Source organism: Anguilla rostrata, chromosome 15, assembly GCF_018555375.3.
Source record: "Anguilla rostrata isolate EN2019 chromosome 15, ASM1855537v3, whole genome shotgun sequence".
Taxonomy (NCBI): Eukaryota; Metazoa; Chordata; class Actinopteri; order Anguilliformes; family Anguillidae; genus Anguilla; species Anguilla rostrata.
This window is the reverse complement of record NC_057947.1, coordinates 35,670,109-35,785,757: the sequence shown is the minus strand read 5'-3', so window position 1 is coordinate 35,785,757 and position 115,649 is coordinate 35,670,109. Positions and strand designations below refer to the sequence as shown.

General features: G+C 43.5%; 5 protein-coding genes and 2 long non-coding RNA genes across 15 annotated transcripts; 3 read left to right on the top strand and 4 right to left on the bottom strand.

Moving 5' to 3' along the window:
• Positions 1-5,988: 5,988 nt before the first annotated feature.
• On the bottom strand, positions 5,989-7,943 carry LOC135241211 (uncharacterized). Its single transcript, XR_010325940.1, has 2 exons — positions 6,928-7,943; positions 5,989-6,613 (listed from the first exon to the last, which is right to left on the bottom strand). It is a non-coding gene; the product is annotated as an uncharacterized LOC135241211 (long non-coding RNA).
• Positions 7,944-20,384: 12,441 nt separating this feature from the next.
• LOC135240429 (Krueppel-like factor 5) lies at positions 20,385-30,341 on the bottom strand. 2 transcript variants are annotated; one of them, XM_064309854.1, is made up of 4 exons: positions 29,793-30,341; positions 27,234-28,071; positions 26,362-26,421; positions 20,385-22,785 (listed from the first exon to the last, which is right to left on the bottom strand). In XM_064309854.1, exons 1-4 carry the CDS (start codon positions 29,964-29,966, stop codon positions 22,607-22,609), a joined length of 1,251 nt encoding a protein of 416 aa, XP_064165924.1. In that variant the 5' UTR covers positions 29,967-30,341; the 3' UTR covers positions 20,385-22,606. The 2 variants fall into 2 exon arrangements, with proteins under 2 accessions (XP_064165924.1, XP_064165925.1); XM_064309855.1 differs by lacking the exon at positions 29,793-30,341 and adding an exon at positions 28,341-29,696.
• Positions 30,342-30,996: 655 nt separating this feature from the next.
• Positions 30,997-58,010, bottom strand: pibf1 (progesterone immunomodulatory binding factor 1). Of its 3 annotated transcripts, none has more exons than XM_064309848.1 (18): positions 57,391-58,010; positions 56,700-56,970; positions 56,031-56,131; positions 55,487-55,685; positions 54,975-55,094; positions 54,423-54,556; positions 53,878-53,986; positions 53,338-53,519; positions 52,256-52,381; positions 51,664-51,762; positions 43,927-44,092; positions 43,023-43,173; positions 42,534-42,624; positions 41,793-41,895; positions 39,304-39,434; positions 38,478-38,562; positions 31,927-32,100; positions 30,997-31,311 (listed from the first exon to the last, which is right to left on the bottom strand). In XM_064309848.1, exons 2-18 carry the CDS (start codon positions 56,949-56,951, stop codon positions 31,258-31,260), a joined length of 2,277 nt encoding a protein of 758 aa, XP_064165918.1. In that variant the 5' UTR covers positions 56,952-56,970; positions 57,391-58,010; the 3' UTR covers positions 30,997-31,257. The 3 variants fall into 3 exon arrangements, with proteins under 3 accessions (XP_064165918.1, XP_064165920.1, XP_064165919.1); XM_064309850.1 differs by having other exon boundaries at positions 42,534-42,621; XM_064309849.1 differs by having other exon boundaries at positions 57,639-58,010.
• A 170-nt stretch (positions 58,011-58,180) lies between these two features.
• dis3 (DIS3 exosome endoribonuclease and 3'-5' exoribonuclease) lies at positions 58,181-68,707 on the top strand. Of its 2 annotated transcripts, XM_064309847.1 has the most exons (22): positions 58,181-58,640; positions 59,113-59,270; positions 59,909-60,102; positions 60,210-60,283; positions 60,388-60,555; positions 60,753-60,911; positions 61,123-61,236; positions 61,442-61,579; positions 61,759-61,905; positions 63,196-63,312; positions 63,401-63,502; positions 63,647-63,711; positions 63,813-63,897; positions 63,980-64,107; positions 64,639-64,725; positions 65,032-65,188; positions 65,685-65,899; positions 66,222-66,390; positions 66,983-67,144; positions 67,348-67,470; positions 68,433-68,510; positions 68,552-68,707. In XM_064309847.1, the coding sequence occupies exons 1-21, from the start codon at positions 58,422-58,424 to the stop codon at positions 68,499-68,501; spliced, it is 2,850 nt and encodes a 949-aa protein (XP_064165917.1). In that variant the 5' UTR covers positions 58,181-58,421; the 3' UTR covers positions 68,502-68,510; positions 68,552-68,707. The 2 variants fall into 2 exon arrangements, with proteins under 2 accessions (XP_064165917.1, XP_064165916.1); XM_064309846.1 differs by having other exon boundaries at positions 58,183-58,640; positions 68,433-68,707.
• Positions 68,708-69,195: 488 nt separating this feature from the next.
• Positions 69,196-74,133, bottom strand: bora (bora aurora kinase A activator). Of its 2 annotated transcripts, none has more exons than XM_064309851.1 (12): positions 73,959-74,133; positions 73,583-73,784; positions 73,163-73,269; positions 72,642-72,687; positions 72,453-72,534; positions 72,236-72,289; positions 72,040-72,096; positions 71,387-71,583; positions 71,105-71,258; positions 70,245-70,885; positions 69,827-69,991; positions 69,196-69,629 (listed from the first exon to the last, which is right to left on the bottom strand). In XM_064309851.1, exons 2-12 carry the CDS (start codon positions 73,733-73,735, stop codon positions 69,609-69,611), a joined length of 1,677 nt encoding a protein of 558 aa, XP_064165921.1. In that variant the 5' UTR covers positions 73,736-73,784; positions 73,959-74,133; the 3' UTR covers positions 69,196-69,608. The 2 variants fall into 2 exon arrangements, with proteins under 2 accessions (XP_064165921.1, XP_064165922.1); XM_064309852.1 differs by having other exon boundaries at positions 69,827-69,973.
• A 123-nt stretch (positions 74,134-74,256) lies between these two features.
• Positions 74,257-81,242, top strand: mzt1 (mitotic spindle organizing protein 1). 2 transcript variants are annotated; one of them, XM_064309864.1, is made up of 3 exons: positions 74,257-74,458; positions 74,888-75,033; positions 81,034-81,242. In XM_064309864.1, the coding sequence occupies exons 1-3, from the start codon at positions 74,413-74,415 to the stop codon at positions 81,079-81,081; spliced, it is 240 nt and encodes a 79-aa protein (XP_064165934.1). In that variant the 5' UTR covers positions 74,257-74,412; the 3' UTR covers positions 81,082-81,242. The 2 variants fall into 2 exon arrangements, with proteins under 2 accessions (XP_064165934.1, XP_064165935.1); XM_064309865.1 differs by lacking the exon at positions 81,034-81,242 and adding an exon at positions 75,526-76,305.
• A 9,636-nt stretch (positions 81,243-90,878) lies between these two features.
• LOC135241067 (uncharacterized) lies at positions 90,879-113,530 on the top strand. Of its 3 annotated transcripts, none has more exons than XR_010325875.1 (3): positions 90,879-91,156; positions 91,447-91,545; positions 111,979-113,530. It is a non-coding gene; the product is annotated as an uncharacterized LOC135241067 (long non-coding RNA). The 3 variants fall into 3 exon arrangements; XR_010325876.1 differs by lacking the exon at positions 111,979-113,530 and adding an exon at positions 99,679-100,078; XR_010325874.1 differs by lacking the exon at positions 111,979-113,530 and adding an exon at positions 91,648-92,639 and having other exon boundaries at positions 90,880-91,156.
• Positions 113,531-115,649: the final 2,119 nt, after the last annotated feature.

The following is a 115,649-nucleotide window of genomic DNA, read 5'->3' as shown; positions in this document are numbered from 1 at the left end:
TTGGTCACATGTCAGCAGTGTGCTGCTGCGGTTTTCTCGTTTCAAATATAAGCTGTAATAGCAAAACAAACAATGAATCCTTTAGACTACATTTAGAGTTTTAATTAAAAATGTATTTGGGAATTTTTTCTTGCAGTCGTTTAAATGCAACGCAGTTCAAATTGATATCTGAGCGTAGACGCGACAAAACAGGTTCCCTTCCAGTTTTCCCCTGTAGAGGGCATTAGTTTCCCGTGTTTCCTAAATCCCACATTTCAAACGTACCAGCTGTTTCAAATCAAGCAAACTGCCTGTCACTTTGCTGTCTTGCTTTGACAGTTGAAGACTTTTATTTTATTCGGTTTCTTGACAAACTCATAAAAGTCCATCCAGCAAACAGGCACAACAAATAACTTCAAAACTGTCTGAACACTGCGATTCCAACCTTAAGAAAAATGTCACCTCGTAAAAAGCTTCACCTAAAATTATAACACGATAACGCATCAGCTGAAGCGATCTCCTATTCCTTTCTGAAAACTCCCACTGAAAGAAGAGTGCGGCGTTTAGGTTGGGACACTGCACTTGTTACTTCTATTTTTGTGGTAGACCCACATTGCTGCAGTACCAGAGCGGTTTTACATGTAAGAAAAATAAATAAATAAACAGACATGACAGGAGTTTGGCGGCAATCCATCAGAAACGCCTTAATGACAGCTGTAGTCATTACAACACTAACCTCACTTTAGTGTGCAGGAACTGAATTTGACTCGCTACCGACTGCACATTGGGAACTGGAATGCCGAACCGAAGCGCTCGGTGCTCAATGAACAAACATCCCCGAGGCAGAGCATAATTAAATAAATCTCTTTGTTTTACTTCCATGAATAAAAATATTGGCGACTGCAGCATTCACAGAGCCTTCTATGTTTGCACACCATTACCATAATTGCGCAACATGGTTGAATTTTTTTTTTTTGTCTGTCTTGAATATGTTAGATATACAATATATTTAATAATCCATTAAAGTCATTTTGCATACAAATCTGCCTCTAAATCTGACGGTAAGTTCCTGCTGTCTTCAACTGCTCTGGTCTTGAGTGTGTGGTTTATTTAGATAGCTTCAGACAGAATTCAGCTCAATGCGTTTGAGTTGTTCTCAGTAAAAAAAAAAAAAAAAAAAAACATTGAACAGACTGAAACTATTATTCGCTGTTACCAATAGATGCTTCAGGTCTTCGTTAGCCTCCGGTATCAGTGGGTGGAAAATGATGGGAAACAGCAAAAGATAATAAAAATAATTCCTGCGAGTGAAATAATAAGGATTGTTATTGAAATCGCCGCGATGGCTTTATCCAAACAAAATAATTACTCTCATGACAAGACCTCTGGGTGTATTACGAGGAAAAGTATGTTGACAAGACATTCCCAAGCGAGAGAGTACTTGTTAATATTTCATTTGGCGGCAGTCCCACTTCTCTCTTTCTCTCTCCTTTTCTCTTTCTCCCTCGCACTGACTTTCTCTCGAAGAGTTTGAACTTGAATCACGGTTCTTTGTTTCTCTGTGTAATTGAATCGTAATAAATTATTGATGGTGGGTAAGGTGAGATTCCCCCTTCAGTGTAAAGAGCCTTGATTCAGAAAAAGGCTACATAAATGTGAGCTATTATTATTATCATTATTGTTATAAAAATAGGTAAATATTAAGAAACTGAAACTGAAATACTCAGAAACACTTTATCAGTTACATATCAATTCATGTGACTGTAGTTATCAAAGGTTTCGCTTGGTTATAACCTGAGTGTTGTTGTGTACTTTCCAGGAAATCAGATAAAGTTTATTTCCAACAGAGGTGTTTCCAAGAAGGTATGATCTAAATTCCTATGAAGTACACATTTAACTCTAACTATAAACAACCTAAACATTTGATAACTACAAAGTAGTTGCTTAGTATTTACCTTTTTTTTAAAACCAGTGGTAATTACTCAATTATGTGCTATTTTACCACTTATTTACTTGGTAAATGCCTAGTACTTAGAAAGCGTTACCAAGTTTAGCTTTTTGAAGTCGATATTTTATTTTACAAGAAATATGTGCATATCACACATTGTTACTATCACACCCAGGTATCAAATGAAACCTCAAACTAGATTTCTTTACAGTAATTTAGAGATTCTGATCATTTTTGTGTGGCAAAAACACCATTGAATAAACAACAAGGGTATAAACTGAAATAAGCTGATGAAAAGCAATGTACTGATAATCTGGCATATGTTCAAGATAGGGAAAAAATGACAAATGGCAAATAAACATAAGAAATATAAATGCCATGTGGCATGAAATAAGAACTACAGAACAGAGAGTCATGAGAAACGTTGACATTACCAATACATTACTTCAGCAATTTAATGCAATGCCCTAATTGAATTGGAACAACACAGGGAAACAGGGCTTGTAAAAGCCTTTTTGCTTTTAAAACTGGAAATGGATTCAACAGTAGAAAGTGCATCTGTAGACTTTATACATATTTTAACAACTGACTCCAAAATGTCTCTGACTTGAATTAGTGAAAGTACATGTGCGCTTACGACACAACAATAAGCTGCTAATTATATTTGCCAGATCAAAACATTCATTGATTATTTTCTGAGAGTACTTTTTATAACCACATGTGAGTCATGTGTGCACTATAATAGCCCGTATGAATCAACGTCTCGATGTTATGGATGGCATATCAGTCATAATATTCCGTCTTTATTGACTCTGGATGTTGTTTGGGAGGAGAGAGGGAGCTAAGAGGATATGCTGAAAGGTTTCACGGCATTCTGATGAGGGGCTTTGGATGGAAAGATCAGACCCCTGTTCTGATTGGTTCCGCTCTTTTTGACGGTAACCGGAGTCAAACCACCGCAAAAAGGATTTTTTAATTTCACGTTTTTTTCTTTTTGTGGTGCTATTTTTTTTTTTCAAGGTCAATTCACGCATTTGAGGCCCAAGTCATGTGAAATGGCAGACTGGTTTAGAATCTCACAGCCCCTGGCATTGAAGCACAGCACCAGCTATCGGGAACAGGCTGCAAAGCAGTACAGCCACACACCATTACTGTCATTAGCCTACTTTTATTATTCGTCTAAGCGCAGTGCTTTTTGTACACCTGTGAAAGGTTTGACAGCCAACTGTCGATACGGTTAATCTAATCCCAAGAACAGCGAGCGCTCATCATAAGTGAGCGCTGGAACTGAGCTCCGGGGAGTTCCCCCTCCCGTCCCTGTTCTTCCGGTGGTGTCACTGGAGCAGCGCTGACACTGTTGTGCAGGCACAGGACACGTCTGTGCTTCCGAGGGTGTTTCCACCATGACAGCCGACGTCCCCTTTCAGGCCTAGGAATTGGAGGACTGAAGAGGGAGCGTGTCACCACCGCGTAACCGCCACTGCGTGAACCTGCGGCGCGCCGCGACTCAACGAGGAAGAGCTGCCAGTCTCGGGCCGAGCATACTGGGACAGCTCCACCGCTGGGTGAACGGGGGCCTTTGCACCCCACCGCCACCTCCCTCCCTGGACCCTGGACTCCTTCCATCTGCCATGACTCACCAGCGCTCACCGAGCCGTTAGTTTCTCCAGCGGACTCAGGGCAGTGTGGGAACCGGGCTCCTCCGCGGCTTGGGGGCCGGACCCCGGCGGCCACAAGCAACAGCCCCGCAACGGACCCGCAGCGCCCCCCCCCCCCCCCCCCCCCCCCCCCGGACCAGAGACAGTTTTAAACAATGAGAGAATAACAGCTTTCCACACCGTGTTCAGGATCCTAACCTCGCCCCCCCCCCCCCCCCCCCCCCCCACACATGCATTCCACCCCCCCAGGTCAGGTCAATGTGAATATAACATCTTCGCAGAACAATGAACAACATCTGCAATATTTCCCCTATAACCAGGGCGGGGTCCGCATCCCACACAGTCCACTGTGAGCGGGAGAGGGGAAGCGGCTAAATAATAACAGCTATGTTTTATGTTATTATGAATAATATCTCAGACGTATAATCAGGATGGTTTTCGGCAGAGCAGAACCTGCTGGATGGAGCATGCAGCTGGAGGGGGGGCGGAGGGGGGGGGGGTCGCGGTGCGCTCCGGTCCACAACAGGACCACCTCCGCGAACAAACCCCTCGGCAAAAACACCGAAAAAAAGAAAACCAATGCGGAGGAATCGCGTCGGGAAACAAACTGCAGAAACAAAAGAATTAGCAGCACGGGGAATAGCCGTTTATGGGTGTTGGGGTTGCTGTCCACCCCCACCGCATACCGTCCGGGGCTCCGGAGATGCGTATCTCACACACTTGCTCCTTCAATAAGGGGGGCGCTGGGCTCCGGGAAGGCAGAAACCCTATAGGTGTGTTTCTGTGAAAGAGGCCTGTCCTTTGACTCCTCTAAATGCTTTCCTCGCCATGCTCCAGCAGATCGGCTGAATGCGAGGCCTCCACCTTTAACCCAGCCAGTTTAAGCTTACGATTCTGCTCTCTTAGCCACCAAACTCCCCCCCCAACACACACACACACACACACACACACACCCACACACACCAACAACACACACACACACACACACACACACACACCCCCAACACACACACACACACCACACACACACCACACACACACACACACCACCAAAACATGCACACACGCACACACACACACACACACACACCCAAAACATGCACACAGACGCACACACACACACACACACACCAAACACACACACCACACACACACACACACACACACCCAAAAACAGCAACACACACACACACACACACACACACACACACACCCAAAAACATGCACACAGACGCACACACACACACACACACACACACACACACCCAAAAACATGCACACAGACAACACACACACACACACACACACACACCCAAAACATGCACAAGACGCACACACACCCACCCCCAAAATGCACACAGACGCACACACACCCACCACAACACAACAACACAACACACACACACACACCCAAAAACATGCACACAGACGCACACACACACACACACACACACACACACCCAAAAACATGCACACAGACACACAGACACACACACACACACACCCCCAAAAACAAGCACACAGACGCACACACACACACACACACAAACAGCACACAGACGCACACACACACACACACACACACACCCCACACACACACACACAGACACACACACACACACACACACACACACACACACACACGCAGATGAAGACGCTTTCCCTCCGTATTATGCAGGCTCATTGACTGAAACATCAAACACGTTCTCAGGAATCTGACTTTTACCTTTATTAGTAACTGTAAGGTGATTATGGTGCAAACCAAGCATTAAAAATTTTTTATTTTTTTATTTTTTTACAAAAAGGAAGAACACGTTTGACAGGATGTGTAAAAGGTCCCTGATTTGTTTTGGTTTGTTTTGGTCGAGAGGACCTTTGAGAATGCAAGCGGTCCTTTTGTCCTTTTGCATTCACTATGAAAGGAATGTTGACAATGGAAAAAGTCATTTCTATTCAGCGTGCACAATGTCTTAAGGTTGTGTTCCCACCACTGATAATAAGCCTGCTTCCCTGGTTTAGGCCTGAGCCAACTGTGGTTACAGCTCCTCACAAAGCTTCTCCACTAATAACTCAGGATTACTCCTGATGACTCCTTACATACCAGCCCATTATGCATTATGTCCGTATGACAAATAAGATCTGATTAATCGAGGAAACGCAGTGTTTACCTTTGCATGAATGTACACACTAATACCTGCCATTTTCAGTTTTGTTGAAATGCACAACTGTTGTTCACAAGTCAAATACCATGTGTCAGAACATGCAGAAACGCATTAGTGCACAGTATTACAGATGACAGGAATCTGAAATGCACAAACACTTATACAGACATTACTCACACTCACTCACACGCACACACACACACACGGCAAACACACACACAGAGCTGACACACAGAATCCATATATAGAATCCTTTTATTCTGATAACGCCATATCACTTGTTCATTGTGACGGATCTTTATCGAGCCGTCTACGCATGACTGAAGTTGAACTACAACAGACTGATTTGATTGGCCGATTGCCTATCTGATTTCTTTATGTTACAAGGATTTCCACACCAGGCACTGACTTCACACATCTGTCATTACAGCACAGGGGAAAAGGCTGGGGTACAGATAAAAAACAAAACAAAAGAGTGCTTGGCAGAAACCAGACCTCTGGCTGCGTGCTGGCATTGGGGGGGGGGGGGGGTTCACCCTACCTGGGGCAGGAACTGCAGTTTAGTCACAGACACCTGTCCCCTCTGATGCCTTTGGTCTGACACAGGGCACCATGGGATTCCTTCTCTGCTCACACCTCAGCAGGAGACCACACTGCTGCACTATAATCAGGATATAATGGGAGTGGTCAAGCCTGGTCTTGCTCAGCCTTTGCTCCCTGTTCCCAAGAACGGAGATTCCACATGATGGTTTTCCTGATGAGACACGTGTAGATATGAGGATGTGTTTCTGCCACAGCTTTGCACACTAGTTCCTTCTGTGCTTGCACTGTAGTAGTTGATGACATTCATTGTTCCAGTCTTCCCGCTAAGATGCCAAAAAAAGTTGAACAAGTAGTGTTTGTCATGTGAGGGAAAATACACTTCCTTCTGTAGGTCTGGACATAATAACCACAAGCTCATGAACAGACAGTAGTACACTATGACTCAGCTTATATAAAAAGATTTCTATGACACCCATGCACTACATAGAGCATACTGGTGGCCAATTTTGTGTGTAACCTGAAGACAACAAAAACCGTTTATCCACATTTATGTGGTATAACCAATATATGCTATACGACTGATTTAAATAGGGCAACACTGTCAAGATGGGCAATAAACAATACAGATATTACTTACCAAAAATGTAGGCCTATATGTAAACTAAAATCAAAATGGTGGATATGCATGGAGTTTTGCAGGTGATACACAGATAAAAAGAAAATTGTCAGAAACCTGTATTCCATATAAATTTCATTGCTTGTGAAGGACAGCTGAAGATTGATCTTGTCAAATGCATTAAATGTTCTACTGCCGTCGAATATAATAACCAACTATTAACAGCGATGGCTAACAGGCGCGTGTGCATGGGGCGACTTCACTGACGTCACAATATACACAAACAGGCTTCCGTTTTTAAATTACCAATAAAAACGGTACTTGGGTTGGTGTGATAACTAGCCGTTCGGAAAGACCTGCCGTTACCAAAGAAATTACAATTTTAAAAAATAAAACTCACAAAATATTATTTAAGCAAGAAGAGGAAGAAAAAGAGCGAAGAACGGAGGTGTTTGTGGACGCCGCCTCGCGCCAAGCGGTCCAGGCTTCCAGAGGAACACAGGACACAACTGTTGTTTGCGCCAAACGTTTTCTTCGAGGACAAGGTAGGTTTTTATGGAATAACACGTTTAATTTCAGTCCCATACTTTGCAAACTACCAAACGAGCATACCTGGCTAGCTAACAGTCAAACAGTTGAGGTTAAATAATCATGTGAGTTATACGCAGGCCTATAGCTAGGTAACATAGCTGTGATAGGTGTTTTAGCTAACTGTGCTCGTTTGCAAGACTGGCGACAAACCGAATTAAATTTAACCTTAGTTAGCTAAATGTCTAGTTTAGTAGTATATTAGCTAACGAAAATGCGTCAGTAGGTTAATTTAGCTGTATATACTGTTAGATGAATAATATTGTGAAAACAACGCCATTCTGATAATGGTAATTAGCTTGGCTAATTGCGCTATGGTAATGGGTGGCAATAAAAACCCTGCATACACAATTCTGGTGCCCCCTCCTTCGGAGGAATTGCCCAGTGTTCACACTGTAAACATGATATAGTCATTTAAACGAGTTTGGTTGCTTTTCAGAGTGAGTCTGTTGTCATTGTAATATGAGATTGTGGACTAATTAACATAGCCTAACTTTAAATTAAGTTGTCATATTCAGTACTTGCCTGCAAATCCTTTGCATTTGATGACTGCTTGAGGTCTGTGGCCCATAGACGTCGCCAGGTGCTGGGTATCTTCCCTGGTGATGCTCTGCCAGACCTTTACTGCAGCCATCTTCAGCTCCTGTCTATTTCAGGGGGTTTTTGCCTTCAGTCTTGTCTTCAGTGTGCAACACACCTGTTCAGTTGGATTCAGGTCGGGTGATTGACTCAGTCAGTCAAGAAAATTCCACTTTCTGACCCTAAAAAATCGTCCTGGTTGCTTTAGCAGTGGGGTTGGGGCCACTGTCCTGCTGCAAAATGAGGCGCTGTCCAACGGGTTTTGAGGCACTTGGTTGGATCTGAGCAGATAAGATGTTTCTGTGCAAATCAGCAGTCACATCTTCAGTGAGGACGAGTGAGCCAGTTCCAGTGGCAGCCATACATGCCCAAGCCATAACACCCCCTCCCCCACGTTTCCCTGATGAGAGAGGTGCTTTGAATCATGAGCAGTTCTTTTCTTTTGCAATGCTCTTCTGTTTCTGTCATCTTAGTACAGGTTAATGCATATCTCATCTGAGCGTAAGGGTTTGTTCCAGAACTCCACAATCTTTTAAAATGTACTTTTTAGCAGACTCTTACCTGGCCAGGCTGTTCTGTTCTTGAAGCTTACCAGTGGTTTGCATTTTGCTATGGTATGTTGTTGTTGCTGTCTCTTTATTTTAGTGTTTGACACATCTATGCCTACATCCCGGAGACTGTTTTTGATTTGTTCGACAGTTGAAGAGCGGTTGTTCTTCACAAGTGAAATTCGAACGTATTCTTCGGTCATCCACTGCAGTGGTCTACCATGTTGTTTGCTATTGCGGAGCTCACCATTGCATTCCTGCATTCTTAAAAATGCACCAAGCAGTTTATTTTGACACACCCAATGTTTTGGCGATTTTTCCACCCCATGATGGCCTGCTTTGGTGCTCATGTTGAGAGAACAGCAACGGATTCCAAATGCAACTTCTACACCCAGAATCAACTCTGGACTTTTTTTTTTTAGCTTTCTTGTGCATGAACTAATGATGCAAAGGCCTAGTTGGCTAAGAAGCGCCCGAGCAGCCAATTGCCCAATTACCTTCGGTCCACCAAAATGGAGGGACTATGTATAAAAATGGGCTGCAGTTCCTGCATGGCTCACCCGATGTGGATGTAAATACTCTCATCCGCAAATTAAAGCAGACAGTCCGCACTCTAACCACATGTTCATCGTCTGGTTTCAAATCCAATGTGCTGGAGCACGGCGCCAAAACCACAGAAATTGTGTCACTGTTTGAATACTTACGGCCGGCCCTGTAACCAACCGCTATGCTTCCTCGCCAGCTCATTAGCTGGCTTTAATCAAACTGGTCATTCCTGGCACTTCACTGCGAAAAGGCAGCTTTCAGCAGTTTAATGGGGCCTGAGAAGGTTATCTCTAGCCGGGCTCCCAAATCTAACATTAAATATAGATTTAATTGTCATCATCAAATTCAACAGTGTGGTGTTAGGATAGCACGTGGGAAAGCAGGTGCAAAACGCTGCCTCGTGACAAGAGCGCAAACTGGACATCCTGGGAGAGGGCGCTCACTGAGCAGCAGGGCGCTCCACCTGAGCTGGAGAACAGGTGCTGCCACTCCTGTGGAGGACAGTGCTGCTCCCAGCGGGGACGGGTGCTCACCTGGCGGAGACAGGTGCTGCCCACCCACTGGGAGAGAGGCGCTGTCCACCGCCTGTGGGAGGTGCTGCTCACTGCCGTGGAAGACAGGGTGCCACCGAGCTGTGGGGAGAGGGTCCACCTCGCTGGGAGAGAGGTGGCTCCACGCTGGAGCGGACGGCTCCGAGCTGTGCAGAGACGGTGCGCTCCACTGGCTGTGGCGAGACAGTGCTGCTCACCTGAGTGTGCAGAGACAGGGGCTGCTCCCCTGACGTGGCAGCCTCCACCCCAGCAAAGACTGGGGTGGACGAGAAGGTTCATTCCAAATTCTGTTTGCAGCAGGATTATGGCAGCCCTGTACTTGAAGGACAAATAAAAAGCCAGTGTCAGTTGACTGTAATTGCGTTTTTGGACATCACAAGCTTGATATGCCACTTTGATTTTCCGTTTAGCCTTTTAATTGGAATTTTAATTGAACAAGCACAGGCTTTTATAGTTGGAAGTGTGGCCTGTTGTAACATGTTGTCAAGAGCATGAACACTGTTAAGTCAAGAGAATCTAATATTAAGGACAGCATATTCTATGAAAAAATAGAGCACCAATAAAACAAGGAAATTTTAACTCAAGTCATTGGAGAAAAGTCGTCTTTAATAATAAATCATCTTTACTATTAATAATAGTCATAATCTGGTTAGAAGACCGGTTTTTCCTACATGTGGTTGTACACATAGTAGTAGGCGGTAAAGTTCTTCAAAACAACTTGGCCTACCTGTCGGCCTGCCTACCTGTTTTCCTGAGTAGTTAATCATACACAGTGTAATGGATAAATTGTGTATATTCCAGCAGGAAACGCTGTGGACGTGCGTACACAGAAATGAAGCCTTGTCATTGATTTTGGCTTCCCAACTGTCAAGCACTTCAAGCCTTGATTTAGTTTCACAGTCTGATGTGTGTGTGAATAGAGTGGATTGCCAAATTGGATAATAGTTCTTTGAATTGGATTACTCTTTACTCCAGGGGTGAACCTAACAAATCAGTATTTTTAGAAGGCTAATAAATATCCCTGGGTGAAAACAGTGGGGCCTTACGGCTGACAGCTCGGCTCATTGCTGAGTCCTGCCCGAGGCGACAGGGTCAACATCAGAAGGTTAACTTCAGAAATAGTTCTGATTTATTTTTGGTTTGTGAAATTCGTCTAATAAGACGGCTCGCAAATATTTATGGATTTCAGCATTCGTTTGTGGACATTGTCGAACAATAAAGCGCCCTTTCACCCTAAGCCAACTGACTTGGGCATGTGATATCTAAATGGCTGTCATAAATCTGCTCCTCGAATGGCCTGAGAAATGAAATCGGTGTTTACCAAAGGGGAGGGCTGATTACCGCGGGCATAACGCCGCAGTGATTGGGCAAACAGCTCCGGAGAATGTGTGTTTTGGCCTCGTTCAGAATGACAAACGATGATAAAAAAAATAAAAAAAACAACGACGGTTCGCGGTTCCCTCACAGGTAGAAAGGTAAGAAACGGAGGCGGCAATAAAAGAAATGTGTACATGCCGAAGGGTCCACTTGAACGACGGCCTGGTATTTAGAGAAACATTAACCGTTACCGCGGTAACTCATTAGCTCCCTGCTCCGTCTCCTTCTGGGTGGATTCAGAGCGTGCGCCATGTCCGGGGCTATGAGTGAAAGAGAAATGCATAACTTATGCACACTCTCCAAGATGGAGGCCACAAAAGACTGTATTAACTCTTACAGCACTCCCTCGAAGGGCATTCCTTTTAGGAGCGGGACTGGTTAGATACACTGTTGTGGACTTAATTAATGCATTAAAGTAAAGCAGTTTTGTTTGGCAAAATACAGAAGGCTATATATATATATATATATATATATATATATATATATATGTTCAAAAATATTTGAGCGGCATTTTTTGATACAGATATAGGAAATCTTGTTTGTATTACAACCAAAATGCGTTTGAAGAAATTTCTGATGATTGTTGTGTTTCACTGTTATAGCCCTGCCCATCAGATAAGGCGACATAAAACGGCCTCATACTTACCTTCAATTTTGAAGAGCCAGACGAGATGTTTCATTGAAATACATAATTAGCTCTGTTTTTGCGTGGTTCTGATCAGACCAGCGCTATGGAAACTGATGGAGATCATATTATGAAAAACCTTATTAGTATAGTTGGGAAAACTGTCAAAGCTGACCAAGCTAACTGTCATCCATTTTGTGCAAGTACATTTAACTGAAACGGCTCAAGTTAAACCAACTCAAATAGGTCCATCTAAACAGTTCCCTTATTTTTAAATCCAGCGTGTTTCTCTGACAGAAGAACAAACGCATGTCGGCACACTCACAAATAACTAAAATAGAGGAAAGGGGGGCACTTAAATATTTTATGAGGAGTTGCGCGTGGCTGTGGAGGCTATTTAATAAAATGCTGAGTGCATGGTGTGCATTAATACTGCAGGCCAGCGCCGGAGAGCGTGTACCACCCCAAAAGCACGGGAGCAGGAGGAAGCGTGGTGCAGTCTCTCCTTCAGAGGAAGCGCCCTGAGAGCTTTCCTCATCGTCCTCTCCTCACGCTCACTCCCAGCTCCATCGCGCCGAGCGCCCCTCGCGTTCGTGCCGCGGACGTATCGGTCCGGCTCTTCTGCTCTTGTGCTCGCGTTTGCATCCTCAGAAACGCGAGGTCGGGGGTCAGCTGCGGAGTGAGCGTTTGTTAGCTGGCGCTCGCAATCGGTGAAATAACCAGGTAAAATCAAAAGGGGCAAACTCTAATTCCCGGTTGTCATCAGTGTAAAGGTTTCACCGCAGTTTTCAGGCGTTCCACCCCTTTCCCCACCCAGCCATTATGACATCACAGTCACCCGGAGCAGCAGTTCCATGTGAATGAACTGTGCATTGCGCACGTGGTGACCTGCAACGTGTTTATTATCTTTTGAGTGATTTCATTTGAGGAGCAGCCGCGCGTATTTGTCGCGGTGCAGCGCGGTCACAGGAAGCGGCTGCGGTGTGCATCACCGGGCCAGCTGTCGCTGTGGTTTCGCACAGAGCAGTGAAATCGTGGAGGGCTGGACTCAGGTGTGATTGCAGCGCCGGGGAGCCGCGATCGCCGGGTCACACGGGCAGCCTCGCGGAAATTCCTTGGCACTTTGACGTGGAAACGTCGAGCGTCTCGGAGATAATTAATCACGGAGAACAGCGCGTCGGGGCCGAGCTGCTGATGGGGCTAGGGGGGGGGAGTGGGGGGGGGGGGGTGGGTGGAAAAACAGCCCTCGTTATTGTCTGTACACATTAGTTATGATTTTGAAAGAACACAGTCCGTGCCTTCACGAGTATTTGCTGCCAAAAGAAAAATCCCCACACTCATTATTGCGAGCGACTCCCACTCCCTCACCTGCTCTCCTGGAGTCTGGGTGGTCTGTGGAGCTAAGCTGGGAAATAGCACTGAAACAGCATGTCCGAGGCTCTCTGCCAGATACCAGATGTAACTATTACAAATTTAAAACATATGCAGTAGCTCTCTCTCTCTCTCTCGTTTTGGATCTCCTTCCAACGGCTACATCCCTGATTAGCGTAGCCGTTAGCTCCGATCTTACGCACACATGCCTTATCGGACATGCAGCCTTATCAGCCTTATAGCACAAGTCTGCTCTTAGCTGCTCATTTACATTCGTCAGGACACCGTACCTCAAAACGGGATGTTGCACAGAAGCCTTTGATAGTCCGTTGTTACCACTGGTGTCAGTAATTAATGAGGTTTATGTCGGTGGTGATCATTGAGGACAAAATATGAAAGTGGGTTTCTCCCGAGTCTGACACTGTTTCAGATATTTCAGGTGTTTCTAGATTATGACGCCCGGTTTAGCAGCATTTTGTCAGGTGGGATTTTACGAGCATTAAACTGCCGTGTATATCTCCGGCAGGGTGAGGATAGCGGGGCCGTTGTTTTTCACTCTGTTGCATCAGAAGCCGCCGCGTCCGACCGCATTAGGAGACTCTAAAGCGCTCTGTGGCCACAGCCCTGCGATGCTGTTATTCCCCCTCTGTTGGATGTCAGAATGTTGGAACTCAGACCTGGGCTTCCACGCCTATCGTTCCAAACGAGAGTCGTTATCGTATGTTCTTGCGTTATGTCAGATTAAATGAAATGGCTGCCACTGCAAACTTATTTACTTGCAGTTCGAGATGACGGATGGAGTTGGTCTGGAACATTTAAATCATTTAAATGTGAGTCACCCAGTTTCCTTAGTGTTTGTTTTTTTTAAAAATTATTATTCACATTTATTGAGGAAGCAGTTCCAAGGAACAAGAGCTGGATGTAGAGTCAGTATTCAGAAGGACTTTAGTTTGCAGGGCTTCGGTTTTATTGCTTGTTGAGGAGCTGAGCTCACACATGTTAGTCTTTTTTTATTTTTTTTGCGTGAGGTGGAACGGGGAGCCGTCCACCTCCGCTTTCACCCCGAAGGGGACGTCCCGAGGTGGCGGAGTAGCCCCCCCACCCCCCCGCTCACGCTGGGACGTCCCGGTGTCAGCAGAGCTCTGGGTCAGAGAAGAAAGGCCCGTAGGAGGAACCCCCGGGGGGGGGGGGGGGGGGGGAAACCGGAGAGTTCTGTTTGAGCGCCGTCCGCAGAGACGGCCGGCCCTGTTTGGTTTGCGTTTGACATCTGAAGTGCATTACGTCCAGGGCAGAGGCTCCGCCACCGAACCAACCAGGAACATGTGCGAAGATGAAAAATCCCCCCCTTCCAATCATAAGAGTGTTTATTTTCTTTCTGCATGTTTCCGGATCTGATATAAGAGCCGCATTGTCTCTTTTTTTTCCCCTTTTTTTAAGGATACAGTACCAGAGGAAGTCATAATGAAGTTACATTGAAGCCCCCTGTCGGAATGTAAATAATTAGTGTCAGATTTGAGAATGTGTGGGTATGAAGTAATACAACTGCAGGCTTGAGTCTTTTTTTGCCAAATGGCCTGTTCACACTGTTCTTCAATATTTAGAATTTGATACAGATCAGATATGATGCAACTATTCAGTGTCAGTGATTTCATTCTGCTGCAAATCTGTTAGTCTTCCAGTCAAAGGTTTACAAGTGCATAACTTTTAAAAGACACTTCACGTTTCAGTAATGTTTGTACAAAATTACTTAGTCGCTCAAGAGGAAATGCCTTGGATTCAATCGATGTTTGTTCTTAATGTTCTCTTGCAAGTGTTAAACTTTTTTTTTTTTTTTAAACAAAAGTTTGGTTAATTTTTTTAAATCAATTAGTTTGGTGAATTAGTGGTTGCTCAACTCTGAACTATTTGTGTGAAGACAAAAAACGACTAATATATCATTACTATATTAGCTGTTACGATAACTTTATCTCACTTGACATTGTAATCATTTTCTACTTGTTAGAATTGACTCCTGATTTTAGCTTGTTTAGAAACCAATGCCAAATGTCAAAACATTAATGGCTAATTTTTTGATGCAGTAGTTGTCAAAGTGCAGTAATTGTCTAAATAATGCACTTTCACGATTAATGTTTGTCTACCCAGGACTGCTTTTTCAGGTTCACCACTGGAAATGCCACTGTGCTCACAATGGGTCTCATTCACAAAACCTTTAAAAAATTGTTCTTACTTTTGTTCTGAAAAATGTTCCTACGAAAGGAACTGTGAGATTTATGACGCATGTGCAGACCTTTGTTTTTTTGCATGTCACAGGTGTACGAGATGATGAATGCTGGCTGTCTGTCAATTTTATGTGCAGTCCTGTTCATGTGATTAGCATAAGGAAACAGCCATGAACAAACACCGATAAGAAAAAAAAAATTATGAATGCCAATTCTTGGAAACGTCCTTACACGCAGTTTAAGAGTGTGATGTGATCGTACGCACGTTTGAGGAATGAGGCCCAGTTTGTGTCAGAAGGGAGGGTGAGTGGGGTTCCTCAGGGCTTTGTTTCCTTGTGAGTGCCTCAAGAATGCTGTGTGAATGACTGAGGGGAAAAACATAATCATCATTTCAAAAATATCTTTGCTATTAATTCTATACTTGCCCAGTCATTATTATCCCATATTAAATTATCATAATGGAATTATGTGGTAAAATGTGGTGAGATGACTCAACTTATACACATTTGAAGCTTTCAGCTTTAAATTTTCTCCACAATACCAAATGCTTCTCTTTGAGCCTTATGGGACTTTGAGAGTTATGGCAAATATACTAGAGCCCAGCTGCTAATGAGCATTTTAATCGTCTGAATTGTCCCACTAACAGTTAATTTTCCAGCATAATGTAGGTTTGGCTTGTTGTCATTTTTTTAAGTGACTGGCTGACCACACTTACGACACCAGTGATTTCACCTGTCAGTCTATAATTGAATCAATTAAAAATGTACCCGCTTTTCAAAAGGAATAATTTGTCATACCGCACATTTCAGAAAATTAAAGCATTAATTGATCTGACTGATTTGAAGTTCTGGGAAGTGAATGTCGAATAATTATTGTGGCATTTTTTTTCTGACATAAGCCGCGTTTCCACCGCAGGAACTTTACCCCGGAACTAGGAACCTTTTGAGGAACTAAGTGCGTTTCGACCGCAGGAACTAGGGTCTAAAAAAAGTTCCTGCTCGGGGGGTAGTACTTTCCAAAAGTACCGGAACCTTTGGGGTGGGGCGCAAGCGCTGAAAATTTCTGATTGGTCGACTACTTGCAGTGTTTTATTTCAACCGCCATGTTTAAAAATATGCAGCCGCAAACCGATTTATTTTCATAATAACTTCAAATCAAACATGTATGTTATGCGGCGCAGTAGCCTAGTTTTGGTTATAGCCTGCCAACGTCTTGGAATTATAACGTGTGCTCTTCTGTTCTTTTCTTGCTTTAGTATTCGTTTTATAAAATGCTAAGCATTCGTGCTGGGACAGCATATTATGTACCAAAACATTCAAACGGATTAATTTGGTTGCTGAATATTTTCTTCAGTAACTTCAAAAGAAAGGGTTAGGGTTCTATTCTTGCCATTTTGCGATTAGCCTATATGGAATTGACGATGAGAAAGTAATCAAACAGCAAATTGTTTACAACGTGTGCATGTTTTCTGCTGTTGTTGCCAGTTATATTGGAAATGTGAATGCATTCTGTCGCCTCGGATGTCAAGACATGAAAGTGAATGTTCGCATAAAAACATAATGAATGTGTTTGAGAGGATATATAAAATAGTTACAATCTGACTATTGGCCTGTTATATCCTATTTGTTGCATAACAACGGTCCAAGTTCAACTACCAACGACAGTTTTGCTTGACAACGGTAAAATATGCCCAAACGGCTGCAGAAGAATATTTCAATTCCAGGTGATTAAATCGATAAAAATCAATAAATGCAAAAGTAACCATATATAGTCATTGTTGGTAACCCGTTGTATATAAGTGGAATAAACCCCTCCGGGCTGTCCCGGTTATTAGAAAATAATGTAGGCTACTTCGGTGGTAGTATGGGGTTACAGAAGAAATCATAGGACAGATGGACCGACGACAACGTCGCTTTTTCATACGTCAGTGGGCTAATTTGCCTAATCTTCGCGGGAATTTAGACCGTGGTGGAAACGCAGACAACAATGGGCTGAAGGAACCTTTTAGTTCCTTGAAAAGTAGTTTCTGGGACTAAAAGTTCCGGGTACTTTTGGTGGGAACGCGGCTATAATGTGATCTTAGGAGGCTAAATCATTCTTCAGTAGACATTAAGAGTTTAATTGGAGAACAATTAGCGGCTCGTTACTATTCAGAGGTAGGGATTATGAACCAGTACACACAGTGGGTCCCCAGGATAGAGTTTCATAACCCCTGCTGCGGACAACATGAATGAATGTCATTCCTTTATTTTTAGATTTAGAAGTGCCACTCTGCTCAGATGATTAAAAAAGCACATTCCTCCAGAGAACTTCAATCAGAATCAGTGCTTCATTTGCAAACTCAAATATTCTGTTGTTCGCCTGGGTAATCCTGAGTGTAAAAATCTGTTTCCGTTGACGGCTTTATCTTCAGTATTTAACTTTTGCTGTTTGTCATGCGGCAGTTCACCCCCCCCCCCGCCCACCTTGCATGATAACAGCAGTTTGCTCTAGAATGGCCAGCTCCACACGCAAACATGAACTCATCTTTCTCAGGGCATTAGCATTTTGGTGCCAGTGGTCTTGTAAGCATGATTGGAAGCACTCAAGTTTGAAACATTTTGCCTGTTAACAGTTTGAGATAGGAAAATACACGACATGGCCAAAGGTATGTGGACAGCTGACATCCAACCTATCATCCAAAAGGATGTGCATTAACATGAAGTTGGTCCACCCTTTGCAGCTATAACAACCTCCACTCTTCTGTTCTGGCAAGGTTTTATATTAGACGTTGTAGCATTGCTGCAAGGATTTGCTTCCATTCAACCAGAAGAGCATTTGTGAGGTCGGGCACTGATTGGTTGATTAGGACCGGCTCGCATTTCGCTTTCCAATTGATCCAAAAAGTGTTGGATGGGGTTGAGGTCAGGGCTCTGTGCAGGCCAGTCAAGTTCTTCCATACTATTCTTGAGAGAACCATTTCTATATGGACCTCTCTGTGTGCCTGAGGGCATTGTCATGCTGGAACAGCAAAGGGCCTTCCCAAAACTGTTGCAGAATCAGAATCATCTAGAATGTCATTGTGTTTAGTTCCAGTGAAGATTTGTCTTCTCTGGAACTAAGGCGCCTAGCCCAAACTGTGGAAAACAGCCCCAGGCCATGGGGTGTCCTGATACTTTTGGTCATATGGTATAGAAAACAATGCACACACACACCTCTATACTGACAAAAATGAATCACTTATTTCTATAACTTAGAATAAAGCTTGTGAACACACTGGCTGAATTCAGATGTATTCTCACATGCACTTTCCACGCAGGAGTACACGGTGTGCGTTTGATTTCATTTTGCCCTTAATGTTTTTTTTTGTTTTTTTGGGGGGTGGGTTCCTTTATTTTTTAGAACAGTGTAGAGAGACAGGAAGAATTAGGAGGAGAGAGCGAGAGACGTGCGACAAAGGCGGTCAGATTCAAACCACTGACGTTGCGGCTCGCATTGAGCATGGGGTTAGCGCTCTACGGGCTGCGCCACTAGAGGCCCCTTCATTCTTCCCTCCTTTAGACTGACGCTGTGCAGCTGCTGTTCAGTGAGCCTGTGCGCAGGGATACTTACTCCCGCTCAGATAAGGCGGTCTGCGATTAAACGGGTTTTTAATCCTGACGGAACGAGCAGCCTGCGTTCGCTGCAGTTTGTCTGAGAGCGCTCGATGGAATTTGGAAAATGAAGTTGGATAAGGACTGTCGTAAGGGCCGGGGGATGTCTCAGGACAGGCCAACTTAATTTTAGCAGAATTCTGCCGCCGAGAGTCTTGATAAAGGGCAGCTTGGAGATTGTTATAAATAAAGCTTTAATATACAAGACGCTCGCTGCGATGTTAATATACGAGACGCTTGCTATGATGCGTGGCAGGCCAGAAGCACTATCAGGTCCATGTAAAGAGGTCACGTCACAACTTAGGACCGTGTGATGACACTGGCTTCTTAACTGTCCTAGACCAGATACACGTATTTGTTGAATATGGGCAGTATTCTTTTTTTTTTTTTTTAACCACGTGGTTTGCAGGCTTTTGATTGGCTCAGTGCTCAAGCTGCATGCGTTAGCCGGGGCCTATAGCTGGTGGGTTAAGCGTGGGCCAGCCATTGGTCCACTGGGCCCGGGACACTACTCACTCGTCTTCATCCCTGTCGGCGTTTCCTAGGTTACCACTACATATTCATTCATCCTAGTGGTGCACTGGTTGGCCACAGGCTACTAGTTGTCACCAATGAGATGCTATTCAGGCTTTAGCTTGTGGGCAGGCACTCCACAGGAAGTGCATCTGCTCCAGCTGCCGCGCGTTACTGTGGGTGTGGGATTTAACTTGCACTATATAGTACACTGCATGGCCAAAAGTATGTGGACACCTGACATCCAACGTCACGTCCAAAATGATGGGCATTAATATGGAGTTGGTCCACTCTTTATAACAACTGCTATAACAACCTCCACTCTTCTGGGAAAGTTTTATACTAGACGTTGGTGCATTGCTGCAGGGATTTGCTTCCATTCAACCAGAAGAGCATCAGTGAGGTCGGGCACTGATTGCCCACTGATTAGTCATTGTCAATCTGAAACAGGAAAGGGCCTTCCACAAACTGTTGGGGAAGCACAGAATCGTCTAGAATGTGATTGCATGCTCTAGCATTAATATTTGACTGGAACTAAAGGACCTAGCCCAAACCATGAAGAACAGCCCCAGACCAAGGGGTGATAGATACTTTTGGTCATATTGTGTACTTAATGATGTTACATCTTGACTCGCTGGTTGGGAAGATCTGGCACTGTTGCTCATATTAATCAGGTGAAAGCACTTTTTCTCTTGTACTGTAAGTTGCTCGGGATAGGAGATTTTGCTAAATGCATGTAATATGTGGTAAATGAAAAAACAGGGCTGCAAATGAACAATAGATCACATGCTATTCTGGAAAACATCCCAGTACTTCACAGTGAACTTTGGTGGTAGTGCTTAGCAACAAGGGAATGGACCAAGGCTTCATATGTAATTGTCATAAGTACAATAATAACTTTTACAAGTAATAACAACTTCTTTACTCAGGGTTTTTTTTTTTTTATTCAGTTCTTAACAGCGATGGATGTGTAGGACAACCATTTCAGCGGACCTCATCGTACGGTTTACACAAACATTTTCAAAAACAATTATATAAAAACAGAGTCGTTTAAAACGGTAAAAGTCACGCAATGTAGAAGCAGGGCAGCCTTGCCCTTTTGTTTAAATGATTGGAAGAGAGCAACCAACACTTCTGAAAAACAATATTTACATTTGGATGCCAAGTATTTACATTAAGGCATTTTAGTTACACAAAAATGATCTATCTTACGTATATGATTTAGTTTCACTAAGTGGCACAATAAATAAACAAAAAAAAACAAACAAAAAAAAAGACTTTTACGGTAAGGAACCGAACTGTTTGAAAGAGCTAAGAATAGGCAGCAGTTCGCTCCCGTTTAATAGCATACCAAGAGTAAACCCCACGAGAAACTCCTCCAGTCTCCGTCTTCCAAAGTACCTTTTAGCAGTTCAGTTGCATTTCAGAAAACCTCAAAGGCACTTAGGATGAAATGTGTTCACAATGCATATTACAGACAATGCAAATACCCTTTTCTACATTCAGTTGGCTTCATAAATCAGAAAATAAAAAGTAAGTCGCATGCATATGTGTAAAAAGAAGTCTGTACAAATAATACATCCGTTTAAAGTCGTGTGATCCCTCTTCTCGACAATCCCTTTTTTTGTATCCCTATATGGTTTTAAATAATTCATTACGTTATTAAAAGTTCAGTAGCAAGAGATGTTTTTCCCTCTTGAGGTTATAAATACTTCAACATTTTATGTCCAGTTTGAAATATCAGCTTTCAAATTTTCTGTTGAGGAAAACTCTGAAACCCAGTTCTGATAGTGATTATTCCAGTGCTATAAAATGATCAAATTACATTTTCCAGTTTACTAGATAAAGGAAAATGGTGTCAAACATACAGTAATAATGCAAAACCTTTTTCATCTGGTAAAATGTTTTGGAAAATGGCAACACCCTTTCTAAAAAGTGCTCGTTGCTGCACCAAGTTTAAATGATAAGATTACCCCAGTATTACTTTAAGTGTTACATATACAGATGTAAATGGCTTTCTAGCTATTCTGGAAGTAGTGTTGGAAATAGTACTTGGGTAGAAGAATGTACAGTATTAAAGCCAGAATCATAGTGTATATTAGAATGTACAGTATTTATTAAAGCCAGAATCATCTAGTGTTTCTGAGGCTACAAGACTTTGGTAAACATGATGGGCGTCAGTCCCAAAACATAATTATCAGTGTTTATGTTGTTGTATGTATGCAATTTAAAACTGTTGAAACGTGTCATTATTCTCAATGCCAAATATGTGAGACTGAAAATGGAAAAGAAAAATGTTCAAGTAAATTCCAAGCTTTGTTCTTTGGTTTGCAATACCTTACAGCCAACAGGAGTCACCTTATCTGTGTAACCATCTTTGAATGATTAGGAAACACTCTCATTGTAATGAACTGGTGCTTTGGTCAAAAATCAAAAAAATAATTTACAATTGAATACCTAAATATATTCTCCTATCAAGAAGACTTCAGACTTTTGCATCCAACTATTTGGCTATACACTTTAAAAAATAAGATTGAGATGGCAACCAATAAAAAAATAAAAAATGCCAAGGAGTGTGGATGGTTTAAATACAATTTCCAATTTCTGAAACAGCAAAAACTAAAATAATTGCACTGTGTATGCAGTAAATCATCATAAATATAAAAAGTTCCAGTTCCCCACAGATGATTATACATGGTTTATAAAAAGAGCAGGTTTAGTGGCCAGATCGCTGGGGTTGGGGGCAGGGTTGGGGGGCAGGTTTGGGGTTGGGGAGGGCGTGGGTTGGGGTTGGGGGTTGGGGTCGTTGGGGATGGGATGGGGTTTGGGTCATTGGGGATGGGGTGGAGTTTTGGGCAGGCGGTGGGGTTGGGGTGGGATTTGGGTTGGGGGGGTAGGGTTTGAGAGTGAGCTTTGGGGTGGAGTTGGGGCAGGGTTGGGTGTGGAGTTGGGGTAGGGGGTGGGGGTGGAGCTGAGGCAGGGGGTGGGGGCGGATTCGAGTTGAGGTGGGCGTGGGGTTGGGTTAAGGGGTTAGGGGCGGAGTTTGGGGCAGATTTGGGGGCGGGGGTTGGGGCGGAGTTGGGGGCAGATTTGGGGCGGGGTTAGGGGCGGAGTTGGGGGCGGGGGTAGGGGCGGAGTTGGGGGCAGTGGGCTAGTTCTGGTGCCTCTTCATGTGCAGCGCCAGGTGGTCGGAGCGGGAGAAGCTGCGGCTGCACACGGCGCACTGGAAGGGCTTGGCGCCCGTGTGCTTGCGGAAGTGGCGGGTCAGCTCGTCCGAGCGGGCGAAGCGCCAGTCGCACCCGTCCCACGTGCACTTGTACGGCTTCTCCCCTGAAACGCAGAGAAGAACCGCCCGTCCCGTCAGAACGCGGAGCAGACGCCAAAATCACCGCGCCCGTTTATTTTACATTACAGACGTTTAGCGGACGCGCTTATCCAGAGCGCTACCGTCTTACACAGCATTTACACACTGCATGCATTTATACAGCTGGATATGCACTGAAAGTTAAGTGCATTGCTCAAGGATACAACGGATGAACAGAAAAGAAAGATTTTTTGTATCTCAGAGGTTGCTGGTTCGATTCCCAGCTGGGACACAGCCCTTGAACCCTTGAGCGAGGTGCTCAACCTGAAGTGGGTAAATAAGAGAATAAAAAGCTTTATGAATGAATTCTGTGTAAAAGGACTGTAAGCTGTGCACGTTGCTCTGGATATGAGCGTCTGCTAAATGCTTCCGAGTGGTGAATGTTCGCAGCCAGGGGGCGCTGTGTCTGGACCCTGCAGAAAGGTATTTAGCCGGAATTGCTTGTGTATAAATTTCCAACTGTATAAATACATACAAGATATGCAAGCTACTGTGGATGAGACACACACACACATATCAAAATCATTCTAAACTTAACTCCAAAAAAAAAAAAACCGTCACCATCCTATTAATGCCACAAGCGCAGTTATGTAAGGAATTTGCAGCTGAAAGGATACATTTCCATTTTCATGATATGCGGATTTCAGTATACTTGAGGGTTTCATCAACAATTTAAGTGGAAGTTGTCAAAAATGTCAGTGGCTGTAAAACATATTAAATTTCCTTGTTTTAACTTACAAATTATTGAAAACCTGCGTTTTTACCAGGGGGGTCTGTGGACCCCTGGAGGTCCTGTGAGGTACTGTAGGGGGTCCCGCCCAGACTTGATATGCAATGACTATATATATAGATTTGGGGAAATATTTTAAAATATAAAACTTTTTTTTTTTTAATACAGCCTTTCTAAATTATGGTGGGGTTCCCTAGATGTCTTTCACCCTGGGTGTTGGTTCCTGGGTCAGAAATGGACGTAATGCCTGGAACTTTCTAGAGAAATGACTTGCATGTTGGAAGCCTTGGTTAGCCAGGAAGTTTGTCCCACTCTCAGTGGTCATATCTGTGATTTGACAGCGAGCAGTGGAGCGTGTCATTTTGAGCCTTCGCCAGCGTTAATAAAGACTGCCGCCATTTTGATGCGGTATTCACAGACAAGGTGACGTGCCGATGCTGGTTATTGTAACGTGAGAAGTGGCCGGGGCGTGGCCTGACAAAGCGAAGCAGTCTGGCTTTCTCAAGGTGCAGCAGATAAGGATTTAAAGGCAGCTCTTCCTGGGGAACAGAACTATGAACGCTGGCTTGGACGCCAGCCCACGTGTGTCATGCCCGCACTAAATCTGTGCTTATTCTGTTCCACCTGCTGGGCTGGGAATGAGCAATCACAGGCCTGGCTTTAAAAATAGAACCCAAACCCAGAGCCGACAGACGAGCGTGCCACCGTAAGCAGGCCTCATCCTCATCAATGCTTCAGTGGAAACACCACAAGAGTAAATGATACAATTATAATGTCAGATAATCTTCTGAAAACTTATCCCTGCACGTTTCGCAAAGACGGTTTTTTAACTCGATGAGGAATTGTTTAGCCTGCTAATGAACACCGAAACCACAATTCTTTGTGGTTTTTTTTTTTAACATCTTGGATGCTCCCCACAACTGATTAAGAGCGTTCTTAGCACAGACAGACCACCTTCCCCACAGTGCTGCTGTTTTTAGCCTTGAAGCGGAAACACGCACATTTAAAAACTGCCGATTAATTTCTGAATCGGGGACCCTGGAACATAACGTTGCCTTGCAAAACAAGAGCAATCCTGGAACGGTCTCAGGCTACAACATGCAGAATTAGCTAAAGGAAGCCCAACAGAAACCGGCTCTCTCTGACGAGCCAGTTATTCCCCGGGAGCAGACCTCTGGCATGCCGAGGACAAAAGAGGAGGGGCCTAACCTGAGGGACAGGGCACAGGTAACACAGGTAAATGCATTAACCTGTTTGAGCTGCCAGGAGCCCTTTTCAGTGCAGGAGACAGACGGGATCGTCTTTATCACGGGTGATTATCAGCCTATTGTAAAGGCCTTTTCAGCTTAGAGAAGCCAGCCCCCCCGTCCCCGCCCCCCCCCCTCTTTAAATATTTCAGATAATAGCCATTGATAGAAAGGTAGCAGGACCTCCCAGCGTGCTCATAATGAATTAGGCAAAATCAAGCACAAGACACGGACTAAAGCTGACAATGGAGAGACAGCGAGAGAGAGAGGAAAGGGGGGAGACAGAAGTGGGGTAGAAGGGGAGTGAAGGAGAGGTATAGAAGAGGAAGGGAATGTTAAAATCACTATGGATGCTAAAAATACTTCCTTGGTGCAACCAGTGAAGAGCCGCAGTGTAAGAAGACGAAAGTGAGTCTGTGGATGTTTTCATTTTTATGAAGTTACTTTAGAACACACCTGGCCTAGCACCGCCCTCTCTTACACACACACACACACACACACACACACACACTGCTGCAATGTTTGCAGAGCTCTGGAATTTCCTCAACGTGCACGCACATAAAACACGGAAAAAAGTTCTACATTCATTCTGCAATTTTTGTTGCACAGACACGGTTCGTGCTCCATTTTGGGTGAAAGGGTTATGCGTGCACATCCAAACAGGTGCTGGGTAACAACATTAATCAAGTGTCATGTGAGGTAACATTTGTATACGGAAGAGGAAGTGCACTGTATTGACATAACGAAGATCCTGTTTTGATCGGAACGTTGTCGGTCTACTAGTAAGTGGCGAAATGCATTTTTGTGTGCAGGATTCTTTTTCTACGCTGCATCTATTGTGCTACGTTTTGGCCACGTTCTACCTTTTCTTTTTCTGCGATGGTTGATTGTAAGAACTGCTACCCTGCGTACATCTGCTATTCGCAAGGCTAACCGACTCAGTTCTGCCACAGTGATCTGTACACCACGGTGCAGCTGTTCAGGACCTGTTCTGACGGTGAAGTTGCTTTAAATCTGTGACATGTTTGCAAAGATTCACGCAGAACTGTTTTTCAGTTTTACGCTACGTTTGTGTGGAAACGCGGCAACAACAAAGCAAAAAAAAAAAGAAAAAAAAAAAGCACCTTACTGGTGCAAATATGCAAATGTGTAAACCAAAAAATGCAAAAAGGAAAAGATACAAAGAGGTGTCATTATTAATTCTAATTCTGTTCATTTAATGTAGAAAAATGTCTTAAGGAGTCTAAGAAAACAAGCACCCCATTGCATTTTCTCCTTCAGAAATGCACAATAATAAATGAATAATAAAATAAGGAATGCATGCAACAAAAAAAAAGAACTTTTTTGAAAGCCGTTAGCTGCATGTGACTTTCCACCTGTTTTTCCCATGGAATCTGCTGCTGGGAAGCTGTGTGCCGGATACCTTTCAGGGACCCGCAGAGAACGAGCGCTCGCGCATGCCAACCGCACACGTCTGCCTAGCAACACGGCACGGAGGAGCCAAAATAAGGCTGGCCCTCTTCGACGGTCCCGTAAAAAAAAACTTTGATAATTAAAACGCTTACCCGTGTGTGTCCTCAAGTGGGCTTTCAGATGCGACGACTTGGTGTACACTTTCTTGCATCCTGGTTTTGAGGAGAGAAAAAATAAAATAATTATTAAAATCATTTTTTTTTTTTTTATTTGGCGGCAGTTGGCACATTTCCACTCAAGATTGCTCGTTCATAATCATCAGAACCCAGAAGGAAAAGCATCTTTCTTATGAAACTGAAAGCACTTTGATGTTATTAATGCAGTCATATCCCACAGAGCACTATTTTCATGCTTTAAAATGCAGAGCACGCTATTGCAGCTTTTAAACTACTCTGTGTAAATGGACTATTAATGTCCATGCCATATCTTTTTTTTATTTGCTTAATCTTTTTGACGCAATGGGATTCGATAGTAATTTCAAAGCCATTTCCTTTCATTTATTTAGAGCTGGTAAAAGGCTCTGGCAATCCCTAAATAATTTAGCATCAAACTTGTCTGGGCAGACCCAGGAAAATGGCACACTTACTCAACACTGTGAAGTGACAAACAAAAAAAAAACAAAAAAACTTTAATCGTTCCCGTTACCGATACGGAAAGCTCTGCCTGTGTGCACCTCTTACTTGGACACTCAGAAGTGCAGGTGTCAACTCCCACCCACCCCCCCTAAAAAAATTTTTGTCTACCTGCTTTGCAGCTACAAGGCTGATCTACGTGGATTCGTGACGCGACCACTTTTCTACCCATACTAGATCAGTGTTTCGTACTCATCGAATTACCGATGTCAAGAAAAGCGTTAATTTTCTGCCCTGCTGACCGGCTTCATGTGACCTCCGTGCCCGCTGCCGGCCAGGTGCTGATCAGGTGTGTAACCGCGGGCGGAGTGCCCGGCGGGGCGTGGCCCTACCTGGGAAGTCGCAGTGGTGTATCCGCCTCTTCTCCAGGTCGGGGTTGGTCCGCCGGTTGTAGCGGACGGGCATGGACTGCGGGGGCGCGGGCAGGGCAGCGGGGAGACTGGCGCTGTGCCCCCCCAGCTTGGAGGCGATGCTGGCTGCGTACGAGGGGGGGGGCGACATGTTCTGCAGGAGCTCCTTCTGCCTGTCCGGGCTGCCCGGCTCCGAGCTGGGGGGCGAGGGGGGCAGGTAGGCCGCCTTCTGCTGGGCCTGCGGGGCGAACTGGGCGGAGTGGGCGGAGTGGGAATAGGCCCCGCCCCCGGCGCCGTCGCGCATCCCGCCGTAGGGCTTGCCGGCGCTCTGCGGCGGCGGTAAGTGCAGCTCGCCGTAGGGGGACACGGACGCGGGCATGGGCCCCCCCGACAGCGGGCCCTCCAGCTCGGAGCTGAGCAGCTGGTACAGGGGCCCCTCCTGGGCCAGGTCCAGGGACGGCATCTCCTGCTTGATGAAGATGCTGTTGCCGTCGGCGGCGGCGGGGTTGGCGGGGGACGGGCTGAAGATGCTGGTGAACTCCGGCAGCGTGCTGCTCATGCCGCCGTGGCAGCTGGGGTGCATGAACGGCTGGGTGGGCTCGGCCTTCACCTGGGCCACCGGCGGCCTCTGCGGCCGGCACAGACCAGTCCGCAGGTACGTGAGGTCCGGCAGGAAGACGTTCATGTTTATGCTGTAGGGGGAGCCCTGCTCTTCGCCAAAGAACTGGTCAACCACAGAGGAACTGTCCCGCCGCACCTTCTTAGCCTCGGGGATTACAAAGGGCTGGGGCGTAAGGTATTTGTCCATTTCCGATTTGGCCTGAGTGAGAAGCAGGTAGTGATGTCAGCAAAGGCAAGCAGTGCACACCCGAGTATTTAATCTCACCATTCTTTCTTTTTCAGCCTTAAATTCATTTTGCGAGTTTCACAATAATACTGCATGTTTACAAATACAATGGAACAGTGGTGGTTAATTATAACACTAAACATCAGCAATAACAGGCTTACACAGTCACGTTTGTTCAATTAAAAACGAATACACTAAAAAAATAAATGGGTCTATGTACACCTACGTTAAGGACAGTATACCTGGCAGCGTGGTTAGACGTAATTTATGCTCAAATTTAAACAAATGTGAAATCATGTCCAGGTCATGCCGTTTTGATTCTGCAGCATGATTTCGTGAGTATTAAGCTATTCAAGACGGGACAACAGTCAGTCAAACTGGAGCCAATATATTCAAATCTTGATATTACCCAGAGGCATACAAACAAAACGGTGCATGATTTAGACCCCAAAAATAATCCATCGTAATTCTCACATATTCAAAATAGGAATGCGAACCAGACCTTACCAAAATTATGAAGTCAGTTCATTTTTTAAGACAATATTTTATCAATATTTAGCAACAAAAAAAAACGTGCTGTTAACGGCCATGTTGGCATCCATACTACAATGCTGGAGTATTCATGACATCCCAAAAACGCAATTCATTCCTCTCTCAAAAACTACATTGGATCGCACGTTAACTAGCAAACACTTGATTGGGAAAACTGTCTGTCTGAAGCCGTTCCAGATATATTTAATTCGAAACGTTCTCGGTATACGCGTGCCCGGAGTGTAATGTCAAACGATAAAACTGTAACCCTAGACTCGACATTTTGATGCCTAAACTGTAATCATTCTGTAACCGCGCCGAAGCGTGTGTGGGCGGAGGACGGCCGAAATGTTACTAGCTGGAACAGTCATCAGCAAAACATTTATCAAGTACTCTACACTGAGCAAACGCTACATTCCCCCTTCTCCTGTAAAAAACCGCTCTCGTTCCGGATCCTAAAACAGAACATGCTGACAAATGGAAAAATGTCCACATTCGCTCGCCTTTTCCCGCCCCAAATTATTGCTATCCATCGTTTTTATAAGGCCGCCGCGTGCAGCGCAATTATATAAATTGTGACTCTATAAGAACAAAGGGATTATTTCAAGCGACAGGTAATCGATGGGCAGAACGCGAGGCAGAAAAAGACCCATTCGACAGAGCTAGCAGCCGCCAGCTCGAAGTGCTATGCGTAAGCTATGAGAATCCATTTCTGAATTTAGATCTTCCAGCTGTTCACTGGACATGTATCTCTTTCACAAGTTTTCTGATTAAGGTCGGCGTTGCTGGGAAGTTTCAACTCGGTCCAGAAGTAATGTGCGTGGGCGAGGGGGAGTCAGTTGTTGACGGAATGGTAGTCAAGTGACCAACTGCGTGCTGCTGGTGCCAGCCAGACAGCCGAGTTTCAACCAACCAGCCAGCCATCCACCCACCCAACCAGCCCGTCTCCCACCTTCAGTAGCATAATACCTTACGGGATACTACGCCCTTGCATATCCTTTCTTCTGATTTTAAATATGCACACATAAACGGCAAAAGCACGCGTGCACCGAGTCTAATCGTGCCGCTCCAGACCGCAATAGGCGCACATACACCTATGTAAAATGCAGATTAAAGCCAGGCTTCCTTCAAAACAACTCCGGGTAATGTACCGTATGATTTACCTGGGTGTAGTCGGTCGACACGGTACGTCCACAGATTGTGTTCTTCGTATCCACGGTGAACAGCACCGAGCCCTCTCCTTGGAAACCTCCAGTCAGCGCAGGTTTGAGATGCGAGTAAAACGGCTCCTCTTCTCCCGGAGCTAGTCCAGCGCTCATCGTTAACATGGTGGCCATAAACGCCGATTTTAAAAGTGTAATAAGTCCCAAGCTTTATTTCCCTTAATAAAGCTGTGTATCAGTACGAGAGTACGAAGGAAAAACGTGAGAAAACAAATGTAGACGTGAGCTGTTGATAAGCGTGTCCTCTCGTCTACTGTACGGTTTAACTTTCTTGATTTTGTAGCGCTGGGCGAATATATTACGCATCGGTCAGTTTTCTATGCTTCACGGAGGGGCGGGGCCGAGGCTTCTGGATTGACAAAATGACACGCCTATATCTACAGACATCTGAACACTTTACATTCCCGAGCGAGTTCACAACAACGATTAAAGGCGTCACAATAATCCTATCTTCAAGGGTGATTTGGTGATTCTCGACCGGAGGAGCTGTTCATCTGTAGTTTTGATAAATATAGTAGCACGATCGCTAACAGAAATGAACATTATATAATGGATTTATGCTTACTCATTCATTTCTTCCGCACATTCGTTTTCAGGCCTATAAAAAGCCAGTTCCAAAATACAACTTGTCCCACACGATTTTAGTCCTCGAATTTGCCACACAAATCACAGACCCACAGCGCAGTATAGAAAAGAAAATTGTATGTGTAGGAAAATGTGCCGCATTGATGTGGTACTAACCGAGACCGCTTAATTGGGGGCGTAATAAAAGCAGATTGAATATGTATTATTCATTTTGAAGCCAAATAAGCGAAGAGTCTTGTGGGTAGGCAAATGCAAGCGCCCCATGCGAGAAACGGGATGCCTCAAAGATAAAGGAATGTCTTACTATTTTAAAAGTGAATGTGGGACGCGCACGATATGCGCCTGAAGGAAAGTTAATACACGCACAACCGTTTTGAACCTTGTACGTTATTGTAGACATCCCGACAGCGTTCAAAGATTTGGCAGAGAACACTGCCTTGTCCATAGGAGTGCTCTAAATAATAACGCAACCCAGTTGCAATGCTGAAAGCGATCAGATCTGAGGCTAAGGAGCAGGTGTTGAGAACTGAACAGTTAAAACGTTTAAAAATAAAGGAAGTGGATTTCCTGTTAGTTTTATTTTTTACACATACAAAATGCATTTCTTGAAAACATTTTACACACCTCAATCTGACCACAAAATTTGGGTAAAAATATACAAAATGTATTTAAAATGATACATGCTATACATCAGCTGTATAAAATAAATACAAAAAATGTTTTGGTACAATCCTCAGAAGAATGGCAACTACTCTACATTTCACACAAATCATATTACAAAATCACAGCACACATTACTAACACTGCTGCTCACTAAATGTCATTTGGTCCTTTGTTTTAGTTTCTTATACCACTCCGGGACTTCTTTATTAGTCTGGAAAAAGAAAGAGACAACGATTTTCATGAAACAACAATGAAAATAAGGGAAGACCAGCAAAGTATGTACAGTTTATTTTCCCAGATACCCTAACAATGTGCAAGGCCCACTGTGCCACACTAAGAGTGCAGCTTAAAACATAATTGGACAACTGCTGTGGCTTCTCTCGCTACTGTTGACGTCAGTCTGGAAAGCCTACGTTAGAGCTCCTGAATGCTGTCCAGTTTCAGCTGTCGAACCTGGAACACAGCTACTGCCCGCATTCATATCTGATTCAACCCAACAGTCTTTCAGCTTTCTCAGGCTTTTTTTATTCCCCCCCCCCTCCCCCTTCCACTTGACTTTTGTGTTTATTTTGTGTGCTTTGTTCAGACAAGTAGAAAGCAGAGGGAGTAACAGATTGAGAACGGACCAGAGAGAAAGTGTCATGGCGGGCACTGAATTTGGGATTGGTATAGACTGGAGGACTGGGATTGGTATAGACTGGAGGAATCGCCTCGTATACGGACTGCGCCACGTGCCTGGTCACACTCAGTGTTCATCAAACGGAACATCTTTACTTAATGTGTAAAAGTAGATTTTTTAAGCGCATAAGACGGATAATTCACTCACAAACACGGTGGGTTTGGGTTTGGGCCCGTGCTCCTCGTCCTCGGTCCCGAGGCCGGTCCCTCTGGGCGCGTAAACCGCAGTTCCGCTCGCGGCCTCCGGGCGGGGGGGAGGGGCGGCCCCTCCGTTCTGCCCCGAGTGCATGCTTATGAGGACTTGTTTCATAACAGACAGTTCCTGAAAAGCACAGACAATGGGTGGCCACTGGAGGTAATGCAGTGCAGTACAGACAGACAGAATGGGCTTGATAAGCTGCCCGTCCCTGCTGCAGCTCAGACTACCTTTACTTATCTACATTCCTACCTGCCGGTCTTTCTCTTTATTGGCATCTTATCTCAAACGACTATTGTTTCTGTTCCTTCACAATTCAAGCTTGATGTACACCATTGATGGGTCATGGCCACATTCTGGCTTCTAGCTGTACACACAACTCAACCCCTATCATTTAATCTTGCCATTCTGGCTTCTAGCTGTACAAACAACTCAACCCCGATCATCTAATCTTGCCATTCTGGCTTCTAGCTGTACAAACAACTCAACCCCGATCATCTAATCTTTCCATTCTGGCTTCTAGCTGTACAAACAACTCAACCCCGATCATCTAATCTTGCCATTCTGGCTTCTAGCTGTATAAATAACTCAACCCCAATCATCTAATATCGCCATTCTGGCTTCTAGCTGTATAAATAACTCAACCCCAATCATCTAATCTCGCCATATTGGCTTTTAGCTGTACACATAACTCAACCTCGATCATTTAATCTTGCCACACTGGCTAGCTGTACACAGTAAAATGTCCGCTGTTAATTCCACTCTAACAGAGTACACATGAGTCCAATGGGGACCATATATACTCTGTAAGAGTTTCTTTTTATACAGTATTTTACTGTGCACCAGGTTTAACCTGAAAAGCGTTTCAGGTTAGCTCACTTGCCCTCCGTAGAGAGCCCTCCCTGGCTCTCTACGCATTAGCGCATTGCCCAAAAGTAGCCGCCTACACGGGCCTGTACACTTCATGGCTCCACGTAAACTTCAACACGTCGATGTCTTTCAGTTCAGCTCACGTCTAAAATCAACAGCTCACTTTGAACATTCATCCTTTCAGTAAATCACAAGCATTGAAAGACGGAGTAGCCTTTTTAAAAAAGTGTGGGAGTCACGGTCAACTGGTGGACATACCCTCTCCCAGAGTTCAGCACCTGTTATTAGTCATAAGTGTTTCAGTTTGTAATCACAGTCCTGTGTGCTGGCCTACATAACTGCAAATAACAATCTGTCTTCATCTTAATATACACCAAAGAAGGACTCAAGTTTTTAAAAGGCAACTATATTCACTTCTTACAGAACAACCTTGGCTTCCACACGTGCCATGAGTTTTGAGAAAGTACTATTAAACATTGCGTATTTAACAAGGAAAACTAGGTAAAGGCCCCTAGCAAGACAGCAGGGAGAAAAAAAAACCAGATTTTGCCGTTTTTTTGTAACGCATTCCTCAGAAACCGCGCTTTCCGAAGCGCGTGGGCATCTTCCGTGTACATGCAGTCTCCGCTTCAGCGGTCAGAGTCTGGGCTCCGGGTCATTTAATATTTCTATTTATCACCCACGGCCATATGCGCTGGCATGTAAAAAAGCTCAACTGCAGAGCAGCTGTCTGCGCGGACCGCATACTTTATCCCAGCATGCCGCTGGAAGTTGTGAAGTCGGCAAAGACGATGCCAGAGGGAAGCGTCGAGAGAATGCCGAGATGAAAATAGCTCGCTATATTATAACCGGGTTATCTACGCTTCCATTCATATAAAGAGTTCTGCGGTTTTTTAACGTTAACAACTTGTGTGTGGCAACCCAGCGTAGTTTTAAAGAACTTGGGCAGTTAAAAAAAAGTTTTATATTCATTATATTACTGTACAAGCCGACACAATATGATTTAGTTGGAATGCTTCTTCACAAATGTATGGCACAGGTAGGAATTGTAAGGATAAATGGTGAGTTTAAAATAATGCGACTGAGAGACGTCCTACTGCCGAATTCATATTAATCTTTTTCGCGAAGATCAGCAGTTGGTCGGTGCCTTCAAATAGCGGATCTAGTAGTTGCCGTTTAACAAGGGTAACACATTTCAAGGGTAGAATCGGATCGGCTCGACTCAGTAGAGTAACATTAGAAACTTAAGCTGTTCTCCCCTAGGACATGTCAATTTCCAAATTATAAATATAATGAATTTATCATTTGGAACCATTATTAATTAACAATTACAAATTTTCGGTTTTTATATATTTCTGGTTCACAGGTTAGATCTATAGATGTGGCAAATGGCTGTATTTTTCTGTTTATAGAGCACACAAAAGCCCCACAGAACAAAAAAGTCAGAGTTGGCTTTCTGAGCTGTGCCACGATCTAGACCATCTTGCACCCACTGAATCGTGATCCTGATCCAGTGTTTATGCTTTTCTCCACTCATCCCTCACTTCCTTACACCTTTTCATTCGATTCCAGGTTGGCTGCTGATAAAGACAAATTCTTGCTCCCATTATTATTATTATTACTATTATACATACATTCATACGTAGCACATGGAAAACAGTTTAAACTGCACATCTTTCATCTGCTCCCTAATGAACCCTGAACCGGTATATAATCATATATATGAGACAATAATCATTTCTATGAGTATACAAGAGCAAACTTGCACAATCTGTATGATGTGCTCTAAAGCTTGAACATTACACCAGGAGATCCCAACCCTGGAGCACACCTGTGTGTGCTGGGTTTCATTCTAACCTTAATAGCAATTCCTGAATTAGGAAGAGCTATTAATTGTTTTTCATTAGAAGTGTTAATGCCTAATGAGAGATGGTTTACTCTCTTAATGCCATATTATATCAGAAACAGGTATAGAATAAACATAACATACTAACTTCATTCAGTTAGATCAGTTCTCAGACAACTTGTGCTTTAATTTTCTATAACGTGCTGTGGCAAATGGCTCCTCCTAAAATGGGGGTTACATTTTGTATTTCTTAACCTGATGCACTGCCACTGCCTTACACCCCAGCCATGGCACAAAGAAATCATCCATGGGGAAAAAGAGAAAATAAAAAACCCTTTAATCTCATTAGCCAGAAACCTCATCTTGACGTGCAGGATGGAATCTTGTGTACTGTTATCGCTGGAGCCAGACAACGCAACCATGGAAACACCCCGACCTGAAGAACCTGTTTCTCCTGTGGAGAACACATTTCCTTTGGAGTTTATATGGAAAATGCTACGGTCTTATATATATATATATATAATGGTCTTAAATGCAGGGCCTTATAACGTGGCCCATTCTTTCGCTCGGTGTCGTGGGCGCCAGCTCAGACGTATCGCGGCATCGTTTGAGCAAACACTCTTATTTAATTCCGGCCTTTGTGTGTTTACAAAGCGACTTCAGATCAGCCGCTTTTCTGTAGTGGCACTCTCTCTCTCTCTCTCTCTCTCTCCCTCCCTCTCTATTTTACTCTCCCTTTCACATACATGTAAGCCCATGACAGACCTTTAGAAATCGCCGTACTGTACGTCAGAAAGAGGGATTAATGCGCGTTGCATAATTCCCCATGCCTGTCGAAACGGGGGAAAGGCGAGTGTGCACACGTGTGTTTGAAGAGCGGGCGAAACGTGACGTCCGGACAAAGCGGACGGCTCACCACCCACGGCTACGCGCGGGCTGCTGTTGGGAAATCGCTCTTTGTGCAGCTCAAAAAATGTTGAGAAAGTTTTAGGACGTTCATGCACAAATTAATTGTACCTCCCACGGCCAGTGACACTTCTGAGCGCTCCGCGGGTCACGCCTAGGAGAGCCCTTTGTTTCGGTAAAGCTTCTCCATTTGACAAAGCAAATACCTGTCAGCCCACACTGCTGAGTCAAAGAAAATAAATAAATAAACCAGTCACCGATGCTCTTACACTACACTGACAGACTCCAAACCCTTTCCCATTAATTCAAGAATTTGGTAAAAGTACAGAAAAATCATGGCCAAATTACCCTTACATAAAAAATCATTTCCAATTCTTTGGGCTATACGTTTTGGAAGGGTGCTCACTAGCTGTGCACAGCAACGAGCAGTATGAACTGGAGATGTGACCGAGGCTTCACTTTCACAGGAGCACGTTACAGGGGCATTCGGTCGTTTGTGGTCTAAAGCTAGAAAATACATTTCAAGCAACTCATAAGCAGCATTTATGTAGGCCTATTTAGAGGCTCTTAACATAACATAAGGAGAACAGGCCATTCCAATGTCTGGCCCAACTGAAAACGTGCACTAAAACGGAAATAATGTTTTAAAAAAAAATTTTTTTTTTTAAAAACCCAGAAAGTAAACTATCTCTAATAGCATAATGGGAGCCTTTTGATAAAACTAGGAATATAATACTCTGCCAACTGGAATGACTTCTCAGAAAGATGGATCACACCATCTTTACTTTGGGTTTTTTTCTGCAGGGGTTTTTTCCTGCACTCTTCCCCATTCAACTGTTTCCTTGCACTCTTCCCCATTCAACTATAACCCATATAACAATTAGACATTATAAAGTGATCCAAGACCCGCCCTTGCTGAACCTAAAACAGTTGTCAGTAGTACATTTAATACAAATCAAAGATGTTTAATCTCGTCAGGGAAGAATCCGAAATCATGACTACCAAGACAAACTGTAATTAATTCACGTGTGCATTTTAAGTACTAGCACAGTCACTGTGCATTTGTTAAAGCAATTATCTTTAATACGATACCGCACCGTGAACACGCCTGTTCATGTCCAGGCGAGTACAGTACAGGTTGTCTTAAAAAAAAAAACTTTTATTTGCCAATAAAATGTGTCTGAAGGTTGTTTCAAATACATTAAATTTAGCTTAACGGTTGCGCATAACTTGAAAAACTTGAGTGGCAAGTTAGATCTGAGGGCAGTGTCAGAAAGGGACAGTTCACACAGTCAAATCTCACCAATTTCCGGTCTTTCCACCCCTTCAGGCTATTCATGCAGTGACCAACTTCTTTTTAAAATTTTAATGCTGAATTGGATGGGTCACGCAAACACATGCTAGGCTGTATTATGTATGTCAGCTCCAGATGAACTGTACAGATTAATGTCTTTGCTGCTTATACACAGTGGGGGAAATGGCAGATGTTAGCAGTCTTTGGTGGGAATTCATACAGTGGAGAAGAAAAAAAAACTCACACTGATACCATATTGTATTAATTAAACTAAAAAATCCTGAAATACAAAAAAGAAAATTAAATTATCATACTCCTTAAACACTGTATGTAGCTTTCATTTTCTTCTTCTCTGACTGAATAAAGTACAAAATCTTACAATCAAATCGGAAAGAGCAACTCCCAAAAAACTATGCAGCTACTGTAATGTGCATGTGTGTGCGTGTAATTAAAGTTGAAGTTGTCTTACAATTTAAAAATAAATAATATTTAACTATTTACTTTTGCATAAATTTGTGTTGGCTAGCTGGAAAACTGTATGGCGGTGGGGGGGGGGTGTTATGTGGTAATGAAACCACAATGTACTAATTATGCGAAAGCAAGAGGCTATTATGCCATTTCCGATAGCTACACACAAAACTGAAAATAAAGCTACTTGACGCAACCGTTAATTTAAAGGGAATTTGGAAAGAGTTCTGATTGGCCAGTGCACGGTCACACCTTTACCACGTCTCCAAATCCTCACCAGCTGAAGTGACACCTTACTCTGTTACTGGGCCGGAGAAAGTGCTGCTATTGACGGCAAAAATCAAGAGCAGGATTAATAATGAGATGTCAAACGGAGGCTTTAAAAGACATTGTCACTCGCTGACAAGTGAAGTGGCTAGCCGACACATGAAACATTTCAGCAAGGTTAATTGCCAATTACGTCACCCTACTACTAGTTTTCCTTGTTTCCAATAAAGAAACGGTGCATTAAAAATTCCCCAGGGACATGATAAGCCTGCACTACCTCCACCTGCCTAAATCCAGGTGGACTAATTGGTTGTGTTTTTTATTGTCAGGCTTTGCTTTTTGTAATCGCCTTGAAGATGTGCAAACGACAAAGCAAGGTGTCCTCGATAATGACACCAAAAAGCTGCTCACTTTGAAAAGTACATTTTATGATTTGAAGAATGCAGTTGTGTGACATCATCTGTTGTTTCTGTTGTGGGGAAAAACGGCCACTAACCTTTATGGATAACAAGCAAAAGTGAAATAAATACTGAATGTACCCAGAATAACATCATGGATCATGGGGGTGGGGTGGAGGGGTTGAACGGGGATTAAAAAACTCAAGTGCCTGCCCTGCTATATGAGGAAAGTGTGCATGGTTGGACATTGCCAAAAAAAAAAAAAGTATGTGCCTGTTTTCGAACGGCCAGTGTCATGGAATGTGGTCGTCACGTCCAAAAAGATGCCTTCTTCAGAGCTCAGCTTCTTTTTCAAATATTAAGCGATGGGCCATGAAGACAATCACATGCATAATCTGTGGTGACGGCTGAGATGTTCGCAGGGCTGGGTAGTGGAGCGATGTGTGAGAATTACCTCCCTGTGATTGAGCAGTCGCTCCAGATCGGCGGCCATGTTGTTCTTCACCTGCTGCAGGGCCGTGTTCTCTCGCTTCAGACTCCTGCCAAAAACAAAACCAAGGGCTGCGAGCTTCACTTCCGCTCTATCTGCCCCACCTGCGGGGGGCGACTGGGTATTTGACCGCGAGTGAGGCAAACGGAAATTTTCTGGCTCTAAAGGACGCGACACCGTCGCTCTTCGCGGTGTTATTGCCGCATGTAAATGAAGTTCGTTTAACAGAAACAGACTCTCTGGCTGACTGAGCACGGCACACAGCTGCTTTGCCAGTCGCCAGCACAGCCTTCCCAGATGCACCCATCGGCAGTTCTGAATAAATCCTAGTTCTTGTCCTGTCATGAACTGTCCCAGTGGCCCGATCCCAAGACTTTTTAAAGAGGTGATTTAAGTTTATTTTTCTGAGAAACTGGTTTGTACCCCGAGGATGACTTCACAAGCAGGCTGCAAGAGGAAACTTGTGCATACATTTTGCATACTTGGGTCCAAGTATGGGAACACAGTTGCTGAGCGATTATTTATGGAATCTTAGCACAAGTGTAAGTGTATGTGTGTGTGTGTGTGTGTGTGTGTGTGTGTGTGTGTATGTGTGTGTGTATGCCACTGTATTCCCGCTGGCTGGTGTGAAGTGCACCAGGAACACCAAATTAAAGTTTTCTAGGGTCTACGTTTTCTCAGGTTTTTCTCCTGTGCATCAGCGATGTGGGGGTCCGGCCTTCTCTAGACTGGCACACAGTTCTCTCGGGTAGTTAGATTAACACACAGCGGTGTGAGCGCAGCGCGGTACCTGACGTCCTCCTCCAGCTGGCCGACCTGCTTTCTCAGGGCCGCGATCTGGCCGTCCCTCTGCTGCACCGTGTCTATGAGGTAGCTGTACGGCTGCTGAGCTTGCTGCAGGAGCTGATTGGCCGCTTCCAGCTGAAAAATAAAACCCAACAACGTGCCATTGGCTGAAAATGTACTGTTCAGAATCCTGCTGCAAGCATAAATGACTGGGCCAAACACAGCAGCACGTCAGGTGACAGAGCCATCACTGGGCGGCAGTGTAGTATAAAGGGCAAGGAGCTGGTCTCATAACCCAAAGGTCACAGGTTTGATTCCTGGGTAGGACACTGCTACTGCTATTGCTTCAATATATCTCCAGGTGTATAAATGGACACTGTGCAAAAGGTTGTGTAAGTCGCTCTGGATAAGAGCGTCTGCTAAATGCCTGTAATGTAATGCAATGCAACGCAATGCAATTTACCACCACAGCACCACGGGGCTTCACACGCAGCATGCGCGTGTTCAGCTGCACTGGAAGAGCGTGCGCATTTTTCGGGTTCTTTTCCCACATGCCATGAGCCATTTCCACCACTGCAAGCGCACGAGATCCAGCAGCGATCGAGACCCAGAGGCTGCCTCTCACAGATGCATTCTGGGAAGGAGCTCAGTGGTGGTAACCCACACAAACCCTCCCTACCTCTAGGAGGACCAAGCCGTCCATGTCCATCCAGTAGCCTGGCAGGTCTTAATGAGTTTATGCTACAGCTCAGTGAGGGCTCACACCAGTCATTTCTCAGACTGTCCTGGCGATTTGTGAACTATGCCACCAAGCGTCCAATTTCATACGGGCACCTGTTGGTATCCAGAGGAGGCATACGAGAGATGACCCAATTAGGCGTCTCAGAGAATTGTGGGCAGGTCAAGCTGAAGAGCTACAGGTCAGGCTACTATTACTATTACTTTTCTGGCTGGCCTTCCTGCTTGTGCTGTCATACCATGGAGGCCAGCCAGGAAAGAGCTGCTGTAGTCTTTGCAAGAGAGCATCGGGGCCTGGATACAGATTTGAGTTCAACAAGTAGTCAGTAATAATGAGCAATTGGTGAACTAGCTGAATATTTTAATTAAGGACCACTCCAGGTCCCTGCAAACATCAAGCTGCACCACGTGTGTCTGTAAACCAAGCAGCACACCTATACAACCGACCATTTAATCTGCCCCACCATCACACACAGCCACAGAACCAGTTTTTGCATTCTTAAGAAATCTACAGAGAATCAGTCATTATGTACAGTTATCCCACGCATGACCTGCACCTTTCCCTCCGCTTTGCAGCTACCGTTTCTCATGCAAATCAGTGAAGACACGAACCAAAGGAAGAGAATGTTTTCATTTACTTCATCTTTTTTTTTTTTTTTTAAACAACCGAAACCCCCCCCCCACGCCACGCCCGGTTTGTTGAGTGTTATTAAGCAGAGATCACTCCTGGCCTGGGTGGGTGTGTGCACAGCGGACCACACAAATGCTACGAGAACACAGCAGTGTTGCAGTGCATCTGAAGCAGGGCTTGTTCATTTGTCATTTCCAGACACTTTTCAGGAAAACAAATCTAGCCCCTGCACAAAGCATCGCGATCGCTGGCTCGGGCGATGTTCAGACCCAAACACGCTCAGAGCATCGCGATCACTGGCTCGGGTGATGTTCAGATCCAAACTCACTCAAAGCATCGCGATCGCTGGCTCGGGCGACGCTCAGACCCAAACACCACCTGGGTGGGGCTCTCCGATCCAGCGGGTTGTGCGGGAGACTGGCGTAGCTGGTTGACGTGACAGCCGTCACACAGAGAGGTCTGCCGGAAAGGAAAACATGAGCTCCTCCCGCTTTCACCGCGAGCCGAGCCGTCAATCAAACCCAAGGGCCGAGGGGCCCGCCCGCTCTGGGAGGGACCCGCCCTTCGGGTCACCAGCAGTGTTTATACGGACTTCCGATTGGTCAAGAGGACTTCCCTTTCGCGTTCTGCCGCCCTCACGCGGCGGCGTACACATACATCGACATGTGAGCCGTGTGAAGCGTTCCACAGCTGTGCCGGCGGGCTCCTCGAACACGCCTGTGCGTCGTGAGCAATCGCAACTGAAAGACAGACGGTTTCATTTGAGGCTTCTATGGGTGTTTTAAGCCCTTTAAACTCGTAATTACGGCTTCCATCCCTCCCCAGCACGCCACTTTAGCCTCGTGGTGTGCAAAGTAACGATTAATCATACGAAAAGAAAAAGAGGCTTGCCATGCGGTGCCCCCCCCCCTATGTAATCACCAAATGACATCATCAGTACCTGTGATGGTAATAACAGGGGTGATCATAGAGTATTATTGAAAAACAGGTCCTAACTCTCCGCTCATTTGGCTACGGGCTTATCTGAGGGATATGAGAGTACTGTACCTGCACAGGGTGCGTGTGCAGACCTGCTCAGCTTTATCCTCTTATGACACATAACATCCTCTAGTGGGGAGAGATACCTCTTCAGAGATCTGTCCCACGTGAGCCGTCTGTCTCTCCAGGTCTCTCCTCAGCAGGGTGTTCTGCTTCTCCAGCTGCAGTAGCCTCCGAGCAAGGTGAACGCTGCGCACACAAACACAACATAAACACAACGCTGCGCACAGAAACACAACACAAACACAACAATACTGCGCACACAAACACAACACTGTGCACACAAACACAACATAAACACAATGCTGCGCACACAAACACAAAATAACACAATGCTGCGCACACAAGCACAACATAAACACAATGCTGCACACACAAACACAACACAAACACAATGCTGTGCACACAAACACAACATAAACACAATGCTGCGCACAGAAACACAACACAAACACAATGCTGTGCACACAAGCACAACATAAACACAACAACCTCACAACACACATACCAATGATGCCACACAAACACAACATAAACATGCACAAACACAACATAACACCAAACTGCGCACACAACACAACATAACACACAACACTGCGCACAACACAACAAAACTGCACAAACACAACATAACAACACTGTGCACACAAACACAACATAAACACAACAACGCTGCACGCATAAACACAACATAAACATGACACTGCGCACATTAACACAACAATGCTAGGCACACAAACACAACAACACTGCACGTAAACACTACAACACCGTGCACATAAGTTGTGTTTCTGCGGGCCCAGGGATGCGAAGCGATCACATCCTACCTTTGCTTTAAACGTCTTTTGGCCGTGGTGGGAACGTTGGCCCCGTAGCCGTATGAGAAAAGAACTCTCTCTGCCTCATCTTCATTCTCTACTGTAAACAAAAGCGTTCAAACACACAAAAGTTCAATTTTAGAGAGGACAACAAAAAAGAGTGAGCAGCCGTGACTGCTGACAAGACTTAACTGAATAAATGGATTTTATTGAATAAACAGCACAGTAGTGCGTGACACTGAGGAAACATGGTCCCTGTACAACTGCACGTTACTGTATGTGGGGAGTACAGTTACATTAACGTTACAGGAAGTGGCCCATGGGGGGCCAACCGACCTCCTCCCCCTTCCAAAAAAAAGAGCTCTTAACCCACACACACACACACACAAACCCCTGTCAAGACTGCGCTGGCTTCCATGGGAACCGTTGGGGTTGTGAATGAAAACACGATAGCATCACGCGAGTGACTAACAGGTTTCCATTACACCGGCGACCTACGCTCCGCCGCCTGCATGGTGACATCATCGAGCTCCTGCTCCAGCCGCTCGTAGGTCTCCAGGCGGGCCCGCAGCTCCGCGTTCTGCGCTTGCAGCTCAGTGACGCGCTTCTCCGATGACGTCTGAAGGCCGTAAAACTCCTTCGTCAGGACCTGTCAGTGAAAACGACAGAGACTTCAAAAAAAACGCACTTACCATTTCCATTGTGTTTTTTTTTTTCCACCAATATCCACGACACTCCTGAGCAATTACTGCCTGCAGTGTAATGCATATTGACGCAGTCGTCCTAATCATCCCATCCTTACTACGAATACACCAGACATGAAGGACTGCAACACTTTTATGTCAATTCTGTCTTTTGTTGACATTCTTCAGGTTTCATAAGCAGAATGACCCTAAGGCTTTCCTTTCACACAAGTATATTTCGTTTAAAATTCAAAGAAAAGACTGCAGTTTGTTTTGTTGCACAGTCAGGTATGTTTTGCTACACACTGTTGAAGGGAGAGGTTCCCTCTGTGGGGATCTTTTACTGGGTTCATCAAAACACCTCAGTTTATATGTGGCAGGGATTTACAGCGGAGATGAATGGGAAAATATGAACACTAAGATCTCCCACATCTCCGCTTAAAGAAACATAAGCCTGGATCTGCCCAAAGACACCTGCTATTACACAATTACTGAAGAAGGAGATTTAGATTAAGGGTTGAAAACGCACACACACACACACAAGCACGCATGCATGCTCGCATGCATGCTCGCGCACACACACACACACACACCACTCTTTCAAAGTGAAAATAAAACACCAGGGACAGAATGACAGCAGTCTGATCGTTGCCTTTTATGTTTGTCATTTTTGGTTTTGACTTCACAGGAAATCTGTTTCCAAAATAAGCCACTCTTGCCTCCAGTTTTCTCTGCTGCTTCTCACACTCTGTCTGGCACTGGCTGAGGTTCTTGGACGTTTCCTCCAGCACCATCTGAGCGCGCTCCACTTCAAAGGACTTCAGTTTCACTTGATTGAGCAACTCTGCCACCCGGCTGTCTGTCCCGAGCTGAAGCTGTCTGAACCTGGAAAGACGAGACACCCCACAGGCTGCTACAGCGTATCGGAGCCTGCTAATCGCACCTAAAATTAGCCCAGCTTCTTTCTTACAACATTTATTTATCAAAAAACTGTGAAATGAGATCATCTTACGTATCGCTACCAGAACAAATACAATTTCTTAAAACATAAAATATAAATAAATCAATAAATATATCAATAATAAAATTTAAAAAATGGAAACATGAGCTAAATCAGGGTAGGGCTAATCAAAGGCAATTTAAACCTGTTCCCACGCACATTTCTTCTATAAGATATGAAATATACTGCATATATACAGAAATCGTTAAAAACTGGAAAATGCTTCTGTAACAGAGGCTTGGAAAAACTTGGCAATTAAACAGGACAAGCTTCATTAATTTGTTTTCATCAATCTCTTGATTCTTCCAAAAAATATTCCAAAAAAGATTATTAGGACCAGACCAGTTCTCTAATTAGGGGTTGACAAACGATGTTTTCATAACACTTTAGGTTTTCAGGGGTGTGGGGAAAAATTGCATGAAAATGTGACAAAATAGTTTTTTTTTTTTTTTTTTTGGCAAATCCAAGGACTGCCATCGGTGTGTACCAAGACTGAGCGCATCTGCGTGTTTCTGCACACTGACTTCATGCTATAGCAGATTTACTTAGTCAGCCCAAGTAATCCTAAAATCGCTATAATCCAAAAATCACCATTGTTCACAATTAAAAGCCTTAAATTAAATCTAATATTTTTAACTCCAGGATAACCAAACCACTTGGATATTCTCTTGACTAGTTGGAGACATTAGAATTAAAATTTAAAGCTGTGTTTTCTGTGCTATAAATCACTGACTCCCGATCAAACTTTGAACCCAAACTAGCTGAACCTCAGCTTGTGCGGTTTACCCCCTGTGATGGCTATGAACGGGATACTCCATTAATTCTCCGAATACTTCTCGGGCAATTTTAACCAGCGATGATCAAATCCTAAATTCTAACCTCGACTTTAGACGTGACAACATCAAACGTGTATTTTTTTTTCCCCCCGTTGTTTTCCCAAAATAGAGCCGAGAGAGAGCAATTCCTCAAATCTCTGAATATCTCGGCTGCAGGCGAGCATCTGTCACTTTTGGCTCGTGGTCGCTGCCTCGTGCGAATGCGAGCGATCTCTGTCCCCGGCAGAAAAACTCCGAGCACGCTCAACAACTGGAGCGCGGGTCTTGGAGAATGCGTGGCATGCGGCTCCAGCAACACGGCACCACTCCGCTCTGACATGGGCAAATAAGGCATTCAGAACGGAGATGGAGCAATTTAATACCGCCGCCATGTACTGGGATCCTCTTTATTACTGCCCAGTCTCTTCTGTCATTTCATATTATAAGAAGGAAATGTCACTTTCTTCCAGCCAATTTTAAATGAAATTATTCAAATGAAGCATTTTTCCACCACTTGAAAACAAGACTAAGCTCAAAGTGATGACACTGAAGAGGTCAATATGGAAATATATATATATATATATATATATATATATATATATATATATATATATATATAGATAGATAGATAGAGTTTAACTTTCTTTAAACCATAGTTCTACCTTTATTTAAAGCAACTCCTGTTTGTTTCAGCCATTTTATATTCACCTTTCTCGGTCTTAAAACATTTGAACCTTTAGGGACTTGGCGCAATCAAAAACAAACATACAGACAAACAGGTTGTTAGCACACACCACTACACAGAGAGCATAGAGGTAAAGAGCTGAATTAATTACAGATTACTGTACATGACGATTCATGTTGAGAAACCGCACACACATCCACCAACCAACCAGTGATCTGAGTGCACGGGCTCACCAGCTAACCAGGCCGGCAACATTCCATTTATAATGAGTACCTCTTAATTGAAGCTGCCGCCTTAATTAAACACGCACAAACAATTCACACAGGAGACAAACACGAGGACAGTGGCCTGCAAACTACTGCAACATGGACAATGAAGATTTAATAACTGTGCACAAGCTACATTCTCTATTTCTTGCTCATTATTTTTTTTTTTTGGTTCTTATTGCAGCTGTACACACATTACATACGTAACTGTTGGCAGCAATTTGCATTCAAATGCACAATAGTTTGAAATGACTTTGATCTAGTTTAATGTCATAGTGATTCACAGGATAGAAGGTTAGCTCCATCACATCAGTATACTAAAGATATGCATACACACACACACACACAAATACACACACATCCCCACAGACACACACACACACCAGCAGTAAATGAATCTGCTTTGTAGTCTTTCATGCAGAAGCAGAATAGGACATTGCAGAGCTGTAACTTTGCCGAATTGTTTATTTATGGGGGTGTCAACAGAAAGGGTTCGTCACTCCAGAAGAAAGGCAACATCAGGCCCTGATTGAGCTGACCATATGAGGGACCTCCTCATGGAAAACACACCAGCAGAGGCCCTGCTTTCAGCCCAGATTCACACTTTAATTCTCCTTCCCACGTTTGTACCATTCACACGGAAATATGGTGACCGCACACTGAAGACCTTTCACTGCGTAGCAGGTTGGGCTGTACTGGTGACCGCACACTGAAGACCTTTCACTGCGTAGCAGGTTGGGCTGTACTGGTGACCGCACACTGAAGACCTTTCACTGCGTAGCAGGTTGGGCTGTACTGGTGACCGCACACTGAAGACCTTTCACTGCGTAGCAGGTTGGGCTGTACTGGTGACCGCACACTGAAGACCTTTCACTGCGTAGCAGGTTGGGCTGTACTGGTGACCGCACACTGAAGACCTTTCACTGCGTAGCAGGTTGGGCTGTACTGGTGACCGCACACTGAAGACCTTTCACTGCGTAGCAGGTTGGGCTGTACTGGTGACCGCACACTGAAGACCTTTCACTGCGTAGCAGGTTGGGCTGTACTGGTGACCGCACACTGAAGACCTTTCACTGCGTAGCAGGTTGGGCTGTACTGGTGACCGCACACTGAAGACCTTTCACTGCGTAGCAGGTTGGGCTGTACTGGTGACCGCACACTGAAGACCTTTCACTGCGTAGCAGGTTGGGCTGTACTGGTGACCGCACACTGAAGACCTTTCACTGCGTAGCAGGTTGGGCTGTACTGGTGACCGCACACTGAAGACCTTTCACTGCGTAGCAGGTTGGGCTGTACTGGTGACCGCACACTGAAGACCTTTCACTGCGTAGCAGGTTTCGGCTGTACTGGTGACCGCACACTGAAGACCTTTCACTGCGTAGCAGGTTGGGCTGTACTGGTGACCGCACACTGAAGACCTTTCACTGCGTAGCAGGTTGGGCTGTACTGGTGACCATAAGGAGGAGCACCAGGGGTAATGAACCACACAATAACATAATGATGCCAACAGCTGTATTCTTTTATCTTGCAGAACCACAGGCAAAAGCAGGCAGCCACATGCAGAATAACACGGACACTATTAAAACAATATGAGGCAAAAAAAACAAACAAACAAAAAAATTCTGTTATGTCTAAGCTAAGCAAAATGTGAGAAATTTGTTTAGCTGTGGCAAAAGTGTGATGGTTTACACATTCCATCTACAAGTAACCTCCACAGCAGACACAGAAGGAGCGATACACTGGAGGCAACAGCGGGGAGGCCTGGAGGAAGCAGCTGCTGGCGGTGTGTGCTCGAATTCTGGCCACTAGCTCATTAGCTTAAGAGGGCAGCAAACAGCGCACAGATCTGTATGACTCTGACTGTATGACTGACTGTATGACTCTACGACGGACTGTGTGACTCCAATGGTACAACTGACTGTATAACTGACTGTATGACTTTATGCCTAACTGTATGACTGACTGTATAACTGACTGTATGACTTTATGCCTAACTGTATGACTGACTGTATAACTGACTGTATGACTCCAACGGTACGACTGACCATATGACTGACTGTACAGAATTTCACTGCACAGAACCAATTCAATTATGCTGCGTAATAAAAAATGACATTTGCAAAAGTAAAAAATTGATGTCATAAGCAGTATGTTGGAGCTGCATATGCAGGAAGCTGCAAGTCTCCACACGTGAATCAAAGCCCTTTCATTGTTCCACCCTAAAGTAAATAAGCAGGCAAGTCAAAGGGCATGCCCATCTATGGATGTACGTATGCACAAATGATTGTATTCATAAATCAGATCATAAAGGCGACCAGTGGATTATGATGATTAGACACAGGGGAATTTCAGCTATTTTGTTTCTTAAAGCAAGTAAACTGTGATACAGCTCATATTTGTTTTATTCCTCTTTAAAAACAGCGTATGTCAAAGCTGTAACAGACATGAGCCGCTGCTAAGCTTCAGATCTGTAAACGGTTTCTAAGTAACGTGTTAGAGCTTCTTAAGGCTGTTTAACCGAACTCCACAGAAAAGTGGCTCTACCGTTTCAAAATACAAAAGCTCTGGTGAGAATTCGCATGTGACTTGGGAAGAGATGGAACTGAATGTCACTGGCATTAACTCAAGGCTCAATTACACAGCCCTTAAAACTCATATTTCAAGTTTGATAGCAGCAAGCATTTGAACTCGCCCTGGGAAATCTAGCGAACAAAGTTGCGTGTCAAGCTTCCCTTAAAAGAAGACAGACGCTCAAAATAATTATGTGCATTCCTATTAATGATATGATTCACCTACTCACGTTTTAATACGGAAATGGAAAGCTATCGTCCTGAAGATGATCGGCAGTACAGCCGTATGTCCTAGTTTTAATAAAGCTCATTTTAAAACACTAACATTTCTAGATTTCGTACAGAACATCTCAGCAGTATAGATGTCAGTAGTGATAGGTTTTTGTTGTAGCACTGGGCCAGGGGCACTAGGCCTATAACCAGGGTGGGAAATCAACACCAGCCACCCGCCAAATGCTGATAGATTTGATCTGAGGCTGGGCAGTTCGGCTGCTCTACCTGCCACTTTGGTAGGTAGCCACCCTTCATTTGGAGGTCCTGTTCTATGCTAAATATGTAGCCGTGCAGTTGGTGAAATGGTGAAATTAGCTGGTGAATCTTGGGACAAAAAGTTAGTTTCCTGTCCTGCCTACAACTGTCAGCGCTGTGCATTGATTGTAATGACCAAAATAGTACACCTTCAAAAGACATTACTATGTATACCTTCTTACATATCGTGATCTATGACCGCCTACAGAACAATTCATTTCTTCAAAATGACACATAATTTCATCAATATGAAACCACCCAAAATGCTTTCACACCCATAAAGTGATATTGCATCCAGTGTAGTTTTCCTCAATATGCTGCAAGTTACTCAACAAAATCCGGTTTTACTTGTACTCTCACGTTCTGATGACAGAAAAATGAGTAAAATAATTTTCACCAACTGACGCCAGGAAATTCTTTGTACTTGACGAACTCCCTTGGTATAATCACACGTAGAATACCACTTAGAAATATGATACCCTCTGACGAGTGATAAATTTGAAACGAAACATAGTATTAAAAAATTCTTTCTATGCGAGAGACTTTTCATGGAGGTCACACAGCATTGTAGCACTAAACGTATAATGGTTTTGTCAGTAAACTACACCCAGATAATCCTAAAAAGCAGGACAGCAGCTACAATGACCCAGTGGGCCCTACAATAATCCAGTGGGCCCTATAATAATCCAGTGGGCCCTATAATAATCCTGTGAGCCCTACAATAATCCAGTGGGCCCTACAATAATCCTGTGGGCCCTACAATAATCCTGTGGGCCCTACAATAATCCAGTGGGCCCTACAATAATCCTGTGGGCCCTACAATGATCCTGTGAGCCCTACAATAATCCTGTGGGCCCTATAATAATCCTGTGGGCCCTACAATAATCCAGTGGGCCCTATAATAATCCTGTGGGCCCTACAATGATCCTGTGAGCCCTACAATAATCAAGTGGGCCCTACAATAATCCAGTGGGCCCTACAATGATCCAGTGGGCACGGTAGAATGGAACAGCACAGGATGTGTTTAGCATCAGTGGGACCAACTTTCAGCAGTGGGTGACAAATGCAGTTATAGCCCAAATTCTTTAGGACTTTTCTCCCAATTTGGAATAATGCGGAATAAAAAAAACCTTCATGTCTGAATGCAAGGACAACAAATATGTTTAAATGCTGTCTACTGACTTTTATGTTGCATTAGCCTACAATGTATTTGGTAACAGTGCATAAGATTTTTTCCAACTGACCTAAATGTTTATCAAATGCCTGAATAAACGTTGCATGAGAAATGTGCCTTGTAAACATCTCACGGATGACCGTCTTTCAGGTGTTAGTGAGAACTTGCAAACCATGACGGCACTCGTATTGTTATAGCCACAAAAGAAGACACATTTTCTTGAAGGCATCATGAACAGCAGCAGAAGCTGCCGGCCTGTAGGTCTGTCATGCATCAGGTCGCACAAGCTTGCGCTTCAGCTGCCAGCCAAAACCTTCTGTTAACCGCACAAACCCTTTTCTTTAAAAAAGAAAAATCAACGGCAGACTGTACAAGTTTGTGCCTTTCATGGTATCTGCATCTGCCAAAAACGTGATGCACTGAGATTTAAAACAAATATTTCACAATACACTTTCATATCACATTATATTAAGATACACAAATATATATCCATACGTAAATGCTTACAGTATGAAGTCCGCGCAACTGTTAAAGCCTAGCAACATGCCCATTTAAAATAAAAGGACCACTCTTACCATGTTCAAATGAGACTTCATGTTTATAAACGGATCATATAAATTACATAAATTAAATTTGATTTATTTAATAATCTCAAAACTTGCAAATATGTTCATAAATTATTACCCATGTTCACAAAGAAGTCTGATCATATGATCCTATGCATTAGCAAGTGCATACATATTAAATCGATATGTTTATACACATAGCTGTTTGAACATGTGACAGGTGCTAGCAGTGTGAAACCATCTCACACGCAGGAAAAGCAGCACGTATCAGATCAAGGATACTCAATTCTACCATTAAAGAGCACCATCATGAGGCCGCTATATGCATGCACAGTCTATCTGTCCTGCTACAGTGTATACCTGCAGGGCTGCCTCTGACATTGAGCAAGATTTTATTCGCCGCCCCCCCCCCCCCCTTCCATGGCTATTAGCCCCGGACCCCTTAGCATTACAGAATGGGGGGGATGGTGGTTGTAGTTGTCTTTGCGGACTGGGGGGGGGGTTGTTTAAATTAAGAAAAATAAAAACGTGCACACACAGCCTACCCAATGACACGGCCCCTGGAAGCGCTTTCCCCATCACCCCCCTCCCCCCCTCCCTTATTGGTGAGCCTGCATATATGGATAATGAAAGAATTCAATTTCAACTCAACTTCCTCAGCAATACTTAGTGAAGACAGTGGGGTTATCAGCTATTATTTTTATTACTTTTTTAATCTTTCCTACGTGTCTTAGGATGCATGTAAAACTTCACCTCACCTGCAGCTTGCTACCTGTGTCAGGCACTACAGGCGCTCCTTCAGTGGACGTGAAAGTGCAGTGAATGCACAGTGAGAAACGCGAGCAGACTCACTGATCCAGGAGCTGGCTGTATTTTTCAGTGGCTTCCCTCTCGGCTGTGACGGCTCTGTCTTTCTCCACCAAAGCGTTGTCTTTCGCTTCTCGCAGGTTCCTAGTCGCATTCACACAGGAAAGACAAATCAAATCAGCACAGTAATTAAAGTTATAAGCTATAAGTTTCAGCTGTTTAATGTCATACTTTAACTTTCCTATTCATTTCTCTGTTGAGTGAATATACTTAGTTGATGCCACACACTGCTCTGAGAAATGTGCACGCTTTCGATGAAGTGTGCCCCTAGTGGACATGTACCACAACTGCTCATTGAATTTGAATAGATTCAGCTCATTAAATTACATACAATGTTGACCCAGTTTTGCACTAACCTTGTTCAGTAAGCTATACATTAATTTGTAAAAGAATAAATCCTTTTCTGTAACTTTTTTAAATGCTAAAGAGTCTTAATTTTTTTTAATGAGATAGTAGGTCAAACTATTTGTAACTTTAGGCCCATAGATTAATTTAACCTTCAGGACTTGGATATGTGGGTAAGGAGTCTTATTATACACTGTAATGTAATGTGCATCGATCTAACAAGTATTCATACCTGTTTTCACGCTCGTACATCTCTTTCGACGTTCTCTGAAGACTCTCAATCTCGTGTCCCGTTTTCAGCCGAATTTGTTCCAGCTCATCGCGGAGCTTGTTTTCATATTCCGTTTTGTAATGGTCTCTGTTAAAAAAAGAAAGCGTACTGTCTGTACAATTCATGCCTTTATACAGGCCAATATGTAATTATGTTACTGTGAATGATAGTTATCGATCTGTTTACAGTAATTACAAAATATGAAATGTATTCATTGTGTGGGCAGCCCATCGAGCGGCGGCCGAGATAAACGGCCAGTCCCAGCTGGGGCTGGGCTCTAAATGCGGTGCTTTGCAGACCCATTGAGAGTGCTCTTTTTACATTACAGTTACAGCCATCACGCTTTCAGCAATTAGGACACCACTGATTTAGCCCGTCATCCTATACAACTAAAACAATTAAATAAGTAACATCTTCCAAAAATAAGCAATCACCATACATCACATTACAGAAAATGAAAGCAATTGTATCTGACAGATTAAAAGTCCTGACGTGCATGCATAGCTAGAGAAAGTATCTTACCAAGAACCATTAACAGCTGGTTACAACTCAGAGGTTGCTAATACGGTTGGAATGAAAACCAATAAATAGGGAGGGTTCCTAGAACAGAGTCTTAAAATTCATAAGAGATGAGATAAGATGCACTGTAATGAACCCTGTGGGGTAACCTGTCATCTGCATTTAACCCACCCTGGCTGCTTAGGAGCAGTGGGCAGCCACAGTGCAGCGCCCGGGGACCAACTCCAGTTCTGAGGCCAGAGTGGCAGCAGCGTACCTAACCTGACATGCGTGTCTTTTGGAGTGGGAGCAAACTGGCATTCCTGAAGGAAACCCACACGAACACGGGGAGAACACGCAAACTCCCCACAGAGAGGATCTGGCCAGTCAGAACCTGTTCTTGTGAGGCCACAGGGCTAACCGCCACACCACCGCTCATTCTCTGAATCACAGCAGCAGTGTCCCCAGGGACTGAGGCCTTAGGCCTCTCCCTGCTCATGAGGCATTGTGTCCCCCCCTCCACACCGCCGCCACCACCGCCATACCGTGACGCAACGTATTTCTCGTAGGCCTCCTCCCTGGCCCTCTTGGTGTCCTCCAGTTGAACCTGCAACCTCTCCAGTCGGTCCTCCTCGTGGGCACAGCGCACACTGAGCTCCATGTTCTGCCGGTTCAGATACTCCTTATCCTTCTGCAGCAGAGTGACAGACTGCTGCAGGGTGGCCACCTGAGGGGGGGGCAGGGGGGTGGAGAGAGAGAGAAAGAGGGGGGGAGAGACAGTGTGAGAGAGAAAGAGGGAGAGAGTGAGAGAGAGAGAGGGGAAAAGAGAGAGGGACAGAGACAGAGAGAGAGAGTGAGACAGAGTGAGAGAGAGAAAAACTGTTGTTTATGCTGTAACCTCTGTGAGGACACACATGGCACAGGTGTCCTGGCCCAACAGTGGTTGGTTACTGGCTCATTATATGCTCTAACACTGTGTACAAATGTACAAAAGAAGGTAAGTATGTGCCGTTAGGTTTGCCGTAAGTACACTGTAATGCGGGCGTAGAGCATTAGCGTAGACAGTCCATCACTTCTAAGTTCACCTCTTTGCTCAGGTCATTTCTCTCCTTGGTTTGAGCGCTGTGCGCTACATCCAGGACTTCCAGCCTCCTCCTCAGGTCACTCAGCTCTGCCTCAAAGGCATCGCGTTCCCTTCAGCAAGGAGGAGAACACATAATTAAAACCACCTCAATCCCACCTGACTCACAGACCACTGTGACATTGGCAAACGGGTGCATAACATGCACAAAGCAATAAATAAATAAATCAAATTACAGAGCAAACAATTAAAAAATGACAAAAACAAAAAATTTTCTTGGTTTATTTTTGAATACTTCTTTTATTTATTAATATTTTATCAACCCCAAACTCGGCAGCACATTCTCGGCTTGTCCGTCCGCAGTAGCCTGGTCTGACCAGGAGTGGGTGCTAGAGAGTGATGTTACTCCAGTCCCATGTCCACTCTCAGGCCTCCCTCACACAACCAGGTCCACAGAAAAGCCCGTTTTCTGCTGTCTGTGACAGAAGGCTGCCCAAGGCTTCGGCCTACAGGGCCGTCCTGTCGTGCCACGGGGAACACCGGTCTCACCGTTTCACTTTGCCGTAGTTCTCCCTCTTGTAGTCCCCCTCCTGGATGAGCTGCTTCGTGTCTGCCAGCTCAAGAGTGAGGCGCTGACTCCTGATCTCCAGCTCAGAGCGCATTCTTCTTTCCTCCTCATAGCTCTAGAAAGAAGCAGAACCAAAATGAGCAAAAACAGACACAGAAGCTGTGAAAGCTCTCCAACTGCACTCAAACGGTCGCTGAATAATATAACAAAACAAATGATAGCAGCTATTCAGTCACAAACTCTTGATTGAAAATTATTATTTTACTTACTAGTACCATGGCGCACTTTCCAATTAAACTCATTCAGTGTTTGTTAGTTTCATTAAAAGTGTGGTCTTAAGTTGTATAATGTTACACATTTAAAAATACTGTTTTGTGGGTATACTCTGTGTTTCCGTGTGTGTGTGTATGTGTGTGTGAGTATATGTGCGTACGTGTGTGTGTGTGTGTGAGTGCATGTGCTTGTTTGTGTGTGTTTGTATATTTGAGTGACAGTGGGAAATGGGAATATGTCAGACACTGTTTCATCCATACCTCCATCAGTGACTTTATCTGGCTCCTGTGGCTGTCCAGGTCTTCTGACAGAGAGTTCTTTTTCTCCTGAAGCTCCTTCACCTGCGTTCTCAGGGGAGTCACCACCTCATAGAACCGCACCTGAATCCCACAGGGAAACCAATGAAAAACCCAGGGTAACTTACACAAACTCTCCCCGGTGCTGAGTTTTAGTGCCGGATCCTTACCTGGATTTAGCTCAGTCCATTCTTGCAATTTACTGCTTGTCTATTCTTATTGCAAATTGCTGCTTCTACATATTTTTTGTAACTTAACCAGCTTTTTACCTGCCAAGGGACTACAGATTAAATTTAGCTGTCAAGCTAATTCTGGGGCAGTTGCTAACTGTCCATTGTCCCTTTTCAAATAAACAAATAAATTTTTAAATACAAATAAATAAATAGTGTCCCCCTTTCCATGAGCCCGGTGCCGTGGCCCGTCCCCCTATCCGTGCTGATAGAGCAGTATAAGCGAAGCTGTGATGGAACACTCACAGACACGTATTCTGGGATTGAGAGCCTTTCCTCTGGAAGGTCCTTGAGCTCGCAGTACTTCCCCTCGCTCAGCTCTAGGTCCCTGAGGCTGCGTCTTACGTCTCCCGCTTTCTCACTCAGCTGCCTGTTGGTCTCTTCCAGCTGCTTCTGACGCAGCAAAATGCCATCCATTTCCTGTTTCCTGAAAGCCTGCTGCTTCCTGTTCGACAAAGACAAATCTGTTAAAAGATTTCAATTAAACTGAACTCATCAATTAAGCTGAATTAAACTGAATTCATCAACTGATCAAAATATTTTCCAGGACATTTAGGCCATTTTCACATTACCCATGAGTAGAACACTCACAAAAAATCAGAAGTATTGTCGGGTTTGTAAAAAAGGAATGTCCGGTTTTGGATGATTTATTAAAAACCTACCAGTGTCCAAGTTGAGCCATTTGGTACATAGCTGCCACATTAAGGGAAAGGATAGGTTTCGTGTTGCTTTTTGCACCAGACCATGAGAACATGGCTGAAGTGAAAACAAGCCGTGAGCTCACACTCACCTGCTCTCTTCCTGCTGCAGCTTGAGTTGGCTGTCGAGCCGTAACGCCAGGAGCTGTTTCTGATGAAGGGCATCATTGAGCCTCTCCTCCAGTTCTTCAATCTGTGTTAGACAAGGACATGTCATGATCACCACCCTTCTGCTCGTAGCGTTGTCAGTGGCGTTCAGAGACATGTGCTGGTGCAAGGTGGTGAACCGTAGTTCTGAAAAATTATTACATATCGCATGCAATGCACAGAATGATGCATGAAGTTGCTCAATATACAGTATATACAGATACTGGACAAAAATGGGAATGTCAAGTCAAATTAATATGATGCTGGACCATCAAATGGTCGATATAGCCTGTTTACACCATGGAGCCTAGCACCATCTGGAACTACACAGTAGGATTAATCTGTCACAGCGAATGGTCCAAAATATCCTTAATAATGCTTTATCTTGAGAAACCATAGAATATGGACAGTTCATTGTCATACACTTCAATCAACTGGGTATCTACTCCTTAGACAAAGACACCACCTGCATTTTTTTTATTTTTTACAAAAACGTATTATCTGTATACTTAGTTTGGTCATTCTGAAACGTAGCTAGTTTATTTTTAATGTAAGAGCAGCAACATTAAGACATCTGTATCTTTCTGTGAGAATGTAGCTACAAAACTCCTTACCTTGGTCAGATTGTCCACCTTGAGGTTGTCAATGATGAGATTTTTCTGCGACAGCTCAATTTTCAACAACTGGAGATTGTGGAGCAACTCCTTTCTCTCAATTAACTGTCTTGTGATTTTCTGCGCCCCATCTCTCTCGTCTGAAGAGGAAATGTCCTCGGTGGGAACTGTGGTTTCTAAACTGAAGTCTTCGGACTCCAGAGAGCTGGAAACGTTCGCTTTGGCATCTTTGTCATGCTTTTTAGGAGGCATGTTTGCGGAGCCTTGATGTCTGTTTAAAGAGACGGGAAGGGTGAAAAACCGATCACTGTTAACATAAATAGTGTGCTAGCTAAGCTCGTTAAGTTCTAAACAAGTAAATGTAATGTTGCAATAATCAGACAATTTGCAAGCCATATCCACAACTTGGAATCAGGTCGCTAGCTAACATTAGCCAGCTTGCTATAATAACACCCTCTACATGACTGGCTATAACTAGCCACTTCATTGAAAATCTTTCCAAATTAACAATGGAACTGCTTTACTGGTCAGTCGTGTTTAAATACAACGATTATCATTAATGTTTCAACACAGAATTCAATTAATACAAATGACAATGTTGACAGATCTTGACACTTACAACTTAGCCAACTAACATTAGCTACGTAGACTAACTGTTAAACAAGGCTAAGAGAAAGTTCGTTATGCTTACCAGTTTGATGAAGGGAAAAGTTAGCCTACATCAACACATTTGCCTAGCTGAGTCGTTCAAATTTAAAAATGACTTGTTTCGGAAATGATAATCGCAGAAACATGACTGGCTAGCGAATGAGCCATAGCTAGACTAGCACGGTTTGTTGTCATCTTTTTTCAATGGTCCCGCTCCTGTCTTCAGGAAACCGCCAGCAGTGACCTAAACAAACGGGCAAACTCAACGGGCGGTTTGAGACGGTAACTTACTGCAATAGACTCCCGTTCGTTTTGGGACTAATCCGCACAAAACCTGCGCAGATCCACCGAGCTGTATATTAAATGAATATACCGAAATTGCTTATTCTGTTGTAGACTAAGCCGGTTTTTAATATTTAGGTATTCTTAGTGGATTTGCGCAGATACGACGCATGCGACCAATGCAGTGGTCGTTTCTGTGCACATTTGGGCATAAGTCTAGGAATAACCAACTAACCGGCCTTTGGACACTGCCGTATAATTTTGTCTAACATATCAATGTGAGGGATGAAATAATGTTTAAAAATTAAAATATTCGTCAGCAAATATCTACAATCGCAAAGCAGCGTGCACCGATTTAGCACAGACTCCGGGGGCGCTAATAAAAAACACACCAACCTTTCTTTTTTTTGCATTTCTCTAGTGCCTTATGTTAAAGTTCATTGGTTAGATGGCCTACTGTACTTTTGCGCAGAGTTGGTCATACGCCCAGTGTTTACAAGTTCAACACCCGCACAAATAAATATCATGCAAATGTGTGTTGAGGATAATGTGCTAAATGTAACAATACAAATAAAAATGGTTCGTGGACAAATTAAAACAATTGTAAGAATGCTGACTGAACAGTTGAAATGAGCGAACATACTAACACAATAAAACCCCGGAACAATATTGGTTGGATATCCGCCGGCACACGTTTCTCAGTGGGGTGCTTTAGTTGTGGCGAAGTGGTTTATTAGTCGGGAGACGATTTTCTGAATGAAATTTCAAGTTTGAGGAAAGTTGACCAGGAAAATGTTAAAGACGAAAACGTTCGTCAAAAAGACCCGGTCGGGAGGGGTAATGAAGATAGTCCGGGAGCACTACCTGAGAGACGACATTTGGTGTGGAAGTGAATTTTGCGTGGAGTGCAAACAGGATTCCCCCGTGCTGCAGAAAGAAGCGTGCATTGAAAGCAACCTGTGTCCCTTCACTCACTACCTTATTCCTGACACAAACGTCGTGTTACATCAGGTACCAGTTGTAATTCGTACATTGCAGAGTGTGCAGAGATTAACTAGCCGAAGTCATCTTGCTAGTCAATGTAGTTTTTTTAATAGTTAAAGTACCTTGCAAATGGAAAATATTTATTTAAAGTTTACGCAAAACATAAAGTGCACGTTTTCTAAGCAGGGTGTTTGTGTCACTGAGTAGAAATTTTCAGATAAGTAATAGAGCTGTAGTAGTCGCTTGTGCTCTGTTTTGATTTGCAAGCATTTGATCAGAATTTGTATGAGGAGGCTTAATGCTAACTAACCATTTATTTAGTTGGTAAGTTTAGCTACTGCTGTTTTCATAGCTGCTGATATTTTCATCGGGCTTACTTTCCTCGACCTAATGTTACGCTTACTGCGTTTTGTACAAATATTACAAATTATTGGATTTTACTTATAATTAACCATTTTAGTAGGCGGTGATGTCTAATAATATATTTTGTAAACACCAGATCGATATCCTGGAAGATCCCCTGATCAAGAACGTCATCATTCTTCAGACGGTTCTGCAGGAAGTCAGACACCGGAGTGGCCCAATCTATAAGCGAATTAAAGATATCATCCATGACGCGGAGAAGCATTTTTATACTTTCACCAATGAACACCACAGGTAATGGTGACAGCGGCTGATTCCGTTCTCTAGAAACCGAGTTGCTTACAACACAATCATTGACTCAAGTTTGTCTGGACACTTCTGTTATGTTTGCATACGTTGCTTAAAAGTATAACTATGTTCGTCGTATGCAATGTTTTTATTAGACCAATTCCTCTAGTCTGTAGAGAAGAGCCTGAGCCTGTTTTAGTGTGCACTTCTTTGCCCGTGTGTCTTAGTAAAATAGGCAAACAGAATGCAGATACATGTCCTTAAACCTGTAAATTCAGGAGACCTTACAACTACAGGAGATATGAGACTCTGTTCTTAATCTCAAGAACCTTATCTGAAAACCAACACTACAAGGGAAATTATATAAAAATAAAATAAATTATATTTTTGAAAATATTTTCACTGCAATACGTTTTTGTCATCCAAAGAAATTGTATTATGTCAATAAAATTAAAATACTTAAAACCTTTTTTCTGCCAGGATATAAAAAAAGCAAATCAAACTGTGGTTACATTAATGTTAAACACTGCGTTTGTGATGAAATTGTATTATTGAAATACTTAAATGTGCTTTCACAATAAATGAATTTTTACCCACAGATACGTGGTTAAAGTCTAATGTTCCGATTGCGTTTATTTTGACAGGGAGACATTTATAGAGCGTTTGCAAGCGGAAAGCGCCAATGATCGAAATGACAGAGCGATTCGCGTGGCGGCCAAGTGGTACGGCGAGCACCTGAAAAACGCCCCAGCGGCAGAAGAACTGAAGATAGTTCTGCTGACGAATGACCGAGGGAACAAGGAGAAGGCCGAAGAGACTGGCCTAATAGCGCACAAATGTGAGAGAGATTTGGAAACCGTTGGAAATCTATAATTGAGAGCTGTGTCCGTTTTGAAAAGCGTGTGAACGTGCTGATCTTTAATTACTCTCGTTTCATGGATACAGGTGACGAATACGTCAAGAGCTTGATAGCCAATCCTGAACTGGTGGACCGTCTGGCTTTGACGTCGGATGACAGTGTATGTGCCTCAAGTTGCTTCAGCATGTTATAATTGTTTTCATTCAAAATTTGAGTAGAAGATATTGCTGGATATTTATATCTGCTGTGTTCCTGTCCCTGCAGAACGAGATCACGAGCAGCAAGCTTCTGTTTCCGGAGCACCTGCCTTTGTCCAAGATCCAGACCGGCATTAAGAACAACACCTTCCTCCAGGGGACGTTCCGCGCCAGCCGGGACAACTACCTGGAAGCCACGGTCTTCGTCCAAGGAGAAGGAGAGGACAGCAAGGAGGCAAGTCCACTGCTCAGCCGTGTGTGTCTCTCGCCTCAGATGAGAGCAGGATGCTAATGGAGAAGCGCACTGTTATTCTGTTCTTTGATAAGAAGCGCTACACAGATAGAACTGATTTGATTAGAGTATGGAGTGGGGCTCAGTATGGTGGGGGTCTCTCGGTCTGATGCTCATCCCTGCACTGCTGTGCTCCTCAGGTTCTGATCCAAGGCCTGCAGAACCTGAACCGGGCCGTGCACCAGGACGTGGTGGCGGTGGAGCTGCTGCCTCGCGACCAGTGGGTGGCGCCCTCCTCCGTGGTTCTGCAAGACGAGGGTCCGAAGGACGAAGATGAGGCAGACGAGACTGAAACTATGGTCAGTCATGCGGTATATCAGTGGTCAGACTGCAGTGTGGTATATGAGTGGTCAGCACACTGTAGTTCAGTATATCAGTGGTCAGCAGACTGCAGTGTGGTATTTCAGTGGTACATATTTGTAAATAAATATAAACATGTACTGTAGCTGTAAGTGGAGCTCGGCAGATTTTGTATTTCAAGCGTTAACGCCATCTTTGTTTTCCTTCCAGTTGAAGAGTGAAGCCAGTGAAGCCATGTTGAAGCCCACAGGGAAGGTGGTGGGGATCATTAAGAGGAACTGGAGGCCATTTTGTGGGATGCTGTCTAAATCACAGATTAAAGAGGTACCATAGAGTTCTGCATGAAAACTAGATAACATTTCTTGTCTTACTATAGTTGATACCACATTCTGGATATTTTCGAATTACCTTGTGTAGACTTATTTAAACTCATAAGTTCGGATTTGATGATTCAGATGTTTTTTTGTTTCCACATGCCTTTGCCACTAAAGCCTCTTTTGAGACGGTTTTATTTATATTTTCCTCACAGGCCACGAGGCACTTGTTTACCCCGGCGGACCGCAGAATTCCCAGGATCCGCGTGGAGACCCGGCAGGCCATCGCTCTGGAGGGCCAGAGGATCATGGTCGCTATCGACGGCTGGCCCAAGCACTCCAGATACCCCAATGTACGTCATGTGCCTGAATCCCACAGCCAGCTGATGGCTTATATATATGTGTGTGTGTGTGTGTGTGTGTGTGTGTGTGTGTCCTCATCCGCTCTGCACTGTGGCATGTGACGGCTGTCACTGGGCGGGTTGTGTAGTATTGTCCTGTAGTAACATGAAACATGGAAATGTTTTTTCAGGGCCATTTTGTGAGGAACCTGGGGAGCGCCGGAGACAAGGAGACGGAGACGGAGGTGCTGCTGCTGGAGCACGACGTTCCGCACCAGGCCTTCTCCCAGGCCGTCCTCAGCTTCCTACCCAAGATGCCCTGGGGCATCACTGAAGAGGTGACGAGAACGCTGGTGTTGCGGCTGAAATTCCGTGGAGGCTCACGCTGTGACCTTCACTTTCAGATCCCCTCGTAAAGAGCAGAGAGACGTGATGAAACAGTCTACATGATAATAAGCAGTGATGAGACCTATTAATAGTTCAAATAACTGGGCAGTCTCTTAATAATTTTCATGTACAGGTGATTATTTCATAAAGGTGTTTATAGCTTCCATTAAGTGGTAATTACTCACACTGCTGTGTATTTGGATTCAGGAATATCATGCCCCGGTTTCTCCTTAGGAAAGAGCCTATCACTGTGTCACACGCTGGTGTGACACCCCTGGGAGGGAGATGTGGCATTTCCGGGAGTGGACCATTAGTTGCCGCAGGGAGAAAGAGAGAGCACACCCACACAAACATGAAAATAACTAAACACCTTCACCCTTCTCCCTTACGGGTTCCAGAAAAAACAATGAACTAAAACAACAAACTAAAATAACAAAGACACAGGAAAGTAAAACAGAGCGGCCGCTTTTCAGCACGTCGCTCGGCGCTGGCCAACTTTTCAGCTACACTGCTTTTCAGCAGCCAGCTACACTGCTTTTCAGCTGCCAGCTACACTGCTTTTCAGCAGCCAGCTACACTGCTTTTCAGCTGCCAGCTACACTGCTTTTCAGCTGCCAGCTACACTGCTTTTCAGCTGCCAGCTACACTGCTTTTCAGCAGCCAGCTACACTGCTTTTCAGCTGCCAGCTACACTGCTTTTCAGCAGCCAGCTACACTGCTTTTCAGCTGCCAGCTACACTGCTTTTCAGCTGCCAGCTACACTGCTTTTCAGCTGCCAGCTACACTGCTTTTCAGCAGCCAGCTACACTGCTTTTCAGCTGCCAGCTACACTGCTTTTCAGCAGCCAGCTACACTGATTTTCAGCAGCCAGCTACACTGCTTTTCATCTGCCAGCTACACTGCTTTTCAGCTGCCAGCTGCACTGCTTTTCAGCTGCCAGCTACACTGCTTTTCAGCTGCCAGCTACACTGCTTTTCAGCAGCAGTTTTCTCTCCTGTCTTTAGTGTGCAGAGAAACGAAAAGCAAAAAACTCGCTCTCTCGGTGTGTGCTCCCGGTTCTCGGCCCCGAACTGTGGAGGGGAACAAGCCTTTAAGCACCTGGGCTGGTTGGTTAACACAACCCAAGTGCGTGTGCTCTCTCCACCAGCCATCGCAGCCGAGACCAGTCCGCTTCTCCAACAAACCGAATGCCACACACACATTTTTTAGTTGAGTTTTTAAGCTGTTTTTGTGTCCTGCAGGACATGAAGAAACGGATGGACCTGAGGCAGCTCTGCGTGTGCAGTGTGGACCCGCCTGGATGCACAGACATCGACGACGCGCTCCACTGCCGGGACCTGGAAAACGGGAACCTGGAGGTAGGGTTGCGTGTGCGCACAGCGGATAGCTCCACATGCTCTATACTGTCAAACCCTGTGAGAACCCTGACATCACCCTGCTGTCCAGGTGGGCGTCCACATCGCCGACGTCAGCCATTTCATCCGCCCAGGAAATGCTCTGGACCAGGAGGCAGCCAGCAGGGGCACAACCGTGTACCTGTGTGACAAGGTAACGATGTCCGTCAGGCACCGGGCAGGCAAGCCGCTTACAGGTGCCTCTGAGTGGGTCCCTGCAGTGGATAAATCTGCTGAACATCACTGGCCCTCACTTTCTTACCCTCCGTGCTGATTCTGACTGTTTGTGTTTGAGCAGAGGATTGACATGGTGCCTGAACTGCTCAGCTCTAACCTGTGCTCTTTGAGGTCCAATGTTGACAGGTAAGAGACAAGTTTGGATCTCCTGTCATTCACTCTCTTTCCTCTCTTTTCTCATTGGTGCTTTTTTAAGGGTCATTTCTGAAAATCTCTTAAATCTACAGGTTTGCCTTTTCCTGCATCTGGGAGGTGAACCACGAGGCTGAAATTCTCAGCACCCGTTTCACCAAGAGCGTAATAAACTCCAAGGTAAGCGCGCGGTTTGCGTTTCTCCGTCGGCGTTTGGCGCTCGTTAATCGGATGGGGACTGACTGATCCGTTGTGCCGCCAGGCCTCCCTAACGTACGCAGAGGCCCAGATGAGGATCGACGATGCCCACATGAACGATGACATCACCAGGAGCCTGCGTGGGCTGAACAAGCTGGCCAAGATCCTGAAGAGGAAAAGGATTGAAAAGGGGTACGTGCTGCAGGAAGGTGACATCGTGTGTTACATACTCCAGAACAGACCTTCAGTGCCACTGCAAACCCCGCCCTCTGTGGAGTTAGCTCTGGGACTTTGTGTGCATCGCATGTAATAAAACTTAAATTTTTAAGTGCATTTCTGAATGTAAACTTCTGTGATATGTTCCTAATTCCTAATTAAAACACTAATTTAATTACCTAATGGTGCTTCTGAATATGATAACTCGGCAAATGGATACTGTATAAAAAATCAGAAGTTGTGCAAGTTGCTCTGGATAAAAGCGTCTGCTAATTGCCTGTAATTTAATGTAGTGTAATTTAGGGTAATAACAGTTGGCATTAGCATCCGGTAAATGCCTGTAGTGTAGTGTAGTGTAGTGTAGTGTAGTGTAGTGTAATGTAATGTAATGTAATAACAGTTGGCATTAGCATCTGGTAAATGCCTGTAGTGTAGTGTAATGTAGTGTAGTGTAGTGTAATGTAATGTAATCTGGTTTAATAATGGTTGACGTTCTTCTTCTTCCAGGGCTTTGACCCTGTCCTCTCCAGAGGTGCGTTTCCACATCGACAGCGAGACTCACGACCCCATCGACCTGCAGACCAAGGAGCTGAAGTGAGAGAGCTTTCTGAATCCATCACTCATGACCGTCACACAGCTGCTCCCATGACCAACATAAAGAATCCATCACACAGCTGCTTCCATGACCAACATAAAGAATCCATCACACACTTGCTTCCATGACCCTCATCAATGCGGATATCTGCTACTAAAGAAGTGGTGTTATCAGTTACATTTCAGAGACCACAAATGTAGTATACTATTACACCAAACGGCTATCGTGATATTGAAAGTATGGTGTCTATGCATTTATTTGGACTTGATGACCTTTGTCAATGTCTTTGTCTTTTTCTTTCACAGGGAAACCAACTCCATGGTTGAAGAGTTCATGTTGCTCGCAAATATTTCCGTAGCGCAGAAGATCTACGATGAATTTTCAGAGTGTGCGCTTCTCAGAAAACACCCGGCTCCACCACCATCCAACTATGACATCCTGATAAAGGCCGCCAAATCCAAAGTACGATTTTTCCGACCTATTTCATTTCACAGCCAGAAGGTCTTGGGTTTGGATCCCGGCCGGGGCCTTTCTGTGTGGAGCATGTTCTCCCCGTGCCCGGGTGGGTTTCCTCTCACAGTCCAAAGGCATGCAGGTTTGGTTAATTGATGAGTCTGAATTGCCCCTAGCTATGAGTGTGTGCATGATGTGTGTGTGCCCTGCGATGGATTGGCGGTCTGTCCCGGTTCAGGACCGAAATGCATGCTGGGATAGGCTGCAGCATCCCCTGCGACCTTGACCAGGAATAAGCGGGTTAGATAATGGATGGATGAAATTGGTAATGACCTCACTGTGTGCTTTTCTAAGTGGTACATAATGCCAGTGATTATTCAGAATTATTCAATGACTGTTGTCTCTATCTTTGCGTGATATATTCCGTTTGCCGTGTATTTTAAATGTGGGAGTTTTAAATGGGCTCCAGAGCCGACGACTCAGCGGAAATGCTTCTCCCGCTCAGAACCTGGAGATCCACACGGACTCGGCCAAGGCCCTGGCGGATTCGCTGGACGAGGCCAAGCTGGACGGCTTCTCCTACCTCAACACGCTGCTGCGGATCCTGGCCACCCGCTGCATGATGCAGGCCGTCTACTTCTGCTCCGGCATGGACAGCGACTTCCACCACTACGGCCTGGCATCCGCCATCTACACCCACTTCACCTCGCCCATCAGGAGGTGGCGCTGACGTTCCCGTGGGCGGCGGGGGGGGCGGTCTGCCTCTGCTTAAATCATAACATAACACAACGACAAGGACAGGCCATTCAGCCCAACAATGCTCGCCATTTTCCTGGCTGAATTAGTTCTCTGATTACCTACAGAGTAGATAGTATCTAACACTGTATCAAGCCTGGTCTTGACAATCCCAAGAGTTTCTGCCTCTACTGCATGACCTGGCAGACTATTCCACACATTAACTCCTCTCTGTGTGACAACAGTCTTCCTGATGAATTAATAATCGTGATTAATACGGGTCTCTCCTCTTATTCGCCCCCTTCAGGTACGCTGACATCATCGTCCATCGCCTCCTGGCTGTGGCCATAGGGGCAGATTGCACATACCCGGACCTGATGGACAAACACAAGCAGTCGGCCCTGTGTAACAACCTCAACTACAGGCACAAAATGTCGCAGTACGCACAAAGGGCTTCTGTTGCCTTCCATACACAGGTACTCAATGTAGATTTTCGGTTTTTGTTTGGTAGAAATATCTAGTGAACAGTTTTGAGAGTTATTATTGCAACGCTATTGACCAACTCAACCTTTAATTCCAATCGGATAATTGTTACAAGTGCGTAACCGCGGAGACCCGGGTTCAATCCCCGGCAGCGGTACTTCCGGCTTGGTCAGACGTCCCTACGAACACAATTGGCAGTGTTCGCGGGTGGGAAGCAAGGGTATGAGTCCTGATCGTTGCATTAGTGACTCCTCCTGGTTGGTCGGGGCGCCTGTTCAGCAGGGAGGGGATCTGGGGGAGATAGCGTGAACCTCCGTGCACGTTACGCTCTCCCAGTGAAACTCCTCGCTGTCAGGTGAAAAGAAGTGGCTGGCGACTCCACACGTATCGGAGGGGGCATGTGGTAGTCCACACCCTCCCCAGACCGACAGAGAATAGCGCATCGACCAGGTGATACACACGGGGAATTGGTATAACAACTAAATTGGGGAGTAAATGGGAGAAAAATGGCAAAGAAAAACAAATGCGTAATCGTGTGTATTAATGTTCTGTAATGTAACTGTCTTTAAATGTTTTATTTTTAAGCTGTTTTTCAAGAGCAGAGGCAATCTCAATGAAGATGGCTTCATCCTCTTTGTGAGAAAGAATGCCATCATCATCCTCATCCCGAAGTTTGGACTAGAGGGCACCGTGTTCTTCGAACACAAAGACCAAAAGCACAGTCCAAGTCTCACCTTCAACGAAGAGGTAGCTAAATATATCGGGTTATATGCTTACACATTTTAACCATTCACTAACTTCCAGATACTAACCAATTTTATTTATTGTCTTAAAATTAGTTATGGGCTTTTTGTCTTGAATCCTTTTGCAGAGGTTGTTTGGGTTAATTTTCACACAGGTATCCATTTGGAAATGTTTCATTTGAAAGGTTTGAAATGTCTGTCCTCTAGGGGCCCACACTGACAGTGGAAAAGCACACTTTCAGCATGTTTGACAAAGTGAAAGTGACCATCAGCTTGGACGCGTCCAACATCCAGCATCAGAAAATAAGAATGGCTCTCATTGAGCCTGTGGTGAGTTTCCTACTATTGTATTATAACACGACTGTTATAACATGAAACCCTATGGTTAGTTGAATGTACATAATAGGTACTTTTACAAGACTGATTTATATCCAAATGAATTCAGAATGCTTATCTTTTTTAATGCACCCTTCAATTTAATGTATACACACACACACACACAAAAAATTTTGTCTCGACACCAAATTAGCAGTTAGCCGTGTTGTTAGCGTGTTCGGCAGCAGTTAGCCGTGTCATTAGCATGTTCGGCAGCAGTTAGCCGTGTCGTTAGCGTGTTCTGCAGCAGTTAGCCGTGTCATTAGCATGTTCGGCAGCAGTTAGCCGTGTCGTTAGCGTGTTCGGCAGCAGTTAGCCGTGTCATTAGCATGTTCGGCAGCAGTTAGCCGTGTCGTTAGCGTGTTCGGCAGCAGTTAGCCGTGTCGTTAGCGTGTTCGGCAGCAGTTAGTCGTGTCATTAGCATGTTCGGCAGCAGTTAGCGTGTCGTTAGCGTGTTCGGCAGCAGTTATAGCCGTTGTCGTTAGCGCGTTCGCAGCAGTTAGCGTGTAGTGTCTGAGTTAGCGCGTAGTCGCAGCAGTTAGCCGTGTCGTTAGCGTGTTCGGCAGCAGTTAGCCGTGTCGTTAGCGGTTCGGCAGCAGTTAGCCGTGTGTTAGCGTGTTCGGCAGCAGTTAGCCGTGTCGTTAGCGTGTTCGGCAGCAGTTAGCCGTGTGGTTAGCGTGTTCGGCAGCAGTTAGCCGTGTCGTTAGCGTGTTCGGCAGCAGTTAGCCGTGTGGTTAGCGTGTTCGGCAGCAGTTAACCGTGCCGTTAGCGTGTCCGGCAGCAGTTAGCCATGTCGTTAGCGTGTCCGGCAGCAGTTAGCCGTGTGGTTAAAGCGTTCGGCAGCAGTTAGCCGTGATGTTAGCGTGTCCGGCAGCAGTTAGCCGTGTGGTTAAAGCTCAGAATGATTGCTGTTTCAGATCCCTGGGGTCAGCGTGGCTGCTCCTGAGGACGGGCCGGTGGTGAAGAGGCCCAAGCTGGACCGCTGAACTGTGCAGCTCACACAGCCGCCAATCTGAAGTAAACGTTCCTCAGCGACATTCTGTGTGATTTTTATACGCGTTTTATTATTGTTTTCTGTCTGCTGTTTCCAAGTCCATATTTAGGTCATAAAACCTTTTTATGATACTGATGTTTGATATATGAACTGAGTAACACATCTCTAGCTATTAAAAATGTAAGTTGTAAAAAAACACATTTAAAGTGTAGTATGATTGTATACAGTAGATATAGCAGACAGTGACAGGAATAGTTTCATATATACTGAGAATAAAGAGAATTGTTTAACAGAAACATTAAGGAATGGTTTGGCCAGTTTGGTGTGGAAGGACTCAACTGGCCTGCACAGAGCCTTGACTGCAACCACATCAAACACCTTTGGGATGAATTGTAACGCTGATTGTGAGCCAGGCCTCATCGCCCAACATCAGTGCCCCACCTCACTAATGCTCTTGCGGCTGAAAGGAAGCGAATCCCTGCTGCCATGTTCCAAACTCTAGTGGAAAGCCTTCCCAGAACAGTGGAGGCTGCTATAGCCGCAGAGACCAACTCCATATTAATGCCCATGGTCTTGGAATGAGATGTTCTACAAGCGCATGGATGTGATGTACGGGTGTCCATATACTGTATGTGTACACATCACTAAAAGCAGTTTGTTTACATAAAAATAAAACGTCACAAGAATCGAAAAAAATACATTTATTTTGAAGCAGCATAACTTTAGTGGTTCTCAATGAGTTTCCCCATTTGAGCAATAAAAAAATGCCTAAAACTTCGAACATACAGATTTCCCATATTTTTCTGAGCTTTTATTAATGCTATGTCATGCACCGTTCAAGTCCACAATCAATTCACAAAAATACTATTATAAATAAAACTGCAAATGTTTTGGTGAGGATTTCATAGTCCATAATTAATTCTAGCCTATACGATTATTAAATAATAAAACTTTATAAACAAGAATCGGCATTTGTGCAAGCAAAGGCGTATTCGTTTTTAATATTTCCCTGTTACAGTTTGCCCAAGTTTATTCATTTTTGGAAACTTGGCAGTTTTATGTTGAGCTTCCGGGGAGCTGGGTGTGCGTGTCCCCGTCATCAGTGGTGCAGAGTAAACATCTGTGAAAACAAAACACGGCATGATGCACAATTTCAAATCAAGCGCAAGTGTGTGTGCATGTGTGCGTTCTTCGTGCAGTAATAGCAATACTATGCCAACCTTGGTCAGAATCCTTGTAGAACCATAACCAGCGCTGTACAGATAACCTGATTATGGAATTTAGGAACTCAGTAAATCCCTTCTCTGTATAGGTTACCTTTGATTTAATATGTTGAGTCTTGGTATATAAAAAAGCTGCTTCAGCTACTTGTGGATCCAGCGACTCCTTTGTCTGGCTGTCTGAGCTGGTCCCATCAATGGTGCCGTTTGTCCCGACTGAATAAGTGTTATAACCACTGTCCACCTGAACAAAGAGAGCAGTCTGTCAAAACAAAGGGGTACTCAAAAAACACCCCACCACATTTCGCATGAATTTAAATAATGTCATAAAAAATCAAACAATATTCCCCCCCACTGGGAAAACTTTTGTTTTTACATTTTGTACAACATGACAGTACATGGAAAAGCCAAATGCATGATAGAACGGATAGCTTCTACAGAATTACAAATGCACCGATGTGCCAGTCGACTGGCTGATTCCCTAAGAGCACTTGGTGCATTAAAAGCGAACCAACCTGCATGCTGTTATCGTACGGCATGGTGCTGTTCTCGCTGTGACCGTACGGCATGGTGCTGTTATCATACGGTATGGTTCCAGTATCATACGGCACAGTTCCGGTATCGTATGGCGCAGTCCCACCTTCCGCCAGCAGGGACACAAACATGGCGGAGCTCTCCGCGTGGAACATGCTGGCCGTCCGCGAGCTGGTGAGGCGGGCGGGGCTGGCGTCGGCCGCGTCCGCGTTCCAGGCGCAGCAGTCCTCGCGTTCCTCGCCCGGCTCCGCCATGGTAACCACACTGCTCTCCCGGGTCTCCTCCATGGGCACCAGGTCCGGCAGCGCCGCCCCCTTACCGCCCGGGGCGGGGCCACAGTCCAACGCCGGCAAACACGTCTCCATGGCGACGGGAGGCGCGGAAGCGCCGCTCCCGCGGACGCCTCGGTCTGCAGGGGCAGGGCGGCCGAGTGGCGGGGACAGCTCCGAAAGGGACGCTTTGTAAGGAGGAGGCGCCCGGCCTCGAACCGGGGGCCGGATGGGGGAGGAGCTTTTGATGGGAGAGCACCCCTCCACGTACAGGCTCTCTGGGCGGCTAGCGCCACTGGCATTGCCCACGGTCATGCCCTCAGGGGTCACGAAGGTCAGCTGCTTCTTCTCCCCTGGGCAAGAGGGTAGGGGGGAACAAACCTCAGCCCACAGTCACCACACATTTCGCCTATCCTCAAAATCCCAGTGCATTCACTAGAAATGTGCGCAAAGAGCATCCAACAGGCAAATACATTTGAATGCATTTCCACACTTTAACCAGAACTCTAGACCCCAACACAGTATTCAGCCGTTCTAAAGCCAAATGCAACATTTCACTTTAGAGGCCGTACCTGACACCGGCGTTTGCATGTACTGAAGAACGATGGGCGACAGTGCCGGGGACCTGAAGCCTGGAGACGGCCCCTCTGGGAACAGCGGGCTCGCCACGCTGCCCAAACTGTAGGCCCTGCTTCTGCTCTGAATCGGACTCGACGAGAACTGACCCTGAAATTAAAAGAAAAATATTTTAAATAAGCTCATTCACGCAGAAACGTAGCTCCACTGAGCTGGGGGGCTTTTTAAAATCACGGGCCTCGTCGTTAACCTCGCGGCCCGGTGAGCGCTGTACTCACAGAGGTGGGCGTGACGGCCGCGTGTGGCGCCCCGCCGCTCCCGGGCCCCGCCCCTCGCGGGCTCCCGTCTGGGCTGGACGGGGTGGACGACTCAGACCCGCTGCCGATCCCGTCCAGAAACAGCTTCCGGCGCAGGGACGAGGAGCTCAGGCTCTCCTGGACCTGGTCTGAGACTTCCTCCAGCTTGTAGTGCTCTCCTGTGGGCACACAGCAGCACAGCCTGGGTGAGTACACAGCAGCACAGCCTGGCTGAGTACACAGCAGCACAGCCTGGGTGAGTACACAGGCATCCCCCCAGCAGCACAGCCTGGGTGAGTACACAGCAGCACAGCCTGGGTGAGTACACAGGCATCCCCACAGCAGCACAGCCTGGGTGAGTACACAGCAGCACAGCCTGGCTGAGTACACAGCAGCACAGCCTGGCTGAGTACACAGCAGCACAGCCTGGCTGAGTACACAGCAACACAGCCTGGGTGAGTACACAGCAGCACAGCCTGGGCGAGTACACAGGCATCCCCACAGCAGCACAGCATGGGTGAGTACACAGGCATCCCCACAGCAGCACAGCATGGGTGATTACACAGCAGCACAGCCTGGGTGAGTGCACAGGCATCCCCGAGTACACTGAAAATGCAGCTCATTTGCTCACTCACCCAATATTTTTTCCAGATCAAAATCCACAGGTAAAGACAGCACCGTCTGACAGGCAGCTGAAACACAAAGAGGAACTAAATCAATTATTTTTAATTAAGAAATAATGTCATACTATTCACAAACTCAAAGCTCAGGAAATGCTAATGTAGTGTACCTATAGACAGTGTTTGGATGCAATGATATTAAAGTACAAACCACTGCATTTTCCACCAGGAACATCCTCCTCTGGAATTTCTGGAGACAGGGAACCTTAAAAAAAACATAATTTCCGTTTATTTACAAAAACTGACACTGGATTCAGATACCACTCAGGAACAATGAACAAATGTAGTAAGGACTAAACAAAATAAAACGGGTGTGTTTGGGAGGGAATCTAAAAAGCAGCATGTCCTCTAAATTTGGCTGGACTTACTCTTCACAAAATGCATTTGTTTTGATGGTTTGCTTGCAGAAGAAGCCCAAGGTGAAGGAACAATTGGACCCTTTGTGAAAAACTGGATCCAAAAAAGAAAAGTCAATTAGTCTTCTGAAATTAAAGCATACAAAAATTGTAGTCACAAAGACATTTTCTGATTCATTTTCAAAATGAAAAACACCATACCTGCTCAATTGCATTCTGTCGCTTTTCCTCAATTTCTGCATCGGCCCTGGAAATTTTTTTTTTTTCCCCGAAAGATACGGATTACAATTAGTGGTGCGGTACAAGCCAAAAAATATTACTTCTGAATATGCAATAATTTGATTGCCAATCTGAGATCCTTGTTCCTGTGTTCTAGTGCACTCCACGTGCATTGGCTGAATGGAGATTCCAAGCGTGATCAGTGGTTTGAAACATATCAAAACTTACTAGCATGCAGTGAAGTAGTTAAATATGTTCATACAGCCCATGGGTTATTCTACAGCTTAGTAAGTAAAAATAAAGATAATAAATAGCCTTTATGACATGCAATGGCGGCACAGATTAATACAATTCTGATGGCCAGATTCCTATTGGCAACACTGAGCTCAAAGTTTATTAATGTCAAAACATTTTAGACCACACATGAAGCAATCATCCTTTTGTAAAACACGTGCGGGAGTCATTCCCAGCGATGTTAATGCAAAATAAAGCAGGACGTTCACCTGGTTTGACTCAAGTACAAGCATTGGCGGTGAATGTCTTCAGGGTCAATTTCAACGGGGAGCAAATTTGCCATTTCATCTATTGACCACTTGAACTTTCCTGGCGTCTGAAATAAAAGAATTACGAGCAGGAATGTGAATCATACTGTTTTCAAGTTCCGCCTACATACCTTCACAGCAATAAGGTCTACTGCGCCAAACGGTCATTGGCAAGCAATTCTGTACTACAACTGCCAATGTGTCATGAAAACATTGTCCTACATTTTTGTGATTAATAACAACGGTGCTTCGATCTTCCTAAATCTTGTTCTACTGGCTTCCTCGGGTCGGACCACTGAACTGGACGACCGAATTTGTCTGTCGTTTTCAAATAGCATCGCTTGTTTCGACCGCCTCTTCTCTCTCCGCATGTGAACTTACGGCTGATGAAGCTCTTGAAGACCTGAATACAGACGGACTGGGGACCGTGGATTCGTGCAGACGATGGTAATCATTTGGGCTTTCGAAAGGGTTGTGAATTGCTGCCCGCCCAGGTGTTTCTGGCGTGATCTGAACTTCGGCCACATCTCCCATGGCACCACTTCACCACTCCAGTAATCCCTAACGTACAGCAGCCCTGAACCTGGAATACAATGAAACAGCAAATCTAGCCAAACACGTATCAGCATGTTCTATAGCAACAAGCAGAGAAGTTCGCTTGCCAGCCAGCCAAACTAACCAATGGGTTTATTTGAAAACAGGCGAGGTAGCCAGCTAGCTTTATTTTCTGGCTGTCTAGCAATCAGGCGTAACTTACCAACTCAAAATAAACAGCAAATGAACTTCAATAACAATTCATTTCATATATATCACACTAGCTAAGCGCGTTACTCATGTCTAACTGTTAAAGCTGCCAATTTAGCCAGTGAGCAATACTGCTCCTAACACAAAACATAAATCCTATCCTGTGTAGTTCAAACGTCCGTTTTAATTTTCCCTCGATGCCTGCTAACCAATCGGAACAGTGAGGAAGTGCGGAATGACCAATCAATTTCCTCTCCGATTTCAAACGTTCTGCATGATGTTACTTCCGTTCAACAACTGAAGCTTTATTGACTGCGCTCAAACCTCAAAACCTCTTGTGTACAAAAATGCTAGATGCGTTCCTTGGGTGAATGTAGAAGTAAGAATTTCAGGTGGACTGCAAAATTATATAAATCATACGAATCCTGAAGTTAAACGCCTAGTTTACTTTTTTTCGCAAACTCAACATGGCTAGCGCAGCAAATATGAACGCTGTCCGGGAAACCATGGATGGTAAGATGAATGAATGTAGCTAGTTTGCTAACTTAGCTATCGATTTTACCAGCTGCTTCTGTTGGGTGGTAACGTTATCTAACGTCAGATAGCTATCTGGAGATGTAGCAACGGTATAATTATAATGCGCTAGGTAGCCGTCATGCCGAGAACCGTTCACGATGGCTATTGTTTCCCTGCTTGGTGAGCGCCTGTTTTCCCGCTGTTCATTCTCTACCAGCCAACCAAAACGCACATCGGGCTTCTATCTTAACTATAAAGGCCACTTCTTTAGAGAGGTGTCTGTTCAAAATGTATATTATTACTAACACTACTGGTGACAGTTGAGGTAGCCTAGATAATGTGGGTATACACAACGTGGGGCCATAATAGAGCAATAAATCACACTGTCTGATTCCTGCTCTGTGGTTTTTTTCTTCTTCTTTCTAGTTCTGCTGGAGATATCTAGGCTTTTGAACACAGGACTTGACGTGGAGTCCCTTTCACTTTGCGTGCGTCTTTGTGAACAAGGAATCAACCCCGAGGCTCTGTCTTCGGTTATAAAAGAGCTCCGCAAGGCCTCTGACGCAATGAAGGTGATTATGACTGGCTGGGCAATATGGACTAGCATGATATCGCAGTATTTCCAGACCCTGGCAAACCGTGACCATGAAAATTGCATATCATTTTAATTTAGTGGCTCCTTTAGTGGATATGTAACATATTTGGCCGTGCTGTTCTTATATATTTTCTGGGGGAAACCCCGATAAGAATGGCTGTAACTGTTGCACTTTACCAGTACTTAACCTAACAGTGTTTTAACAGAGATGAAATGCATTCCTGATCTCATATTTAATGTTCACTGTATTAAGTTTTTGAAATACAAGTTAAGAACTCAGTCAGAATTTGCATTCCCACATAAATAGATTGATGGCTCGAGTCAGTTCTTCAAACCATTACATGCATGCATATGCACGTGTGCATACGTACATACAGTGAGTACTAATTTAGGTGGATTTAGTCGATTGGCTTTTGTAGCAGCTTTGCGATCGGCGACAAGCACACTAATGCTTTATTTCACTTTCCAGGTGTCAGAAAGCAGCAAAGGTTAAGAGCCGAAGAAATGCATAATGAAGGAAAGGATCAGACTGACATTAAACGCGTTAAACAAACGATAATTTCCCATACTTTATGGGATGCCACTTTGGTCGCTTTTGAGTTATGCAGTATGGCAAAGTAATTTGCATGATGTCTTTGTGACAGTTTGAAGCAATTGAATCTGATCATTTTGAGCTGTGGACATATACATATATGTGATGAAAATTTGAATTTCATCAGGAATGAAATGTATGCTGTACTTAGCTGTGCCCGTTTTTTCAGTTAACTTCCCCCAAAGTGGTGTCCTCAGCAGCTTGGTATTTTGCCTGAAGTGGCTGTCTTGGAAAAGCAGTTGGTTGCTTGTCAACCTGAAACACAATAGAAAGTCTTCAAGACTTGAAAAATGGGTGTTTGTCTGCTTGGTGCTTAGCATCTAAAGAGAGAGGAGACAGTGGCCTGTGTTTGACAAGGGGATTTGTGTTTGACCTCAGGCCGTTTACTTGTTTGTTTAAAGTGTCTTCCCTCAACAAACACCAACTCTGAAGCTCACTCTCTGAACTTTTTGCTATATATATATATATATATATGTGTATATATACACACACAGTATTTTTTCATCCGGTTAATCCTGAATTATTTAAATAACAAGTATGTTTCAGCGTGGGGGAGCTGTTTTTGTGTTATTAATTTTTGTTACAGCTTTGATGTGAGATTTTTTAAAATTGAGTATTAATTTCTTACACATTTGAATAAAATAAAATATTGCTGAAGATGTATGGAGTGGTTTAAGTCTCAGTCCAGCAGAATCTACATTTAGTCAAGCTGCTCGTCATAAATTAGACCCACTGTTTCATTCTCAGCTTTCTTTTTGCCATCTTATGTTTTAATGTTTATTATCAGTCAGAATGCCTCGTGTAAATTTACTTCAAGTGCAACTGATGAATTATGTCTGGTTTTGTGCGGAAATGTACATGCAGTACTATCCCACACCTAGATACTGTATCCACCTTGCAGTCCGTGTGGTTACTCCTAGAAAATTAGTCTTTCTGTAAAGGATCAGTGATTATACATCCTGTCGCTAAATTAGATTTTCAGATTTGTATTTTAATATTTTTTAACATAAAATCATGCATGCAAAAATAAAGACAGCATTTCCAATTAATACACAATATACAGTATCTCACTTGTCACAATGCAATTTCTCCAGGCAGTTGCATTATATGCCCACAGGGTGGCGTGAGTTAGCTGTTGGAGGAGTTGCCTTTCTAAACATGTAAAACCATGGAAAATACTTGCAGTTAGTCCTCATCAGGGTAGCGAGGATGCAAACTTTGTCAGTGGTCAATTAATCACAGGTATTTGTCTTCACGACTTCAGGTAAATTGACTGAAAATGGCAGTAAGGATGTTGAGAGGGAACGTCTATGTATGAATGACATCATATTTCTATATAACCTGCATACTTTTCATATTTGAATATTTCACTGAACCAGGGGCGACATAGCTCAGGAGGTAAGACCGATTGTCTGGCAATCGGAGGGTTGCCGGTTCAAACCCCGCCCTGGGCATGTCGAAGTGTCCTTGAGCAAGACACCTAACTCCTATCCCCTAACTGCTCTGGCGAATGAGAGGCATCAATTGTAAAGCGCTTTGGATAAAAGTGCTATATAAATGCAGTCCATTTACCATTTACCAGATGTAAGTACAGTAGTGTAAATGTAATTATTCACATTGTTTAATGTTTGTTGTTGGCTTTAAATGGAAAATAGTACTTTCAAATATCGGTTTCAATTCACAGAAACAAACTGCAGATGCATTGATTACATTAATGCACAGGTTTAAAATGTTTGAAGCAGTTAATTCCATATACTCATGGAAATAAGAACTCAAAGCAGGACTATTTCTGTTAATTTAGTGGCCTCAGTGGCCTTGCTTTCTGTAATACTCAAACTTCCTGCTACTTATAATAAGATAAATAAGCTTTTCTTCATGATCCGACAGTGCAGACTCTACATTATGAAATGCAGAAGTTCCTTTTTCAACTACAGCAACCCCATTTCCTCAATGATTACCTCTTTATTGTGAATTTGAAAAGATCCAACTCGATTAGATTGACACCAAAATGCATGTAATATAAGATCTACTACAGTACAACCTGGGACATTACAGATTAAAAGATAAAAAATAAATAAATAAAAAATACTTTTTGCACGGCAGACAGCCTTATCCAAGCCTTACCTTGCGAATTATTTGCCTTAGCTTCAAAACAAGCTGAAGTGACTTAGGTTACAGTAGGCTACCTTGCTCAGGGCTGTAACAGCAATAGGCAGTGTGGGTAGCCTAACTGGTCATTTAAACCACAAACACTCTGGCTGCAGGCCCAGGTCTCTCCCCACCACTCCGCACTCAATTATTTGGATTCCTTTGTTCTGACCGTTGCAGAACCAAGGCCGCGTTTCTTGCGTCTTGCCTATGTAGATGCATTCAAATGTCTTACGCGATTATTCAGGGCCTGCGAACGTGAAGATAACGGGCGGCGGTAGCCGGTGAGCGAGGCCCACCCCCGGGGAATCATAACCTTGTCCGGCTGTGCCGGTATGAGCGCGCCCGGTCCTGAAGCCGGTTCCCCGAGCGTGGCTCCGTGTGGAGGACTAGAAATGTTTAGCGATAGTCTGTCGCTCTGCTGGGCTGTGTCTTTACTGTAAGTCAGGACCCCGAAACTGGAAACTGCGGAGTCTGGCATGATGCATCCCTACTCCCAAACCACCCATTAGGAGGCGCTGTTTCCCAAGGGCTTGTGGGTATCGTCAATCACCGCAAAACGTCAGCAGTGGGGGGGAAAAGACGAATCTTTAATTAACGTTAAGCTCATTTAATTTTTTTAATAAATTAACAGAAAAAAACAAGTGCAGAAATTCATTTTTGTCATTCGAATTTTCACGTTTCACGTTTAGTAATCAAAACATATCTGGCCTTTAATTGTGTTAGAATTCTCTTTTCGAGCATTGTTAGAAATGCAGGTCGATTAAGCCGGTCACATGTTTCTGATGTCGAGTCCCCGGTAATAACAGAACAAACAACTTAAAATCTAATTGCTTCAAGTCCGCTCGTTAATTTGTTGTTGTGCGCAATCATTGCCGGCAAAGGATGCTCAAAGTAAAAGGTTAGCACATCTTTGTTTTTGCAGATGAGATCTGACACCATGTGATGAAGGCAACACATTTTGCTGAAGTGCTTGTAATCATTTCTACCTCATGGAAAATGAGTCCCTGTTTGTTAAACACCAGACAACACTGGAACAATCCTCCAGAGAGATGTTCAATATAATGCACTAATTAAATGGAATAATTTAATTACTGTAACTCAGAAAGCATTCATCAATATAAATTGTTCCTTGCAATGCTATTATAATTGATGTTTGAATTGAAATGACTCAGTTTCTATAGAGACAGGTTTCGTCCCCTTGTTCCCTCCTGCTCCCTTTTCTTCTCTCTTTTTTTCTCTCTCTTTCTTTTTGTCCGATCTTTCATGTGCCGCTCCTGCCACTGTTTGTTTGATAGGCAGTAATATCACATTAATACACATGTTCCCACAATTTAGTTTAATCTCGCGACATGTATTTGCACAGTGACGAGATGGATATACCTGCTGACAGATAGCCAGTGTCCAACTTTTTTTCTTTTTTTATCAGCCGCGCTTTCATAAAGGGCCTCAGTGTTTGCCGGGATCGCTGAGCATGCCTGACATCGACTCTGTCTTGAATTCCACCGGCAGGGAGACGGCACAGAGCTCAATTCGTCCGAGCAAGCCAAAATAATAAAACATAATTTGGGCTAATCTGCCCGAAGAATGTTGGCTGTTTGAAGCAGACGGTCGTCTATCTTCCGTGGAAATAATCGGCTATTGACTAAAGCGAGAGAGTCCAGTGCCGGGGTCTGTTCTGCGCCCCTTCGCTCGCAGGTGTCCTCCCGGACAGACAATCCCGGCCTTGTTCGAAAGAGGGGGAAAAAGGTCCCCACCGAGAGAAAAAAACAGACAGTGGAAACTCTACCTCTCATTTTCTGAGCTTCCCTGGAATGTGCTGAATAATAAGGACCTCTCAGATCCCCGTGTAGCAAAATGGTAAAAAAAAAAATAATAAAAAAAAATAAATATATATATATATATATATATACATATATAAAACAGAGAGTGAATCAAGGAATCTAGGCTCTCGCATTACAACAAATTACATCCACAGGGTGGAGCTTGTATTATCTATAGCTGGTTTTGTTTAGATTGTACATTTATGGGTGAATATGAAAAATTATTTTAAAATGAGAAATAGAAATATTTGAGAAGTGTAGCTCAGGATTGGTAAATTTGTACTTATCCATAATTGTGTAATAAGTGTTGTGGGGAATGGGTTGTTACAGCATTGTACATTTAGCAATGCTATTTGACCGTGCAAATTAATTCTGTTAAATTAACTTGTCATTTAAAGTCCCTCTTAAAAGCCCATGCATTCCTGGTCAGTAATTCCAAAATATTGATTCATGTTACAGCTCAAAATTTGTTTTTTTAAGTAGACCATTAATGAGATTTCTGGGTTGTTCTATTCAGTCTTGCGTTCTTCAAGGGTCAGAGAACATATTAATCAGCTCTAGGAAATCCAATTCCGCACGAGAGATAATATTGCTGTGGAGTTATGCATTTTTTTTTTTGTAATCCCCGTCAAAAGCTTAAAATGGCGATAATATTGCACGGAGAATGACGAGGACACGTAAATTAACCGCGCTACCACCACGCGAAGGCCTTCGTTTCCTATTTCCGGTTTCAGTGCACAGGACAGCAGCTCAGAGTGTGTTTTTCTCTCCTATTACTTCTACCACTTTGTGAAGTTCAGTAAACAGGCAGGCTGTGGCACTTCTCTAATGGTAGGGGCTGAATATGCCTCTAAACACTGTGCAGCCAATGACCTGTCCAATCACCTTTTCAGAAAGTCAGGAAAGTGCACTGAAACAAACTCCCGAGGCAGATTTATTTTCCAAAATTTGAAAGTAATTTAATGTTTCAGTTTATTCATTTTTTTCATTATTTATCAGTGAAATTTCTTCTCCCAATGATTAGTGATGTTCTTGCTAGAACATACTTGCTTTTATCAAAGAGCATTAGATGCACTCTGGGAGAGATTCTTTGCAGTTAGGGTTTCTGATGCACAACTGCCCCACCTCGATGTGAAATGCACAAAAGCCTCAGATTTCATCCATATCCATTTCTTTAGTCTTTTTATTGAATCTGAAGAATGATTCAAGAAAATTCCCATTCATCTCGCCATAAAATTCTTTGTCTTTCACCAGTGGGTAAGATTAGCTTCTGTATGGGGGATCATTCCTATCAAATGTGGCTTCCCTCTTCCTTGTTGTGTTTTTGAGATTTTAAGGACCAGTTCGTGCTTCAGAATGAAGCATCGTGGACAGATCTTGGTTTCTGAATGTGTGCTGTCCTTTTTTCCGTCAGGTGGAAGAGCCCGTTTTAAAGCTGTTTCGGATTCAGCTATCAGCATAATGGGTCCAGGGAAGGATCCAACCCTTTGGCCTGGCAGCGCTCTGTGTGCGCTGATTAGATTATGTCCGACTGCATTAGTCCTTCGGAAGACATATTCCATTTGGCGTGCATGCATTAATTTACATATCCTATTAAAAGGGATTTCTCACTGTTCACCTTGACATATTTCTGCTGGTGGGAATTTTTGTTTGTTTGGCATCCTTGTGTCTCTGCCCATGGATGTTATTTTTATGTAGACGGTACTGAGAACATGTGTGCTGAAGTTCCATAGGTTGAACCGTAAGTCCTCATTGGACATCCCTGAGCCAATCAGAGCCTGAAGGGACGAGTGTATAACCAATGGCATGGATGTCAGGGACAGTGGATTTTTCTCCAGCACAGAGAAGTAAATGGAAGCGGAACATACAACCGCACTGTAGAAAGGCACAGATGACGCCATTATTTTATAACACAATAAAAAAGCTACTTAGCCAAATTGTATTCCGCCCAACGTCTTGGAATTTGCTGTAATTTCATGAACCTTTGTCAGCTGTATAAAAGTGAAAAAAGCAATGATCAACTTAATTAAATTGCCAATGATACATTGCCAGTGTGTTTGTTTAGTCGCTTTCGCACACTTAGTGTGAGGCCCCAATGGGCTAGTGTGTGTAGATGAGACTATCTCCATTCTGAATTCCACTGAAATGCTCATGTGTCTAGAAGAACTGCCAGTCTATTGAGTTTCCACAAGTCGGCCCGATTGAACAGAGCTCTTCTAATTTCAACTGAAGCCCCATCTGAACAGCTGGAGCAGAAATACTTCAGGACAGTATATGGATCAAAATCGGTTTCGGTAGAAATCCAGCCTCAATGCACAGAACCCAGGTGTACATGTAAACTCCTTAAATGAGTCGGGCCTCCTGGGTTATACTCAAACCCCATCGTCCCCAGCTCTGAATCAAACAACCCTCCATTCTAAAAATAATCAGGAAAATGACACTTTTGGTGGTGATATCTGTATCTACGCTACGGTTTCACAGTTAGACTCAGAGTTGGAGATTGTGCATACTGGGTCTCTCATGACATTTTAAACTCATGCGAATGGAAGAACTGAAGAACTGGCTGAGATTATTATGAGTTTACCTTTTCCAATATGGCTCCCAAAGCACGTGAAACACATGGTGCAAAAAGAAGTTTGTGCACCTTCGTAGACAATGACCAAAATTGTGCCAAATTTCAGTAAATTTAGAAAATGAGTCAAGACTTGTGCATGCTGGAAAAACAGGATGCCCAAACAATGGCGTTCAGTGCGCTGGCAGACTTTATGTAGAGTGGCCTCTAAAACTAATGATACATTGTTTTTTCATATGTCATTTTTGCCCTCAGCTGGGACCACCAATGACTGAGTTGGTATGTGTGGCTAATTGCAATGTCCAGGTTTCCTGTGATCTGCATCCCGTGTTTAGTGTTCACGTTTCTAACCAGTTGGTGGATATAATGGGCACAGTCTCATTCGCTGAATTTTCAGGGTTTTGATGCATTTTACAAATGTGGTTTCTAAGTTTGTAATTCCTGTTTGTGGGGGGAAAAATCTATTTCCAAAAAAGAGACACAAGCACTATCCTCTCACAAAAGGACAAAGAGATGTCTGGTGTGAGATTATCACAGACAATGGTTAGGAGTCCTGTGGTTCACGTTGACTAGAATTTGGCTGCACAATTCAAGAACACGTTTATTTATGAATTGCTTTTTTCCGTCACGAACATACCTTCAAATCACTGTATTAGACACAATTTCTTTGGTAGTAGTTATTTAAAATGTAGATAATGTAAAATGAACTGAATAAGTCCTATGCGAACACTGCTATACAGCAATTACATGTGTTTGATAAGATACCAAACCTCTCTGCGATTATGAGGTTTTGGGTTTTGCTCGTAGTTCTGAAGTCAGTGAAGAAAAGGGGCACCTTCACGATTAAAGAGATCAGCATCCCTTGAAAAGCAGACCTGTCAATCATGGCTGTGCTCTGAGGAAATCTCATTGCCACATGTTCTACATTCTTTGAGAAAACCTGGGGAAATTAATTTGGTTTCATAGGCTCGGCTACAACAACGAAATCTTTAAAAGAGTGTATGTTTCTGGGGATACATTACTTCAGTAGTTAGGTTTCCCTCGTGAGGACTGTAAGGTCCTTACTGTATTGTATTTTATTCCAGGGCTGCGTTCCTCCTCAGTGGTTCTCAGTCAAGCAGATTGCTTGGTTTAATCTCCGTCAGACTTTGTATCTCATGTTGTTTTTTTTTCAGTCATGGATGTGCAGTTGGAAATGTTTTCTTTGCTTTAAGAGGATGGCTATGGCTGCTACCCTCAAATTTTCCTCTTGCATTCCACAAATCTAAGACGCCTGATTTTTAAGTCACAGATCTTTACAAGCTTGGTGGTCACTAAAGTTTGCAATAAATATTGCGTTAACCTGCGTCTATAACACTAATCCTTGCTTCTGAATGGTAAGAAAGTAAAGGTGGAATGGTACTGATTTCTGAATAATACAGTACAGTTGCCCTGTAAGTAGCAAACTAATCAAAATTGAACTTTTTAAAAACAATATTTTTTGTGCCATTTCATATAAAAAATATTTGTCAATCATACATTAAAATAATCCCTTAATCATCAATACACATTGTTCCATCCAGTGTCATATAGGCACAGGCAGCTTTAATATAGCATTCAAACTGCATTTCAAAGCACATTGCAAAATGTTCAGTGTTAAATCAACTCTTATGGCATCCATATGGTTCCCTATGGGCTCATGTGTGCTCTGTTAGAGTTGAGTTAGCACTGGATGTTTTACATTCACAGCAGCTGGACATTCAGCAAAGGCAGGAAAGGGGGTTGCTGAGTGTCAGGTCCTGCTAAGGCACTGATCTGGCATGTGATTGGGCCCCAGGTATGTTCTTGAGGACTAATATACTGCACTTTATAATCTTTCTGCTTGTTTATCTTTCACAAACATTAATTATCAATTTAATTGGAAATTCAAAATTTGGAGGAAAAGGGGGTGGAAAAAAAGTTAAGTAGAGAAATATAAGATCACTTTTTAAAAAAATGAGAATTTGTTAAAAATATATTATTTATATTTATGGACATCTGTAGAATATTGAAGCTCCTGTGGCTTAGAAATAATACTTGTTAAAAAAGGAGCATGAATGTCAAGAAAAAATCAGAGTTTTAATTAAGAAAGGGCTATTTGGAAAACAAAACCATGATAAAGTTTTCAGATTGTGAACAATTTGTAATTTTTAACTGGTTTTTAATAATTAAGAGCACTTTGGCATCAAAGAGACTGGGGGTTTGTTCAAAGGTATTAATTAGAACTTCATTTATGCAGATGCCTCAGAAATTTGCATAAAAAGCAATTCCACAGATGGGTTTATTGAGTAATGAATGTTTCATCGTGTAACGTAACATCTGCTTTACTGCAATGTTGAGAGACCCGCTGCTTAAGAACATCTTGACAGAAATGAAGGAAAGAGGTCTTCGGAAAAGTAAGAAGAAAATGGTCGAGTAGCTTGGAAAGTGTAAATCTGTTTGTAAATCAGAAAATCTGTCTGTTGTAAATTTTTCTTATTAAAATGTAACATTGTAAAATGTTTCTTATTAAAGCTCCTTTTGGAACACATGCCAGGGGTAAGATATTTGCTGTACAAAAAATGTGTTTTTCCTTCTCATTGTGCAGTAACAGAAGTGCTCTTGTTTTCACGTTTTGACATTGTTGCTGAGATAACTGGGCACCCGGGTTCTTGAAGCCTCATGCAAAGTTTCAGAGCACAGGGCTACTAGTCAAATCGCAATTTGTACATTTAAAAAAAAAAAAAAAAACTAAACCTGTCTGCTACAACTGGAATTCACCCTATGTTCACAAATTCAAAAAGCAGTCCAGGATACAGATGCATTGTTTTATCCGCATTAAATAACCCAGTGCTGACTATGGAAACTGCACAGCCTCGTCTCTCCTGCTCTCTCTCAAAAAACTATAGGCAGAGCATAATATACAGTGCTATTCTTAAAGTGGTATTCTATTCATTTTGCTTACTATTTTGAACAGAGCTGAGACTGATACTTTTTTGTATTTTGATATTTATGATGTGGTGTGTCTGAACAATAAAAATCTGATGAAATCATATTTGCATGTGCAGTATTAGATAGCCATCCCGGTGTTACAGGACAGTGGTGGCCTTCTATTCACTCTCTGTGTGACCTTTGGATTTACTGAAGATGTCTATCAGGTTAACTGTCTTTTACTTCAATCAATAATGTGTAACACAATTAAATGTCCACAAATCTATACAACCGTTCCATTTGTCCCTGTCAAAACGTACGTCTTTTCAAATCTTTTCCATTTGTTCACTGTATTTTATTATTATTATTATTATTATTCGTATTTGTAGTAGTAGTAATATTATTATTTTATTTACTTTGCAAACACCAGCCCTGTAAAATACATATACATACACGCCACAAGCACATGCACGCGCACACACACACACACACACACAGCAGAAATACCTCATCCTTAAACTCAGCCTGCACCCTTCTGATTACACTTAACCAGGTCACCGCACAACTTCCTTACTGCACGTACGTGAGATCACATCTGCAGAAAAAAAATCTCACCCCTCTGCCTTTCAGAAAGAAAAAAAAAAGAGCGGGAGTAAAGACTCGTCCTCAGCGCCCGAATAAAGCTTTTCCAGGCGTTTAGTTTAAAGTTTTAATCTCGGGGCGCTAACACAGCTCCGGTGGAGCCGCAAGGTCACTCCGAGTATTGATAAATCACACAGCCGCGATTCCCACCTGACAGCTCAAACTAACATCAAGCTGGATGGGAGAGAACAAAAGACCATCAAGCGGCCCTTTTCCTGACACTTTTATTCAATCACGGCCAGATTGCTTACGACAGCAGCAGCAGCTGTTTTGTCTTCAGCCTTCCCCTCGTTTGATAAAGCGTGTCAACTCGTATTTTTCTAAGTACTCCGCTTCACCCCTACTGTGCAAAACTGCTGCAATTCGGCATATGCATTCCACATGAGGGGACCATCAAATGGGTCAGAGATTAATGATATCTCTCTGAAGGTCATCTGGCATCGAAGAGGAAACCGCGACAAAGCTACAAGCTGAAGGTCAAAGATAAGACCGCGAACAGAGATATTGCAGATAGGAACAAGAAGATTAAACAATGAGGAAAGCAGCGCGATTTGATTGTGTTGTTTTGGAAACGGTTTATGACCGTTATTTTTGGAATGCTGTTCGGTCCATAACCTTGTCCGTACAGCTTTGGAGGTCACTTATTGGACTTAGACTATGAATGTCCATTGTTTGATCGTCCATTGTGCATTGATACCCCAGAAACGAGCTTGCCATATCGTCGCTAATACCATATCGCTTTCAAGTTGAAATACAGATTGCATTTACAGGTGCTACTTTGTGGGAACAGTAATGTGCAATAGTAATTAACAGCTCCGTTTTAGTTCTTCTTCTTAACTGAACGAACACCACATTGGGATTCGGTCACTAGAGAAATAAAAGAGAATACACCCTGATCTGAGAGCGTATCTATAGAAAACCAATATATGCACTCCGCGTTTGTGCACGATCTTATGAAGGCTGTGCGAGACGCATTTTTTGCGTTGGCACCTTTTTTTCACCAGTGGGTGGCGCTGAAAGACAGATCTCAGGCTACCCGGAAATGAAGCTGAATGCCCAAGATATTGACCAGGGTTTTGGCAGCCGCGGCGCTGGACTGCCGCAGATGATTCCGGCAGTTTGTTCCCTCAATTGCGTGACAGGATTAATCATTCTGCTAAATGAACACAGGTGTCCATGGGTTCAAAGAGTGTACTGTTCTGCTATTCTGGGAGACTAAAAAGAACAGCAGATTGGGTCACCCAAGAGGGGAACTGCATGTTCCATTAGGAGATATTGTATGCTCAGAGATACACATGATCTTTTTAAAAGCTGTTCTCACACCCACCTTATTTTAAATATATTATTTTTTTCAAGCTTATTTAGGTTTTGAATAATGAAAAATTAGCCCGACTATGAAATGAAAGCTTGACTATCCTCTTAAGCTTGTCTTGGAAAAGAATATTTCCTATCTTGGAAAAAGAGCCTGATTAATTGAAAGTCGTATACAGTGTCAATGAAAATGATGGTCTGAACAACACAATTAGAATATAAGGAGATTTTGGCCAATAACCTAAAACCGTTCTGGGTTGAATGATTCAATCATTCCATTGGTCATGGACAGAGAATCATTTGATAGCCAATCACGGACAGCGGTTTGTGTTCTAACCAATCAATCAGGCCTGTGGGTGTTGACAGGCCCAGAAGGATAATGAATGGTAGATGATTTGGAGTCTTAGAGAGCTTTGTTCTCAGGAAGTTTTGACCACATTAACTGTATATGGACAGTGTGGGGAGTGGGTCCCCTGTTAGAGGGAACTCTATATGGACAGTGTGGGGAGTGGGTCTCCTGGTAGAGGGAACTGTATATGGACAGTGTGGGGAGTGGGTCCCCTGGTAGAGGGAACTGTATAGGGACAGTGTGGGGAGTGGGTCCCCTGGTAGAGGGAACTGTATATGGACAGTGTGGGGAGTAAGTCCCCTGTTAGAGGGAACCATATATGGACAGTGTGGGGAGTGGGTCCTCCTGTTAGAGGGAACTGTATATGGACAGTGTGGGGAGTGGGTCCCCTGGTAGAGGGAACTGTATATGGACAGTGTGGGGAGTGGGTCCCCTGTTAGAGGGAACTGTATATGGACAGTGTGGGGAGTGGGTCCCCTGTTAGAGGGAACTGTATATGGACAGTGTGGGGAGTGGGTCCCCTGTTAGAGGGAACTGTATATGGACAATGTGGGGAGTGGGTCCCCTGGTAGAGGGAACTGTATATGGACAATGTGGGGAGTGGGTCCCCTGGTAGAGGGAACTGTATATGGATAGTGTGGGGAGTAGGTCCTCCTGTTAGAGGGAACTGTATATGGACAGTGTGGGGAGTGGGTCCCCTGTTAGAGGGAACTGTATATGGACAGTGTGGGAGTGGGTCCTCCTGTTAGAGGGAACTGTATATGGACAATGTGGGGAGTGGGTCCCCTGGTAGAGGGAACTGTATATGGATAGTGTGGGGAGTAGGTCCTCCTGTTAGAGGGAACTGTATATGGACAGTGTGGGGAGTGGGTCCCCTGTTAGAGGGAACTGTATATGGACAGTGTGGGGAGTGGGTCCCCTGTTAGAGGGAACTGTATATGGACAGTGTGGGGAGTGGGTTTCAGATCTTAAAGTTTAAAATATTGCCTGGCTGAAAATTCCAGCTTAGGGTCTTACAGGCATAGAGATCCTGGGGGAAGGGGGGGTGGGCAGTGGATATGTTCCCCAACTTTGGATGATGTCTGTTAGGGCCCCCCCCCCCCAAAAAAAATAAAATAAAACCCTAAAGAACATGTCCTGTTTGTTGTGCTCCCAAAAGTGGAAATGAGATCTACTTCCTTGCTCTCGAGTATTAACACAGTCATTTAGGAGGTGCATCTTATTGGAGCTTAAACCTAATCTAGTAAAAGTCATATCATCTGAAAATGAGCCCCAAAGGAAAACCAGCTGCACTATTAAGATCCACCTGCATGTCTCTGCATCCTCTATACAGGCATATAGGTGTGTGTTGGGACACTCTCCAACACCGGAATCAGGACATGTGCGTTTCAGTGATTTTAAGCTTCTGCTTTCGCACTGAGCTGAACTTTTGTGTTGCTGAAAGTAAGCATGTAGAGTACTGATTTTCACTGATGGAAGAACTTCCAGGAGTTTTGAATTAGGCCACAGGAAATAAAACATTAACCAATTACTGCCTACTCACTGGAACCCGATGCTCTGGCGATGTGTTATTTAGCTAAGCATGGAATTCAGTCTTGGGCTTTACGGTAATTAGCACAAGGAGAGTAATCAGTCCTTTATAATTAAGGCTATATGACAATTCAGTCATTTTTTTATTTAAAGTTTTTTTTTTAAATATTGAAATTTGTTGCCCAATGTGGCTATCAGCATGTCCGATTCCCACCCCAGATTTGGAAAGGCCAATCAATTCAAGGAACTGGATAAAGAACTGAAAACGCATGCTTCCTAAAAAAAAAAAAAAAAACCAAACAAAACATGTAGAATGGTCAGGAGCAATAACATGACTGCAATAATTTCTTATTAATTAGTCGCAACAAATGGTTGAAATTATACAACAGAACGGCGTGTATGAGTCATATAGTCAGAGCTGGCTGATGGAATAAACCAGGCTCAGATCCACAGTATCTCTGCCATGTGCAGATTGCGCTTGGAAACCTGAATATTTCTTTCTGAGAAGTCGGGTATCTTTCCCCATGTGCTTCATACCTTAATCAGCATTTTATAATATCTACCCTGTATCAAAATGCAATAAGCTTGCTGCTATCTCCACAGAAATCTCAATTCAGGGCCGATTAGCCAGAGTCAATGTTTTCGCTTGCTACTAAGTGTTTGAAGTCATTATCAGTCTATGAAGTCTGGAAGCCATTATCTCTCTATGCTGTGTGTAGACTAAAGCACTCCATCTATCTCTCTTTCCTAATCGCTGTAATTCCAGTGTTATGGTGTAAACAATTATAGCTCACTTAGCTACTGTATTACCAGTTATTGGCCATGTTTGACTAAAATTAGGGTTTTCAAACTTGGTCATGGGGACCCATTGCGTATGCTTGTTTTTGAAACAGCCAATCCCCTTAATCAATTTGCTGGGGAATCAGTGGAGAACACGCATGGGGTAGTTAGTGAGTGTGGGGTGTGTAGTAACAGAGTGTTGGGTAGTTACAGTGCAGTAGTTAGAGTGTGCAGCAGTTAAAGTGCAGTAGTTAGAGTGTGGGGCAGTTACAGGGCAGTAGTTAGAGTGTGTGGTAGTTTTTTGCATGTCAGGGTTAGGTAAATTCCTGCCATTGCCCTTGACCAAGGCCCGGGTCTCAGAACTGGAGTTGGTCCCCAGGTGCTGCACTGTGGCTGCCTACTGCTCCCAAGCAGCCAGGATGGGTTAAATGTGGAAGACAAATGGGGTTCAATAAAGTACATCTCTATCTGTCTAGAGAGAGAGAGAGTGAAGGAGAGAGGATGAGAGAGAACACTGGAACACTGTCTTCCCTGCTGTCATCTGTACGTAAGGACACACACAATGGCTCACCATGGCTCAGGTGTCTGTGCGTCTGTCCAAGCGACTAGCCGCAACTCTTTGTCCACTCACCTCAGACCTGCAGACAAATTAGCATCCGCAACCAGCTCTCTCCTTTGACTCTCTCTCTGTTCTGCTCCCTGTACCTCTGCAACGATGGTCTAGATGGGCTCCCCAGCCTGAACTGTGGATTTCCACATTGAGAATAAATTATTTTTTAAACAGAGATCTCTTCTTGTTCTGCCTCAGTTTGCCTCTCAAAGGGGGGAATAAACAGAAACATCCTGCTGTAGCCAGACAGGAAGGTTTGCAGAAACGAGAGAAGCAGGGGAGGTGATAATCTTTTGCTTTGCATGTTGCATCTGTTCTGCGGTTCAGAGCCCAGGTTTTGTGTTTTTTATGGCTGCCTTTTCCTCTTCAGGACTGCAAGATGTTGTCTTGGTATGTTGCACCTGCAAGTTTTTTTCCAATTGATCCATTGTTTTTGTGTGCGTGTTTTTTCACTTCAAAGTGGGAGCCGTGGGTATATACAAATTAACGCGATGACGTCACGGAAATATGCAAATAAACCTAGACGTCATCTAACGACAGTGTTGGCTACTCTACTTCCTCTGAGTAATTTTGCGGCTATCTGGGCCTGAAAATCAACCTATAGCTGGTACTCTCTACACTACCCTTACTGTCTGTTCGTTTCAAATGGCCTTTCATTTTGGGAGGGCAGCTTCAGTTTCCCGGCAGTTATATTTTCAACCGATCTTCTTCTTTGTTGTTATAAAGTGTTACGGAGGCGCGAGGCCAATCCGTCACTTCTAAACACTGTGTGCGGTAGATGGACTGAGGCAGTAAACTACAAGCTGATCGACACGGTTAGTCAAAGATATTCTTTATTATTTTGAATATACATTGTCTAGGAATAATTCATAAGCCAGAAGGCAATATTGGAACTCGTTTATTGTTTATTCAGTTATTCGTACGCTAGTTTGTAGAAAGCTAGCTTGTCCAACAGGTGCAACTGAAGCGCCTAATCAGTTGGGAAATACTTAGATCCTGCTAGGTCCTGCTAGGTGGCGGAGTAAATTTTAAAGCGACTCATTAGTCGCTTTAAAATGTAAATGAGGCAAAAGACGTTCATATTGTTTTTACGATGCTCATCTAGATGCATTTGCAGAGAAGATCATGATATAAGGACGCATTCCTACGACCGGCCTGGCCAGTACAGAAAACACCCCTTGAAGAGAGATCGTCAACTCATGGGGTAGGTATTTAATTGAAAAACAAACAAAAATAATAATTACATTGCATTGTTATGAACTTAATTTCGTTTTTGGAAATGAGTGTAAAGGCAGTATTTTTACAGAGCATAATGGCCAATTTAGCGAGATTTTGTCATTCCTAAAGACCAACATGCCAAGGAAGATTAGGTCCCATCAAGACACACTTAACAGCTTACTCATTAAGCTCGCGCACAGAAATGCACGTACATGCTCCAATAGTGACTGGTTTAATAATACAAGGGGCTGGCATATAACTGGCAGACCAATGTCTGCTATGGAATCTATATTTATGTTGTATGATTATGTATTGACGATGAGTGTTTTTTTTAATGTATTGGCACTGTTCATTGCCTAAACCTATGTTTGCCACTTGTCTAAATTATTGTGGATAACAGCATCTGCCAAGTGTAAATGTGGATTCTACTTCTTATTTTCCAATTAGTTCTTTTTTTAACAGCACATGATAATTTTATGTTTACACTTATTGTATTTTTTCCACATTCTGTATTTGACTGGGCTGTTGTATAAAACCTATGATCAAGGAATAGTTGTCACATGTTATGAGTGTAATCAAAGTTCAGGTTGCATACTGCCCTCTCAGAAATGCTTGACTCCCTCCAAAACTGAAAATTGAAGCATTTTATGTGGGTAACAAGTTACAACTAGTCTTAGGCCTCTATTTTAACATACAGCATTTTAACCATTCTTGATCAGATCAACTTACACAAATTCAGATCAGCAGTTCATACATAATGGCTAGAGCTGGATTTTTATATATAGCTGGTTGGCTTTCAGTGAAGATGGAACATTATGGAATTAATTGGGAACCTGATTAAACATTTCCTCTTTAGTTATACAACTGCAAATCCACTGTCAGCATGTCTCATTTAGAAGATTTCGAATGTTGCAGCATGCTGTCCAAAATGGTCCTGGTATTTTTAAAAACATATTTAATGATATGTAGAAGTACATGCTATGTGCACGTATGTGAACATTTACCATGTTATCACAGTTCTGCACAGATGTCAAAATTTTGTTCCCCCCTCCTTCATTAAAAAAAATAATAAATATAAAACGGTGACAGGGTGGAAATTTTGTTTTGAAAAGTTTTCAGTCCTGGAATTTGAGGGAAAAGTGCTGAAATTGAATAAATTAAAAATACCCCAAGGATCCTTAAGGTTCTGTATATCATCAAACAGCTGCCCATTTCGGATTCATGACGGTAGGTATGTGAAGTCAGCAAAATATGTTTATAACCCGGGGTTATGTTTGACTTGGACAGTGCAGTTTCTCGTTCTTTGATCTGGAATATGAATGGCTTCTCTCTGAAAGACATGTCTGAATAAATCATTTCACATTTTGTTGTCAATGTCTGGAGATGAGATGAGATCTTACAACAAGCCTAACCTTCAGTTACTTGCTCTTTTTTATTATTATTTTTTTTTAGAAGCTTCAGTACACACACGCTGGAACTCTCTACTGTTCTCCCAGTAACATTTGTAGTTCCTTCATCAAGATGATAATTATATTTGCAAAGCTGATTCCTTAATCTTGGTGTAATTACACGGCTTATATTTTACATATTGCCTATTCTTACTGCTTGTTATTTGCTGACATAATGCAGTACCTTTCAGGTTTTAAACCTATTGTATATATTTTTGACTATATGTTCTGTAACCCAACCTCCTTATCGACCTGCCCCCCAAGAACTAAGGTTCCCCACAAAGCAATAGTGAGAAATCAAATCTCGGCCTTCTCTTGGATACAGAGTTGTTTTGCAGTGTGCTGCTGGTGTTCAGCATGCTTATCTTATATTGGTTACTATGGCCACACGGCATTCCAGAATTCAACCCAAAGCACCGGGGAATCGTTTGGTTTACAAGGTCCCTGGGAGTAATATTACTGCTGTATTAGGCTGAAAATCAAAATCTACTGGTTCTGTCACTAGTCATTACAGTTTATATAGCTGGGTACACTGGTTAAGACACATGCAGTAGTATAATACTGGTGGATCATATCTCCATGTTATAGCTGCTATACAGCTGCTGTTTTTATGGCAATGCTATTTCAGTCACAGACACAGATCGAACGGCATTGAACTCAGCATGTATGAAAAATATTTAAACATTTAAAACCAAAACATGGCCATAATCGGGTTTTATTTTAAATTTTTTAATTCATGCAAATTCTGTCAGCAGAAATTATTGAACCATTCAAAAAAACAAAACAAAAGCAACAACTGCAGTGATACTGCAGAAGTGATGATGCATCTTTCAGCAGGAACTCCTCTGAAATAATTTAAACAAGCAAACCGCGGTGCGCTCATTTACCCATAATGCCCTTGCTCAGAGAGGCTTCTAGGCCTTGGTAAATGGACTGCATTTATATAGCGCTTTTATCCAAAGCGCTTTACAATTGATGCCTCACATTCGCCAGAGCAGTTAGGGGTTAGGGGTTAGGTGTCTTGCTCAAGGACAGTTCGACATGCCCAGGGCAGGGTTTGAACCGGCAACCCTCCGACTGCCAGACAATCGGTCTTACCTCGCCCAATATGTCGGCCTTGCTGCTGCAATCCTCTAAACTACTGCATCCTGAACTGGACTAGCTGCTTTAAAAGCTTCCCTGAGATTTATAAGGATTTTCTGTGTAGGCGCCTATTTTCCACCTTTTTATCCCTCCTCCATCTGAACCGGCCGGTTGACTTTGAATGGCGGACATTTTGAAACCGGTGTGGACTCTTGTAATAAAGACTTTCTTATTGTACCATGTTTCCGTTTTTCATTTCTCACAGCACAAGATGTTCCTCTGCATTCAAAATCTTTTTTTTGCTTTCAAATAAACAAAAAATACATAGCTAGTGTATATTATGTTGACTGCCATCTTATTCATTACATTACATTACATTACAGGCATTTAGCAGACGCTCTTATCCAGAGCGACGTACAACAAGTGCATAGGTTTCAAGATGTAGAGGCGCAAAAGAAACACTAGAGTGAAGTAAGGATCGTAGTGCCAGAAGTGACCACATCGATCAGGACTCCAACCCTGTAGAGTAAGCTTGTTCAGCAGCAAGAATCCTACCAAGTACAAAGTACAAACTAGCACTGGAATCACACCTAATCATACAAAAACAATCCTACCAGATACACTAACATAATCAAATTATCCTAGCTAGGTACAATGAGCTGAACTATAGGCTAGGGAGGGGTGGGGAGAGGTGCAGCCTGAAGAGATGAGTCTTCAGTCTGCGTTTGAAAGTGGTGAGATTCTCTGCTGTTCTGACCATCACGGGGAGGTCATTCCACCAGCGAGGGGCCAGGACAGACAGCAGACGGGAGCGGGAAGTGCAGACGCGAAGAGGGGGAGGTGCCAAGCGTCCAGAGGTGTTATTCAGTTATAATGCTCCAATAATACATTGATAACACAATGATACATTTGATAACATCTAAATATCTTACTTATGGGGGTTTAAAATGGGTAGTGGAAATTGTCATCAGTACTGGGTAATAAGAGTCTCAAAGAAAAACTGAAAAATGTTTAATCTCAGTTTGACTGATAGTAAAGAAGATTACTGCCTCTGGTTTAACAGCTCTAGTATGAACAGCGCCCCCTACCTGTGAGGAGGACCTGGTACAGCCAGCCCTCCTTTAGGCCCACAGCACTGTGGGGTACAGTGGCCAATACTAAATACAGATATCTTGTGTAATATGGCATATTCTGAGGAATAAATAATCGTGTAACATAATTAATATTGATATGGTTTTCTCTTTGCCCTTAGTTTTGAAAAACACACACACAAGCAAGTGTTCATTTTTATCAGTATAAACACAATTCACAAGGACCTGATTCAATCACACTGGAATCTTTACTTAATTATTATAATAATATTTTTTCATTAATTAAATTCAACCACCTGTATCCAACACACAATGTTGTGTAAGATGTTATATCCTGTTTAAATCTGGTATGGTATTCAACCCTAAGGAGGTAGTACCATGCATAAGGATTGGTACAGGCCGTGATTATTATTATATTTTGTCTGTGACTGTCTACCTCTGTCATTAAGCAGGCCTGGTCATGAAAGCCCATAAGTTTTGCTTGTTCAGACTCATTAGATCTCAGTGTAGAGCTCGATGCCGCTCTCATTAAAGTATCTGTTCTCCTGTAATTAAGATGTCCATATTATAGACTGCCTTGTATCGCTCCCTCCAGTTGCATGCCTGTGTTCTGCAGCTCCGGGCGAGTCCCTTGCGTGTGACTGCACTCGTCCTTATTTCATACACAAAACGAGCGGCGTTATGCGCTTCGACATCACCGCGGGGAGAAATATCATCGCTTCAAATCGGCTGTGTGTTACATTTGGCGTTCGGAAATTTCCATTTGCGAAAAAAATGTAATTAGGTTTGAATTTTATCTTTTGTAATGGTTAATTTTAGTCCGGTTGTCGAACCGTGGGTCTGTTTTTCTCCCTTCGTAGGTCGTTAATCTTGTGTTATCAGATGTACATTACCATTCCAAAGGCTGGTCATCATCTATCAAAATCATTAGTTAAAACAAGTGTCTTACACACTGTGTTATGGTTACCATTTATATGAGCAGTGGACCAAATTCATAAGTTTATGTCCTTCACATCCCGAGAATGTGGAAGTGAAGTTTGTGTAGTATCGTCTTGGTAATAATGTTGTACTGCAGTGTAGACCCCTGAATGTTCCAGGCTTGCAGTGCACATAAATCAGTCTGAATTTGTGTTGAAACAGAAACTTGTGTGGGACAAAATAATATACTTTACCTCCCATTCATACCTTTTTGTATATTATTATGTAAAATAGAAGTAGTCCGACAGGCCTTTATATTTGAAATACAGTAAAAAATCACATGGGTATTCATTTAATAAAAACTATTCTGTTGAATAGTCTGTTCAGTATTGCTTTAAGGACATTAGCTAATGGAATTTTTTTTCTTTGTAAAATATGGAATGATGGGTCCTATTTGTTAGCCTCGTCCCGCCACTTTATTACGCTGAGTGTAATCAGCATGTGATATATGAAAAAATCAACAATTTGCCCGACATAATTATGGTTCAATTAATATTGTTTCACAACAATGACAAGCTGCACTATTCACATAATTTTATACTGTCAAGGACAATGCTGGGGAATTGCCAATGTATTCATTAAGGGCTGCATTAATACCAGCTCAGTGACATCTTGTGTTTCACAGATGACTGTGAGCCTCTTCAGAGAAATTACACTTTTTCATTAACAAGTCTGTAGCTGGTATTATTAATACTTAATGGATTTCCATACAACATGCAAAAAAAATGTTTTTATCATATCTCTCCGTGCCAGGCTTTGGAAGCTGTGCAAGCACTTTTTTTCTTGAAAAAGAATTCTTGACAGCTTGTTTAGAAATCTTAGTTTTTTTCCCTTTTTCAGATATCACAAATGCCAGTGCTTGTATCATTTTACAGGGATCATGTGGCGGCAGAATGTTATGTGTGTTTAAACCTGGACTGATTTAATTTTTGAATGTACACAGAAATGTAACCATGTTTTGTTTTTGTCCTTTTTGTCCATTGGCCAGTTTCATTGTTTTGCCGTGCCTGTGAGAGCTTTTAATGAAGAAATGAAGACCCAGGTTATGCTGTCTGAGGTATTTACACTCTAACCCGGAAGTACTAGGTTTTGGGATCCGGCGGCCACAGATTTAACTCCCCTGCTGAGGAAGATTAATATTGAAAAATTATTATGCTTATGAGGACAAAAGAGGAGAGAACTTGACAAAACGTGTGAGATCGAACCTGCTTTCCTTCTGAGTGGGCATTGGTTGAGCACAAATTAATCACATCACAGATGACTTAGATCAACTTTGAAGAAGACCGAAACAAAAAACCCATAAAATGATTGCAAACGCTGCCGAGAATGACAAGTATTATCAACAAAAATTAATCAGGCGCATCTTCTTGTGAACTCAATTAATAATCTGCAACAACAGGGTCTTTTTTTTTTTTTCTTGGGATGAAAATTAATTAGTGGAGGGAAGGTCATCTGAAGATGCTGACATCAGTCATCAGCCTGCCATCGCAGTTCTAATTATTTGTCTTCTAGGCTTGGGTGATCAAAAATTATTGCAATACCTGAGCAACATTTAGAAAAAAAGTCTTTGTTTAAAGCTCTTTTAATTAGACCTGGTGTTTGATTAATGCCCTGTGTGCAGTTCAGGAACATCCTTATCAGGGCTCAGACGGGGAAGTTTTTTGGGGTATTGTAGTGTGAAAGACATCTCATTGACGCCGACCAACTGTTTAGCATCCAGCTCCGTCACTTCTGCTGCAATTAAGGAGCTGTTTACCGAGAGAACACCTACTGAGGTAAATAAAGATGTTGTCAACGGCGACAAACCGCCCATTATCAATACGAGACAGCGTGCCAGCAATGTTCAACACTAAAACACGTGTGTGTGTCCTCAGGTTCTTCAGAAAATAAATGCCTTTTTTAAAATTAAAAATATAAAATTAGAACATTCTGAAATTAAGCCTCTTCTATGGCCAGGCTGCAGAGAATTTACTAAGGAGAGGGTGCTTCTCTTTTTTCCCCCATAATTCAGTGCCAGGAAACTCGCAGATTGTTGCAATAGAATATTAGAGCGTTACACACCATTATCACCCACAAGTCTTTGGCCTAATATAACTGCCCTGTGGGGTCATGAGCAGACTTGGCAAGATTATAATTATACGGGAAAACAGGTATTCCTAGGCCCAACTACCTGACTGAAAGAAGTGCCTATATTAGACAGCAATATTTGACGGGCAACCAAATGCCTTGTGGCTCAAATTATGTTTTGTATAAATAATGTGCACTCAAAGAATTATGATTATTTTGGGCTCGTAAGGTTAAGTGTCTCTTCTGGTTTGGTGCAGTTGGCTTGATTTCAGGTATTGAGTTAAAGGTTTATTTGGACTGTGGGGGGGAGGGGGGGGGGTGTCGTTCGTGGTGACGATGGTTTCCGTTCCAGCTGGTGGTGCTTCCCTAGGTGATAGTGAAAGGTATGTACCTCAGATCCACTGACTCCATCCAGGTGGATCCTGTTAAAGGCAGCCATTTTGTAGCTTCCTTTAATGCTGCCTCAGCAGATGATTTATAGCCCCCGCGGGACAGCGATTGCGCACAGAGATTTTATTTGGGTTTATCATCAATGTTTTGTATCATGTGGACAGAGGCAGTAAAGTTATATGATGCGGGAGCATATTAGCTAGCTTTCCAAACGAAGCGAGATCATTACAATTGAACAAATGGGGCAGTGTCTCCGTGCTGCCCTGACAGACAGCAGCGTTTCCAGATCCTGTCTGTTCTGACCGCACGGCAGCTGGGTGTGGTGGTATAATTCTGACTTGCCCGTCTTGCTGTTTCTAGTCGTTAAGGCGATTGCTGTTACTCTGAGCTGTGCTCTTAATCCAGAGCTGTCCTCTTCTTCCGTGAGATGAGACACTTGGATTCTGTAGGGCTTGATTACCATAAATGTCACAGTGTACCATTAATTTACACAGGCAGTAGAATACTGGAAGGTAATGGTCTTGCAAACCCAACAGTGCATGGTACATCATAAAATGTCTTTTTAATTGTTTTATGAGTGTCATAGTAAAATGTCTGTTTTGCACATATTTAGGTGTAATAAATAGATGTTATTAAAGCACTGCTGTGTAGCAGTGAACGAGGTTATTTGGTCAGGTGGACTGAAATCAGAGATGTATCATAGTGTGGCATAGTGTAGGTACACTAGGAATGTGTTTAACGTGTGAGACTGGAGGAATATCCAGAATTCTGTAATGAGATTACAAGGCCCGCAAAACACAGCAAGCCATCATTCTCAAATGATCCATGATACTACACAAAACTAGGCTGAACTACAGCTGATGTTATTACTCTCTTTCTCTATTTGCCAGATGCCACATTGACAACTTTACATACTTACATACATTAATGCAGCTGGACATTTGCAGTACTGATGTGCCTTGCTCAAGGGAGTGCACAGCCTGAGATTTGAACTGGCAGCCTCCAAAAGTGAAGTAGTTTAACCACTATGTGTATAGCCATGGTCCTGCCTCTTACTTACAGGTATGGCTTCAGCCTGGTGTCGGACCTGGTCTGGGGGCATTTTGGTAGTAATGGGACACCTGTGGAACCTGATCAGTATGCAGTTCTCCAGGGTTTTCCCTCCCTAGTCTCATCTATGGCACAGAATATCAGCACGGGCACCGCAAAACAGAAAAGTGGGCCAATAATGGGATTTGTTAATGAGTAGTGTGTTTGGAGTTGCAGTGTCATCACAGATAAATGACCACAGAAATCTGCAACATTTACAAGGTAAATGTAAACTTTAATGCAAATGTCCTCACCAATTACATTTCATTGAGAGTTAATTTAAGAACAAATGTTGATTGAATCCTGGCCTACTTTATGTTAGACCACTGCGTGCCTTGCGTTGCATTCTCACAATTAAAGGCAAAAATTCTCATTCTTTGCATCATCACAGTTATTGGAGTATTTGCTTTCATTTGCGAATACACCGTATTTTAATCTTGTGCTCTGCTGAGAATGTTCACCTGTTAAACATGAGCGTCTCCTAATGAAACACATCAGAATTCTGTTGTTTTACAGACCTGATCATGTGAATTCTATTATTGCGATTGTGCATTCCTACCTAGACATCCAATTATCATACAGCTGTTCTTTCATTTAGTGCATTAATTGATTGAATTAAAAATCCAATTATATTACAAATAATGTATGTAGTCTATGATTGCCTCTACCTACACACAAAATTTGCATTAATCCCCTTGCGTTCAGTTTATGATAATGAAATATTTGTTAAATTGGAACTTTGTATTTCCATGGATGTAATAATTAATTTTTCAGCTCATTGTTGCTCTGGTAATATGTAAATACTAATAAGTTGATCATAGAACTTAAACGGTGTATAAATTGTGGTTGTAGTAATGAACCGGCTGTATTCCTGTGGATATTACTAATTGATTTTGTTTTCATATATTAAATCCTCCTTTTCCTAACAAAGCAGTTAATATGTTTTGAAACATCATAACAGAATCTGTTGCAGCACACTAGTGTTATGAGGACCTAAAACCCTGCTTTAACCTTGTGTTCCTAATTGTTTATTTGAAAGCAGCAGATGTTGTTGGTAATTGACAAAGGACTAAATTGAGGTGGAGAATGTTTTATACATAAAATAGTTTAACGGTAGAAAGCGTTTTGAAACGAAAATGTACTTAATACTCGCTGCTGAGTTTATAAAAAGAAATTTAAGACCAGATTAAATCTCACCACAATGGAGACTTTTCCTTAACATTGAATAAACAAAATAAATAATGTTTCATTTGTCCTTATCAAAAAAAGGAAAAGAAAAGTAAAAAAAAAAAAAAAGTAATTTTCAAGAGAAAATGTTCTTGCTTGAGATGCTTACAGTAGTTCAAGTAGCCTTCAGAGAGCTGTAGTGGTTAGATTTAGTCTGGCATGTTCTCTTCGCTATTACTTTAATCCAGTCCTTTGAGTGACAGGACAGTGAGTGACGGGGCAGTGTCCTCTGTCAAAGAACTGCACCAGCAGAGGGAGCTTAGAGGGTGCCTCAGTAGACATGTCCATAGTACTTTGTCTGGATCCTTTTGATAATCCATCCATCCATCCATTTTCTAACCGCTTAGTCCAAGTCAGGGTCGCGATGGCAATAGGGCAAGCAGAGCAGCCCAGACGTCCATCTCCTGAGCTACTTCCTCCAGCTCAGCTATGTCCTGGGTCTGCCTCTGGTCTGCCCGTCGGATGTGCCTGGTGCACCTCCAGAGGGAGGCGCCCAGGGGGCATCCTTATCAGATGCCTGAGCCACCTCAGCTGGCTCCTCTCAATGTGGAGGAGCAGCGGCTCTACTGTGAGGCCTGTCCTGGATGACTGAGCTCCTCACCCTATCAAGGAGGGTAAGCCCTGCCACCCTACGGAGAAACCCCATTTTGGCTGCTTGTATTCGCGATCTCACTCTTTCAGTCACTACCCATAGCTCGTGACCATAGGGCTACTTTGGATAACTGATATTTAATTGTGGTAAACGGCAAGAACGACTGATACAAATGTGTAAATATATCGATTGAGACGGCAAATATTTAATTTCCCAAGTTAGTTTGAAGTTGGTCTTTCCAGTAATTCGAGGAACAGCAGCACACACTCCTCATCCCCTTAAACTTTGACCAATTACAGTCGAAGGCCAAAAAATGAAACAGCGCTGTGATTACGTTTGTTAATTGTGAAATACCACGTGTGTTTTATTTGTCGTCTGAGTGAACAGTGTTTGATGTGAATCCAAAGATCTCCCACTGGGTGCGTTTCCATTAAATCTGAGAAGCTGTTCCCAAATGAACACAAATTTGGATGCTCATGGTTTAATATGACATTATTAAATATACATTTCCAGAACAGCCAGATTTAATATCCAAAAGGGTGGTCAGGCACATTGGAACCATAATCTTACCTAATTTTCAACCACCGCTTACCTCAATTTCTGATGTGGTAATATTTTCAGGTCTTTACGCAAGCTTAATTTACACCACGGTATATTTAACCTCCCTTTTCAATACAAAGCGTCTCCATGACGCCTTGCTTTCTGTTTTTTATTTTTTAAAAGGCACAAAGGAACTGCATTTTAAGTTGTCCGTTTGCTGCAAAAAAGTCCCCTGCCCTGGGAAGTAGCAGTGGCACCTTCTGCTAAACTCAGAAAGTTTTGTGGCGGTGTCAGCGATGGAATGTCTTCCCGTAACTGCATCAATTCACATTACCTGCAAATTAACAAAGTAGCACTCTCAACCTCACAGTACGTTTGATCCAAATAGACTTTAAATGCCACTTCTGTTCCTATTAACCTACAGATCGGCGTGGCAGATATTTTCATGAGGCTGCCCGGGCAAACAGGGTGCTAATGGGCTGGTGGTGACAGCACTATTCACGATGATTTATGATTCTGTGTTTAACTTGATTACTCCACTGCTGACTCTGAATACTATTTCAATTAGCGCACTGAAGGTCACATCGCAAATATCCCTCTATAATCTATTCCTATTAACACTAATGCACCGAGCATCCATATCTTTTCACCCTTGTTGATTCAAATCATCCTTGCTCCTAACCGCGAGCTTGTTTACCAGTTTACCAGTTTGGACGTATCCGAGATGGTAATGCTCGGTCTTTGGAGGGTTGTCAGCGGCTGCAGTTTGACTCCTTCCTTTCAGGGACATCTCAATAGCTTTATTTGTGCTTTATTCTGTGTACCATAGCTTTCGTCCCATTATTTCTTTTACAGGTTCAGAGATATTTATCCGAATGGAAACAGGTCCTGAAATAAACACGGACAAATATGTTTCCATGGTATATAAATAAAAAATCAAAACATCAAACTAATCATATTGAATGTTGTTATTTCACCACATGGGACAAAAGCTTTCAGTAAATTCATTTAGAGGCTTGAATCCATACCATACCCCTTTTAGTGGTCTTCAGTTTGGTAGGGGAGTAAGAACCCCCCCCCCCACGCGCGCACACACCCACACGCCCACCCCTCTTTGGCTCATCTACTTGATGATAGCCAATAAGAATCTGCTTCCATTTGGTGGAAAATGACAAAAAACATTACAATGCAATCTGTTTTTTTGTCTGTTCAGGTACCACCTGATGGGCTAAACAGTGATGGACCCTCTTTAGTCCGATGTGCTGATTGAAGTACCAGGTTTATTTAAACTGATGCAGTGTATCAGATTTTAGTTTAGAAAAGTAAAAAAAAAAGAAAAAAAAAAAAAGGCATCCAGTGTTATACCAAGATTTAAATATCGGCACATCTGTAATCAGATACCTGAGCTGGCATTCTAGTGTATATGACATTTGGTTAATTTGTGTGATATTAAAACGGAAAACATTAATTCATAACGAAGTAAGGGAGGGGGGGGATACTTTATTTATTGTGTGTTGTGACCATTGCTCGACTTCACTGACGTGTTCCTGCATGCTGCAGAGTTTTCAGACCGGATTAATCAGTTATTTTAAATGATTCTCTGATGTGGTGCTCCAGGTTAGGGTGTAATGTACGGGCTTTTAATGCAGCGGTACGAAACCCCAGTGGTGATAAATCAGAGTAAACGGGGGGCGCTGGGCGGCGGCTGGAGCCTGCGGGCTGGACCGATGCCACACTTTCAGGGAGCAGTGGCGCGGAGTGCTAGCGCTTGTGATGTCATATTAGCGCCCTGACGGGATGATGTCACGTACGCAGTGCAGTCTAAAGGAAGTCATTATTTGAATAATTAAGAAAATTTAGGAGACTTCTGAACATTGCCTGTGTGGGGGCTGTATTTGCCGAATGCGATCCGAGTACACTGGACATGCTGTTATGTATCATAGCTATACTACAGTGAAGCATCATGCTAAATATCATATTCTATGGCAATAATGCAAACAGAATTTCTTTGTCTGTTTTTTTCTTTAACCCTCCCCTATAACAATATCTATAACATGGTTATTTTGGTTAGTTAGCTATTGATGAACATTGCTGTGATCTACTATGTGTGCGTTAAGAAGCCTTAAACTACTGTTTAGTTAAAATTAGTATATATCCTTTGGTGTAATAGCAGTCATGATGTGTGTACATAATTATTGCCTGTTTTGTAATATGCATAGGTCCATATATGAGACTGACAGACACAGACACGTGTGTGTGGGTGTGTTTGTGTGATATATGGACCTTTGTCCAAAAATGAACAGCATTTCTGCACATTGCACACACATCATGACGATGTTCATTACAAATGATATGACACCAATGGATATATTATAATTCTGACTAAAAAGTAGTTTAAGGCTCAACTGTTTAAAAAATTATTGCCACCCATATATGTGGGCTATGATATAATAATATTGTTCATTCAGTTTTCTTGAATGTTTTTGATTGGCCCAGATATTGTGTGTGCGTGTGTGCATATGTGTTTGTTTTTAAGTATTTACAATGTGTGCAATGTGTGGGAACTGAATGTATACATTAGTATTTAAATGATGAAAGCAATATGCTGAAACCTAAAAACTAAAAATATTTAGTGGATGCTATTGGGATTTGTATTTAACATAAAACGTGAATGTGCCATCATGTGTAATTCGCAATATATTCCAGCGGCGTAGGCAATTAGATAACTGGCATACGATATTAGCCATGCAAATTCATACAATGGCCACTGCCATGTCCAGGTATCGATTCCGACCGTCAGCGTCTTCTTGTGTCAAGTGTGCAGCCGTCCTGCCAGCGGCGACGCGATCAGCTTAGCACAGCACTACGGAACGCGGCCAAACTGCGCAGTTCAGCAGATTTGAATAACAACAACCGGCATCTGCATTTCAGCGGCCGTGGCGACGCACTCGCGACCGGCACACGCGTTCGCTGCCTACCCTATGAATCTCCGGTACCGCCTCCGTGTTCCGGCGCTTCGTCCCTTGTTTTATGCGGGTTACATGCGTAACCCCTGTTGGTGCGGCGCTGTGTGGAGATTGTTCCATTTTGATGTGGCTTAGTGGCGGATAAGGCGCGAGTGACAGAATTATTAAAGGCAAAGCCATTAACTACAGATATGAACGTTCGGGTTTTTTTTCTAGTCGGAGGAGTAGGCCACTGCTTTATTGATCTCCAGACAGGTGCATTATGGGAAAGGGAGACGTATCTGAAGAACAATAGAGAAGGACACGTATGCTAAGTATTACAAATGAAATAAAATGTAATAAAAAAATTTAAAAAATCATTTATACAATCTGAAAGGGAAAATTAATCAAAAAATTCAGGGTAGGCATTTTTGAAAAGCAAATTAAATTAACATCAGGGGCCGATATTTGTTAATCTGACCTAACTGGAAAATTGATTTATTCGGCTACGTTTACACTTATTGGTTATAAGCAGGCCTTCTGTGCCTCCATGCTTAAATCACACTCTTGTATTTCTGAGACTAACAATGGTGTTCTCCACTTTTATACTGATTGTGATGTCAGGATCGTGATGTAACAAATGTGATGCAATGATTGTAGTTGATGTAATGATGATTTTAATTTAACCATGCAGTCTGTCATACGGGTTGCAGCGTAAAAAGCCATCATTGGGGTAACAGATGAAGGGACTTTTGACAATATTAGTCAACGTGAATATCTGACTGTTCATACATAAAAATTGATTGAATAAATAAATGGCCACTAGAGTATAGGAGGTAGCCTCTATAATGCATCCAACAGTATTATGACAGAAATGTTATTTCACATTCATGAATGGGAGATTGCACATCTACACACATTATTATCATTGAACTTATACTTGGTGCCACTATTGGCACAGAAACCACAAACTCCACTGCAGTATAGGGTGGAATCAGAGAGACAATACTACACCTGTCAGAATGGCCTACTGAAATTACCTCATACTTTACCTCTAGACAACATTGATGCACCTGCCAAAAATGGCATGGATTAAAAGAACACAACTGTGAACAGTTTTCTGAGAATTGAGCACATGTCAACAAAACTGACCACGAAATGCAACCACGGTGGCAGTTTGACCTTTGGATGATGAATAAATGAATTGTGATATTTGTTTCATACATTTTTTGTTGTTGCAAATTTTAAGAGAACTAAAAATGGAGGTGGGAAGACGTTGGCGACCATTCAGAGGAGTGGTCAGTGTCCTCACTGGTCAGAAATGCACGCCGTCCCTTTAAGCCCTGCCACCCAATGGCGTTTCTTGTGTTCTTCTGTACCTCATTTGCATATCAGAGGGCATTTCTGCACTTCAACAGTTCATTCATCAAGGTCAGCATTAACTTCTCTGCTGACCTGCTCAAGCTGTGTGGCTTTATTGCAGGAGGGAGGAGAGAAACATATCTATTTGAATATGTTAATATGCAGGTTAAATATATGGTTTGAATGTGTTAATAAGTAGGTTAAATACATTAATTTTAATGTTAATATATAGGTTAAATATATGGGTGAAAGTAGTTCGGGCATATAAACCAATGTAGGTTCATGGTACATGTCTGACAAAATTAAAACGTGTTTGAAAGTTCATTTCAACATGACTGGTGTGCACGGGTGTGGTCAAATAAGGAACTTTGTGGTGTTATCATAACAATAAAATTCCTCACTCTTAGTGTACAGGTTAGTGTACAAGCCATCTGAGAGAGATCAAGTCCCACCAAAAGGCACATCTCTTACAGAAAGAATTTGTAATCGCATAACCCTCACTTTGAGTTTCCTTGCCTTAGGCCTGTGTGATATCAGCCTGTATGATACCAGACTGTGATCAGCCTGTGAGATCAGCTTAGCCTGTGTGATATCAGCTGTCTGTTTTAAAACTGAAAATTCTGTGAACAAATGGAAGTGATTGTAGTAGTTTGCACACATTTGTGTGATTTTGACTTTTTTGTCAGTGTAAAAGCTGTCATAAAATTGGTGGTTTGTGCAAATTGGTTTGAATAAAGCGTATTCATATGAACAGAAACACAGATTTAGTTTTTTTTGGTTGATATTATGGTCTAATGATGTCACAGTTTGTGGAAGATGTATTGTTTTTTTAGCCTGGGGTAATGTAAGTGCTGTCCAGAAACAGCTAAAGTTAATGTTATTATAAAATAAAAAACGAATAGGCCTTTGATTGTGTTAACACTTTGCCTCTATGTTTACGAGGCAGATTTGAACCTAACTGCTCTGTTCTGGAAGTGAAATTGTGTGCCTGAGCTGTCCTCCATTGGCTAGCATTGATGCAGCACTTAACCATACTGGGCCTTTTAAAGCAATTGGGTCTGTATTCTTCATCCTTAAAAAGTGTCTTACGTTTGACTTCTCATTCAGTCACGCTGTTAAACATAAGAGAACAAAGTGCGGGTTACAAAGAAAAGATCTTTCTTTGAATTAAACCAGCGTCTGCAGCACATAAAGGGAACCAGTGTTTTTTTAATGAATTCAGAAAATCATTATGCATTAGATTATACAATCTGCAAGGAATTGCATAATCAATACCTGTCTTAAGATAATACAGGCTGAAAGATGGACTGAGCAGCTTAAGAGAGAATCAAGTCCACATAAAGCTTTTGTGGATAGATACCATTTTCTTTTTTTTTCTTTTTTTTTGCGCGTGGTAAAAAGTGCTGACATTGAGACATTGGATATAGCAGGAGAGTACTGAGAGATAGGTGAGCCAGTTTGGTTTAGTGACATCAATTTTCAGGATGATTTAACTCTATGCTCCTCTGGTAAGGGAGAAAAATTTCAATACCCCAATTTACCTCCTTTTGACAGACACGCAGCTCCCGGAACAATGTTTCCAAGGCTACCGGCAAATGGCGAGTGTCGGCGTCCGGAGAGCCATCCCCATTGGTTTGATTTATACGGCTCTGATCCAATAAAAATGGCAATTAAATCAAGCCAGCCACTTTACAGGTGGAGAGTGGGCTGATTGAGTTGTCGAAGGCCTGACTGGGGACCAGAGTGATTATTCTGAGAGAGAGAGAGAGAGAGAGAGAGAGGATGGGGGTCCGGTCTCTTAACCAACAAGGACGCCATACATCTCCCGCTGTTTTTCTGCACTTCCGCCGTCCGCCAAGTGTATCCAAAATAACCGCCGAAACCGCCGGCTTGCCTTCCCGCCGGCGAAGGTTATTTGTCGACTGAAGGACGTTTCTTGTCAAGATATGATGAATACCGCGCGCGGAAAGAGAGAGAGAGAGAGAGAGAGAGAGAGAGAGTGAGGGGCGTCAGGACGGGAATTAGCCGGAGGGCTCGCTGATCTGTGAATAACCTGAAGAAGACGGCCACGCGATTACCGCCGAGCTTTTAGGGACGATCCGTCAAGACCAGCCCGCAGATCCGCGCGGATGAGTCATCCCGCTGGATTCCCGAAAACGGGGGGAACGGGGTGTGCCGGCGCCCCGAGGCCGGAGGCGTCGGTCTGGGAGCGGCGTTAGAGCCGCGCACCGCCGCCCTCCTCGCAGGCCTCGCTCGGTCACCACAAGATGGAGGCCGCACCCTCTGACTCTGCTTAAAATTAAATCCCTTCATATTTGCCTGAAACAATTTTGTGTTGTTTGTCATGTTAATGTATTTGTAACAAAATATTAACAAGACCAGGTTAAAACCTAGTATATGGCCGGACCTAACACACGTGATCCGGCCGACCAATGGTGTAACTTCACCACTCACTCAGTCAGTCAGTCAGTCACTCACAGACATTCGTGTTTGTGGGGCTGACCCTGCTGTTGCGGTCCGGCCAAAAATAGAGAGGAGCCCTACCTGGATACACAGTAAAATGTCCAGTGTTAATTCAACTCTTACAGAGTAGCCTACATAGATGAGTTTGGTAGGGACCCTGTGTACTCTGTAAAATTAACACTGAACATTGTACTGAGTACATTTTGAAAATACAAACAGAAAATGGTAGAAGGTATTCTTTGGGCATTGGGGCTATAATGAGTTGGTGAACTGGTGAATTGGTAATGCAGGCCCCCCTTGCAAAAGATATTTAAATCTCAACGGGGTTTTCCTGGTTAAATAAAGGTTAAATAAAATTTTTTTAAAAACTAGAACATAGAAAACAGAGGTAGTCATCTATAAAAAATATACATAATAAAATACCTTTGTTCCATGACAGTTTCCAATGAACAAATTTGTAAAATAATTCACAGTTTAATTGTTTATTGGAACTTGTCATGGAATAAAAGCATTTTAGTATGTCATTTTCATAGAATAATGCCCAGGCTTCCTTCAGTCTAGTTTACATGCTGTAACAGAAGTTGAAAATTGCATTGCTAAGGAGCGATTATCACTGCAGTTATAAAAGAAAATAATAAAAAAAAACCACTCCCAAGAACCCAGAGTGGGTTAAAAAAAAACCCTACGCTGTTAGTATTCACACAGGCATAATTGAATAAAGGAAAAGATAAGATAACCCAGGGGATACAGAAATATTGGTTAAACCACTTTGAAATACAAACTAAATAGCGAGTTAAGTATTTATCTTAATAATGCGTTGTGTTGGAAGACAGAAGGAATTTAGAACGAGGAAGCCAGGGGACCCAGTGGTGCAATTCAGCACAAAGTGTGTGAATTGCAGTGTGCGTTTTAGTCATTTTATTTAATGTTCTCTGTTGTGCATTCGAGCTTGAGTATAATTCTCGGAATGTAGATGGATTCGGCTTTTAGCAGCTCGGTCATCTGCTGAAGAATAAGACCACCAGTGTGTCGGAGATGTTTATTTTCCTTTTTGCCGGAGGGCGTCTGCTTATGCGCTTCTGGGAGAAGATGTCTGAGTCTGCGGCCGTCCCTCATGCGACAGAGCAGGACTGTAAACGGAGAGCAGGGGCCGCTGAGGGACTGGCCCGAAACCGTGCGGTACCTTCCGGAGAAACTCGGACGGGAGCAGCGGCTCGACTCTGAGGGTTGTGTTGCTCCCACCTCGCGAGAGAGGGGGTCACGTGTGTGTGTAGGACAGGTTAGCGCCAGTCAGCCAATGGCGTGGCTTACGATGTCTGTCACTCAACTTGTTCGGCTGTGTCCACAAGTTCTTCCCTTATCTCGCCAGGCGACCCAGATTTGGGCTTTTAGTGCAAGACTCCGTGACACATGAAACCCGGGAATGCGGGTGGTTTTCCGCACGTCTCTGGGAATTTTTTTTTAAATGCTCTGTTTTCATGCTTTGGTTATTTATTTATTATTTATTGATCGCTAGTGGTTGTAGAAGTTTGTGTATTTGTGCACGAATAGATGCATGAAAGTGTTTTGGTTTATTTCAATGTTCTAAACATAAGACATTTTAGGTTCTGGAAACATTTTGAGTTAGATAAGAGTACTGAAGTCAGACATGAAGTGAAAACAAAAAAAAGAGACAAAAAATGTATTTGCTTTTCTCAATAATTTTTCATTTCAGAAAGCCGAATTTGGCAGAAAATCCCACTCTGTTGAGAGGCCCTAAGGGATTCTAATGCAGTAGAGAACTGGTGCCTGAGGTTAATCACAGCCCTGTGTTTTGTCTGTGTGCAGTGTTTAAAATCCCCGTGACATCAGAGCATGGCTGCAGGGGTTGGCACTATCTTCAGCGTGCTGAGGTTTTAATTGTTCTTAGATCAAGGCGCAGGTAACATACACCTGCTCATGTTCTCTAAAACATTACTTGCCAGTTATTTACCGTGTAATTAAGATTTAACAAGTATGTGTGTGAGGATTCACACTTTCTAAAGAGTTATTGCTCATCAGTCTTTCGTTTTCTTAATGGTTTTATGAAAGAAAAGTTTTTTTTGTCCAGTGTGAAGTGTGGGAAAAGGTCCACATGAACAGCAGTTGAGCGAGAGGTACGGAGGCCACAGGTAAACTGTCCGCTGGGGGATCTCGCTGGAATCTCGGCTAACCACAGCACGATGTTTCACGTTTTCCGTGCTTGAGGAAGTACATCTCCAGGAAGTTTACTGGATTAAAGCCACAGCAGCTGTTTAAGTGCTCGCTTTGTTTCTGATAAGCGAAATGAAATCACTTCTTCTGTTATTGTAACATTAGGCTGACTTGTTTCATTTGGCGGGCCGGAAAAAAAGCGGGAACAGGAAAACAGGGCTGATAGGAACAGCCTGTGTCCAGTGCAGGACCTTGGGGCTCAAATCCAACTCACGAAAGAACAATCGAATCTGAACAGCCATTGTGATGGCAACAAAAACCATCTCTTAAATATTACGGCAGAGCACTGGATGTTTGGCCGTGGTTGGACACTCGGAAATACGATGCAACAAAATCTAATTTGAGCCATTTTTGTCATTGGCTGTATTATTGAAAAATCTTTAGGTGTTATATTTTGTCCTTCAACATGTGTTTGCAGACTGTTTTAGAAATTCAAATTTAGCTGTACTGGATAAATACAATGCAAAAACAAATACAAAAAATCGTACTGCATTTGGAGTTTATTTTTATTTATTTGTATTGCTTCACAGAACAACTGGTGCCCTGTGAATAATTGGATATACTGCATTACTTCTGAATCTTATGCATTGTATTTGCAGCCATGCATGCATGAGGCTGTGAATGCGTTTGTATGGGGAACGAGACTGCGAGGGGACCTATTCCAGTGTCCTTGAGTTTGATTAAACACACAGAATGGTGATGTGTGCCCTTTACTTTCGGTTGCAGTGAATGCAGTTTGCTATGAGCTCTAAAGTCGTTTTTTTTCAATTCTAAAAATTAAAAGAAGAGCCGAGTTCAGGGATTGGACGAGGTAGCTGGCCAATCACCCGTGAAACAGGAAATGACCATTCATTGATTTCTTTATTTTTTTTCCTCCCAAAAAGATCAATTTGTTCTTCCTTTTGTTTCCAGACTACAGTGCAGTAAAGCCGCTTGTAGCAGGATGTGTCGGTGCACGCTGAAATAAAGCCGCTTCAGATCGATGTGTGGGGGAAGAGGAGCCGAAACAGAGATCGCTTCCGCGCTGTTCAGAACTCTCAAACGAAATCCTTCTCTGCTGTTCTGCAAATTAAACACAACAGATCAGATTTGGAATGCATTTTGTAAAACAACACAGAAAAACCATAAATTGTTAACACTAGATGGAAAGTTGAAGGGGGGAAAAAGCAGCACACTGTGCATCTCAATTTCAGACAGTGGAAAACATGAAGCACATGAAATAAAATACGAGGCCTTGTGTGTGTGTTGTGTAGTTTGATGTCAAACAATTTGAGCCTATCTAAACCTTGTGTATTGTGTGTGTGTGTGTTTTTGTGTGAGTGTGTGTGTGTGTAGGTGTGTTTGTACGTGTGTGTGTGTGTGTGTGAGTGTGTTTGTGTGTGTGTTTGTGCATGTGTGTGTGTGTGTGAGTGTGTTTGTGCGTGTGTGTGTGTGTTTGTGTGTGTGTGTGTTTGCACGTGTGTGTGTGTGTGTTTGCTTGTGCTGTAACAAGGGAAAGGATGTGTCCGGATCACTTTCATATTGGTGGCCTGTTTAAAATTCATTGATGTGTCCGTCAACCCCACCCCCCCCACCCCCCCCCAATCAATATCTTCTGGAAATTTTGAGTTGTGCATCTCTTTCACAAGCTTGGTTTAAAACATCAGCACAAAGTATTATTCATTTTATTGCCCGCTGTAAATGAAAATTAATGATGCTGACATCCACAATTAACAATGAAAAATGCAGATTCTTATAATTACTTTAGCAATAACATTGTTCCCGGGCCCAAGCTCAAGGTGCTCTCCATATTCTCTCACACATTCAGTAAAACACAAAAAGACAGCTTCATTACATTTTATTTGCTACAGGAAACAAAAAAAGGCAAAGAAAATCCTCTGGTCTTTTGGGAATCTCTCTCCATGCATAATTAAGCAAATTTGATTGGAATTAAGCATGACTTCTTTGGTTGAGTTTTAATGAATGCAAATCAGGCATCTACATCCCTAAGATTAATTTCAGCCAATTAAAAAACAAAGCTTATTGGAAAGTGTAAAAGTGTTCAAAGAAGAGTGGCGAAGCATTTTCCCCCCCTCCCTCCCTCCCTCCCTCCCTCGCTCTCTCTCTCTCCTCATCTCATCTTCATAACTCGCACTCAGGAGAATTTTCCCCGCTCAACTTTGATCATTAGCATGAAGTTCCAAGCGAGCATCGTGAATTCAAATGTAGTGTAAAAACACGGCCCCCTCTTGAAGCACTTGGCCATTACCCTGTAACACGGCACGATAAAAGCTACTGTGAAATCCGGAGTCATTTCGTTTGTGTTCTTATTGCTTCTGTTTTTTTTTTTCTCCAGTCAGAAATGTAACAGAAAATGCTTTAATGTCTGGGCTTTCTTTTAAAATGTCAGGTACTGATAAAGTACTGTATTGTGATTTTCCAAGCATAAAAATGAAAACACTTTTCGGATTACTGCTCCCTACAAATGATTATTACATATTTTTTTGAAATATACAACCACAAAAAAAAAAAAAAAAAATTATGTTACTATGAGGCTAACTTTCAAAATCGGTATTATTCTGTAAGTGGGTCTGACCACTTGGTAATATGGTTTCAAAGCATGCTGCCACTGCTTTTGCCAAAACAAACCTTTCTACATCTCATTTAAACAGTTAGCCACTGACCAGATAAACACGAGACTGAACTACCAGGTATAGCTGGAGTGTGAGAGGCCCCTTCTGCGCGTTTATAAGGCTTTTCTGTCTTCGTTCGGCCAGGAAACGTGCAGAGCAGCGCGGGTTTCTCAGAGTTGGAGTGTGCTGTCTGACACGGGGGCGATGGAAACGGCTCTGCCGAGGGCTCGAGGAGCAGTGGCGGGGGGAGCAGCGGCGGGTCGTGGCGGGTCGCATGGGGAGCAGCGGCAGGGGGAGCAGTGGCGTGTTGATTGGGGAGCAGCGGCGAGGGTAGCAGCGGCGGGGGGAGCAGCGGCAGGTCTCTCGGGGAGCAGCGGCGGGGGGAGCAGCAGTGGGGCGCTCGGGGAGCAGCGGCGGGGGGAGCAGCGGCGGGTCTCTCGGGGAGCAGCGGCGGGTCGCTCGGGGAGCAGCAGTGGGTCTCTCGGGGAGCAGCGGAGGGTCGCTTGGGGAGCAGCAGCAGTGGGGGGAGCAGCGGCAGGTTGCTCGGGGAGCAGCGACGGGTCGCTCGGGGAGCAGCGGCGGGGGGAGCAGCGGCGGGGTGCTCGGGGAGCAGCGGCGGGGTCGTGGTGAATGCTGAACGGAGGGCTGGGACGCCGTGGCTCTCTAGCGGGTGAGTGAGAGTTAACGACAGACCGAGGACGACAGTGAGCCGGTCGGCTGTGGAGGTCCATTACAGGAGCGAGTCCAAGTCCGAGGGGGCGGGGGGGCGGGGGGGCGGTCACGGTTTGACTCCTGTTGACTTTATTGTTGAAATAGTTTTTCGATGTTGTTTATTGTCTTCTTTTATTGCCCCGCCCGTTCTCTACAGTGCTCTGCCATCCTGGGAAAATATGTGTCTTCAGTGGCTCAGTAATAACACTCATAAAGCAGCTGGACCTCACAGGGGTCAGCTGGAAATATCTTGGCAGTACGGACTCCTTTCCTTACAGTTCTTTTTTTACCAGAGAGCAGCAGCCAGTACCCTTGAGGTAATTTGCCAAACTGAAATTAAATGCTGATAAGCATTAGCCTTTTTTCCTCTCTCGCTTTTAGGCCTTCAGATACCTGTGTGTGCAGGACACACACACACAAGCGGACGTTATGTGCAGAAACCTCTAATATAACGGGGAACCCGGGGACCTCGTTTGATGTTGGTCAGTTCAGCCAGGGAACGATGTGCAATCAGGACTGGGTACAACTGCTCGTCCTCAATCGATCAGTCAGCATTGACAAGCATGCAGACACACACACACACACACACACACACACACGCACGCACGCACGCACGCACGCATGCACACACACACACACACACACAGCCCTGGGATTATTGTAGCCCTGCCATCGTTTCTGCTGGTCAGTCTAACTAATCCATACTGCCCTCTCTTGAAGGTAGAGTTATCTCCTGCAGTACATTTTAAACGGAGGGGGCGCTCGTTTGTAAGATCACGGGATATTTTTATTTCCCTGCATCTGTAACTACCCCCGAGCAAACAGGAAGTGCGGATCTGAATCGCACACGGAGATCCGGCGCCGGCCCGGTTCTGAATCGGGTGGATGTAGACGGCCGCTTCACTCCCCGAGCCAGTGTATCCCTCCCCACGTTCAGCAGACTCTACCCCCCCAGTAAATCCTGATTATTTGGGAAAAGCAAGACGAGAGTGGCTAATGATTTAGGGCCCGCAGACGCCCTCCCCCGGAACGAGGCGCTCCCGCATACTAATCCCCCCCCCCACCCGCCACACCCCCCCTCCCAGTGAAAGCCGGCCCATCGATTTGATCTCTCACATCAAAAGACAAACAGTGATGCAAGTCAGCACTTCCTCTGTCAATGTCACTCCTGCGTGCCGCTCCTTACAAATGCATCTTTATGGGGTGGGGGTGGGTGGGGGGAGCAGGGGAGGAGCGAGGGGGGCGGGGGGGCGGTGGGGG

Excerpts from the sequence above, each read along its gene's own strand:
- mzt1 (XM_064309864.1), top strand. The coding sequence starts at position 74,413 with ATGGCTAGCGCAGCAAATATGAACGCTGTCCGGGAAACCATGGATG. Across the intron at positions 74,459-74,887 it reads TGTCCGGGAAACCATGGATG|TTCTGCTGGAGATATCTAGG; the intron begins GTAAGATGAATG and ends TCTTCTTTCTAG. Across the intron at positions 75,034-81,033 it reads AGGCCTCTGACGCAATGAAG|GTGGAAGAGCCCGTTTTAAA; the intron begins GTGATTATGACT and ends TTTTTCCGTCAG.
- pibf1 (XM_064309848.1), bottom strand. The coding sequence starts at position 56,951 with ATGCCTCCTAAAAAGCATGACAAAGATGCCAAAGCGAACGTTTCCAGC. Across the intron at positions 54,557-54,974 it reads AGATAAAGTCACTGATGGAG|AGCTATGAGGAGGAAAGAAG; the intron begins GTATGGATGAAA and ends GCTTCTTTCTAG. Across the intron at positions 51,763-52,255 it reads ATGTACGAGCGTGAAAACAG|GAACCTGCGAGAAGCGAAAG; the intron begins GTATGAATACTT and ends GAATGCGACTAG.
- bora (XM_064309851.1), bottom strand. The coding sequence starts at position 73,735 with ATGGGAGATGTGGCCGAAGTTCAGATCACGCCAGAAACACCTGGGCGG. Across the intron at positions 72,290-72,452 it reads ACAAATGCATTTTGTGAAGA|GTTCCCTGTCTCCAGAAATT; the intron begins GTAAGTCCAGCC and ends GTTTTTTTTAAG. Across the intron at positions 71,584-72,039 it reads TGATCTGGAAAAAATATTGG|GAGAGCACTACAAGCTGGAG; the intron begins GTGAGTGAGCAA and ends GTGTGCCCACAG.
- dis3 (XM_064309847.1), top strand. The coding sequence starts at position 58,422 with ATGTTAAAGACGAAAACGTTCGTCAAAAAGACCCGGTCGGGAGGGGTA. Across the intron at positions 65,189-65,684 it reads TAAAGGCCGCCAAATCCAAA|AACCTGGAGATCCACACGGA; the intron begins GTACGATTTTTC and ends TCTCCCGCTCAG. Across the intron at positions 66,391-66,982 it reads CTGTTGCCTTCCATACACAG|CTGTTTTTCAAGAGCAGAGG; the intron begins GTACTCAATGTA and ends TTTATTTTTAAG.
- LOC135240429 (XM_064309854.1), bottom strand. The coding sequence starts at position 29,966 with ATGGCCACCATGTTAACGATGAGCGCTGGACTAGCTCCGGGAGAAGAG. Across the intron at positions 28,072-29,792 it reads TGTCGACCGACTACACCCAG|GCCAAATCGGAAATGGACAA; the intron begins GTAAATCATACG and ends CTTCTCACTCAG. Across the intron at positions 22,786-26,361 it reads CCACTTGAGGACACACACGG|GGGAGAAGCCGTACAAGTGC; the intron begins GTAAGCGTTTTA and ends TCTGCGTTTCAG.